General features: G+C 44.4%; 1 protein-coding gene across 3 annotated transcripts; it reads right to left on the reverse strand.

Moving 5' to 3' along the window:
• Window positions 1–26647: 26647 nt before the first annotated feature.
• Window positions 26648–86216, reverse strand: MAA3 (P-loop containing nucleoside triphosphate hydrolases superfamily protein). Of its 3 annotated transcripts, XR_015264228.1 has the most exons (21): window positions 85783–86216; window positions 84523–84673; window positions 84300–84436; window positions 83899–84099; window positions 68125–68325; window positions 67954–67989; window positions 67006–67091; window positions 66761–66811; window positions 66511–66625; window positions 66286–66391; window positions 66105–66202; window positions 65895–66011; window positions 65680–65772; window positions 65167–65220; window positions 65006–65064; window positions 64839–64923; window positions 64379–64744; window positions 64097–64219; window positions 63924–64010; window positions 63645–63742; window positions 28027–28167 (listed from the first exon to the last, which is right to left on the reverse strand). XR_015264228.1 is itself a non-coding variant. In XM_086787489.1 (20 exons), exons 1-20 carry the CDS (start codon window positions 85927–85929, stop codon window positions 26786–26788), a joined length of 2394 nt encoding a protein of 797 aa, XP_086643615.1. In that variant the 5' UTR covers window positions 85930–86216; the 3' UTR covers window positions 26648–26785. The 3 variants fall into 3 exon arrangements, 2 of the variants coding, with proteins under 2 accessions (XP_086643615.1, XP_086643614.1); XM_086787489.1 differs by lacking the exons at window positions 28027–28167; window positions 63645–63742 and adding an exon at window positions 26648–26866; XM_086787488.1 differs by lacking the exon at window positions 63645–63742 and having other exon boundaries at window positions 27797–28167.
• Between the last annotated feature and the right edge of the window lie 57963 nt (window positions 86217–144179).

Below are 144179 nucleotides of genomic sequence, written 5' to 3' on the forward strand. Positions count from 1 at the left end.
CTGAGGCATCAAACCTTCCAAAACATTTCATCTAAATCTTGTCCCTCGATCAAAAAGGATTTCCAATGGGCAACCAAAACAAGTACATATTTTTGTTGCACCTTGAGGCATTAAACCTTCCAAAACATTCCTTCTAAATCTTCTCCCTTGATCAAAAAAGGATTTCCAATGCGAGTGCATATTTTTGTTTTAAATAACTTAATCATTATCTCCTCTTTACCATTTGAGGTAGCTTTGGACTACCCACTTGGTGGCATAATCCGTGGCTACAACAAGAACATGTACCTTCCCTAAAGAAGATCTAGGCAAGGGAGCAATGAAATCAAGTCCCTACTTCTCAAAGGGACAAATAGGACCACTCCGTAACATACACCATCCTAAACATTGACATAAATGATAAGATTTATATCAAAGCATAACATCCTTATGCATAACAGGCCAATAGTATCCTGCAAGTGAATTCTTCCTTAGTATGGCTTCTTGGGCATAATGACCTTCGCAAAGACCCTCATGACAAGCTTCCGTAATGTTCCTACTTCCTCTTGATTGACTAACCTTCTCAAAACACCATTGTTTCCTTGTTTATACATGACCTCATCCAGCATAGTGTAATTTTTAACCTTTTTAAGGAAATATTACTTTTGAGACTTATCCAAACAAGAAGGCAACCTTCATGTGTTTAAGAAATGACAATATTATCTATTTCAAAAGGTGAGGTCTTAAGCATAAATACCTAAGAATCCCCCTAGTATAAACTTGAGGTAGCTAAGAGATCCGCTTCTGCATTGTGTTTCCTTGGTATAAAACAAACAATCCATTGTGGAATTAGTGCTAATTTTGCTACTGCCTAATCCTAAAAATGCTTAAGAGTGTCTCTGCATACTTGCCAAGTACCATGCAAACTAACATACTACTAACAAGGAATCTCCTTTGATTACTAAGGATTGAACTCCAAAATGCACACATCTTTGAAGTCCAACTAACAAGGCCATGTACTTAGCTTCATTGTTGGTCTAAATATCCTCTATAACCTTAGTGTCCCTAACAAGTTGAACTTGAATCCTTAAGCACCAGCCCAATACTAGCCTTACCCTTAACTTTTGCAAAAGCCCCATCGAAATATAAAGCATGTGTACCTTCTATATGTTCTTCCTCGCTATATTAGAAGTAGAAGCCTTACCTTTGGTCTTCAGTTGCACTTCTTCATGAATCTCCTTATGAGTAAGAAGGTTGGCTCTACTTGTTCCTTTAATGAGAAAAGAAACTCACATTCATGACGCTTCGCTAACCATTTGAATAATCGACCATATGGCTGAGCTTTCTTAGCTCGAAAATGCATGAGCTGTGAAAAACTCAAGAAGATAAAATGCTTAAGTAAGATCAGAATTTCCTTTTTGCAAAGATCATTGACAAACCCACCTTCTCCCATATAGTGAAGCTCATGAGTAGTCATCAAACTGGCTGCTCGCAAAATAAACGGGTTGCATATATCCCCTTCTCCTTTCTGAAGAAGAGGGCACCAATAGCATGTGTATCCACACTAACACTAACATAGTAGTTATCTCACAACAGCCAGTCATTTCAAACTACCACAAAATCGCAAAAAAATATAAGAAACCTAAAAATTACAAGAAACACACGTTTTTGGAAAAAAAAGTTCAAAATCCACAAAAAGTACATCAATGAATAGCTAGATTCATAACTTCTTTAAACAATTGACATCACCAAAAGAATAACCATGTATAAAATAGCATAAAAACCTTGCATTTTACTCCAAAAAACTGTTACAATGCTAAAAAGGGAACATCTTAAGACCTCATGCCTCATAAGATAAATCTTTCACTATTACAAACAAGATCTGTATAGTTTTCTAGTGTAGACGACCATATTTTTCTAAAGTGAACCCATAAACAAGGATTTCTACATCTTCCAAACTGAGTTTATCTATCTGACATTGACTACCATGCAAATTTCTCCCCTTCTTGCTCTCTTTAAGCATCTTCGGATCATATCTCCCTGCTATCAATGTATCATCTCTTGTTGTTTTGTACCAATGAACTTATATTGCATATATATGATTGTTCTGCTCATGAACTGTAGTGATTTTTTCCAACCAGAATAGATAGCTATCAATGTATCATCTCTTGTTGTTTTGTACCAATGAACTTATATTGCATATATATGATTGTTCTGCTCATGAACTGTAGTGATTTTTTCCAACCAGAATAGATAGCCATTCTTGTCCTCCATGGCAAGCACAACAACCATGCTCCCCACAATGAGCTCATTTACATTTCCTTCCCACATGTTTCCTCTTATTGCCAACGTTGAGTTGTCTTTCTTGCACCAACATAGGCCTCTCTTGTTTCTCCATATATATGATTGTTTTTATCATGAACTTTAGTGATTTTTGCCAACCACCAGTATAGATAGCCATTCTTGTCCTCCATGGCAAGCAAACAACCATATTCCCCATAGTGAGCTCATTTACATTTCCTTCCCACATGTTTCCTTTTCTTATTGCCAATGTTGAGTTGTCTTTCTTGCACGAACATAGGCCTCTCTTGTTTCTCCATGAACTAATGACAATAATTCTTTTGACATGGCCACTTGCATCATTTGCAAGATTCTTTTCGCCACAAAAACCTAATGTTCACGCTAAATAAATGGAACTATCATCTGAAATAAATCATTTTTTAGATCTTCAATAAGTGTTTTGTGTTTTGCAAAAAAACCTTGCTACCAATCTAAAGACCTTGTTGGAAAATACACATGTGTAGCATCTATTGTCTATTTAACCTCTACTACCAAGCATTGAAGATGATGAATTGCATGGTACTCTTTTTGAGCCTCATTTAAAAGCATGTGCCTTGCCCATGGAATTGGATGCTTAGGGATAAAAAGTAAAAACTTCAAACCCTCTTCTAGAAGTCAAGACTTTGAATTAGAATACTTCTTGCACCATAACCTAGTTTCACTGTCTTTCTCCTCAATCTTGAATTGATGTTGAAAGCTATGATCATTAATTTACATAAATGAAGAGAAGCTTGAGTCTTCTTGCACACTAACCTAGTTTCATTATCTTTCTCCTCAACGTTGGATGGATGTTGACAACTATGATCATTAAGTTGCATAAATGAAGAGAAGCTTGAGTCTCTGTCTAAATCATTAGCCTCTTTGATAATTTCTATCTTTGGTTGAGGAACATATGCTTCCTTGAGAATAGGAAAAATTTGTGGAAGACCAAATGCACTTTTCTTTGCCAATTTCACTAAAACCTGCTAAACAATTTGATCATGTGTGTGGTGGCGACCCACTAACAAAAAACCAAGTTTTATCTTCTTGAAGACTTTCTTTTGCACCAACATATTCAAGTAAGCTAGTAACACTTGATTTTGTTCTCCCTAGCAGTGTTATCTAACTGCACATAGAGACCACTTGGTATAGATTCTTGCCACTCGGAGATAATCTTCTGAATGATAGTGACTATTAAATTTGGATCATTGTGAATGTTAGGAAAATTGATGAACACTTTAGATGACATTACTCCATTGAAAATCAATGCATCAACATACAAATGCAGAAAATTAGTTCTTCACATTAAATTTTAACAATTAAGCATCTTAAATTACACAGGCTTTATAAGTTAAATGTTTGGGATGAATTCTGGAATCCAATCTTGTGAGCCCGCTTTGTTATAAATGTAAACTTTATGTTTGTGCAAAGTCCTTTAACCACGTTCAAAATAAAAAATCAAAGAAACAAACAATTCAGCTTTAGTTCTGGTCAAAGTCATCTCTAGAATATAAATGAGGTCTCTTATTTGAGGTAACAAATGAAACATGTTTTGGTTAATGTCATCTATGGAATACAAACGAGGTCTTTGATTTGAGGTAACAAATGAAACATGTTTGACTTGTTGGGATTTTGGAATCCATTTGAGAGAGCCTTTATATTTTAGAATACCAACAAGAGTTGAGAGTTGACCACTATCTTCTTCCTCGCATGAATAACTACACAAAAAGCTTCATCACACTATCAGGGCTTCTAGACCACCCCACCTTGTCACACTTCTACTCCGAATTTGGAAAAACTGTGATAGTGTGAAGCAAAACTTGGTTATGTTGTTGCAGATCTAATTGAATTGCATAGGGCCGCTTTTTCTCTAGAAATCCATGAAAAAAGTTTTGTAATCGAGGTTACAGACAAAAAGTTATGCTGATTTACTAAAATCAAGTGTGTACGAAGAATTTAGAGTACACATGATTCTTCGATGTTTAGTCATATATATTCCAGAATACATTCTCGAGTAGAGAAAAACTTTTGAGTCCTTTTTTTGGGTTTTTTTAAAATCATGCCAAAGGATAGGTTGTGGTCTTATTTTGTGTATTTTGAATACAAGGAGTTGGGATGTGGGAGGGGTTGATATTCTAGAAAATATACAAAGCGCTTAAAAATGAAGATGAGAGATGGAATTTGTTATGTAGGTTGCTAAACAATGAAGGATAGAGATGTGGGCCCTAGAAAAAAGTAGGTGGCATCCTCCGGGATTCATGTTGATGTAATGAACTTGCGTTAGATATATATATATATATATATATTTGGTCCAAAAAAAGCGAAAATAAAAGAAATAAGGCAAAAAGCTAGGTTTAAGAGGATAAGAACACAACGGAGAAGAAGAGGCATAGAAAGCATGGGAGGAGCACGAGCACAGGTGAGGCGTGCTACATGCAAGGACGCATGGCACACGCATGGAGGTAAGGCATGTAGCACGTAGGGGTGCATGGTGCAACCACAGCAGGCATGTAGGGCATGTGAGTGTAGAGCGCGTGGGTGCAGGGCCCACATAGGTGAGCAGGGTGCGTGGGCGCACGAATAGGCGCACGAAAAGGCGCAAGCATGGGGTGTGGGCATGCACGAGTGTAGGTGCAAATTGTTAAGATGCCCATGATACATAGATATAAAATTACCTTTTGATTTCGAGACCTAAAGATAGATAATAATAGATATTTTATAAATTTTATAGGGCAATAGTGTGGTAAATATTAAACAAAAGAAGTTTTATTGGGTAAAGAGCTGGAAAAATTCTTAAGCTAGCCATTATTGGGAGTTATGCTGATAGATCTTGATTTCAACCTGTGTATGATACATTAGCAAGAAATAAAAGAAAAATATCAGATTATTTTAAAAAATTAGAAACAAATTATTGGTGATTTTTGTAAAGGGTGAAATTTTGCTCCAATGTAAGTACCAATCGGACACTTAGGTACGTGCACATTATAACCTTAGTTAATTAGATCTTATTAATAAGGGGCCCTGCTTGTGGAGCCTACTCAAGGGGCTTTCTTTCCCATCCCCTAACCATGTATACCCCATACGTCCTTCATGTGTGACCATACCCACCCTATTTGGGCTTTTTTGGGGACTTATGTTCCCTATTCTCAAGCTAAAAAATGAACCTACTTCCCTAAGCCCCTAGGAGTTTCTTTTTGTCATAATTAATCCTCTCTTGCTACCTATTTCCTCCTACCACTACCCCCTCCACTCTTGGGTGGTTTTGGTGTAATTTCTAGAGCTAGCCTGCTCTCTCAAAGCCAAGCTATGAGAATTGATGGCTCACATAGAATGGAGAGTTGGACTCACACACACAAAATGCTTAAAGACGAGAACACAAGGGTGTAGAGTATGAGTGAGATTTGTAAGCTCAAAGGAGAGAGATGAAGCTCTCTAAAAGTACAAAGAGAAAGTACAAATGAGCAAGCAACCCTAAACTAAGGTTCCCGTTCACACTTGGATGGTCATGGGAAAAAACCCAGTGGGACAAAAGTGCCCATGGCATAAGTGCATGACCTCACAGCGTAGTACTATTAAATATTTAACAAAACCCCCTATAGTACAAATGTGAGATTTACAAAGATTGCAAATCAGTCTCTTAAAGAGAAGTAGCCCAAAGCTTTGTGCGAGGCCTCAAGCTTTTTATGTGATAAGGCTTTAGTGAAAAGATCTACCACATTGTCATGTGTACTTTAATAGATCAAATTGATCTCTCCTACATGGAGCCTCTCTGTGGGGACATAATGATAATGCACTTCCATGTGCTTGGTCCTAGTATGAAAGACATGATTTTTTGCAATTACCATGTGCTTTGACTATTTGTGAGAATTGGAGTTAGGGTATCAAAAGAGACACAAAGATCCTCTATCAATCTTCTCAACCATACACATTCAATTGATTGTTGCTATGTATTCAGCTTCACAGGATGATGTTGCCATATTTCTTTCTTAGCTAATATATGCATGAATTGCTAATAAAGAAATAGTGGACTATCATGTATTGTAATCGCCTACCCAATCAAAATCGCCATAGTTCTTTCTTAGCTAATATATGCACGAATTGCTAAGAAAGAAATAGTTTCCAAATGTGGACTATCATGTATTGTAATCGCCTACCCAATCGGAATCATTGAAGGCCTGTAGTTGTAAATAACCCCCCTTGAGTACCTTGCAAGAATATTAAGATACATTTAACTACTTGCAAATGCTTTTAGTGCCTAGGCAATGCATGAACTTTGAAAGTTGTGACACACTATATTGGATGTCTGGCCATGAGCTACACAAACAAATTAGGCATCCAATAGCTTGATCATAAGTGGTTATGTCGAATGCTTCATCAACATTCTACAAACTAAGTTTTACACCAGGTTTCATCAGTGTGTAGGGATGGGTTTGCAACGTTTCATGTTCAACCTCTTGAGCAGTGACTTCCAACTTTCCATGTTGAACCTCTTGAGTAATTACTTGATGTAATTTGATTGCTTAATGACTATACCATCATCTTGCTGTATAAACTACAATCCCAAGTAGTAATGCAAAAGACTAAGATCTGACATCTCAAAATTTGAGGCAAGGTTAGCTTTGAAAGCTGTAATGAAATCTCATTCGTGGGATTATCCACTAGCATATCATTGACATAGAGAATGACAAGACGTAAATCCTACTTGTTCTTTTTCACATATAAAGTGCTTTTTATAAGAGTGTTTTGAAATCCTTATCTAGTCAAATAGGTATGAATCTTCTGGTACCAAGCCCTGGGAGTTTGTTTCAAACCATATAAAGCTTTATTAATCTTGTATAACCTTTGTTTCTTGACCAAGTTGTGTTAATCCCTTCCTAGGGTTAACAAGAGCTACTACCATTATCTTATATCAACAAGGAGTCAAGATAGATACACCAATAGGTCATACATTTATGATATGAAGCAATGGTGTCCAAATCTACAGCTTGGACGGGCAATTGTAATAGTCCTATGGAATACTTATGGTGATTTCCTCTACAAGAGCATGTGGTAGTAAGTTAGGGATGAAGTCCCGAGTGATGTACTTCAGGATATATTATGTGATGAGTCATTGTAATAGCATTAGGCCTCTTATGAGCCTAAAGTGCCCGGCCAACCACAGTTTAAGTGAGTGAATACTTATGGCCATGTATATAATTAAATATCTCTCATAATACAAGGGATTCTCCCATTGTGCAATAGAGTCTTACTCTTGCTAATCTCTCTCTCTAATGCATGCTAGTGAGTGTGTGTGAGTGAAGTGAGGTGAGAGGAGGGATGAGTACACGTAGTGCAACACGACAATGTGACAACACTAGCGGCGGGAGACACGGTGGAATTGCTCCTCAAGGAGTTGTAGAGCTTGGAGATCTCAAGGGTTACAAGCTCAGGCATTGGTGGAAAGATCCTCATGAGACAGGGTGAGCCATAACATTTTTGGTGCCACTGCAAGGGAATCATTCCTTGGATTTTTCCATCGTTTTCCTCTAATCTACGCATTTGTGTGTGATTTTGTGAGAAATAGCTCCTTTTTTTGTTTTGTTTTAAAGGTTAAACATGAGTTATAACAAGACATCAAGAGCTACATAGAACAGGATTGTGAGGATTCACAAGTTTCCAATAGACCTTAGTTAAAGTTCTCAGAGGATCGAGTGTGCCATTGTACACATTGGGCACTCTTGAAAAATCGAAAAGCCAAGAAAATAATGAATGGGAATATGAAACCAAAACGAGATCTAAAGCTGAAACAAAAACTGAAACATCCATGGTTCCTCTTGAAGATTCTATCATGGTATGGTTGGATTTCCCTACGGGTAATGATGTTAAGCACAAACACACATTGATTAGCCCTCGAGCTATAACATCATGACAATAGACACTTGGGTGCCTTGGGACAACCTAAAATCATCCCTAAAGATTATGGTCTTGTAAGAAATGCCAATGGACAAAACATTGAAGTTCTCGGTTACTTTGGCTATGCTAATCAAACAATCGTTGGAAATGTGGTATTTAGATTCCATGTTAGCCCACATTCCCTTGAGTATGATGTCATCCTTGAGTGGAACTTGGATATGTAACTCGTTGTATTCAATTGATGAATCGAGACAAACAATCACCTTGAACACTCCTGCATGCATTGTGCAATTGCTATTACGGGAGGAAGAAACCTTGGAGGAGCTGGAACTTCCGACATATCTTAATGATAATATCCCAAGAATCATGGTTGGATTAGAAATTTCCACTAGACTCGCCACAATTATGGCATAGCTTTATCCAACATGAGAGAAGAATCTCATGACCCTCGAGCTATGGGATTTGTTAGGCCAACCAACACTCACAGCTCATCTTAAAAGAATTCCATTTACATAAGACTTGAACATGCCATGTTTGGGGTACTTTGAACATACAATTCATATTGAAACTAACCCCCTTCCTTGCAAGTTTTTTGTGGTTATGTGTTGGAAGAAGATTTGATCTTGGGACATACTAATGGACTATTGCTGCTCAAGCACCACTATGCTTTGTTAGTGATAGGGTCATCATGATGGTCAACGACACAAAGTTGACAATACCATACTGCATAGAAGAGGATCCAACCCTAATGGATTTCTATGATGCTGAACGCAAAAAGCTATAAGCCTCTTCCTCAGAAGTCCCTCTACACAAAGTCCTACCATCTGCATCAATGGTGGCCAACCTCGATAAAACATCTACCCCTTCAACTCCATCCTCACCAACAAAGTCCAATGCCGCAACCTCACAATCCACATCTATTCCCGAATAAGTTCCACACACACAACCATCTATCTCTAACAAGGAACTTAAAGGAAAATCCCAAAGCCAATGCCTCTTCATCGCCAAACCTCACAAAAGGAGATGACAATATGCTCAGAAGCAACATCTTTGAAAGCCACTTCGCAAGAGACTCAAGCCTCATTAACAACAAACAACCCCCATGAGTCTCAAACCCGCAATCTAAGTGCCAACCAATGCGAAGGAGGTCCAAAAACCTTCCACTTCAACCGAAAAGAAAACTCCACCATGACAACCAAAATCAAAGTATCTTAATGATATCTTAATGTGGAGAATCAGCTACTTGTAGCCAAGGCTACTATGAAGGCACCAATCCAATTTGGGTGCCTCGATCATTTAAGGCTCTTTCGCAATGCAGCACTTAGAGGCCAAGGAAAAATAAAAGTACTCCACAACACTGTCCCCACAAAAGACTATGCGAGTTCCTCAAAAAACTCCAACATCTCGACAAGTGTGGGTACCTAAAAGATTACTGTAAGCACAAGGGTACTACAAAGGAAATATCAAAGCTTGGATTCCCAAGCACATCAAAAAGTCCCCTAAGCTTGCACAAAGAAACCTCCGCACCAAAAAGCATCAGCCACCAATTTATAATGTTCATCAAAGATGGGTGCCTGTAACATGCTTCAACAACAAGGATACTATGATGGTAATCCCATCATATGGTTGCCAAGATCAAACAAAGGAAGGAACACTTCACCAACACCTTCTACCCAACAGCTTTGCCTAAAGTTTGACAAGAATGGAAACCCAAGTAACACCAAGCAAGCAACTCAATAAATACACAAGAGCTTACGTGTTCATTCAAACCCAATGGCAACCAACCGGAAGCTATACGTACCGCCTCGACAACACTTGAGCTACAAATTCAAGATTCAATTCCCACGTCTACAAACGGAGACTTATGTGCGTATCAAGGACAAACTAATAATGTTCTTTTCACCCCTTTGGATGAGAAGCAGGAGTGCATAAGTCCATAAGCATGAGTGCATAAGTTATGGCTTGCTATTCTAACCGTAACTGGAGCGGGAAGCAGCGGGCAGGAGAGAAGGGGGCAGACCCCCACCTCGAAGTGAAGAGATTCAATGAGACCACTCGAATACATAGACAACGTGCCATTTCACGGTATAAGAAGAGGAAACTAATCGACGAGAAACTATAATAGCTCCATTGGTTTATATAGAAACCATCTTTTAGGCGTATCGAAATACATTATTTTCACCAGGCGTATATAATAAAATAGAGTGACCCCCGGTGTCCCGGGGTACCTAGTCCCCCCAAAACCGCGGGAGATAGTCGCCCATCATACGGCTCACCCACTCAACTTGCTTCGGGATGTTAGTTCTGAATCGTTTAGGTTCAGATAACTTCGTTGGCTTTATGAATGAAGGAGCAGAGCAAGAAAGCGCAGCGATGCCCACTTCAATAGATTGGTACCTCATTCTCAAGGACTTGTTTTCCTCTCCCATCCGCAGGGTCTTTGGCTCTCCCCCTTTATTCAGAGGGAGCAGGGGGGATACCGGCAAAAAGGGCGAGCTTGCTTATCCTCACTGTTTGATCTCCTTTAGACCACCTGCGGCCCTGTTCGAAAAGCTATGCATCCAAAGATTCACAAGGATCGAATCCCCTGTCTGAACTATGTCAGATGCATCCAATGGATCCAACAAAAGGGTTAAGCAGAGTGAATATGTAGAGTATAACTCACCAAGGCTTTTAGCTGTTTAGGCCCCTTCCCGGCTACCGGATCACTGCTCCAGTGCTGCTTTCCCCCAAATGAAACCAAGACAAAGGGGTTCCTTTTAGGTAGGCGGGTACTATGGACCTTCTGCCGTCCATCGCAGAGCCCGCTATGGGAAGAGCGTAGTAAATAATCAGGGGAGGAACATTTCTATACGATTGGTAGGAAAAGAAATAGATATGTATAGATAGATGGATGTATCTATATCTATCTACCTATATATAGCAACGCTTTAAATCCTTGCGCACCCCTCCCCACCGCAAGCACTACTAGAAAACATTGTCGGCGGGCCCGGAAAGTGCCCTCGGCCAGAGAATAAGCTTCGCTTCTTCTCTCAAATTTAATTAACTTGGCCAACGAATAAGGCTTGTAGGGCGCGAAGCGCCTTTTCTATGCTTCGCTAATCTCTTGGCACTTCGCTTTCCAAGATGAATTGGCGGTTCCTTTCGGATGGACTTCGCTGTTATTCCCTAAGGGTTGTATTATCGTATCGAGATGCCGATTTGTTCCCTGTCCCCAGTGATATGGGTAATCAAGCAGAAGGCATATTGAACAGGTCCTTAGGACCTGTTCCCATTTCTGGCCAAGTTGAAGGTTCTAACGGTTCTGATGAACCAAAGGGTGGCTTATCTTTAGGAACCGTTTCTGATGGGGTTGCAGCTTTTGAGCTCGTAGTGTTTGACGGTTCTAACGGTTTTGACAAATCAAGGAATCTTTGTTCATTAGGATTCAGGGTCCAGTCGGAGAATACAGTTAGTTTTTTCATTTTCAGGGGATAAACCCTTAAACACGCATAGTTAGAACCCGAAAAGCCAAGAGAAGGAATAGCGTTTCAACCCAATCTGAGAGGTGCAACCTGCTTCCAACCCAATCCGAGGGGTGAAGGTGCAATCTGTCCCAATCCTTAAATGCTAGGCCACGAAGGGGGGTGGCTTTGCAATCTCGATCTTGTTTCCCCGGTTGGTCTAAACCATCTGACCTATTCGTTTCACAGGAAAGCCGTAAAATATCATCAGCATTTGTTGAAAAGTCGCTTGATCCGGGTTTACACACTCAGATGGAGTCTCTTGCCCTAGCCATCCGACCCATAGATTTCTACATGACTCCTGCTGTACGGCTCTTTCCATAATATCAGGTTCATATCTGAATTACTCACTTCTGCTGTGGTCGTGGCTTTGCTCTCGAAACCTTTCTTCTGGCCTAGTTGTTTTCGTAGCCTTGATTCGACTGAATAGAACAACTCTTTACTAACTATTTCCCGCTCCATGGCACTTTACTTTGGCGAACCCAACCCCGCTCGGGTAGCAATCAATGCACATTGCTGAATGATAAGGTGGTTTTCCGGCTTGCGTCCAACCACTTCGTGTGTCCCTGCCCATCAGTCTTGGAATCACTACGCGCGTATTGGCTGGTTGTCTTCATATCACTTGTGGGCTCCTCTCTTCTTATTTCTCTTAAAATGGCCACTGAAACTCTTTGCTAGGCCTAACGAACCGGGCCAAAAAGAAAGGTTGCGTGGAGAATGAGGATGCTCTCTTCAGTCAACCATCCCAGACCCGATATACGGTGGCTCTCAGGCCCTACCTCTAGGGCTTCTCTTTCTATGGGGGTTCTCCCTCCCAGCAAGTGTTATGGTCTCAGTATCTAAGCATGGTTGTTTGGTCCTTTTACCCTTCTCTTTGTGCTCCATTCCTTTTCCCACGCACTGATCATCGGGGTAGGTCCCCATCAGTCTCACCCCGCCCAACATTGACATTATTTGAGTACTTTTTCCTTTTCTCATAAATATAGCTAGAGATAGATGGAACAGAGAGATGGGCAAAAGTTATGGTAGACCCAGCAAAATCCCCCTTTTTGTCTATGATTCAAGCCCTCAATTAGACCATTTATTGGTAGGCCCTTTTAACTCAATGGTAGGCCCTTTTAACTCAGTGGTAGAGTACCGCCATGGTAAGGCGTAAATTATCTCTCCTCAAGGAGTTGTAGAGCTTGGAGACCTCAAGGGTTATGAGCTCGGCCATTGGAAAGATCCTCACGAGAGACGACAGCTGCAGTTCACCAGGTAATCTCTTGTTGGATGTGTTTCAAGGGGGGGTTAGGGTGAGCCATAACAGGTTGGGTAAATCCACCTGGTTGACTCATATAAATTTCTTCCTACAAGTCACTGCTCAAGAAAATTGTTTTGATGTGCTTTTTCCATCCATGATGGGCTGTGCTAAAGCAATAACAAATCAGATAGTGGTCATACGAAGTGAGAGTAAAAGCTTCATCATAAATATTCCCTTTCTACTTGGTATAACCTTTTGCAAGTATGTCTTTGAATCTATCAACAAATCTATCTACCTTTATTTTGACTTTGAAAACTCACTTAGTACTAATAGAGCTTTCTTGACAAGAGGTAGGTCCACTAAATCCCAAGTACCATTTTTCTAAATGACATGAATTTCATCCTACATGGCTTTCTCCCAATTTGGATCTTCTTGAGCCTCTTCAAAAGCCTCAAGTTCATTTGCATCATGTAGAGAACTAAGAAATGCATACTTAGAAAATTCTACTAGAGAAGTGGTTCTAGCACCGGATCTAGTTCTACCCTACAAAGAAGCAAATAGTTTACTATCCTATAATGTACTTCTAATCCAACTAGGCAAAATCCTAGACTCACTAATTGTTCAACATTTATATTGCATCTTCTAGATGATCAGAAGTTAATGCATCAAATCCTTGAGCACTGCCCATGTAACATACAAGGATTAGTATAGACAACGAATTAACAGATACTAGCCCAGGTAATAACACAACACAAACATGTCTGGAGAATTAGCATAGGGATGTCTATTGAATTCTATCATTGGATAGACAGAATCTTCTACCAAAAAAGCATCCTATCGACAATAATCTTCTTAGTGACAGGATTGTAGAGATGATAACCAATAAAAATGATTGGCATAGCATGCTTATTGAATTTTTATCATTTGATATAAATAATCTTCTATAAAAACAACATCCCTACTAGTAATAATCTTCTTAGTGAGAGGATTATAGAGACGATAACCTTTTGTTTCAACACTATAACCAATAAAAATACATTTCATTGCCTTGTCATCAAGCTTAGTTCTGCTTTGTGCTAGCACATGTGCATACGCTAATCAACCAAAAACACATGTGTGTTCAATCTTAGGTTTTCAAATGAACCAAGCCTCATAAGGAGTTATAATCTTCAAAGCTTTAGTGGAGCACCTATTCAGCATATCTTTTTAGCACATAGGTAGAACAAAAAACTTCTTCCATCAAAAACTTGTGTGGAAGCTAACCTTTAATTAGCTGGCCTTACCCCATGAAAGAAAAATCACACTTATTTTCTCATTTTCAACACTTTGTTGCTATGGTGGTTGAAAATGAAACTGGCTTAAAAGTTCAAACTCTCCGTTCCAATAGAGGGAGAGAATATATGTCTAATGATTCAAAGATCTTTTAAAATAGATAGGCATTAAGTATCAATGTATAACTATTTATAAACCATAGTAAAATGGTGTTACTAAGAGAAGAAACATAACTCTATGGAGATGGTTAGATGCATGAATTTGGTGTAATCTTCCATGAATTTAACAAAGTATATAAGTTTCCTTCCAAAGATGTAGTCCTCATTGGGCCACACACATCACTATGTATGAGTTACAATTTATGATAAGCTCTATTAGTTGCATTCTTTAAGAAGGATTGGCAAGAAATTTTACCAAGGATGCATCCTTCATAAACATCACTATGTATGAGTTGTAATTTGTGATTAGCTCTATCTGTTGCATTCTTTGGGAAAGATATCTTGGTCATGAATCAAGTTGAGGAAGATCCTCTAACATCACATGTTTTTACACAAAAGCATCAAACCACCGATAGAAGTGGGGCCAAACCTAGCATACCACAATTGGGTATCTTTTATTTTATTAGAAGTGTCTACTACGAAACAAGCAACATCACACTTATCATATATGTCTATTTAAACCACTACTAGTTAAAGATCTAGTAAGTACAATCTATTTGTCATGTTCTTTGTCACAGAAAATGTATTTAGCATAAGCAATGTTACATGTGATTTGTGTTAGTGGGGATACTAAGAGATGTTAATAATGGGAGAGAAGAGAGGGAAGGATCCAGAGGAACGTAGACTTAATCATCAAAATGAGATGGTGATTCTCAGCTCCTCATTTGATTTATAAACGACATTCATTATTTATAAAGGAATTGGCCTTCAATGATGTCCCTTTGTGTGGTAGGATTCTTTTCAAATGTTGTTAAGTAGGACCTGTTCTTGTCTTTTTCTACCCATGTTTTTTTGTGTTTTTATGTGTATTTAAGTGATCTTATGAAGTAGATATACATAAAGTACAAGAATTGAGTCATATAGACTCTTATTGAACTGCTTTATGTTGAAGTAGGATTGAAAGAATTACGTCGACTTGCAAGGCTAATATAGATATCTTTACTAAGGATTGAAGATCATTGATTTGTGAAGATGGTTTCGTCATTTAGAGAGGTTTGTAATTTGAAGGAAAATTCCAAGCGATGGGTTGTACCATTGACTAGGCTTTCACCCACCATGGCCCCCCCATCCAGAGACGATGGTGAGGCTTTGGTGCAAATGTTCTCCAGTGCATGAGTATGGATATGTAATCATGGAGTAGCTGCTACATTAATTTAGCCAAAAGAATAGTAAGCAATAAGCTTAACAAATATATAGTGGCGATTGAAGATCGTCTGGAAAGTGTTAATGCGTGAGATTGCTTAATCCGTGATATGGCATAAATCGTGAAAGTGTAGGTTCTTAAGCCATGAAACTGTGAACTCGTGCGGACCTAAACTCGAGAGATTGCAGGTTTTTTGGCTGCCGTGAAGGGATATTCTGTGAAATGGCCTAATCCCGTGAGATTGCTGGTTTTTTGTCCGTGAAGGGATATTCCGTGAAATGGCCTAATCCCGTGAGATTGCTAGTTTTTTTGGCCGTGAAGGGATATTCCGTGAGATGGCCTAAACACGTGAAAGTTAATCCTGCCGTGAAATGGTGTTTCTGTGAAAGTGCAGGCCGTGAACTGGAATTCCGTGAAGGGTAATTCCGTCAAATGGAATTCCGTGAAAGTGCAGGCCGTGAATTGGAATTCCATGAAGGGTAATTCCGTGAGATGGAATTCCGTGAAGTGTAATTGCATGAGATGGAATTCCGAAAAGTATAATTCCGTGAAGTGTAATTCCGTGAGATGGAATTTCGTGAAGTTGCAGGTTTTGATTCCGTGAAGTTGCAAGCTTTGACCTCGATGGTTTTTTATTTTGATGAATTTTATGGGTCAGCTAGGGCATGACTTGCGAGCAACAAGTTCTTGTGCACTTATTTCTCACATCCAGAGGGGTGACAAGAGCATTGTTATTTTGTCCTTGATGCGTTCATAAGTCTCTATTTGCAGATGTGGGTATTGATTCTTGAATTTGTTGCTCAAATGTTGTCGAGGCAGTAGGTAAGACTGCTGGTTGTTTGCTTGAACACACAAGCTCTTGTGTTGGTGCTGAATGCACGAGAGTGGTTGAGTGATTTGCCTGTTGTTGCTTGGGCCTCCATTCTTGTCGAACTTTAGGTGAAGCTGTTGGGGTTGAAGTCAGTGCTAAGACTTGCTTCACATTATCCAATTTTGGCAACCATATGATGGGATTTCCATCATAGTATCCTTGTTGTTGAAGCACATGCACAAGCACCCATCTTTGATGAACATTATAAATAGGTGTGGCAGATGTGCTTGGTGTTGAGGCTTCCTTCTTTGTGCAAAATTAGGGGACTTTGTGTTTGTGATGCGCTTGTTGGGAATCCAAGCTTTGTTAGTACTTTGGTAGTACCCTTGTGCTTACAGTTATCTTTTTGGGGTAACCACACTTGCTAACTTGGTGTTCTTTGAGGAACTCGCATAGGCTTTTGTGGATGGTGTTGTGGAGTACTTTTCTTTTTCCTTGGCCTCTGAGTGCTGCATTAAGGAAGAGGCTTTGATTGTCGAGGCACCCAAATTTGATTTGCACCTTCACAGTAGCCTTGACGTACAAGTAGTTGCTTTTCCACCCACATTTTGATACTATTAAGATACTTTGATTGTGATTGTCTTGGTGAAGTTTTCTTTTGGGTCGATGTGGAAGGTTTGGGGCCCTCCTTGACTTTGGTTTGGCGTGAGGCTACAGGTTTGCTCATGGGCATTGTTGACGATGATGAGGCTAGAGTCTCTTGTGGAGTGGTTGTCGATGATGACGAGGCTTTTGAGCATGTGGTTGTCTCCTTTGATGAGGTTTGTCAATAAAGATGCATAGGCTCCGGGGCTTTTCCTTTGAGTTCCTTGTTAGAGATAGATGGTTGAGTTGTGGGAACTTCTTCAAGAATAGCTGTTGATTGTGAGGTTTTGGCATCGAACTTCATAGATGAGGATGGGGTTGAAGGAGTAGATGCTCTAACGGAGTCGATTGTAGATGTAGATGGTAGATCATTGTGTAGAGGGGCTTCTGTGGAAGAGGCATGTAACTTTTTGCGTTCAGCATCATAGAAATCCATTAAAGTTGGATCCTCTTCTTTGCAGTATGGTATTCGATGACTCTATTGCTAGCAAAGCACAGTGGTTCTGGGCAGCAATAGTCCGTTTATGCCCCAAGATCAAATCTGCTTCCAACACATACTCAACCACAAAAAACTTGCAAGTAAGGGGGCTAGTTTCAATATACATTTTCAATATACATTGTATGTTCAAAGTACCCCAAAAATGGCATGTTCAAGTCTGGTGTAAAGGAAATTCTTTCAGGATGTACTGTGAGTGTTGGTTGACCTAACAAATCTCATAACTCGAGGGTCATGAGATTGTGTTCTCGTGTTGGATAAAGCTGTGCTTGAGCTGTGGTGATTTTATTTGAAATTTCCAATTCAACCAGAATCCTAGGGATCTTTTCAGTAAGATATGTTGGAAGTTCGAGCTCCTCTATGGTCTCGTTCTCCCGTAAAAGCAATTATACAATGTTTGTAGGAGTGTTCAAGGTGACTATTTGCATGGATTCATCTATTGAATACAACGATTCACCTATCCAAGTTCCACCAAGGACGACATCATACTCAAGGGAATCTAGGGTAACATGGAATGTAAATTCCATATCTCCACCGATTGTTTGAGTAGTGTAGTTAAAGTAACCTGGAACTTCAATGTTTTGTCCATTGGCTTCTCTTGCAAGACTATTGTTTGTAGGGATGAGTTTAGATTGTCCCAATGACACCCAAGTGTCTATTGTCATGATGTTAGACCAACTCGAGGGCTAATCAATGCGCCTTTGCACTTAACATCATTGCCTGTAGGGAAATCCAACCATACCATGATAGAGTCTTCCAAAGGAGCCATGGATGTTTCAGTTTTTGTTTCAGCTTCAGATCCCATTTTTGTTTCTTATTCCCATTCACTTTCATCCTCATTTTGGCTCTCAGCTCTTTCAAGAGTACCTAATGTGTACACTGGCACACTTGGCTCTCTGGCAATTCTTAATGAGATCTATTTTGAAACTTACGAATCCTCACAGTCCTGTTCTATGGAATTCTTTATGTCTTGGTATAACTCATGTTGAGCCCTTAAAGGTGCAAGTGTTGATGTTATGCTGGCTTCATCATGAGATAAGAGCATTCCTCCAAATGAGGTTTTGAGAGACTGTTTTAATCTTATAAGGGAATTATCAAATTCCTCACGTGCTTTCTCAAGCGTATGGTTTGTGAAATCTGTCTCAAATGACTCTTCTGTAGAGAGTATGTCTTCCTCTTCTTGAAAGGGGAAGCGGTACTCCTCTGGGCTTTTTATTTTGGTTGCTTTTTTAGGATTTGGCAGGATCCTTAGGTATCCACTTTACCAAACCCTAGATAATGTTCTAGCTTGACAAAGAAGTTGAACAGAGATATGGACATTTGTTCAATTTGTCAAAATTCCACCAACATACATTTGGCCAAGTGTCCAAATCTACATAAAATAGGAATTTCATAATGACCATTACATATGACCTAGCCCTTTTGGGAAATTGCCTAATGCTAATCCCAATTGAGAACTTGCACTAGATTTGGCCAACCATTCAATATAGATTTGGACAATTGTCCAAATCTAACTAGTATTCATAGCCCACTCCTATTGGGGACTTCCATAATGCTCTTCTCACTAGACCTCACTCCTATTGGAGACTTGCCTAAGGCTAACCCTTATTGGGGATTTTTCTAATGCTTATATTACTAGGTTTGGATAACCATTCAATACAGATTTGGACAATTGTCAAAACCTAACTACAATTCATAGCTTGCTGCTATTGGGGACTTCCTTAATTCTCCTTTCTGTAGACCTCACCCCTATTGGAGACTTGTATTAGGCTAACTCGTATTGGGGATTTGTCTAATGCTCCTCACTGGATTTGGCCAACCATTCATTGATATAAATTTGGACAATTGTCTAAATCTATATACAATTCATAGCTCACTCCTACTTCGTGTACAATGCTTCTCTCACTAGATTTGACTAACCATTCAATATAGATTTGGACAATTGTTCAAATCTATATACAATTCAGAGCTCACTCATATTAGGAACTTGCCTATTGCTCTTCTCATAAGATTTGGCTAACCATTCAATACAGATTACCTATAGTTCATAGCTCACTCCTATTGGGGACTTGCCTAATGCTCCTTTGACTATACCTCACCCCTATTGGAGACTTTCCTAATGCTGACCCTGACCACAGACTTGACTAATGCTCCTCTCACTGGATTTGACCAACCGCTCAATGTAGATTTGGACAATTATTCAAATCCATATACAATTCATAGCTCACTCCTATTAGGGACTTTCTTACCTAATGCTCTTCTCACCACATTTGGCCAACCATTCAATGTAGATTTTGATAATTATCCAAATCTACCTACACTCCATACTTCACCCCCATTCCTATTGCTCCTAACACTACATTTGGATAACCAGTCAAAAAAACTTGGACAATCCAAATCTATCTACAATTCATAGCTCACTCTAATTGGAGACTTGACTAATGCTCATCTCACTAGATTTAGTCAACCATTCAGTATAGATTTGGACAATTGTCTAAAACTATCTATAGTTCATATCTCACTCCTATATTGGGGACTTGCCTAATGCTTCTCTGACTTGGACAATTGTCTAAATCTATCTACAATTCATAGCTCACTCCTATTAGAGACGTCCATACTTCTCCTCTAATTGGAGACTTGACTAATGCTCATCTCACTAGATTTAGTCAACCATTCAGTATAGATTTGGACAATTGTCTAAAACTATCTATAGTTCATATCTCACTCCTATATTGGGGACTTGCCTAATGCTTCTCTGACTTGGACAATTGTCTAAATCTATCTACAATTCATAGCTCACTCCTATTAGAGACGTCCATACTTCTCCTCTCATTAGACCTCACCCCTAAGTCTAACCCTTATTGGTGGTAATGCTCATCTCATTAGATTTGGCCAACCATTTAATAAATATTTGGACAATTGTCCAAATCTAATTACAATTCATAGTTCACCCCTACTGGGGACTTGCCTAAATGCTCTACTCACTAGATTTGACCAACTGTTCAATATAGATTTGGACAATTATCCAAATCTATATACAATTCATACCTCACTCCTATTAGGGACTTGCCTAATGCACTTCTCACTAGATTTGGCCAACCATTAAATATAGATTTGGATAATTTTCCAAATCTATCTAAAGTTTATATCTCACTCCTATTGGTGGGAGCTTGCATAATTCGTCTTTGACTAAACATTAGCAAAAATTTAGACTCAAATTGGGCCTTTAAGGATTGCTACACATTCACTCTCTGCAAAAAAACAGGTTCATGGTGAAATTTTTACAAATCAACTCATAAGTGAGCGGAGTTTAGACATTTGGAATATATTCTTCGAGACCTTTCCAATGATATATAGGATCACCAATTTGGGAACTTCTTGAATATGTAAAATTGCCCATCATGCTATATATCATTGGAAAGGTCTCGAAGAGTACATTCCAAATTTCTAAACTTTGCTCACTTCTAAGTTGATTTGCAAAAATTTCACCATAAAGAGAAGTAGCAATCCTTAACGCGCCCAATTTAAGTCCAAAATTTTCCTAATGCCTCACCCTTATGAGAGAATTTCCTAATGCTAACCCTGACCTATGGACTTGCCTAATGCTCCTCTCAGTATATTTGACCAACCGCTTAATGTAGATTTGGACAATTATCCAAATATATATACAATTCATAACGCACTCCTATTAGGGACTTGCATAATGATCTTCAAATATGGTCGACCATTCAATGTAGATTTGGACAATTGTCCAAGTCTACCTACAACCCATACCTCACCCCTTTTGGACCTTGTGAGAAAGCACTTAAATCCGTAAGGAATTTAAAAAATATAAGTCTGCCATTATATCCAAAATGTGGGGTTTACCCTAGGATCAAGATCATGGGAAGAAATATTCTTAGCACATTGGAGAAAATAAATTGAATAGGCTTAGCCTAAGTGTGTGTACTCTTGGGGAAAAATAATTAAATGATCTAAGGTTCTAAGGTCTGGGTAGTAAAAACCATGATTTGAGAAAACCAAGTGAAATTGAGGAGGTGGTTAGTGGAAAAATAGTAAGTGGTAATATATGGACATGGTTTTTTTCTAGGTGGTATTGGTAAAACCATGGGATGGCTAGTGGTTTCTTGCATGAGTGGTGTCGTGCTCCATTGCATTAGTGCATGGTAGGATTTTGCTTTACTAAGGCTTATTCTAGCCACTTTTTCCTTGAGTTAACTCATCTAATGTGAAGCGCATAGTGTGGTTTGGACTCATACATGCCAATTTAGTAAGGGGCTCTTGCTTTAGTAAGCCTAGTCTAGCCCCTTTTCCATTGAGTTAACTCATCTAATGTGAAGTGCATAGTGTGGCTAGGACTCATACTACATGCCAATGTTGTAATGGGATCTTGATTTAGTAAGCCTAGGCTACCCCCTTTTTCCTTGAGTTAGCTCATCTAATGCAAAGTGCATGGTGATTGGGACTCATACATGCTGATTAGGAGAATTACATGTATATAAAGGGACCATCACCTATATAACACCTATATAAAGGGGTCTTCTCTCTCATGTTTCCTACATGCCTAGTAGAAGCTCGTCAATTTCTTTGAAGTTATTCCCTTTATACCCCTGCAATATTTTTATGACACACTTACACCTTGTAGCACTGAATTCCATGCTTGAAGTAGCATGCATTTTGAAGGATTTGGAAGTGGCTTTATCCATCTTGTAGTGCAACAACATCAAGCCAAAGCTACTATATAAGTACCCTGTGTTTTAATATTTTTATTTGTGAATTACTATTTATTTAAATCATTACTGCACTAAAAATAGCAGAGCATAGGAAAATGAATTTTAAATTAAGACTTTCACCCTCTCTAGCCTAGATATTACTAAAATTAAATATATCCCTTCACTGTATTGAATAAATAACATTTAATAAATGTAAGATAAACCTTGATATAAATAAACACTTACGTTTGTATTTTTCTAGCTCTCTTGTTTTCTATAATTTCCAAAAAATATTTTTTAGAATCCTTAGCATATTATGAGTCGAAATTGGCCTTAGAATATAACCCTTGAAGTTTAGCATATGTGGAAAATGAGCATTGAACCTTTGTCTAAGTTTAGTAATTTTTGCCTAGGGTTTTGGCCTAGGAGGTCTTGAACCATATTGGCATAAAATCATAACTAGATTTTTAACCTCAATCAAGGTTATGAAAATTCATATAGGTGGAGACCCTTGAGACCATAAATGATTAAATTACATTGGAATTCAAAATAGATAATTTTATATGCACACTAATGCGTGGAAATTATGCATTTAGTTAGAGTTTATGTCCTAAGAATTGCATAGAAAACCTAGTTTTGAATGAGAAAAAAATAAATTTATATCCCAAAAATATACATGATAAGTCCTTGCCTAACAATTAAGGACAATGAATAAATTTGAGAATGACGAAGTGTACATTTATGTACACATGTGCTAATAGTATAATGTAATGGATACCTTACAAGTTAAAGGTCTTTCTTTTTGAAACCCTTAAGAAGTACCGATAAAATAGAGATTAAAATTCATATAGACTCTCCAATCAATATAACTCTAACCCTACAGAAAGACTAGTCAATTGTATAGAGAGAATGCCACTACTAGTGGGATTTTCTCCTTAGAGACCAGAATTATGGAAGAAATTAAGGGTAGTGTCATTGAGGGCCTAAATTTAAAAAAATACTGATGAAAGGAAAGACCCCAATGAAATCCTAGAAAGAAATAGCATTAATCTAGAGAGAGATAATGGAAAAGTTAGAGAGAAGTAATCAGATATCAACAACTAGAGGTCTACTAAAATATTTTCCTGGTTCGAGGAGTAGAGGCGTGGTGCAAGGAGGTACATGTGATATTACTTTTATTTATTAGTTGGATTATATTCCAAAGTGTACAGTATGATTTTCATTACTTTTTAATGTATAAAAGCTTTAAATGTCAATAGAAATGTTTATCATGGAGTATGTGTGTGCTTCAAACGGGTGTGAATGAATCAAGAATATCAAATATGGGTGTGTGAGTTCACGCCACCCATAGTGGTAAGGTGGCAAGCTAGACCCAAGGGATTGCATGGGGTCTAGGCTGTGCCTATGGATATGGTCGAAGTCGAAATTGGATACACCACTGGGAAGCGGGTGGTAAGGTGGACCCGAATAAATGGGTGCTTGAAACCCAAATTTTGTTTAATAAAAGCTTAGAAAAATGAAAAAAATCAAGAAATTAGACTCTAGGAAACGATGGAGTCAATCCATAGGAGTAGGTTGTTTGTTTTATGATCGAGGAGTAAGAAATTGGAGATTGTTTTATGCATTGTATGAAGCCACCAATCTTACTTGACATGAGGATCATTGAAAGGACCCTGCAAGATAAGTCACATGCATTTCCTAGTGTAAGTTCTTTTCGGTAGTTCATTGAGGATCATCACGAACTTCTTTGCACACACCTCCACCAAGCGGCTAGAGAGAGCCAACCTCAGATGACTCTCTCTAGCCACCTGGTGGAGGTGTGTGCAAAGAAGTTCGTGCTTGGAAAGAAAGATATATTAATGTCTACAAAAAAAACTAAGAACCTATGAGATCATGAATAGTACAATGATACTAAGATTATAAAGTGCCATGGAAAAACTAAAGAAAAAAAGAACATAAAAACTTATAAATTGAAACATGACTCTATAAGCGTCCTCATGGGGGCAATGTGGCTATAGCAAGGACATGTCATGTCGTCAGAGAATCTCATAGACTTTTTAGTGTGGTGATCCTCGGTGCTCTGGGCACCGAGGCGCCTGCTGGCACCTAGTGGAGTACGCGTGCCCACTTATGACTCCTCTGAGATGTGAATATGGCCCCTCTGTATGAGTGGCTGATGTGGATGCTCGTGCTCTTAAGAAATCGGGCATGGATCTCTCAGCACAGCTTGTATGGGCTGGTCCTATATGGGTTGCCCTTGTCACTCAACACGTCCTCTCAATATTCCGTCCCTATGTTGTTTGAGCAAACAGTTGTGTTCAAAGACAACAATATTATGAGAGCAAGGAAAGTCAACGATTTCCCAAACATGTCAAGCCCTAGCAACAATCTTAAATTTTCTCTCTCTCCTTTAGAAGACAATGCATTACCATATGGAGCTAACCCTACAAGAACAAGCCATGGTATTCTTAATAAAGACTAGAATATTGGTGTTAGGGTTAGGACAAAAGTAGCAACTATGGAGGATGGAAAATATCCATGTGAAGAGAGAGAGAGAGAGAGAGAGAGAGAGAGAGAATGCTCATATACACACAGAATTTGTATGACTCAATGATGATTCTATTGATTTGATTGAAGTGATTGTAGTTCACCAAGCACAATGCTTTTTTGAAGGCTTGAGAGAGTAGCCTTATCTTTTGACACATACACAAGACACATGTCAATAAACATACACACTAATGATGTGCGGTACACTTATCTTATCCACATATAAGGGAGTGTTCACACACACATACATATGAATAAGGGCTCATACACATATATATTGTTACACATATGAATAAGGGCTCATACACACATACATATGAAAAAGGGCTGGTACACATGTTGTACACATGAGATGGACACAAACGGAAAGCCTCGAGATACCCAAACAAACCCCCCTTCGAAGCAGATATGTTCGAGGGACGACCTATGACACTCACACAGACTTAAGGAATGGAAGTTTACTAACTTCTGAAGCTGGTAAAGTAGGACCCGGAATGTCTTCAATGTGTCGAAAGAGGCTTCAATTTGGAAAGGCCCAAATTTCTTAATTTGTAAACTCTTCAATTAGGTAATTTTTACCCTAATTTTGAAAACCCTCAAAATTCTATCGTTGTAGGGGCTATTGAAATTTTAGGAAAGCCCTAAATTTCTGAAGATATTGGAGCTTTAATCAGACAACTACTGAACCGTTTGCAGGCAGGGAGCTACCTACAGGGGAGGAGAACATAAATCGTTTGCGGGCGGGGAGCGGTCACAGGCGTAGCTGATGGTCTCAGCAATATGTTCTGGGCAACAGATATGATGCAGTGAATAGGTGGTGTCGTTAAAGGTGATGGGCAGCAGGTACCTACAGGGGATAACATAAATCATTTGCAATCGGGGAGCTACTACAGGTCACAGGCTGATGGTGTAGAGACCTCTTGCGTAGCTGATGTAGACAGCAATATGTTCTGGGCAGCAGATATGATGCAATGAACAGGAGGTGTCGGTGAAGGTGATGGACAACAGGTACCGACGCTAGGCATTTTGAAGTAGCTACACCAGGCAGTGGACTCTGCTGTCAAGCGGCGGCCATAGCTAAGGCTATAGGCAACATAATATCGGACTGCACGTGGTGAAGCCTTGTGCTACTGCTGGAACCTTTGGCGGGCAGCACTGGCATAACTCCAAGCCAATTGATGGTGGGTGTGCGGAGCTATAAACATGGTTGCACAAGGCGAATGGGGGTTGTGCAGGAGAAGCTTGCAAGTACACAAACCTGGCTCTGATACCATTTATTAGTATTAGGGTTAGCACAGAAGCAGCAACCACGGAGGATGGAAAATATACATGCTATGCGTGTGCAGAAAGACAGAAAGAAAGAAAGAAAGAAGGCGTCTTCTAAAGACCCAATGGATCATGGAAAAGGAAAACAAAACAAGTACAACTAAAATAGCCCTCCGAAAGAGAAAGAGAAAGAGAAAGAAAGAAAGCAAGCTGTATTAACGTCTACTAGAGGTTGAACTCGACCTATGAGACAAATCAATGTACAACTGTCAGTCTACTAGAGAGAGAGAGAGAGAGAGAGAGAGAGAGAGAGAGAGGAGAAGAAGAAGAAGATATATTTACGTCTTGCAAAAGACCCAATAGGGCCATGAGACAAAAGGTGTACAATGTGTCCATGGAGTCTTGGACAACATAACAAAAAAAAACTAACACCAATCCCTTGGTAAATGTAGATATGTATGGATCATGTAGAGGATATGGGGGTGTGAGTGTGGAGAGGGAGCTATCCATCGATGTGCGGTAGAGGTCCATAACAGATGTCCAACATCGGCGAGGGGCTGAGCAGAGACCTAGATCTACAAGGCTGAGGAGAAGCTAGGACGAAGTAGCAGCTTCTACATATGCTCGGTGGCGGGCGAGGATCTTATCAATCTGGGACTGGTGAGCTTGGGATGCTTGAGGTCCAGGAGATTGACCGTCTAGCTCTCCAAAGTGCGGTGGCATGAGGCAAGCTAACTCCAGTCAATGGGCGAGAAGGTGGGCCCCTTTTCGCCATGTGGATAGCTCGAGAGAGCTTCCCCTCTTTTTTCCCCTCAAGGCTGCCTGCCATAAAAACACTACATAGTGACAAAACACCCTCGTGCAAATGGGTACTTGCAACTTGTTTTTTTTATAAACACTTTATTTTTAACAAAGATAGTCAACTCAAATGAATCACAAGGACAAAACATACAGCGTATTTATGACTTTGACACTATAGAGGACTAATATATGGCATACACACCACTCAGATACATAATCTTTGTGGCATAATACTGTGTACACACGAGACTGGAGACGATGAAGCTAATGACAAAAGTGTTTCTGTTCGAGTCTCAAAACGAGCTTGCTCGCTTCTGACCCTGGCTCGACAAACAAAAACAAAAACAAAAAATCTAGTTTTTATACTAAATTGCTTGATCTAATTACAAAGCTTAGACATTTAACGTGTGATGCCCTCATACGCTAGTCTATAAGTTCTAAAAAACATGCAAGAAAAATGAGCCCTCTTCCACTAGACCAGATGTTCTCACATTTATGACACCAAGTACAGCTTGAAAGCAGGTCAAACTTTCTCAGGATAGGGCATCACCACATGATCCCATTTACATTACTACGTAAACTGAGCTGCGTTTCTATAAGAGGCCAGCTTTTACAAAAAGAACAGTAAAATTCCCCATGCAGCAATGGAAGTCTGATTACTTAAAATTATCATGACACTCGTACAAGTATGATTCACGTTTTTGTACAGTTAGGCATTAAATCAATAACCAACTAAGAGCTCAACATAATTAGACAAATTTGCCTGCAGGTTCCAGGCTCTTGTGTGGACTACTCTCCTACTCTCTTCTGACTTTCTTCTGATTGTGTGATTATCAGCTCACAACACTAGAAGCAGATAGCTTCCAAATGTCAGCTCATTATTTAGCTAATAGCCATATATCTCATAAATATAATCGTATATGAGGTTCCTTCCTTTCCATTACTAGTCACACAATAGAGCCTTCCTCCGAAATATAGTATGCATGAAGCATTAAATCTTCCAAGAACTGACAATAAAACACAATTATTTGCAAACCCACAATGACAAAATTGGGTTGCTATGTAGGCTATGAGAAATCCTGATGCATGTAAACCTACTCTTCCACATCTTCATCGACTTCACCAAAGTTCTCTGCGGCCTCCACCAACTCTTCTTCTCCAGACTCGGCAGATTCATCCATTACAAAGTCAAGGACTTGTTGGGTTGTAGTAGCCTTTCCGTCCAACACATTCTGCTTTTGCTCTTCCTCTTCCTCTATGTCAACCTTTTTCATGGATGCAAAACTTTCATCCATAAATAGATTGTGATATGGCTTGGATACCTGTGCAAGCAAAACAACGTATGTTAGAATTCCATGAAACAACATAAATCTCTCACACGTTTACCACTCACACTTACAGGGGTGTTTTTTCCTTTCAGCCCTGGTTAGGTTTCTTTATTATGTTTTTTCCGTGATTCACTTCATGGATGCATTGTAAAACTTTTGCTCATAGACCCGGACTAGTGATCCAGGTCTATGATTCTGTCACTTCATGGACACATTGTAACACTTTTGCTCATAGGCCCAGACCAGTGTTCCGGTCCCATGCCCCAGAGGGGTCCTCAATGATAAAGCTCAATCTATTATGTGGGCCAGACACCCCCGACCTAGAGCATCACGATCCTCCACCCGACAGATACAGATCCAAGAGGCTATTCGATGCCATGGCATGCTTCCATCACAGAGGCCTCTCTTGGCCATCACATTGGTATTGGTTGAGACGGCCATTACCATTAGTTGATCATGGCTAGTTTACCTCAGACACATGGTTTGATGATGTCACATGTATGTGTACTGATGGGAGAATTAGGGTTAGGTCATGTGGGAGACATACACAGAGAAGAACAAGGGAGAGAGAGAGAGAGAGAGTTGTGGGGATAAGTCAACTCATAAGGCATGAGTGTGTGACTCCCCTATCACACATGTATATTGCACTAGTACACATAGTGCACTTAGTACATTAAAAGTACTAAGTGTACTATGTACTATAACTTATGGGCTTGTACACACTATAAGGGTGGGCATAACGCCTTTACCCCAACAACCTCCCACTTAAAGGCAAAGTGCCCTTAAGTAAAGGAAAAGAAAAAATCAGCATGTACATGATAATATATAAGGCCATATCAAGGCTGAAAATGGCCTCATCCAATGCCCATCAGGTGTCTGCAATGAGCAAACTGCTCCGGAGGCAAACTCTTTGTCAACAGATCAGCCGGGTTGTCATCCGTATGAATCTTAACAAGCTGAATTTGCTTGTTCTCTATCACCTCTCTGATGAAGTGATACTTCACATCCACATGCTTCGTCTTTGCATGAAAAACAGGGTTCTTTGCCAACTGGATGGCACTCTGACTGTCACAATGCAACAATGGAATATCCCCTGTATAGCCCAAATCAACCACTAACCGAGATAGCCATAATGCCTCCTTGCAAGCCTCTGTGGCTGCAATATACTCGGCCTCTGTAGTAGATAAGGCTGTGCACTTCTGCATCCTGGATATCCATGACACAGCACCTCCTGTGAATGTAAATACATAACCAGTAGTAGACTTCCGGTTATCTGGATGACCGGCATAATCTGAATCCGTGTAACCATGCACTAATGCATCCTGTTTGCCAAAGCAAATGCACATATCCTGTGTGCCTTTCAGGTATCTCATGACACCTTTCACTGCTTCCCAATGCTTCTTGCCAGGGTTGGCCATGTATCTAGAAACCACTCCCACTGCAAATGCAATGTCCGGCCTAGTAGCAACCATGGCATACATGAGACTGCCACAAGCTGAAGCATACGGAATCTTGGCCATATCAGCCCTGTCTCTATCTGACTGTGGGCTGTCCATAGCACTAAGTTTCACATATGGAGGCAAAGGAGTACTAGTCTTCTTCCCCCCGTCCATATTGAACCTCTGCAAGACTTTGCCAATGTATTCCTTCTGAGACAAATACAACACATGCTGATTTCTATCCCGAAGTATCCGCATACCCAAGATGTGATTAGCATCACCCAAATCCTTCATATCAAAGGTTTGATGCAGCCTCTGCTTCAAGGCATCCATCTCTTTACGAGATTTCCCGGCAATCAACATATCATCAACATACAAGATGAGGATCAATAGACTGCCATCCAAAGCCTTCTTGGTGTACAAGCAGTGATCTATGTCACTTCTCCTGAATTTCTGCGATTTCATGAATGTATCAAATTTATGATACCATTCTCTTGGTGCCTGTTTGAGCCCATAAAGACTCTTTTTCAGCTTGCATACAAGCTTCTCCTTTCCACTTACTGCATAACCCTCTGGCTGCTGCATATATATCTCCTCATGGAGATCACCGTGAAGAAAAGCAGTCTTCACATCCATCTGAATCAAGTCCAGATCATCATGTGCAACCCAAGCCGACACAGCTCTAAGTGTGGTCATTTTGACCACTGGAGAGAAGATCTCATCAAAGTCCACACCATATTCCTGCTTGAAGCCCTTAGCCACTAACCTGGCTTTGTATCTTGGCTTTGCATCTGGTGCAACTTTGAGCCTGTAAACCCACTTGCATGGCAAAACCTTCTTGCCTGCAGGCAAATGCACCAACTTCCAAGTTCCATTTTTATGCAGAGAATCCATCTCTGACTTCATGGCACGCTCCCATAGAGCTTTGTCTGCCCTCTGTAAAGCCTCTTTATAACATGAGGGCTCCCCACAGTCAGTGAGCATCAAGTAGTCAACCCCTGGAACAAACCTGTCAGGGGCTCTAGAGGGTCTAGTGGACCTCCGTACCCAATGACCATCATTTGCAGGTTGCTGTCCAGCCTGCATATCACCCATTGGTGGCTCCTGTTCCATGCCATAAGGCTGAAAAATCATGCCCGGTATCTCGTCTAACTGTGGTATATCCATAGGGATATCTTCTGCCATATCTGGCTGTCCATTTGGACCATTTTCAGCACCATTTAAGGGCTAGTTTTGCTGCTGTAATGGCTGATTTACAGCCCTTTGTTGTTGTCCATGATGTCCATCATCATCAAAGATGACTCTGCCAGGCTCCTGTTGCCTTGCAGGCTCCTTATACATGCATGTTTCATCAAAAATGACATCATTGTTGCGTATAATCTTTCTATTTATGGGATCCCAAAGTCTATACCCCATTTCACCTCTGTCACCATATCCTAGGAATATGCATTTGTGAGACTTAGGATCAAGTTTGGTGCGCATTTCCCTGCGTATGTGCACGTACGCAACGCAACCAAACACTCTCAAGTGCTTGTATGACGGAGGCTTCCCTGTCCATACTTCCTCTGGCACTTTCCCACCAAGCCTCGTGTTAGGTGACCTGTTTATAAGGTGAACGGCTGTCATAACAGCTTCAGCCCAAAAACCATGAGGTAATGCAGCATGTGACAACATAGAACGGACCTTCTCCTGAATGGTCCTGTTCATCCTCTCTGCTGTCCCGTTTTGTGGAGGATCATAAGGAGTAGAGAGCTCCCTTTTGATGCCTTTAGCATCACAAAAGTCCTGAAACTGTTTGGACATGTACTCTCCACCATTGTCGGAACGCAAAGCCTTCAGTGTTTTGCCAGTTTGATTCTCAACAAGAGCAACAAACTTCTGAAACACTGAGAATGTATCACTCTTCAAACGAAGAGGATAAACCCACACCTTGCGTGTGGCATCATCTATAAAAGACACAAAGTATTTTGCCCCTCCCAAAGAAAGCTGAGGCATCTCACATACATCTGTATGCACAAGCTCTAACTGAGCATCTTTCTGTCCAAGAGCTTTCTTGTGGGGGCACTGTAGTTGCCTACCATATATACAATGCTCACAAAACTGAAAACTTGAAAACTTTAGAGAAGGCAAGTAACCCAAACGAGACAATTGCTCCATTCCCTTGACACTCATGTGTCCCAACCGGCTATGCCACATAGAAATTTCCGGCAGCTCGGTTGCATTTACATTAGCATGGTGACAAACACCTGCATGCATAAAGTAAAGAGTGTCCACCTTAGAGCCTCTGGCAACAACCAGTGAGCCCTTACTAATTTTCCACTTTCCACTACCAAATGTGGTAACATAATCAGCATCATCAAGCTATCCAGTAGAAAGCAGATTCTTCTTGATTTCAGGCACATGCCTGACATCATGGAGCATAAGCTGTGAGCCATCTGAAAATACAAGCCTCACATCACCTCTGCCAAGAATTTTGCATGCATGGTTATCACCCAAATACACCACTCCTTCATTGCCAGCAGTATACCTGACAAACAAGTCTCTGCAACCTGTGACATGAAAGGAGGCACTTGAATCAATGATCCATGAGTGCATACCATGACCACCTGTAAGAAGTGAATGGGCATCAAGTGAAGACGTAAATAGGACCTCATCCTCACTGCCACCTGCATGTGACACATTGATTTCTTCAATCTTGACTCCACTTTTGCCCTTTGGCTTTACATCTTTGGCTTCATCTTTCTCTTTGTCTTTGCCTTTTCCCTTTTCCTTTTGATCATTTTTCCATTTGTAGCATTGCTTTTTAATGTGTCCCTTTTTGCCACAATAATGGCATTCCAAATCCTTTTTGGAGCTCCTTCCCCTTTCTTGGCTTTTCCCCCTTTGCTGGGATCTCCCACGTGCATTCATTGCATTGGACTTTCCAACAGAGTTGTTTTTCCTGTTCATCTCTTCTTGAAGAAGAGCACCCTCAACATCTGCATATGACAGCATAGCATGCGAATTGCTAGTGGCTGTCCTGAATGTATCCCAACTCTCTGGCAAAGTGCATAACAGAAAAGTGGCTTTGAACTCATCGTCCATTGCCAACTTTTGATTAATGACCTGGCTGACAATACCATTAAACTCATTTAGATGGGCTGTCATAGACGCCCCTTCCTTCATTTGAAGACCTATGAGTTTCTTCAACCAATACACTTTGCTTGAGGCACTTTGTTGGACATACAAGTCCTGCAATCTCTGCCACATTCCCCAAGCTGTCTTCTCTTCACGAATGCTGAAAAGTAATGAGTCTGACACAGACAACATGATAGTAGATCTTGCCAGCTCATCCATATCTTCCCACTCTTCAGTAGTAAGAGAAGCGGGCATCACACCCCTTTCTTTGATAGGCTTGTGCTGCTTTTTCTGGAGCAACACATTGTAGCACTGGGTTTGCCAAATATCATAATTATGCGAGCCTTCAAGCTTCTTGATGTGAAGCAATGAAGAGCTCTCACCTGTGGTTGCCATAGCAAAATGCAACCTGTCAATGCCTGACTCCCTGCAAAATGTGCAAACACTGCACCCAAGATGTGCAAACACTGCACCCAAAGCACACAAAGTGCTCACAAATGTTCTTCCAAGTTTTGACTCCCACTGCGGAAGCAAGAATGCAACTTTTCTCCCACTTTATGTGATGAAATCACCAAAATCTGGTTGCTGCAGATTTTGGACAGCACCTTAAATGTGCTCTATTGCCCTTCCAAAGTACTGTACAGCAGTACCAAGTGCTCACCAATGATGTACCAAACCTGTACCGGCAAGTACAGCAGCTGAATTTGAACCTTTTGGTCACTCAAAACAGTGTACAGCCATGCCAAAACATGCACAAAGCTGTGCCAAATCTGTACCAGCAGGTACAATAGCAATAAATGCTCTCCTGGCTGTCCAAATGAGTGAAAATCAGACTTTTACAGTCCTGTACACTGCATACAACAGTCCGGAACAGAAATTGGGCAAAAGCCCCTTGACTGCAAGCTGATTTTTGAGGATTCAAGGCATAAATGTCTTGCCTGCTGCTTTGCCAAGCTCAACAAGCATAAAAACTTGAAAAGCCCCTTGATTTAAGATCAATTTTTGATCATACATGGTACATTGACGCACATGAAGGCATCCAGAGTGTTCACGATGCTTTCCCTTGGCCACATATACATCAAATACATGAAAGCCCCTTGATTTACAGGCACATTGAGTGCTTGTAAGGCATCAACACATTATCCACAGCATCGAATGCGATTGCCTGCATGCAAATCAACCAAATCGGCACAAAAGCCCCTTGATTTGCACTGCAATTTTGCCCAAATGTGCGATTTTTCACATCATACAGCATGTATGAGTGCTTAATTGCACAATTACATCAAAAAGCCCCAAATTTCGACATCCAATTTTCTGCAAATTGATCCTGATTGTGACCAATTTCCTGCAAATTGATCCTGATTGTGACCAATGTCACCCAATTTTGCCAATTTTGCTCAAAAATTGAGCAATTGGGCACCTGTACCTGCTCAATTGTTGATTGTACTTGCTCAATTGCAAATCCCAAAAAAAATTGAGAAAAATACCTTGTAATTTCTGATTTTTCTTCAATTTGCAGGCTGTTTGCAGGAAAAGAGTGCAGAAAGGGGGACTCCTCAGGCACTGCTGTATAGATGATGCTGCTGCTGATGCTCCTGCAGCTGTGATTCTTGGAGGTGATCCTTGGAGAGCTTTGATGGCTGCTCCAATCAAGCTAGTGGAGCCAGAGATTCTGCGTTACAAGGCGTTTGAGCCGGTGCTGCTCTGCTGGGGCGCATCTCTGCTTCACATTTACTGACGTGGAGTCCGTGCAATGCTTTGGGCAGAAGACGGCGGTGGCCTGTAACTACAAGCGTACACACACGTACACACGGACAGAACCGCTCCCTGTAGAGAGCGAGGGTGTGAAAGAACCGAGCACGCCGACGACCTGCGCTCCGCCTTCGCCTAGTGGTGGCGGGTTGTGCTCGCCCACAGCCTAGCTTCGACTTGGCGTCCCGCTTGACGTATTCGCCTAGCTTCGCCTAGCACCGCATACACGTCGACGGGCTCCCTTCGCTACTGGCCAGGCGTCGAGCGAGAGCCTTCGCTTGCGTATATTACTCGCTCACGTCGTGTTCGCCTGGCTGCTTAGCCTACTGTTGACGCTACACGCGACTTGGGCTGGCTTTCGCTTTGCTTCGCCGTGCGCCTTCTACACGCCTGAAGTCGACTTGCTGCTTGCAACACCCAAGGTTAGCCAACAGCAGGTTTCACCTCTGTAGCCTTCGCTTCAGACACCTCCAGTGCAGGGCAGCAAAGAATTGACGGCTCTAGGGAGAAGGAAGAGGATCAAAGCAGCAACCTATGCTCTGATACCAGTTGATGGGAGAATTAGGGTTAGGTCATGTGGGAGACATACACAGAGAAGAACAAGGGAGAGAGAGAGAGAGAGAGTTGTGGGGATAAGTCAACTCATAAGGCATGAGTGTGTGACTCCCCTATCACACATGTATATTGCACTAGTACACATAGTGCACTTAGTACATTAAAAGTACTAAGTGTACTATGTACTATAACTTATGGGCTTGTACACACTATAAGGGTGGGCATAACGCCTTTACCCCAACAGTGTACAAGATATAGTTGCTTCTCATTTTCTTTCAGTTACTTTTTTCACAGGTCAGTATACCCATGGTATCAACACACATCTATCATTTGGGATGCGATGTACAATTGGACAGATCCGCACCTCATTCCATCAGTTGAGAGTGGAGACAGCCAGATGAGGGCAGCTGCACCAAAGACCAGGATACCCCAGCCTTGTCATAAAGAGGCTAAGACAGAGGCCCACTATATAGGCCGATGCCCGGTGTACTATGAGATCAGGGGGATGTTCCACTCCCTCTTCCGAGACGGATTTGGACAACTTTCCAGGATCATGGATTTCCAACACCAGAGATGCATGGGGCTCTTCCTTCTGGAACTCCGCAGACACAGGGAGTCCTTATTGCAGCCCAGACCAGCTACACCCACCCGAGGACCAGCACAAAGAGCTCTCACTGAATTCTCCCGGACTAGAGCTCTGAGAGCAAATCCACCCACTACTCCACCTCTAGGTTGATGCAAGAGCCCAGCCGAGAGGAGTGACACTAGACAGAGCCATCGAGCTATGCAAAGCCCAACGCCCCTGACCCCGTGGCCACCACCCACACTCGCATCACCACAGGAGGATCAGAGCCATCATTTCCCACCACCATAGGACTTTCTCCCGCCGGCTCGGCTTTACTACATTGGGTACCATGATGCAGCGCCCTATGCGGGATATTTTAGGGTGATGTGAGTGCTTGACACTCTTTGTATTGGGATCTGCTTTGGCATTTCAGCTCTTGCTCCTTTCTTTTATTTTTAGTACACATGATGATGTATTCCATGGACATGATGTAATATAGGTCATTTTGCCTTTTGTAGTTCATTTGCAGAGAGCCAGGGATGCAGAGTCTCAGGACAAGCTGGCTTTCGGAGGAGCTACTCTACCCTTGACCACATCTTCACCCTCCGTGCCATCATCGAGGAGGGTAGAGCACGACACCAAAGGATTTACTGCTGCTTTGTGGATTTTTGCAAAGCTTTTGATACTGTACCCCGAGCCCGCCTCTTACACCATCTACAGGAGATCGGAGTCCCATCTGACATGGTTTGGAGCATCATCGCCCTCTATGAGTCCGTCACCAGACGAGTGAGAGCCCCAGGAGGTACATCACAAGAGATTTCCAGCACCATTGGGGTGAAACAGGGCTGCCCTCTATCACCCACTCTTTTCGGCCTCTACATTGACGAGATCTCGAGCTTCATTGATGGATTAGGCGGGGCTGGTCCCACACTGGCATATTGATCCCCATACTACTTTATGCAAATGACATCGTCCTCCTCTCAGACTCAGCCGAAGGGCTTCAAAGACAGTTGGATGCCTTACATGACTTTTGCACTCAGCGGGACCTCTCTGTTAACCTTGGTAAAACCAAGGTAATGGTCTTCAATACCTCCCGCCCCGTCACATCCAGATTGAGCTTCACATATAGAGGGGATCCTGTGGAGATTGTCTCATCCTATGTCTACCTTGGTGTCACTTTCAGTGGCCCACGCTTTACCATGCTTCCCACAGCACATGCCGGAGTGACGCGGGGATATGCAGCCTTGAGCTTACTTGAGTGGCAGTGCTTCCAGGCACATTTCCAGGAGCCCAGGACAAAGGGATGGCTTTTTGACACCCTCGTCACACCAGCCTTGATGTATGGAGCAGCTTTCTGGGGGCCAGATTTATCTGATGAGGATTGGCAGCGAGTTGAGAGGCCCCAGGTCATGATGTTCTCCCGTATGATCTGCAGCAAACCATCAGTCCCACACGAGATTATCCAGGCAGAGTTTGTTGCAGCCCCGATGGTAGTGGAGACACTCTTTCAGACAGTCACGTACCTTCATCGCATCAGTCACATGGATCCCCACAGGTACCCAAGGCTCGCCCTAGAGTCCTCCACACAGCTAGCACTTGAGGGGCACTCTGGAGTATGGTATGCACTGGTTTCCACTTGGTTCTCAGTATACGGGCTCTACATGGACCGCCTACCCCCCCTTCAGTACAGTTTGGACTCCCCTTTTTTCCGGCTCTCTCACGAGGATACCAACCGGGTTATCCAGTCAGATCTTCTTAGCCTCTACACACATTGCACATGGATCGCACCCCCGGATCTCCCCACGAAGATGCACTTTTACAGAGACCACTTCCTCACACTCACTGAGGATGGATTCATCCAGCAGCCGGGCTACTTGAGTGTTCACATGTCCCATGCCATGCGGATTGTGATTGGCCAGATACGGGTTTCTTCCCACCGCCTCTCAGAGTGGAGACAGGTAGAGCTGAGCGCATCTTCAAAGCCGGGAAGCTCGTACGGACACCCAGAGAGGAGAGGATCTGCCAACTATGCCACACAGAGGTTGCAACGGAGGAGCATTACATATGCCGCTGCCCAGTATACTATGAGATCCGCAGGAGCTTTCACTGTCTATTTTGTGAGGGATTTGCCAGTGTATATGTCTGCCATGTCATGTGTGAAGTAGATGGTAGTGTGTGGCGTCGATATGTGGGAGGCTGGTGATACTGGTGATCCGGCTAGTGAAAATGCTAAGTATGTATGATCTGCCCCAATAGGACGAGGTGGAATGGAGAATGAGGTGACAAGCTGTGATGCCTCCAAAGACCCCATAATGTAGTCTACCACCGTGCCTCCGGTCCGTGTATGACCCCCATGTGGGAAGCATGTCAGCCCTCCTGATCCCGGCCACTGTAGCATCCCGTTATAAATAACGAGACGATGCCTGGCTCCCAACTCTAGTAAGTGGTCCCCATAATGTCCTCTGTCTGGTCCAGTGTCCTCTGATGCCCGACTAGCCCCTATCTCCTTTGGATCCACAGGGTGGAGGATCTCCATGTCATCATAGTCATACACCTCACACTGTCTGCTGTGTGTGGGCATTGAAGTCGCCCGTAAGAATTACTTCCCCTAGTGTAGAATAATGCATAATCTCCTCTGATAGACAAGTGTATGGCGAGGCTCCTGTCTCCTCCTCCTGTGGCATGTCCTTTGTAATGATAGGAGGATCCTGATGGAGGAAAGTAACATAGAGCTATGTATATAAGCATGTCCTGTGAAAGCTGTAAGCTGATCCACATGTATCTGGCCTCTAGATCCTGTGCTACCACTCTCAGTCTCCCCTGTAGCTCCCGTCTGCATAGAACTGCTACTCCCCCCGACCCTCTCGAGGTACCCTGGCATTGGTCCTCCTGTATGTTGACTCCCACTTGAATCCCTCTACTCGAGGTAGCCCTCTCTCTAGGCTCTGATGTGTCTTTGTCAGAAGTATAATGTCTCTCCCCACCATAACATGCTCCAGTCGTCCAGGCTGCACCCATAGTGAACCATTACAGTTCCATACTACCATGTGTATCTCTGTCAGTGGCCTGGTCTTTGTCCCATAGGCCCCAAACCGCTAATCCATGGGCCGGCCATCAATGATGATCCGACCATCTCGATAGAAGGCCTTCTTGCCTTCTCTCCTCGCGTATAAGACTCGTGGCATGCAAGCTCTCCTATGCTCAAGCTGCATCCTCGTGACATCATCATCCAAGAAAATAGGAGCTCCCTCTAAACCTCATAGTATGACCCTCTTCCTCATGAAGGTGACCCTCTTCGTCTCTCCTGCAAACTGTAGGATGAGGGCTCGCTTGCGTGTTGAGTCTTTCCCGGCTCTCCATGCTTTGGTGAAGGGGAGAGGGTGCTCTTCCCTGTAGCCGAGCTTCATGCATAGAAGCTGTCCATCTTTCTCGGGAGTGGAGTCGGGTGTCTCGGCTATACCTATGACTCGAATGTTGAGGCGGCGAGCATGCCTCATCTTCTCCTCCTCAATGGTGGTGTGAATGATTTGGTGTTCTTCCCTTTGAGTCTCCTCCCTCACTTCTTTACGGATGTTCTTCTTCACCGCCTCAACCCATCCTGACTGCTTGGCTTCGAGTTTTCCCTCCATGTCCTTTGTGATTTCCTTGGAGATATCTTCTTTGATGGCCATGAGAGTGTTGTCATTGATCTCCCCTTCTTCCTTCTCAGTATTCTTGATGGCTACCATTTCCACTTTCAATGCACTCACCTCCTCCTTGAGTGCCGTGTTCTCTTGTTCGAGGTTCGTGAGACGACCCATGCTTCGAGAGCCATGATGTGCCGGTGTAGTTTGTTCTCCACCTCATTGAGGTTGGAATCGGATGTCTTCTCGTTCTCCTTGATTAGTGCCTTCATTGCCATCTCGAGGGCCTCGAGTTTCTCTTGGAGACTCGGGGCCATTCCTCCAGATCACTTTGCAGTCCTTCCCACAGGCAGGGAGGAGAGAGAGAGAGAGAGAGAGAAGAAAGAAAGAAAGAAAGAAAGATTTTATTAACGTCTTCCAAAAGACCGAACTCGGCCTATGAGACAAATCGGAGTACCTGTATGGGGTATCCTCTGTCATCCCAACAAAATGAAAAAGTACTGAACAAAAAAAGCTGAATCTGGGTGTGCAGGGGATGGAGCTCTACTACTAAGAGAATGCAAAGCTATATGCATGGAGTATACAATCATGATATGCAACCTAGCTAGCTCCATCCTGTACCATACTGGGGGTATAAAATGGTATACATCAGTGAAGGGGGTGTCCACAGCTCCCTGAAGAACATGCCTGGGTGTGCTCTAAAGCGAGCCAGTCGCTCCGCACCCTCTCTGTGAAACTGAGCTCTGATCTCTGTCATCTCTCTCTGGTATAGGCGTGGTGTCCGAAAGCCAAGTGGGTGGGGAAAGGGGGACTGAGCAAGGGTGGGTGGGGAAAGGGGGCCTGAGCAAGGGTGGGTGGGGAAAGGGGGACAGCAGCACAGCGAACAGAAGGCGCAGGGGGCTAGTGGGCGGCGAACAGAGACGGACGGCGGGGACAGCAGCGCAGTGACCAAAAGGAGCACAGGGGGCTAGTGGGCGGCGAACAGAGACGGACGGCAGGGACAGCAGCGCAGCGAACAGAAGGCGCAGGGGGCTAGTGGGTGGCGAACAGAGATGCAGCAGCGCAGCGAACAGAAGGAGTGCAGGAGCCTAGAGAACACGGCACAGAGAGAGAGAGAGAGAGAGAGAGAGAGAGAGAGAGAGAGAGAGAGAGAGAGAGAGAAAGAAAGAAAGAAAGATTTTATTAACGTCTTCCAAAAGACCGAACTCGAGCTCGCTCACTAAGAACTCCTCTGGGGAGCGGAGCTAAAGCACAAGTACAGGTGGTGGTCTCTAAAGTTGAAGTAGAACCACTGGTATGGGTGGTGGAGTCTAATGTGGATGTGTGTACCTTAAAGAAATATGTGATGGCTCTTGGAGGTGTCCTATCGGGGCTGGGCATGCCTCTCAACATATTGCCTCACCACTACAACCTTGTGTCGCCTAAGCTCCATCAAGTACATGACCATGCATCTCTGACCCTCATATTGCATCACCCGTGTGAGTGGCCTGAATCCCTCTCAAAAAAGGCAGTGGAATCTCTCCCGTATCTCGTAGTAACCCAGACAGGCGAAACATATAATGGGCTTCATCCTCTACCACTCTCATGGTGCATACATTGTATATCCTCTCCTCCTATGAGATATTCCCTAGTCTATCAGTCTCTACTCCGAGGCGGTGGGAGGATACCCTGAGCTGGCCAATTGTGACGTGTGTATTTGTATGTATCTCGGGATCTCCATGAATCCATCCTCGAAGAGTCTCAAAAGTGATCTCTGTAGAACTCGCACTTCTTACCAATCTCTAACAGCGACGACACCCATGTCCCATGTATGTGTAGTCCGAGTAGATCTAGCCGGATGATCCAATTGATCTCATGTCGTGAGAGGTCAAGGTAGGGGGAATCTAGACTGTAGTGAAAGGGGGGAAGAGAGTCCATCTGTATGCCATGTGTGTGATGCCATGTGGATGAAACCACTCAACTACCTCTGAATACTCTGGATGCTCAGCTAGCATGGTAGACACCACTACACGATCGCTCATCTCATCCTCCTAAATGGATTTATAGAGAAAATCCTGAAACTCACTTGATGACTCCTCTTTGTCCTTAGAAACTCAAATGGACTCTCGGATGGGTTGTCCTCCATCTATCTGGATCACCTCCAAGCCTGGTAATGTTTGCTCCCTGGGCTCATCCTCCAGAATCTACTCCTTAGTTGGGAACTCTGTCACCGATACCACTTCCTCCCTTGAAAGCTTTCCAACATCCTTGGACGCTCCCTACTATTGAGCTTCATCTATGGATGGACTTACCACAGTATGTGATATCGTTCTTGCTTGGATCTCTTGTCAGCAAGCTGCCTAGTTGTTCTCCAACTGCTGGATAATCTCCTCACTCCTCTCTATCCTATATGGTGCCACTATCTCTTGTAGAGATCGATGTTGGTGGACCATGTTTTCTCCCAAGAAACTAAAGAGCTCTCTGATATCTACCAAGACTCCATGTTCTGTACCTGCCGCAAATGTACTTCAAGAAAACAAACACACCTTTGTGGTCAAGGACTAGGCGAATGTTTTATACTTGCACCATGGAGGAATGGTGGGTGTAGCCAATTGGCTTAGGAAGGGAAGCCGAATATACTCAGATGTATAAAATGCTGCTCTAGCTACCCCCTCCATCCACAAACTGGTCGGCCTGTAGCACCCCCTTGGAGGCGCCCTTCTGCTACATTTTGTTGTAGTGGATGGCTGCCTACTGTGCGTTGTCTTGCAGCCTGAATAGGGCTGCCTTTTTGCTGAATCTGTCCATCCTTATGCTCTCCCACATCTGGCCTTTGAGTGCCCACCACTCGAACCCCCTTCGCGCCTTCTTCCACCCGTCTCGCTGCGTTTGAAGCACCAACAAGCCCCCTTACTTGTTTGCTTTGTCCGCACTCTACTTGGTGCATTTGGCCCTCTTTCTTGCCCTTTGGCTAGCGCCCCTTTCTCACACATGAGCTATCTAGTACAGAATTTGCAAAACACAGCCTTGATGAAAAAAAAAAAATTGCGAACTTGAGTGAAAACGCTAGTGACGATGGGGTTCTTCTCACACGATGGATCTCCACGCCCTTATGAGAGAAAAAAAATGCAGCCTTTCTGCCGTCAAAACCTAACACTCTCATACCAATGTATGCTTGCCGAAGTATTTATGAATTGATTGATTACCTAATCGTATTTATGAATTGATTGATTGTGATTAGCACCTAATCAAACTTAAACTCATGCAAAAACAGCTTCTTCTTCATGCTCAATACACAATAGAGAGAGATGACCTAATCTACCATGTACAAATAACATGAAGTATATACAATGCTGAATAGAGATACTCATTGGTAGCATTGCTCTTGAGCTCTCAATGACTCAATGATGACTGACTGATCAATGAATCAATGTGGCTAAGGCCTAGACTCCTATTTATAGTGTCTAATGTTCCCGGGTGAGTTGGCTACCAACTCTACCAACCCTAATAATAATGTCAAAATGAGTGTGTTCACACAATAACCCAATAACTCTATCCACACTTGGCTGCTCATTGGACGCCTGGACAATATTATAATGATCTGGCAAATTAGCCCTTACAAACACATGAATCCAGCCATGTACTCAACCTCTGAGCTGGCCAATGGGTAGAAGCATGTCCACGTCACACTCTAGAGAGCATGCACGTACAGGTTCACGCACACACACACTTCTCTATGTCAACCTATGACACTCACACATACCTGTACACCCAGCTACTACTAGCCTAATAAGATCCCAAAACATCAAAACATCAATCAAGAGGATGACATTGGTGTGCGGGACAAGCACATTTGACCTTTGTGGGACGTGCACACATGATCCTGACATTCCTGTGGTGGCACACTGCTAAAATGTCCCCGGACAAGGGTTGACAAGGAACCAAGTGTCTGGCCATAAGACTTGCACTTTCCCATAGAGTCATGTTCACGGCATCCAAGTGCTGGATGCACATGACACAACAACTCCTTTGTAAGACGCCGCTCTTACTGGTTCTTGCCCGGAGCAAAGTAAACCTTCGACAAAGAAAAATGCAGCACGGCCTTCGATCAAAGCCTAAGCTCTAAACTTTTAATTATGATTAAGGCGTGCGTTAATTTCTTGATTTGGGAAGATATAATGGAAGAAAGAGAGAAAAGGGCCTATGAGACCAAAAGTAATACAATGGTACCATGGATATACTAAGCCATGGAAAACCGAAAGAAAAAGTAAAATTAAAACATCTAACAGTACATATGATCAGCAGATGATCCTGTGTAGAGTGAGATATGCTGTGATCAACTAATGACAATACCCGCCTCGGCCAAAACCGATCTGGTGGTGGAGTGAATGTCAAGCCTCTATGATGGGAGCGTGACATGATGGCGGAGAACCTCACAAATCAATCTATGTGGTGAGAGTCCTAATGCTCTGGGTCGGGGACGTCTTGCTCGCAGATTGGATTGAGCTCTCTCACTAAGAACTCCTCTGGGGCGTGGAGCTAGAGCGTGGGTATGGGTAGTGGGCTCTGATATCGTAGCAGAGGAATTGTTGTGGGCAGTGGATTCCGATGTGGATGTATGTACCACAAAGAAATCTGTGATGGCTCTCTGTGAGGTGTCCAGACGGAGCCGGCGCTGTCTCTCAGCATGTTGCCTAAACACTACATCCATGTGTCGTCTGAGCTCCATCAAGGCCGTGAGTATGGCCGAGAGGTCTCCCTCAGCTACGTCACGTGGAAAGTCAGCATGTCCTGGATCTGGAGCTGATGAGGGGATCATGTGGCCAATGTTCGGGGGGGCCAGGGGCATTAGGCACAGTGGATTGCAAAGGCAAGTGGGTCCACAAGATCTACTATATGGGTGTCCTCAACCTCCTGGGTCCGGAAGAAACCGGTGATGATTGGCTCCCAAGGGAAGGGTCGGAGCGATTGGGGCCGAAGCTCTCTCAAGAAAGTGTCCCTGTGTCTGTGGAACTCAAGCAGGAAGAGCCCTAGGCAACGCTAGTCCAGGAAATCAATGATCCTAGAGAGTGGACCAGATCCCTCACGAAACAGACAGTGAAACCTCCCACGGACCTCAGAGGATACTGGGCAGCGGCATATGTAATGCTCCTCTGATGGGGTCCCAATCACCCACTTAAGAGCCCCCCCTCCGACAAAGGGAGTATTTGCTTGAATTGCTGCAAGAGAACAAGTACAAAGGATGAATTGTTTGCTGTTCCAATAGAGACTAGCCTGAAATTAGGGTTTTCCCACAGAGAATTCCCCTCCTTCCTTGATGTGTTGGCTGCCCGGGCTGAGGAGTACAACTCCTGCTTGTAGGCGACCAGAAATCGGAATGAAGATCAGTGTTCTTCTTCACGAACACTGATGGCTGAAAACGCACAGCTTCTATACCCCCTCTGCCTTGCGTTTATACTCCTCTGCTTGCACGTGAGTTACATCTGCCTTGTGTGGGACTTGCACATAAACTCTATCATGAGTCATAATACATTGATACCAGATGTAAGGCGCCTGTTCACCCAGGATCGCAATTGAACAAAAAACTCAGAAATTGAAATATAGAATTTTTACATCCAACCGGGCATCCTCACTCTCATCATCTGTTAGAACTTAGAAGTCATCTCCTGTCTATACATATACACCAGGTCCTCTGTTGTGGGTATGCCCACCCTTATTAGGTGTTTTCTCATTTTTCCCCACTCTCCATATTTTTTCCCCATTTTTATCTATTTTTCCATGGCTTGGGTGGCTGCCCTGTGATGGCAGGAGGACCCAGCTGGCCGACTGATTTGCATGAGTCGTGGACTTCACAGATGCTGGCCGGCTGTACACATCTGCAGGTCGTGGCCTTATGGTGTCCTGTCGGCTGTCCCTGATGCAGGCCGACTGCATGTTTGGGGCCATATAAAATGGCCCCATTGCCCCATGCCATTGTATCTTGTTTTTCGGGATTTTCTTGTGTATATAGAGCAAAGTTACACGTCTCTCTCTCCTTCTCCATTGCTGTATTTTCTGCAGTGCACTTTTTTTTTTTTGTCCGAGAAAAGATCCTTTCATTAGTTATAGAAAAACGCCCGTAGGGCTACAAAAGATCTCTCCTGCTCATAAGAGAAACAGAGCAGTGAATACAGCAAGGCAGCCCGGGAGACTCTCCCTAGGTGCTGCAAAATACAAGCATCAGTACAAAGGACTGAGGGGCTAAATCATACATTAGGGGGGGGAAGAGCCAAACAGGTGGCCTGTAATGCCAACAGGGGGATCCCGTGTGTAAGGTGTAGAAGGGGCCGCTGCGCCAGGTGGTGTGAAAGGCCTGGCGCCGCAAGATCGCCTTGTCCGAGTCGCCCCGGATGCGGTCATACTGTCCTCGCAGGGTGTGGATCAACTCCTGCCAAATCCCCCGTACAGTCTCTGCTGGTGGCTCCAGTCTCCCCTCAAAGGCCGTGAAACACCGGGCCCTCCAGGTGAACCAGATGGTGAGGCTACAAAGGAGCTCCCATCGTAAATCCCTCTCCTGTGTCCAGCTAGCGGACGAGAAATCCGGTGTCGGAACCAGGCGAGGCTGGCCCCTAATGAATCTGATGGCCTGACTGTCCTGCTCCATCTCATAGCCCATAGCAGGCCCTGACGAAGTCGACCAAGCAGCGGCACCCCACGTAAACATACCCTCTGGCGAGAGATTTCGACAAGAGGATCTGGCAGTGCTCCTTCTCGACTTCGAGAAGGCATATGATCGGGTGGACTGGGCCTTCTTGGAAGGCACTATGGAGAGGATGGGCTTCCCCCCTCAGTGGATCCGTGGGGTCTCTGCACTCTACACATCGGCTCACAGCCAGGTGCTGATACAGGGCGTGCGCGGAGAGAGGTTCCAGCTCTCGCGCTCGGTGAGGCAGGGGTGCCCCTTGGCGCCCTTTCTTTTTCTTTTTGTGGCGGAGGCCATGAGCACTTTTTTGACGCCACAGGATACAGGTTTGCGGGGCCTCCAGCTTCCCATCCGCACCTCGGAGGAGCTCCTAGACTCGGAGTTTGCGGATGACACTGCTGTCTATCTTCAGGGAGGTGAGGAGAACCTCCGCCGCTTCGCCTTAGCCATGGACAGGTTTTGCAGAGCTTCCGGCGCTTTGATCAACTGGCACAAGTCGTGTGGGTTGTGGGTCAGCTCTATGCCCCCCCCGACTTGGAGGCCAGTTGATGGTTTTCAGTGGCTGCCCCCCGGCACTACAGTGCGTTATTTGGGATGCTATGTGGGCATTGACATATCTCCGGAGCAGCAGATAGCCCCCCTTCTTCTGAGCATTCGGAAGAAGCTTCTGTATTGGAGTACCACTCGTTTATCTCTGGCTGGCCGAGTAGTTGTGGCCAACCAGGTTCTGCTTGCTACTATGTGGTACATCACTTCTTGCTGGGCCTTCTCTCGGGCGTGCATTGGCCAGGTGCAGAGGCTCATCAGGAACTTTCTTTGGTCCGGTGGCGACGGGCGGCCCGCCAGGGCCAAGGTGGCATGGGCGGTGATCACTCAGCCGAGGGAGAGAGGCGGCCTGGGCATTGTTGATCCTATTTGCCAAAGCCGAGCATTGCTTGGCAAGTTGGTAGTTCGTGGCCTCCTGCCAGGCGCTGAGCCGTGGAAGGAGTTTCGTGTCTCCAGGATGCTCAGCCGCACCCCTTCTCTTAGCGGCCCCTGGACCCCCAACATCAGGTGGATCTTTACAGAGCAGCGATCCAGAGGAGTGGGCCTTGGCTTCGAGGAGTGTTTTGCAGCTAGCCTTCTGAGGGCCTGGGCGCATCTGAGGCCGTCACTCTTCCAGACTCCCCCGGGCACCGATGAGGAGCGCCTGAGGCAGCCTTTGATTTGGAACCCCTTGATTCGACTCCCCAATGGCCATATGGTTGGATCGCGGTCTCACGTGTCGTGGGGCCCGCTGAGCTCTGGCCCAGCCCAGTCCCTAGACGACTGGATAGGTTTTCAGCAGCTGCCTCTAGAGGCTCAGGAGAGGAGACTCAGTGGGATGAGGGGCAGAGAGTTGATGAGACAGGACATTGAGGCGGCCATCCCCCGGGAGTGGCGGACCCCAGTACAGGACCCTCCACCTCCACAGTGGATGGGTGTCTTTACTCGGCATGAGATCCTTCTAGCGGTCTGCGGCACAGCGGAGAGAGTCGCCCCACTCACTTTCGAGGTGGGAGAGGGTGGCCAGCTTCAGAGGACACGACTAGATTTGGATGGGCTCCAGGGATGTATTCTTCAGAGGGTGCGGGTGGTCGGCTTTCATCAGAGACAGTGGCATGTAGACCCCTCACCGGCCTCGATAGGGGAGGACTGTTCTTGGAGATTATGGGCTTGGGACAGCAGGCCTCTTATTCGCCTTCAGTGGGATCCAGGTGAGTGGTTTTGGCGAGATCCCTACTTGGCCCCTACCAGCCCAGGCATCCCCTTTTTTCAGTACACAGCGAGGCTGGGGCGGCGGATTCAGAGACACAGGATAGCGAGCACCCCGGCGGCGGCCGAGCATTGGCGGCGACGACAGGGGCTCTCCCCTGCCTTTCTTAGGGACTTCTGGCAGCGCCTTTGGGCCAGCTTCCGGCCCCGGAAGGTGACGCTGTTTCTCTGGCTCACAGCGCATAGAGGACTGGCTGTGGGGGCTTGGCTAGCTTTTGGCAGTCACCCAGCGTCCTGCCCTCGGTGCGGCCATGCACAGGAGTCGCAGCGGCACTGCTTATGGGATTGCCCACCACAGGCACAGCAGGTCTGGCAGCGCGCTCTCAGGATGGTTTTTGCAGGCTCACCAGGTGAGATGCTGGTGACGTGGGGTGCGGTGGCTTGGGCCACGGACAGCGGCCCGGCCCTTGGATATGAGGACGTCCCTAGCAGTGCGACCATCCAGGTCTCTGACAGGGCGATGGCGGTGGTTCCGACGCCAGACTTCTCTTCGGCAGCCCCTTAGGAGGGGGTCGGGCACAGATGGGAGATGATCAGCAGAATGACGGCTTGGCACATATGGAGAGCCCGATGCAGGGAGGCCATTGACCGCCAGGCGACTCCACCGGCGGAGGTCATACCGGCCCTCTGGGTGGACATCATTCACACCTTGATGAGAGGACACTGGGGGAAACTCCAGGGCGACTCAGATCGCATGAGAGGGCGCCGCAAGGCTTTCCTCCGCACTTGGCAACCTGGCCCTTTCCTCACCGCGAGGGGCGAGGATGTCACTTGGCACTACAGGCCTCCAGTTTGGCTTTTCTCACCTCCCACATGTACTACTAGGTAGCCCCCCCCAAAGAGCGGCCAGCCACGGGGGTGGAGCTCAGGTGTTCACTGTGTTTTTTATCCCTCCTTGCGAGGTGAGCTTTGTAGCCTTATGGCGTTTTCTCATTAACTAATAGAAGGATCGTTTTTCCGGAAAAAAAAAATACGCAGCATCCCCAGCCAAATCTGCTGCGCCTGAGGGCAATTCCAAACGCAATATCTCTGTGTCTCCATAGGGTGGCCGCATCGGACGCAGGCCGCCGGAAGACCGCTGAAACAAGCCAGGTGCCAACTGCTGAGCCCCTGTGGGCGACCAGCCCCACTGGAAAGTCGAGATCCTGCGGGCCTGTCGACTAGCCCAAAGCCGAGCCCAGAAATCCTCCAGGAACTCCTGTGAGAGTCCCTGTAGCCGCCAATGCCCCGCTGCAGCTGGAGAGACCATCCTCCTCACCGTCAAAATATGCCTCCCCAGCCGAACAGTATACTGGAAAAAGGTGATCTCTGTGGCCTCAAGGGATGCATAAGGATCATGCCACTCGTACTCCCCAGGGTCCCACTGTAGCTGGGCCAAGGGGCGCGCTGCATATGCCCATATGCGCCAATCCGGGAGCACATCCGCAGGGTCGGGGTCAACATGCCACTTCCGAGAAGCGGCGGCCACTACCCGTATCCTCTGAAAGGTGCACTCTGCAACCAAAGGCGACTCCACCTCCACTCTCTGAAGTCTGCCCTCATCCTGAATCTCATAGTAGAGGCATCTGCCATCTTCAGTGGAAGCTCTGACAGCAATCAGGATCTCCAACTGAGTAAAGGCTCCCATCCACCGTGGGGCCACTGGCTCGAAAGGCGTGAACCACTCTTCTGTGAGTGCCTCCTGAATATCATCCCTCATAATCAACCCCCCTCTGAAGTGACTCAGCCTCTCCACCTGGATCTCCTCTGGGAGACTGCAGAAGGCCTGCCAGTCTCCAAAACTACGAGCTGGGCCTGCCGCTAAAGGTCCCCAGGCTAGACGAGGCCGAGAACCCAGCATATGACCCTGCTCCGTGCGAACCGCTGGGCTCCAGATGAGCGGCTGTCTGGCCCGCTCCTCAACACAAGAAGGAGGCCGCTGAGAGAGCCCCGGTCTCAGCAGCTCCCAAGCTCTCAGGATACTCAAAGCAAATCTGTCCTCCCATCCTCTACTGAGCCCTGTCCTCCTCATCTCTATGAAGATCCAGCGAATCTCTGGTGCCCAAGTACCCCCTGCTGGGGGCGCCCGAGCCTGCAGTCGCTGCAAGAGGAGCTCTTTCCAAGGCTCAGCGCCTGGAAGCAACCCCCGAACAATAAGCTTCCCCAATAAGGCTCTACTCTGATCGACTGGATCTATAATGCCCAAACCGCCCTGAGCCAGCGGAAGTGTAATAACTGCCCATGCAACCTTTGCCCGAGCTGGCTGACCGTCCCTCTCGGACCACAGAAAGTTCCTGATCAGCCTCTGTACCTGGCTGATGCAAGAGCTCGAGAAAATCCAGCAAGACGTAATGTACCACATGGTCGCTAATAGCACCTGATTTGCCACCACCACCCTCCCAGCCAAGGATAGTCGAGCTGTACTCCAATACAATAGCTTCTTCCGAATGCTCAGAAGAAGCGGGGCAATCTGCTGCTCAGGTGACAAATCAAGGCCAATCTGGCATCCCAAATACCGCACTGCTGTGCCTGGAGGAATCCATCTAAAACCGGGGTCCGGGCGCCATGCCGGAGTGGGAGCACTACTGATCCAAAAGGCCACTGTCTTGCGCCAATTGATCAGTGCTCCCGAAGCTGCACTAAAAACCTGGAGCGACTGCTCAGCCCGAATAAGATTGGCCTCATGGCCATGTAAAAATAAGCCCGTGTCGTCTGCAAACTCAGCATCGAGCAGGTCCTCCCCCCGGACTGGGAGCTGGAGTGGAGTCCTCTCAAACCAACCTTCTCTGCCGTCAAATACATGCTCATAGCCTCCGCAAAGAAGAGAAAAAGAAAAGGGGCGAGGGGACACCCCTGTCAGACTGATCTGGTCAGCTCAAAACTCGGCCCCCGTCCTCCTGCAATCAACACCTAGCTACGAGCTGTGGAGTACAAAGCCACCACCCCTCTGATCCATCCTGGCTCAAAGCCCAGGCGAAGCATAGTGCCCTCTAAGAAACCCTAATCAACTCTATCGTATGCCTTCTCAAAATCGAGAAGCATCACGACCAAGTCCTCGCCAAGAAATCTAGCTCGGGCCGTCGCCTCCCAGAAAGTAAAGATGTTGTCAAGGATACTGCGCTCCTTGACGAATCCTGTCTGGGTAGCATGAATCAACTCCCCCAAAAAGGGCTGGATCCTCAAACTCAAGGCCTTTGCTAAGACCTTGTAGACAGTGTTGAGAATCGTAATAGGCCTCCAATGCCGAATATCATCTGATACTCCCTCCCCCTTGGGGATAAGAAAGATCAAGCCCTCTGAAAAGCTCTGTGGCATCACCCCAGTGTCCAAAACATACTGAAAGCCCCTGCGGAGGCCTGGCCCCAAAAGGTCCCAATAGCGCATAAAAAGGGCCGGCGTCAGTCCGTCCTCCCCTGGGCAACTATGTCGCGGCAGGACCCTCAAGGCCTCGGCAAGCTCAATCTCTGAAAGAGGCGCACCAAGAACTATACGCATACGATCTATGACCCTCCTCTGCACATGGGCCCACACAGTCTGTCTGCAAGCATCTCTACCCTGAGTGGCTGGCTCCGCTGAAAGCAGGTCTCTATAAAATGCAGTGGCAATGGCTCTGATCTCCCCGGGCTCAGTAGCTACCGATCCATCCGGTCTACCAAGCTGACGGACTCCTACCCGAGCATGGCGGGGTCCAGTGATCTCAAAAAACTCCCCAGTCACTCTATCACCAAGCTGCGTCCACTGAGAGGCCTGACGACGATAGTAAAACTCATGTCTCTGCTCCTCTGCCTCTCTAACCTCCTGGCGTGCCTGGCTCAGCTGTGACGCCAACCACTCACATGCAGGCTGCTGCTCCTAAAGGCGTTGTAGCGAAGCAAGGCTGCGTCTCAGCCGATGCTCCCGCTCGCGAATCTCTCCCAGCCGTGTCAAAGCTGCAGCGTGCAGAAAAGAGCTAAGCTCGATGAGTCCCTGGGCACACTGGCCTGCTGCATCCTGATCAAAGCACTGACTATCATGCCAGATCCTCTCAATGTCCTCAGCGAGACTGGGATCTGTAAGTACCCTCTCTGGGATCCTCAACTGCAAGCTGGGCTCCCGTGTCCTCTCCTCCAATGTCAGGATAACTGGCGCATGATCTGAAAATGAGGTGCCAGCGAGAATGCCAACGGAGCCCCCTTGCTCCCCTAACCAGTCGCCCACATAAAAGCGATCAATCCGTGATAGATTAGTCCCTCCCTGTCGGCGATCCGACCGAGAGAAACTAAGACTGTCCTGAGAGCAGGAGAAGGCCCCATGCTGCCATGCATCAGTGATCCTCAGTGACATGCAAAACCGGTCCCAAGCTGCAAGCTCCGTGCCGTGCACTGTAACATGACTGCCTCCCACCCTATCGGCCGGGTCCTCAAGCATGTTGAAGTCTCCCCCGACACACCAATGTGCAGCCTCTGGCAATGCATCCGTAACCTGGGTTCAGAACTCTGCTCTGGCACTACCATGATTAGGCGCATAGACGTTGAGCACGCCCAATAGCTCATCATGCATCCTCAGAATGACATACTGTGCTCTACCAGGCACAATGATCCCTCGATCCACAATGGCCTGCCACCATACATCTGCAATGACCATGCATACTCCTCCCTATCCACCCAAAGGACCAAATCCTGCAGACCAAAAGGTGTCCCATCTACCAGGCATCACCGAACCATATCTCCGGATCCTGCTCTCACCCAAGTGGTGCTCCTGCATCATCAAAATATCAATGCTGCCACCAACCAGGCATCTCTGAAGCTCCTGCCTCAAGCAACCACAATAGCGTATAAAATGTGCTCCGCCCAGGCCCTGTACATTCCATGAGATAATCCTCATGGATGACCTGCTGAGGTGGATGCTGTCTCAGCCGTACGGCGGGCCTTCGCAAGCGGCTTGGATGGAGAGTAGTCCCCATCCGAGCGGCTGCGAATCTGCCCACCCGGTGTACTGCAAGAATCACGGATTAGGCGCCAGTGGCTGTGGCCCATGGCGACTGCCTCCCACTCTGACAGAGCAACCTCGTGTATACATACATATCCAGGGTCGCGTGCTAAGTCTGCCACTATACGCACGACCAAATGACGAATCCCTGAGGCATCCACACTCCCGGGATCCAAGAAAAAATGAGCCAACTCCCATAGCCGGCCTATCACATCTGTCACCTCCAGATCGCTCACATGATGAGAAAACTCAACTGCCTGAGTCTTCAAAGTGCTAAGAGCGAGCTCTAGAGTCCACTCCCGGTCGCAAGGGCCACATAGAGGGAACGAGAAGGCCACCGCTGAATCAAGTGCCTCCTCCCCGCAGGCCGGAGGTATCACTACATGAACTCGGATGGGTGCTGGCTCATGGGGGCCCTCTGCTCCAAAAAGCCGAGTGAAGGCGTAATCAAAAGCCTCCGATCGCTGTCTAACACCGAGGCGACTCAGCCGACTGCGGATAGATGATATCCGTGAAGCCCGAATCGGCATGGTAGGTCTCCTCTGTGGTGCACCCAGTGAGGCTGAGACTGTGGCTGCTGCTGCAGCGGTCTCTGGGCGTGCTACTGTGGCTGTCTCCCTCGGCGGCGCCCCTGTCCCGGCTGCCACTCCGAGGTCTCTGTGGCCTGAGCAGGTGTCCCGGAGGCAGCCTGCCGTGCCGCATCTGTGGGCGGGCCATCAGAGGCCTGCTGCTGTGGTGAGGGTCGAGGTCTCCTGCGAGGGCAGGCCTTGGCCAGATGACCGACCTGCCTGCAAATGAAGCACTGGTTCGGGAGCCCCGAGAACTCCACTCTTTGATCAATCCATCCCCCCCCTATCCTAGGTAGCTGAATGACCTTAGGAAGGGAGGAGATGTCACACACCAAAACTCTGACCGAAGGTAGTCCAGCTGCTCTGGCCACCACTGAAGCTGCTGTGGGGCCAGTCTCTAGTACCGAGCCCACCAATGCTCCTAGCCGAGAGAGGAGCGGAAGATACTCCCGGCGGAGTCCAGGGAAGCAAACTGTAACATGAAAAAGGCGCTCTCCCTGCTCAGCCGCTGCTGGGTCAAAGCCATGCTGCCAAGGTCTGAAGAAAGCCCGAGCACCCCTGATGTCAAGGGGACTCATGGCAAGGACCTTGGCCACGCTCTGGGCGGTCTCGAACTCGATCTGATAATGTCCACGGCCCAGTAGCTGTACGTCCAGGATCTTGCCCACATCTGCAAGAAGGCGGGCCTGGAGAAGATCCCGGATCTCCCCTCTGCTGGGGCGAGTGCCGACTATACAGCAGATGGTGGAATGAGCCTGGAGGCGTTCCACCTCTGCGGTGAGGCTCGCTCCCTCTTCCAGCGAAAGAGAAAGCCTGATGGGGATGTCCTCAGGGACGGGCGAGGGGCTGCGGATGAGTCCCTCTGAGGCGGGGCGGGAGGAGCCTCCATCAGAGTCTGAAGCTAAGGCGAAGGCGAGGCGAAAGCGGAGATCCTACAAGAAACGAGCTACACACAGAGAGGCAGAAGACGAAGGCCGGAGAAAAAGGAAAAAAAAACCCCTGGGGGCGGAAGACAGCAAGAAAGGGGAGGGGGGGGTGAAGAGGCGAAGGAGAAGCCTTGGGGGGGGGGGGGGGCGGAAGCTGCGCGCAAGAGGGGCGGGGAGGAGAAATGCTGGCGGAGGGGTGGGTCGGGGCGCTGCAGAGGAGAGGTGAGCGCGAAGAAGGGGGGGGGGGGCGCGAAGGCGAGGAGGGGCGGCGGACAGTGCAGCGAGGGAGGTGGGCGCAGCAGCGAAAGCAGGCGGAGGGGGCAATAGGAGGGGCGGCGCGGGCAGAGCAGCGTGGGAGGGGGGCGCAGAAGCGAAAGCACGCGGGGGGGGCAAGAGAAGGCGCGAGGGGACAAGCAAGCAGGTAGGCGGGGGACGCAGGTGTGCAGGAAGCACAAGCAGGGATGGGCGGGAGCTTCAGCGAGCAGTCTACCAGTGGTATTATTAATGATAACCAAACTTTTCTACAGTGCACTTGCTCTTGTGTTCTCAGATTTTGTTATCATCTCCGCTACATATTCTGACGTGGTATCAGAGCCTAGATCTTGGGAATTTTGTGAGCAAGAGGGGGACTGTTGTGTTGCTGATTGGACTGTTCTGGATTGTTCAGGAAGAGGAGAAGCAAGAGGAAGGCGGGCTGATTTGCTGGACGGCCACTTGCAGGTGTAAGTTCTTTTTTCCCACGCACCCACCCTTTTCAATTACATCCCCGCAATAGCAGATTTACTTGAGATGGCTGAGAAGCATGTGAAGATCCCTACACTCCCCACGTTCCCAGTAGACCGTCAGTTGGACGAGACCAATTACGGCATATGGAAGGTTATGATGGAATCTGTTCTGAAGTGATACGACCTTGCTGATTTCATCGTTGTTGGGGTTCCACGGCAGGAGGTAGAGGAAGGGGAGTTACCGTTGATTCAAAAGGACTGCGAGGCACAGGCACAGTTATGGGATCGTGTCAATGCCAGGGTCCGTTCATTCATCTTCCTCAACTACACACCGCAAGTAATCAATCATATAAAGCATATGACGCTGGCCATAGATATATGGCAGCATTTGGCTTCTCTTTATAACAGGGTATCGCCCATGAAGAGGATTTCCTTGGAAGTACAGATGCGGGTTATGAACCCAGCAAAGTCATCGACGATGCGGGAGCACATTAACAAGCTGTAGGCTCTTCAGCAGGAAGTTCTTCAGGCTGGGAAGGAAATATAATCAAATGATATGGCCCTCACGTTGCTGTTGCATTTGCCCTCTCAATACTCAGCATTCTACTCGTCTTTGATTACCAGTGACAGGCTCAGCACCATCACGTGGGAGGAGCTTGTGCCCATGGTCTTGGACCAGGAGGAAAGATTCTCGAACCCTCCACAGGGCGAAGGTTCGGAGGCCTTAATTGGCCAACGGTCGAAAGGCCGTAACAACAAGGGCAAAGGAAAGGCTTCATCGAAGAAGTCTTCTGAGAAGATGTCCGACTCAGACCGCGAGAAACTGAAGGCAAAGAGGACCCGTAATGATTGTGGCGAGAAAGGCCACTATTGGAGGCAATGTCCCAAGCGGAACACAGAGAAGGGTGAAGAATCCTCAACAACAATCGTGAAGACTCCAGCATTTGTGCACCTGGAGGTGATGGACACCGATGTTTCATTTATTCGGGCTGAGAGGAGGCTGGAGGACTCGCCGCTACGGATACTTGGGAGAGGATTCTAGACAATGGTGCTTCCAGGCACATGACTCCTTCCCGTTCAGATTTACAGGATCTCTGTAGGTATTCTGGTCACATTCTTATTGGGAATACATCCACTATCCCAGTTCACAGTGAGGACAGGTTGGCGATAGTTCCCGATGACAGAGGGGAGGAGCATTCCTCCCAGGTGTTGTATGTTCCGTCACTTGGTTTTCATCTGTTGTCAATGCATCAAGTTTGCAAGACTGGCGTACGGGTGCAGTTTGATGAGCATTTTGTTGCTCTTCGTGTTGAGATATCAAGCTCATCTAGTGAGGCGGTGGACACTGATGACCTGCCTGGGGGATAGGCCCCACACTTACACCACTGGCATGGTTGGTGAGATCATGGGTGATATGCGGCCAGTGGGATGACAGGCTGTGTGACAGCCATTCTAGAGACTGGCATAGTTATAGCGCCAGCTCATTTAGTTGGGTTCACACTATAGAGAACCCTAGTATGTATTTGGTTGAGTACCTTTTCATATTGTGTGTACTCTTCTCTTTGTATATGATGTGTTGAGTGTTGAGTGAAGAAGAAGAAAATCGTCAGTCTCTCACCTTGTGTGTTCTCTTTTAGGGTTTTGTGAATGTGTGTGTGCTTGCAAGAGCTCAAGCTCTCTTCTCCCCTGCATCTTTTCATGGTATCAGAGCCTGGTTCATGCTAAGGACTGAGCTGCAAGCAAGAGAAGCACAGGACGCGGTACGAGGATAAGAGCGTCAACTACTCTTCCCTATTTGTGTTGGCGACTACACCCTTGTCGGGAGCTCTACGGGAGTCACCGGCAAACGAGCTCTGATTGAGGAGCTTTCTTCGCGGGAGTAAAGCTATAGGGCAACTATATTGTCCTATCGGACAGTTATTTTTCGGGCCGAATACGCGTTTCGGGCACGTTACGACCTCCGTTTTTTAGAAAGCAGGCGATTTCGAGCACTGCGGGTAAGTCATCGATTCTCTGCAAAACTCTGTTTTAAGAAATGCAGGAGACAGATTGGCTGTCTAGACACTGTGTGTGCTGCAAGGAGATCAACAGTTGCCATTGGGTGTATGTATGCACATTGAGATCACTGGTTGTGAGATTTGAGTGTACTACTGTACCGCTGCAAAAAATACAGCAGTTTATGCAGGACAAACCAGAGTACTGTTTCTGGTAAATTTGTGTGTCTGGCAAAATGTCAAATGATGGCATAAACCACATTGTTGCTGAGAAGCTTGATAAGAACAACTTCTATGCTTGGAAGTTCAGGTTGACAAATTTCCTCATGGGAAAGGGTTATTGGGACTACATAGAAGGTGAGCATGAAGAGGCACCGGAGATACTGGAGATCCATCCGACTGTTGCAGATGTGAAAGACTTCAAGGATTGGAACCAAGGAGCCAGAAAAGTTATGTATTGGCTCTCTATCAATATACACGACACCATGATTGGGCACATACAGGATGCCAAGTCCCCCAAGGAGGCGTGGGACACCTTGGTAAAACTCTATGAAACGAATACCAAGGCACGAAAGATACAGTTGAAGAATGAACTTCATACTGTGGAGAAAAAGAGTATGTCTGTGAATGACTATGCATTGAAGATCAAGAGCAAGAGTATTGTGGAATCCCTTGCATCTATTGGTGTTTCAGTAGATGATGATGATAAGGTGGAAGTCTGTCTACGTGGTCTCGGGCCACAATACAAGGCGTTCAAGACGCCTATTGAGACTCGGGAAAACATTCCCAATTTCACAGATTTGGTGTCTATGTTGATTATAGAAGGGAAGAGCTTGGGTGAAGACCAACAATCTTCACAAAACAAAAACAGTGCAAAGCAACAGGCCTACACAAGTTCAGAAAGAGGACGAGGTAGAGGAGGCCGTGGACGCGGCCAAGAAGGTGGCCAAAATGATAATCAGAATTATGGCCAGCAACAGCAACAACAACAGTCCCAAACTTCACAACAACAATAACACGCAGATGGAAGAGGCCAATTCAGAGGTAGGGGGAGTCAAAGAGGTCGTGGAAATGGACAAAGGCAATATAATGATACACGTGGATGCTTTTATTGTGGTAAGCCTGGACATGTGTAGGCAGATTGTTATAAGAAGCAGGCTGACATGCAAAATGGAAAATTGCAGCAAAACAACTATGCATCCTCGAGCAGAAACAATGAGGATAATGAAAGGTTGTTTGTTATGCAACATGTCGTTAATGCCATGTCTGAAAATGTTGAAGCAGCACATAAAGATGATGTATGGTACGTTGATTCAGGTGCTTCGAACCACATGACAAGTCATGGGGAGTGGTTCAAGGAGATGAAAAACCTTGAAAGACCAGGTTTTGTGGAAACAGGGGATGACACTGCTCATCCAATTGCCCATGTTGGAGATGTACCATTGTCTATGCAGGATGGCAAAGTGAAGTACCTTGCAGATGTACTTCATGTTCCGAACATAACAAAGAATCTAGTTTCAGTTAGCCAGATGATTGAGCAGGGTTTGCAGGTTCGGTTTAACCCTGATAGTTGTTATATTGAAGACTTTAAAGACAAGTGCAGGTTGGTTGCAAAAGGCAACAGAGTGGGCAGAATGTTTACATTGAATGTAAACATGCCTGAACTAAGTGCTGCGATGTTTGCAAATGGTTCAGGAATTGTTGCAGACACAAACATTTGGCATAAAAGAATTGGACATGTGAATGTGCAGAGAATGAAGTCTATGCAGACTAAAGGAATTTTGACAGGGCTGCCAAAGTTTAAAGTTGAAGGTATGCAGAAAATATGTGAAGCATGCCAATTTGGAAAGCAAACAAAGCATGTATTTCCACGTGACAGAAATGTGAGCAGGAATGCACCAGATGTTGTGCATTCACATGTATGGGGTCCTACGAAGACCATGTCTATGGGAGACTCCAGGTATTATGTGACATTTATTGATGACCACACAAGGAAAGTGTGGGTATACTTCATGAAGGAGAAGGGTGAGGTGTTCACTCATTTTCAGAATTTCAGAGTTCTAGTTGAAAAGCAAACAGGAAAATATGTAAAGTGCCTAAGGTCAAATGGAGGGGGAAAGTACTTCTCCAATGAGTTCTCTGAATTTTTGAAGAAGAATGGTATTCGGAGACAGTTTACATGCAGATACACTCCACAGCAAAATGGAGTTTACATCATGAACAGGACTCCAACTGCAGCCATACATGATGTAACTCCAGAGGAGAGGTTTACTGGCAGAAAACCTGATTTGTCTCATTTGAAAGTCTTTGGATGCATTGCATATGTACATGTGCCAGATGAGATGAGAACTAAGCTGGATCCAAAAGCTGAAAAATGTGTGTTTATTGGGTATTCCCTTGAGCAAAAGGGATACAGGTGTTATAACCCTGCTACACGTGAGTTGAGAGTAAGCAGGGATGTTGTTTTTGATGATATGAGCAGCTGGTATGCTGCTGAAAAAGAAGCTCTTGGGGCTGATGTGAGTGGAAATGTGGTTGCACAGAATACAAGTCAGCAATCACGGTCTTTGAGTGGACCAGGAGAGTCCTCATCTAGTGGTTCAGTTGATAGACCATGGAGTGACAGGCTGCGTCATAATACCAGTCCTGCAAATGTAATTAGTACATCACATAAAGGCAAAGAGAAAGTGGTTGAGCCCCTTAGTATGCCTGACATTTCCGCAGTGCATTCTCATATGGAGAGTCTAGTGGCTCAGAGATGAGCCTTGATAAGGAGCTTGGGATACCAGCTATGAGAACACCTGGTGTAAAGAAGGCTATGAAAGCCATGAATGCAAAGCTGCGAAAATCTGGGAGAGTGAAGAATCCTGTGCAGAGGTTTACCTATGATGGTTATGTGGCACATCACTATGCATACATGGCAAAAGTTGTACAGGTTGTAGAGCCCACATGCATTGATGAGGCTGTTGGAAATGTGTGTTGGGAGAAAGCTATGGATGAGGAGAGATGGATGCACTATATGGAAATGAGACTTGGGATTTAGTGCAATTGCCTGAAGGCAAGAAAGCCATTGGATGCAAGTGGGTGTACAAAGTAAAACATAACAGTGATGGAAGCATAAGCAGGTACAAGGCTAGATTGGTAGCCAAAGGATATGCGCAGACATATGGCATTGATTATGAGGAAACTTTCAGTCCAGTTGCCAAGATAGCAACAGTGAGAGTTGTGATAGCAATGGCTGCGTCAAAGCAATGGTCTTTACATCAGATGGATGTAAAGAATGCATTCTTGCATGGGGATTTGCAAGAAGAGGTGTATATGCTGCAGCCACCTGGTTATCAGGATGTGAGTCACCCCGAGCATGTTTGCAAGTTGAAGAAAGCCTTGTATGGCTTAAAACAAGCACCAAGAGCATAGTCTGACAAGATTTCTGAATATCTTATCACTATTGGCTTTCATGTAGCCAATGCAGATTTCTCGCTGTATGTGAGACACAGTGATAGAGGAGTTGTGCTTGTTGTCATCTATGTAGATGACCTGATCGTTATGGGGGACCATGATGCAGAGATCTTCGATGTAAAGATCTTGCTTAGACAGAAGTTTGAGATGAAGGATCTAGGGGAGCTCAGATATTTCTTGGGCATTGAGGTGATTATGTCACCACATGGTATTGGATTACTGCAGAGACAGTATGGCTTGGACATGTTGTCCAAGTATGGTATGACAGGCTGTAAACCTATCTCAGTTCCATTGGATCAGAATGGCAAGTTGAGTGCAGATTCAGGAGAGATCTTGGAGGATCCTACTATGTATAGGTGCATAGTAGGAAGCTTGATCTACATGACGATCACCAGGCCGGATTTGAGCTATGCTGTTGGGTTTGTGAGTCAGTTTATGCACGTTCCTCAGAAGCCGCATTTGGATGCATTGAGACGCATACTGAGATATGTGAGGTCTACTTTGCATTGTGGACTATTTTATGAAACTAGGACAGAGATATGTATACATGGGTACACAGATGCTGATTGGGCTGGTAGTATCTCAGATAGAAGTTCCTCTGAGTCTTGCACTTGTGAAGAAAGTCAAATAGGAGCAAATCTGGAGATTTGTCCTCTTCTGGTTCCTTTTGTTTTGAAAGGGAAGACTCAGCATTCTGCTCCAGTCTCTTCCTTTTACCTGAACAAAACTTTATATATCATGAATTCTATATGCTGACATATGCAATCAGGGAATGTATAGGATATCACCAAACAACTCCCTTCATGAGCACACATGACTCACCTGGTGATTGCTGTGGTCTAAGTATAGCAGCAGAAAAGGTCCAGCTTCCTCTTGAAAAAGGAGGGTCCTGAGAATCAACTCATCATCATCAAGGAAGAAATCCCCAGGCCGAGTACAGAGGTGCTGCTATGGCAGCATGTGAGGTAGCTTGGTTGAGAAAGCTACTTGAAGATTTGGGTCTATCAGTGGATAGACAAGTTGTCATTTTCTGTGACAACATTAGCGGTATACAGTTGGCCAGGAACCCAGTTTTTCATGCTCGCACGAAGCATATAGAGGTCCACTATCATTTTGTCAGAGAGAAGGTGTTGGCAGGAGACATTGACCTTGTTTATGTCAGCACACAAGATCAGGTCGTTGACATCTTCACCAAAGCATTGGGTACAGAGAAGCTCCGCAGATTCAGGGCTTCGCTTGGTGTACATGAGATGGAGTTGAGCTCGAGGGAATGTGTTGAGATATCGAGCTCATCTAGTGAGGCGGTGGACACTGATGACCCGCCTGGGAGATAGGCCCCACACTTACACCAGTGGCATGGTTGGTGAGATCATGGGTGATATGTGGCCAGTGGGATGACAGGCTATGTGACAACCATTCTAGAGACTGGCATAGTTAAAGCGCCAGCTCATTTAGTTGGGTTCACACTATAGAGAACCTTAGTATGTATTTGGTTGAGTACCTTTTCATATTGTGTGTACTCTTATCTTTGTATATGGTGTGTTGAGTGTTGAGTGAAGAAGAAGAAGATCTTCAGCCTCTCACCTTGTGTGTTCTCTTTTAGGGTTTTGTGAATGTGTGTGTGCTTGCAAGAGCTCAAGCTCTCTTCTCCCCTGCATCTTTTCATTAGGAACAAGGCAACAGGCCAGGTAGTTTGGGACGGCGGAGTGGAGAATGGAGTTTACAAACTTTCAGCACTCTCTCTCCCAGGTCCTTAGTTTTGTGATGAGTGGTAGTCTGGTTATGGCCACTTAAGTGTGGATACGCTACAGGTGCAGGCTTTCCAGGACCAGATAGTGGATGGCTTGCCAGTTGATGGCAACAGTTGGCAGGAACTTTCCAGTACAGATGTTGGTAGTTCTTGCGTTCGTCAGTCAGAGGAAACTTTACACGTAACTTATGCTCTGATGTCTCGTAGTATTCGGGACAAAGAAACTCATGTAGATGAGGAAGTTCTTTCCACGGGGACCTCTTGGAAAGCCAGGCAGGTGACAGTTGATTACTTGCAGAAGGAGGTGGATGTTGCACATTCTCCAGGCTTTGTGGTTCCGGATTCAGAGGGGGTTGGTTACAGGTTTCCGAAGGCCTTGAGTGGTCTTCAGCAGGTTTCCAGGACTTGGCATCCCACCGTAACATTTGTTGATCCTTGTGAGCAGTATGGTGCCTCTCTGACTCGGAAGCAGAATGGTTCATTGATTTGGTTGATGTATACCAGATTGGACGGGAGCTTCCTGATGAGGTTGTTGAGCTCATGTTTGCAGATGACTCTTTGGGAGGCAAGATTGCGTATCTTGTGGTTTCTGCAGCATGCAAAGGATCTTGGACTCTTTTACACAGGAGGGGGATTGATGGATGGAGTCCGACTCCACGGTTGGAGTGACTCAGATTGGAGAGGAGATACAGACATGAGGAGATCTACTTCAGGTGACAGTTTTACCCTCGGCTCAGGAGCAGTTTTATGGGGCAGTAAGAGAGGCAGCCATCTAGGGCCTTGTCGTCGATAGAGGCAGAGTACCGGGCTGCTTGTGCTGCTGCTTGCGAGGTGGTGAGGTTGAAGAGGTTGCTTGGCAGGATTGGGTTTCCACTGGTGGAATCCTTGGTCATCCCGAGAAACTTTGTTCGTGAAAAGATCGTTTGCTGATGACATCTTGCTAGAGTTCTGTTCGACGCAGGACAGTGCGGTGGACCTCTTCATGAAGTCGCTATCTCAGGCATTGCTCCGGCGGCACTCCAGCTCCCTGGGGATGGTTCAAGGGCCACGAGCTAAGAGGGGGTGTTAGAAGTCATCTCCTATCTATACATATACACCAGGGCCTCTGTTGTGGGTGTGCCTGCCCTTATTAGGTGTTTTCTCATTTTTCCCCACTCTCACCATTTTTCCCTATTTTTCCATGGCTTGGGTGGCTGCCCTGTGATAGCAGGAGGACCCAGTTGCTGGCCGACTGATTTGCATGAGTCATGGACTTCATAAATGCTGGCCGACTGTACACATCTGCATGTCGTGGCCTTTTGATGTCCTGTCGGCTGTCCCTGATGCAGGCCGACTGCACCATATAAAATGGCCCCATTGCCCCATGCCATTGTATCTTGTTTTTCGGGATTTTCTTGTGTATATAGAGCAGAGTTCCACGTCTCTCTCTCCTTCTCCATTGCTGTATTTTCTGCAGTGCACTTGCTCGTGTTCTCAGATTTTGTCATCATCTCTGCTGCATATTCTGACATCATCATCATCCACACAATTCGAATTTGCAGAAAAAATGACACACAACAGAAATTGTAGAAAAAACTAAGAAATTGCAGATTTACACGATTTTGAAGAGAATCGCCATGAAACTTCGATGACATGGACAGGAGATACCCCTAATCCTTTGTGTATGATTCAGATACTAGCATATTTATGCACACTGCAGACAGAAGCACCACCCATACACTCCTTGAGTATTTGAAGGAGTGGCCAGGAAGACTGATGACGCCACTAGTTATCAAGGCTACCACCAAGAGAAACCTGGTTCGCCGACTGGTGACAATTTTACCGGTGCCTGGCCAAAACATTGGTATGTGGCCCAGAGCAAGATTTATACGAACCTTAAACAGACGCTTACGGCGCTGTGCACTCGTGACAAGATTGCCCCAGTGTTTGTCTTGCATCAGAGTAGAAGCAGATCCCACAACCTGCAAAAAACTCATGTTGAAATTCTTAGGCAAGCATGTTCACATGATAAAAACATTTTCAAAACAATTAGAACTAGAATGCATACCAACATCGAGGATCTCGCTCTAGTTAAGCCAACATTCATACGGCGGAAATCTGAAACGAAACCTATCCCCTTGCCATTGTTGGCTCGTACACAAGAGAAAATTGCCACGTCTTTCTCCCTACCCTGTTGCATTAATCAAAGTCATCACATATTAAAGTGTTAAACTATCCAAAAACTCAGGAAATTGAGCAGCACTACAAGCATTGCTGATAACAATAGCAATGGTTTGCTATCACATATGGCACAAAGCCCAAAGTTTGGCGATAAAGAGCCAAGCGCTACCTGGAAGCCATCCACCGTGTTAATGTCCACCAGGCGGGCGCCTTCTACCCCAAGCACATCTCGAAAGCGTTCACGAAAGAGCTTCACTTGTTGCTTGTAGGGAGATATCACGGCAACATGCGGGCCCCCTTTTAACTGTGGGAATCTCGCCACCAGGTGTCGATACAGCACCAGCACAAACTCTACCTCTTCATTGTTCACCCAAGAGCCGCTGCCCACTGGTTGTGTTTCTTGCCCATCAATATCAAAAAACGAAAATGGTCCAAAACAACGATGAACATGCCACGGGCGCTTTGTTTGCAATTCCACATCTCTCCCATCTTCCAAGGCTTCCCCATAAAACTCTGTCGACGGGAATTCACGTATCTAAAAAGCCCAACTAGGTTATTGTCAGGCCTTTTTGTTTCCAAACTTTAAGAGTCTATGTAGCACTAAAAGAGGCATCAAGAGGTGTGTGCACCTGTGGGTGCATTCTATACTGTGTTTTCAACATCTGGACAGGATAACCAGCTTGCTGAAATCGCTTGAATAAACTCATTGAATAGCTGCACAAAACAATCTAAGATTTTTTTTAAGCAGAAAGTGAGAGCTTCTACGCATGTGATTCAAAAGCTTCATGTTACTGACCCATGTTGGATAGCTACTGTTGAGAGTACAGTTGCTGGAAGTTGCAGTGGATCCCCCACCTGATGATAGTCAGGGCACTTCTAATTAGCCCTATTAGTAGCAAGCAGCAAAGATCTCAGACTGTCAACAAAATGGACTGACATGACAGGGTAGGATCATGCCAGAAACACTTGCTTGCAACCGTGGGCGAGAGGAACCAGTGTAGATGGCTCTACCTAGGGAGCACAAAGAAAAAAAATGCAATTACATGAAAGCTGAAGAAAACTGAAAAGAGGTTAAAAGCTAAATACAAAAATACATGCATACTTACATACACACACATACAGACATCCACACATGCATGCACACACACACTCACACTCTATATATATATATATATATATATATAGTGTGAGTGTGTGTGTGTGTGTGTGTGTGTATATATATATATATATATATATATAGTGTGAGTGTGTGTGTGCATGCATGTGTGGATGTATATATAAATATATATATATATATATATATATATATATAGTGTGAGTGTGTGTGTGTGTGCACGCGCGCATGTACATGCACCCACATACACATGCATGCATGCACACGTGCACACACCTGCATACAGTCTGCATACAATCAAAGCTACTGAATTTTTTAGCAAACATTAGGAACTAATTCTCTGACAAAGTTCTTACAGCCTGTGCAGCCTCATCGATAACGACAACATCAAACCCTCGATTCATACGGTGGAAAACCCCCGACCCACTGAAGCTCAAAGTTGAACAAACCTGCAAAAGAGAACATCCAAAAAGTGGATTGATTTGCCAATATACCACATGTGAATCCTGCAGGACGAAGATGATGATAAACTTTGATGTCATTTGCACAACAGATGCAATGAGATACTAACAATGGCGGCCTCGCTCATGATCGCAAGCCGCATGCGTTCCCGTTCTGATCCAGCACTGCCTGCACGAGGTCCAGTTGACGCAATACCTCGATCCATGCTGCTCAACCTTTGCTCAACCTGCATTCCCGAATGCAAACAATAACATGATGAAAGTTCTAAGTAGGACACAGTGGCACTGCACATATGCATTCATGAACGAGCTTTTCCTACCAGGTAATCCATAGAAACTGATTGTATTGAATGGTGAGGGTTCACTCCAATGCGAACAATGCTTGGAATAAATGCTTGGCCAGTTTCATCCCGAATGCCTGATCACATTCAGTTGTAAAACCATCTGATACATGAAGCAAGGAATGACTGATACAATAAAGTGTGGGAGTGATGTCTTTACCAGAATTCATCAGTCGCAAGACAATTTCATCCAGTGCAGAATTCGAAGGTGCACAGACAAGGACATGAACACGATGTTTGCGTTTTGCACTCACTAATTCAGGTCTCTGGATCCAAAAGAGAGGGCACATTTCATGCCGTATATACACCGCTTAAGCCACCAAAGTTCTGCAAGTTTCAATGAAACACGAGAGTATGACATGCTCAATGGAAAGCAAACACTGACAAATTCATTGTTAGTTGTCGGGAAGAAGCCATCATCTCCATCAGTAGGCATTGCAAGGTCCCTAGGGTTGCCGGTTTTGCCAAGCCAAGGGGACGCTTTCAACCAATGAGTCAGCCTGCAAATCAGCACATTGCAATTAAAAAGACCAGAATTTATGATTTTGCATGTTCTTCAAAAAAAAAAGCCCAAAAAAAAAAAAAGCCAACAAACACTGAAAAACTTTCACTCGGAATTTCAGGGGTCCTCTTACTTTTGCTCAAAAGGAAGGTCTTCTTTGGCATGTAAATGCCACTCACTACCCCTGCCAGAAAACTAACTTTTTTTAGGTATAGAGCTGGTATGAAATTCAAACTGAAAACTGTTTAAGGTAAACATCAAGCATGGGCATAGTTCTTAAAAAACATTAAAATGGATGCACAGGCACAATCTAAACCATAGCCTTGAAATCTTCATAGAAATTTTCCATAGATCATGCCAGTGTTAAAAAGATCGTACTTCGAGGGCAGCCTTGCAGGGGTGGCATGTAGCACCACGCTTAAAAGTCCAAGTATTGTCTGTGTTTTTCCTGTCCCTGGAGGTCCCTAGACATTGCCACCATAGAGTAATATCAAAAGCTTCTTGAAACATAATTTAACAAGGTCCAACAACTAGCCAAAATTTAGGAAAAGGAAAACTTTTTTGGCCTTCTTAAAAGTCCAAAACATTGAAAACCTAGAAGGAAGACAGGATGCTTCTATCCCCAATGAGATATTTCTCTGCCTCGTGGAGTTCCATAAAACAAGCACAACAAAGCATCATAAATCGAGCCAAATCAACAACTGACAGCAGTAAAAAAAATTGAAAGAGGGGAAAATTCACTCTCTAAGAACCTCAAGAACAGGTTTTCATCCATAAGGGGATGTCTTAATCCCAAAGAGGAAGCTTTGTAAAAATAGACAAAAGGTCAAGATTCATGTCCCAGATATCATACCCATAAAAATGCCACATGCATGTGAGCATGACCACCAGCTAGAGGTCAATGCATCATAGAATCACATCAAAAGGCCCTCATGTGAGCCCTATTAAGTGAGGAAAGATTTCCAGTGTGATATGTGAGTGAGATTTCACATCGGTCGTTCCCCAAGGAAGGAAATGTGCCACCCTGAGGCCATATGCATTGGCCATATGAGCAAGGGTATGAGAAATTATAGTGAAAGAAAAGTCAGCAACACTTTACAAGGTGAAAACTGGTGCAAACTGGCCAGAAAGGTACTAGACAAATGCCTGCACATGCGCATATACTTGGGCCAAGAGATAGGGCCCCTAGACCCTTGGTGCATAGAATATTAAGGAGGCACTCATTTTGTCTTTGGTGAGTGTCTTGTTAATGGTCTTTCTACTATGCATAAAAAAGAAATAGCTAACTATGCCTGATTCAAATTTCAGAAATTGAGCAGCAACTACCTGTATGAGGACCACAGGGTTGCGAGCGAGGCCTGCCTGCACATGATCCGGGATTGTATATCAAACTTGACAGTGTTAGGTGTCCAAAAAAAATCAGTAAACCAATCACAAATCTTTTTTAAAAATTTAATGAAAAAAAAAAGAGGACGGCCAGATGGGGATTGCGCAGACCTTTATGGCCTGTAGCTGTGAATCGTTATGGTTCTCCTCCAAGAATCCCATGAGCTTGGAAGGAACAATATAAGATGTAGCATCACTTGAATCATTAGGAGCAGTCTTTAATTGACCGCTCAAAATAACATCTGCAAAAGGGAGATGGCCAATAGATTGAAGGGCAGTATACTCTCGCACGATGGTTGACAAATTGCTCAGCTGTAATTTACCCCCCCCCCCCAAAAAAAAAAACGATGCCATATGAGAGATGATTTTGCAAGGAGACTAACCCATCAGATGCAACTTTCCTTTAAGTAATAAATAGCACAGCAGCATCAAGATGCAAAGGTAATACACTTATCAGGTAAAGTTCTGGCTCCTCACAAGACTAGGACTACTGCAGCAAAAAAAAAATCCATCACACTGCAGTAGAAATATGAGATGCAAATCCACCAGCACTGTAAACCAGCTATGCTCACTTCAAACTGCCAATCTGCTTCCAATGCAGGCTCAGCTGCAGTACGCAAAGTTGATAGGGAAGAGAAGGGGCTGGAAACCACAAATATGGAACTGGAAGAAAAAGAAAGGGAGATCACACTCTTACTCCAATACAGGCCAACTGCAGATTTTGATTGAAAAGAAAAACAATCAGAAGAGGGATTTGCTCTCAAGGAAGTTTTGAGCTACAACGCATTGGTGAAAGGTCGAAGGGTGGTGATCTTTTGATCTCAGTAGCACAGAGAACTTGTTTCACCTACAATGGTGAAGTGGTATAGACTCCCTTTTAGCAGGGCCTTTTCCAAGTGGCACTCTTTAGACTTCAAGAGAAGTACAGGTCATGGAATCATATGGTAACACCATCAACCCAAAGCCAACGCCTGTGGCCTCACCTCCCCAACCTGATCCATGGCACCCAAACCATCTTCATCCAGAAAGGAGCATCAAAGATAACATCTTCACCTTCTGGGAGGCAACAGCTACAGCCACGCTTCGCGGCGAGGACATCGCAGTTCTACTTCTAGATTTCAAGGAGGCCTGAGACAGGGTCCATTGGGCTTTTCTAGAGGGGGAGCCGAACCGATGCACGATGAAGGGTGGGAGTGGCTTTTGGTTGATGGTTCAACCATCGGTCCAAGATTGGTAGACACAATATACCAGAGGAGTGGTGGGACGGCAGAGGTAGAGGTGAAAGCGAAGAGCAAGACGGCAGAGGCAGTGGCGAAAGCGAAGAGCAAGATAGCACAACGGCAAAGGAGTGGCGGGAGCAGAGGACAAAGGCGGCACGGCAAAGGCAATGGCAATGGCAATGGCAATGGCAATGGCAATGGCAATGGCAATGGCGGAAGCGGAGGGCAGGACAACAGAGGCGGCGGGAGCAAAGGGCGAAGGCAGGATGGTGGCAAGAGCAAGAGGGCAAAGGCGGGATGGCAAGGGTAGTGGCAAAAGCAGAGGGCAAGATGGCAGGAGCAATAGACGCGGGAGACGGGCACGCAGATGCAGGTGACAAGACAAAGACTTCTTCAAAGACTATCAGGCTTTATTGACGGACTACCTGGAGACTATGCAGCTTCCGTCAAATTAAACAGAAGAGGATGTCACGTGCATCCCGAACTTGGATGCCACGAGGACATATCTGAACAAGAGGTGCAAGACCTAGAGTGGAAACAGGTCCCATGTGAGCCCCAATCCGAGACGGGTCAACCAAGGTTCCACTCTAAGCATGCAAGGTAAGGTGTACCATGTCACATGCACTCTGCACTGTAGTGCATGGTGACAAGATGGCTCATCATCAGTGCATCATTGTACAGCAGTAGGACCCTTAAGGATATGATATTGTTGCATGTCGTGGCCCCATTGTAAGCCCCAGTCCGGGATATGTCAGGCACGAGCTACGTAGGTCATTCCTCGGCCTTAGAGTGTCAATCAGTCAGTCAAGTCTCTTAACCCACTTGAAGAGAATCATTCATGCATGTAGAAGTTAATAGAAGCCTTAGGGTTTTCATCAAAAAGCATTCTGCATTTGCATAGCATTCATCTCATGTGCATGTAAACCCTTGCATAAGCCTTGAATAAGCATTATACCATTTATCCATATTTATCATCCAGTCGGCAGGATTTAATGCCAAGTCAGCCAGCTTATTACCATTAAAATCAGCATTATCATCATTATCATCATTATTACCATGAATAAGCCATGTAGCAACAGTCAGCCAGCTCTATAGCCAACAGACCAGCCACCTACCTCCATATAAATAGCATGCGATTGTTTCCATCATTGATTCAGTATTCAGCACATCAAGCATCATCGTCTTGCAGCATACAAGCATCCAGCCTTCAGCAAAACGCATCCTTGTCAGCATAAGGAAGAAGCGCTTCAGTCCATCTGCATTTCTCAGCCCTACAGCAGATTTCAACATTCATATACTTCATCGTTTTCTCCATCCTTCCGGGTGAAGGTAAACACAGCATATTCAGTCATTCCCCTTGTATATTCACAGCCTAGAACAATCCAATTTCAGCCCCTTTCTCAGCCACAGTTTGCGGCCTTCCTATAGGCCCTTAGAAGAGTGCATTGGCTTCAAGATTGGACATCATTCATGCTTCTACAGCAATGTGCCGTCAGCCCAACTCTTGGTCTTCCGAAGGTCTTGTGTTTGGCTTATCTACAATCCAAAGTCAGTCATTCTCTTCAAAGTAATAAAGCAAATACTCCTAGCAATAGGAGGGGGCCCTTCAATGGGTAATTTGGCACAACAGATGTGAGTGTCCTCCTCGCCTCATGCCCCATGTATGATGTACTACACCCCACCATCTCCACTTGGTGGAATTAGTAGTATACCACCTATCATGATTGTACATCTATGGCATGCTAGACAGTGACTGCATAGTGAGCTGCATATGACTAGGATTAGCTTTTCATTTCAGTTTTTCTTTCCATGATACTCAGGACATGAACTTGTTGTATACAGATTTGTCTCATATGCCAATCTGGCCTTCCATAGACGTTAATATATTTTTTCTTTTTCTCTCATCTCTTAAAGTGTGAAGTGATAAAGTGGATTGCTAAAGACTCACGAAACTCAGGATACAGAAGGCGGTGTGAGACTTTGAGTGACAGGATTCCACATCTACGCATAATTCCGTTGCATGTTACATTGGTATTAGATTCAGCTTGTCCACACACACCACTTCCTAGGGTGAGAGCATCCTTGGATGGTCATACTTCGCTCCGGCACGACTACCGACTTCAGAAAAATGTCTACAGCAGGAATACGTCTCCCTCGAAGGAGACCATGCTCTTCCACCCGCAGTAGATATCATAGCTCTACTCCAAGCACAAAACCAACTTCTCATGGAGCATCTCCAACTCTTGGAGGCTACCGCAACAAAACCCACTCCAACCAGCTACCCCCGACTTCATCTCTCTTCTTTTAGATGGAACAACAAAGACGAGAAGATGAGGCCAGATGGCGGGAAGAAAAAGCTGAAGCAGAAGCAAAAAACCAACAAGAAAAAGCAAATAGACGGGACTATGAAGAAGCTCAACACAAGCTGAAAGAAGACCGGCGTCAAGCTAACCTCACAACTCGAGAGCACCAACGAGAGCTCAATCTAGAGCGAATGATACTCGAACACAAGCGGGTAAGAGACGCCATGCATCAGCAATTTCAACACACCCTCTCTTTAGTCTCTCCGCCCATAGGTGCCACTAGCCAGACTCCCGTGACATCAACGACCATCATCCAGACTCAGTCAAACTTTAGTAAGTATGACGGTATAGCTGTCCATCAATTTATTCATCAGTTTAATTCATATTTCCCTTTGGCAAAACTAACAGATCCTCAAGATAAAGTCCACGTAGTGGCTCCCCACCTTACGGGTGAGACAATCACTTGCTGGCAGCATTGGTCTAGTTTACATACAAACCAGACCACAGGTGTCACAGCTTTTCACTGGGACACCTTCATCCATGACCTAAAGACCAAATTCCTCCCTCCCTAGTACTTGACCAATCTGGCACATAAGTTCTATGGACTCAAACAGAAAGGGTCACCCGTGCTTCAAGGTTTTTGGAAAGGTTATCACTTTAGCACAACAGCTAGGGTTACTTGAGCAGGCCAAGATGGATCAATTCATTCATGGATTGGATCCTAACATTCGGTTCACAGTGTGAGAACAAAGGACCGAATATACGAGAGATCAGAGCAAATCACACAGCATGCAATGGGGATGTATATGTAAATGATGAAATCCAGTACAAGAGCTCTATGTGAGACTCCGAAGGAGGAGAGAGGCCTGTTGTCCCAAAAACACAGATAACAGTGCCGTAGTAAGCCTGATGTAAGCGCCGATATATGCCTGATGTAAGGCTAATGTTGTAAGCCCAGCGGAGCATGCAGTGACAGACTCAACCACGTGTCTAAGAGATAAAAACATAAAGAGAGAGAGGGGAGAGAGAAAAGGGAATGGGGATCTTGCACAATACACCACATTGAGCGGGGAACAGGTCCCACCTCCTTTCAGAAATTTATTTAGAAACAATCCACGGGCACGCTGGCTAGGATCAATACAATCAATGAATACAAAACAAACAAATATGCCGATGTAGGATATCCAAATCGATGTCGATGTCGACGCACAAGATCTCTAATGTCGAGACTCGAGCACACCACGAGGATGACCCACAAGTATATCTCTCACCGGGCTAGTACCAGATCCAATATCCAAATCCAATGGATCCCAAGTCCAATGAATCCAAATCCAAGTCCAAATCCAAGTCCAAATCCCAGTCCAAAATCCAAGCTCCATTTCTAAGCTCTGTGTTCCAAGTTCATGTCCAAGCTTCATGCCCAAGCTCTATGTCCAAGTTCTTCATGTCTATGTTCAAGTTCAAGCTTCCATGTCCAAGCTCTATGCCCAAGTTCCATGTCCAAGCTCTAAATCCACTAGCTCATCCCATGAATAATCTTCACAATTCCTATAGCCTTGTCCATGATGAAAACCCTAGAGAAGCTCTTTCTGGCAAGAAAACTGATGTAAAACCTGTTTTAATGGTTTTCAGGCGATAAAAACCTCCAAAAAGCAATTTTCAAGGTTTTTTTGAGCAATTTTAGGGTTTCTAGAATTTTTAGGATTTCTGAAATTTTCCATCCACACAGTCCGTAGTACAACTGCACGGATCCCTATAATCGCACGGAAAGATGGTGACGTGGCACTGCAATTGCTGGAGGCGCTCTGAAATCAACGGGTAGCGATGAAAAACTCCATGATTTGGTTCATAGATGATGATGATGAAGATAATCTCCACCCTTGAACAAAGATGGCAACGCGATGAAGAGGTTCTTCTTCAACTTGATGCTCAAGAACTTGACACTCAAGAGAGGCTCATGCTTCTTTTATACCTAGGGAAACCTTGCTTTTTGCCAAAAATTAATGCTTTTGCTTTGCTTTTGTCTTTTTATTAAATATTATTAATAATAGCCACAGTTCTTGATTTGTGCTTTTACAACTTCAGGGCCTTGCTTTTTGGCCCTAGAGCTGCTTTTTGAGAAAGCAACTTTTAGCTTTTTGGTGCCCTTGGCTCGAGGTCAACCTTGTTTGACTTTTTGCTTTTTCATGCTTTTTGACCAAGAATAGTAATTTTTCTTAATCAATCCTTATGGACCCTGTCCCCATGTCTTCTTCCACCTATCTGGTGTCCGGGCATGGGTTTCATCATGTGAAATAGAGCTAGGAGAGCCAAATAGTTACAGATGTAAACGCTAAAGCACTCCTTATGAAGAAATGCTAAAGTCAGCCTGATGGTGTGCTGAAGAAAAACGCAAAAGTATACCTAATGGTGAAAACGCTGAGATCAGCCCTGAAGTAGGCGATGACAAAACACAGAACACTCCCCTGCTGTATGCGATGGAGAAACGCAGTAGACAGCCCTGATGTAGGCGATGAGTCCAGCAAAAGAGATGGCAAGTTGCACCAGTGGTAGCCGACCTGCACCAGCAGCAGAGAAGGCAACTTGCACCTATCGTAGGCGGCCTAATGGTGACTCAGAAGTTGGTGACTAGCATAGGAGGTGCTGTCTTGCATGTTGCTGAATGAAGATGCGCTTCATACATATAGGAAGGGAGGGTGCTGGTCGGCCGGCAGATAAAGGTAAAATCAAAATGACCAAATAAACCTTTTGGGTATATTTTCACACACCCCCTCTCAGACCAAAAAGGGATCATGAGAGAAGATGAGGGGGAAAAAAAACTTTGGTTGCCGAAGATGAGGACCATGTGATTTGAGACCAGTGTAGAGGCTTCTGAGTTTGGGAGGTACTGGAATAATGCCACCATGCAAGAGGTTTTCACATGCATGAACACCCATTTTTGGGTTTTCATTCACACATGCGCACCAAACACAAAAACAGAATGCTATGCATAGGGAATGCAAGATGGAAAAAATGCAATGCAGTGGGTTTTCACATGAGCCGTGCCCTCATGGGGTTTTCACTAACTCATGTCCCCGATACAATGATGATAAAAATGTGAAAGGAGAGGAAGATCCCCCTCTCAATGTGTAGAGGATGATGGTGGTGGACCGATGCCGATCCGAACGCGAAGACGCTCGAGGATGGGACGGTTGACGGACTTTGTAAGGATGTCTACATGGTTGTCCGCCGTAGGAATGTACTGGAGTCGGATGGTACAAAGCTCAACTTGTTCCCTGGTCAAATGAAAATGGACACCCACATGCTTGGTACAGTTAGAAAAAATAGGATTGCCAGCAAGGGAAATCGCACTCTGACTGTCGACGAAGATGATAGAAGCGGTGTCAATGGGGACGCACATCTCCGTAAGAAGCTGACGAAGATACATAGCCTCAATGGTGGCGTCATAAAGGGCCCGGTACTCGGCTTCAGCGGAAGAACCTGCAACGGTATCCTGCCTTTTGCTAGACCAAGAGAAAGGGGCAAATCCAAGGGAGTACAAATAACCACCATGAGAATGTCGGGAATCGAAATCACCAGCCCAGTCGGAGCCAGTGTAACCACGCAGGGTGATCCCATGACTGTAGTGAAGTCCATATAAATAGATACCTACTAGATAGCGAACAACCCTCATTGTTGAACTCCAATGTGGCCCCTTAGGAGCATTGAAATATTGACTTAAATGGATGTGCAATAGGAGATATCAGGACAAGAATTTGTGAGCCAGATAAGTTTCCCAACCACTTGGGAGGTAGGCTCGCTCTTCATGTGGAGGTGAGTCCACTTCCTTTGATAGTTTGACGATGGGATCCAATGGAGTAGCCACAGGGATAGCACCATCAAGAAAGTAGGAAGTAATGAGTGGAGACAGTACTTCTGTTGAGACACAAAAATACCATCAAGACGTTGGACCACCTCCATGCCAAGCAAATATGAGAGAAGACCGAGATCAATCATCTCAAAAGTTCGTCTAAGCTATGCCATGATTTCAGCCATTTTGGCTTGATGTGAACCAAAAATAATGAGGTCATCAACATACAGCACTAGGTAGCAAACCATCCCCTGATCAATGTGAATATAGATATTGGGGTCACAGTGAGATGGTTGAAAACCTTGGCTCTGGAAAAATTTGTCGATGCGATGACACCACACTCGGGGGGCTTGCTTAAGCCCATACAGAGCTTTATGCAAGCGAAAGACTTTGTCCTCAAACCCGGGGAGCGGGAAGCCCAGAGGTTGGTCAACGTAGACATCCTCTTCGAGAATGCCATTAAAAAAGGCACTCTTAACATCCATCTGATAGACTGGCCATTTGTGGTGAGCAGCCAGATTGAGTAAAAGACGGATTGTCATCATTCGAGTAGTGGGTACAAAAGTCTTGTCGAACTCAATGCCTTCTTTCTGGTGAAAGCCTTGCACAACAAGCTGGGCTTTGTATTTGTCCAAGGTACCATCGGCTTTAGATTTGGTGCGGAAGATCCATTTGGTTCTAATGACCTTCTTGTGACAAGGGCAATCCACAAGGGACCACGTGCCATTACGGTCAATGCTTTCGAGTTCAAGTTCCATAGCCTGTTTCCAGGATGGAAGTTTGATAGCATCTTTCCACAATGTTGGCTCATCATGCGCCACATAGTCTGCGGAAACGACAGAGGCGAATGAGGCACGAGGAGCAAGTCTGGTGGACCGACGAGGACCATCCAAAGGGATATCATGGGAAAGCATGCCAGAATCACACATGGTTTGTTGATACCAGCGAGGTAAATGGTCCCTAGGTGGCTGTCGGGAGGAGGAAGCCTCCTCAAGAGCCGAAGTTGTAGGTGACTGATGGGGTTCATGTGGCACAGTCTGAGATTCTTGTTCAATTGGTATGGGCAGCGGAAGGCGAAGTAAATCTCGCTCATCGAAGACAACGTCTCGACCAACGAAGACTTCGTTTGATCTTGGATGCAAAACTTTGTAAGCCTTTGATTCAGAAGAGTAGCCCACAAAAATGAGCAACTCACTCCTTGGCTCAAGCTTGCTCCTTGTGTCATTCGGAGTGTGAGTGTATGCACGACACCCAAAGACACGGAAATGGGAAACAGTTGGCTTTTCGCCAAAAAAATTCCTCAAACGGAGTCCTATAGGGAACAGCGACCGTGAGGCAACACTTCAGAAGATACACCGCAGTGTTGACCGGTTTTGACCAAAGGCGTTCAAGCAGCTTCGCTACAAAAAGCATGGAGCGTGCCATATCCATCACAGTTCGGTTCTTCCGCTCGACCACTCCATTTTGTGAGGGAGAGTTGGTGAAGGTGAGTTGGCGTTGAATGCCCTGGTCTTGTAACAACTTAGTAAATTGATGGGAGATAAATTCACCACCATTGTCACTACGAGCAATCCCAATTGAGACGCCCATTTGATTAGTGACTAACCGAACCCATGTGGAAAAGTATTGGAAAGCGTCGGATTTATGCTTTAGGAAATATACCCACATGCACCTTGAATAATCATCAACAATCAGCATGTAGTAGAGAGATCCATTCAAGGAAGGGGTTGCGGATTGGCCACTCAAGTCGAAATGAATCAACTTGAGGATTCAAAGACATCTTTCCTCCATGATACGGATTATGACATTCTTTCAACAGCATTGGAAGGACTCTTGCACTTGCCACACTCTGGATTGGAAGGGGCAGCAGCAGCAAGTGCTTCCCTTTGGGAACAAGAGTAACGAGTATGGCGATGCCATCTTCTTACAACTCATATGCTTCATGATAGAAATGCAACGCTATGGAAGCAACTCCGGGAGGCTACCGATCAAGTTCAAACACTGAAAGAGCATCTAATAGCAGCAGAAGCAACACACAGGGATGTCATCCTAAACAGCTTAAAGGCTGTCGAGGAGCAGGAAGTCCGATACCAAACACTTGAAAAAAATAATATTGTTTTGAGTCAAAATTTAGTGTAAAAAATCAAGGAAAATACAGAATTAAAAAATCTGTTAGAGATGGCCGAGAGGCATGTGAAGATCCCTACACTCCCCACGTTTCCGATGGACCGTCAATTGGACGGGAACAACTATGGCATATGGAAGGTTATGATGGAATCTGTTCTGGAGTCTTACAACCTCGCTGATTTCATCGTTGTTGGGGTTCCACGGCCGAAAGTAGAGGAAGGGGAGTTACCGTCGATCTGAAAGGACCGAGAGGCACAAGCACAGATGTGGGATCGTGTAAACGCCAAGGTTATGATGGAATCTGTTCTGGAGTCTTACAACCTCGCTGATTTCATCGTTGTTGGGGTTCCACGGCCGGAAGTAGAGGAAGGGGAGTTACCGTCGATCTGAAAGGACCGAGAGGCACAGGCACAGATGTGGGATCGTGTAAACGCCACGGTCCGTTCGTTTATCTTCCTCAACTACACACCGCACGTAATCAATCATGTAAAGCATATGACGCTGGCCAGAGGTATATGGCAGCATTTGGCTTCTCCCCTCCTCAGGGTGGAGGTTCGGAGGCCTTAACTCGTCAACAGTCGAAAGGCCGTAACACGGACAAAGGGAAGGCTTCATCTGAGAAGTCTTCTGAGAAGAAGTCCGTCGCTGACCGCGAGAAACTAAAGGCAGAGAGGACCTATAATGATTGTGGCGAGAAAGGCCACTATTGGAGGCAGTGTCCCAAGCGGAAGACCGAGAAGGGTGAAGATTCCTCAACAACAATAATGAAGACTCCGGCTTTTGTGCACCTGGAGGAGGTGGACACCGATGTTTCATTTTCTTCGGGCAAGGAGGAGGTTGGAGGATTCTCCGCAACGGATACTCGGGAGTGGATTCTAGAAAGTGGTGCTTCCAAGCACATGAATCCTTCCTGTTCAAATTTAGAGGATCTCTGCAGGTATTCTGGTCACATTCTTACTGGGGATACATCCACTATTCCAATTCACAGTGAGGGCAGGTGGGAGATAGTTCCCGATGGCAGAGGGGGGAAGCATTCCTCCCAGGTGTTGTATGTTCCGTCACTTGGTTTTCATCTGTTGTCAGCGCATCAGGTTTGCAAGACTAGCGTACGAGTGGAGTTTGATGAGCATTTTGTTGCTCTCCGAGACAAGGCAACATGCCAGGTAGTTTGGGAAGGTGGAGTGGAGAATGGAGTTTACAAGCTTTCAGCACTCTCTCTCCCAAGTCCTCAGTTTTGTGATGAGTGGCTATCTGGTAATGGCCGCTTAAGTGTGGATACGCTACAGGTGCAGGCTTTCCAGGACCAGATGGTGGATAGCTTGCCAGTTGATGGCAGCAGTTGGCACGAACTTTCCAGTACTGATGTTGGTGGTTCTTGTGTTTGTCAGTCAATGGAAACTGAACAAGTAACTTATGCTCTGATGTCTTGTAGTATTCGAGACAAAGAAACTCCTGTATATGAGAATGTTCTTTCCACGGGGACCTCTCGGAAAGCCAGGCAGGTGGCAGTTGATTACTTGCAGAAAAAGGTGATGGTTGACAGGTTTCAGAAGGCCTTGCATGGTCTTCAGCAGGTTTCCAGGACTTGGCTTTGCACCGTAAAAGGTGTTGATCCTTGTGAGCAGTGTGATACCTCTTTGACTCGGAAGCAGAATGGTTCATTGATTTGGTTGATGGACACCAGATTGGACGTGAGCTTCCGGATGAGGCAGTTAAGCTCATGGTTGCAGATGACTCTTTGGGAGGCAGGATTGCGTATCTTGTGGTTTCTGCGGCATGTGAAGGATCATGGACTCTTTTACACAGGAGGGGGGTTGATTGATGGAGTCCGACTCCACGGTTGGAGTGACTCAGATTTGGGAGGAGATCCGGACACGAGGAGATCTACTTTAGGCCCAGGAGCAGTTTTATGGAGCAGTAAGAGGCAGTCATCTTTTGCCTTGTCGTTGTCAGAGGCAAAGTACCGGGCTGCTTGTGAGGTGGTATGGTTGCAGAGGTTACATGGCAGGATTGGGCTTCCAATGGAGGAACCCATGGTCATCCAGAGGCACTTTGTTCCTGAACAGATCGTTGCTTATGACATCTTGCTAGAGTTCTGTTCGACGGAGGACAGTACAGTGGACCTCTTCACGAAGTCGCTATCTCAGGATTTGCTCAAGCGGCACCCTAGCTCCTTGTGGTTGGTTTTACAGCTAGGAGCTGAGAGGGGGTGTTAGAAGTCATCTCCTGTCTATACATATACACCAGGGCCTCTGTTGTGGGTGTGCCCACCCTTTGTAGGTGTTTTATTATTTTTCCTCACTCCTCGTATTTTTTTCCCATTTTTTCTATTTTTTCTGTGGCATGGGAGGTAGTCTTGTAGTGGCAGGAGGACCTTGATCTTGGCCGACTGCATCTGTGTATACACTAGAGGTGGCTGACTTTTTTGCACAGGTCGTGGACCTTCTTGATGCTGGCCGACACCCCCTGCTGCTGGCCGACTGTACATTTCAGCAGGTCGTGGAGTATTTGGTCCTGTCGGCTGCCCTACAACAGGCCGACTACTGTTTGGGGGCCATATAAAATGGCCCCACAGCCCCTTGTCACTTGTGTATCACTTCGGGATCTTCTTTGTGTATATAGAGCAGAGTTACACTCCTCTATCTCTCTCTCTTGTGCTGTTGTTTTCTGCATTGCGTTTGCTCGTGTTCCCAGACCTGGTCATCATCTCCGCTACGTATTCTGATAGTGACACCCCATGCATGCAACATGCAAGCTTTTCCAGCTACATGCAATACTTTATCTTTTCATGCACCTAAAAGCGTTGCAAGTTTAATTTTCCTAAAAGTGAAGCATGCAAGCTCACTTTTCTCCAAAAGAGTAATGCAAGATTAGTTAACTCAAAAGAAAAGTTAAAAAAAGTAAGCCTCTTCCCCACTTTTTACTACACGAGTTCCTCCTTTGCTAGTAACCATTCTTTGTGATCCAAAAGTCTTGCACAAACCTCTCCCTACCACATCTTTTCATGAGCAATAACCTCCACTCCTTCTCTTCATCTGTGCCCTAGGCTGAATACAACTCTACAAATTCAGATTTCCAGCCTCATTTCAACACACTTCTTGGCCCTTGTTTATTGCTCTATCTAGTGCACTTATTATAGAGTATTTCTCTAGCCATACCGTAGTGTTTTTCTCTCTCCAAAACACTAAGAAGCTAGTTGAATTCTGATTTTCAGAATTGAAAGTCTCCATTCAAGCTAGAAGAAGAAGACTATTCCCAAGATTGAAGCTGTGGAAGAATCACCTTGGCTCCGGTTGCTACAAGTTCTATGGGGGAGAAACCGGGATTGAAGTTGAGCTACATTTGCAGAAACCGGGATTGTTGGGCAATCTTGGTGAAGGTGCGGGGCACCATATTGCTAGCTTGTAGTTGGGCTACTTGTGGGCAAGTATAGTTTTTGAAAGTTGTTTTCACGTTCAATCATTTTGGAAGAAACGGTGGTGTATGGCTAGGCCAATCCACCCGTTTTATGTACTTGTGAAATTGTTACTCCCTTAAGGCAATACATATCCTTCAAGGGGGGGGAACAACCCATCTTTTGGTCCCTAGTGCAATATCATTTCTTTTCAGTATTTCCAAATTGTATAATCAATTGTTATGGCTATGTATGTGAGATATGGCAATGATCAAAAGATAATAATCTTGTGATTTAAATACTAAAATTATGTATTACCACGCGCCCGTTTGTGACAATTTTTGTGGGATGAAGCCCGAAAAGCAACGGGTGTAGGCTCAAGCATCTAGCCACATAATATTTTGGAGAGCAGAGACTGAAAATAAAGACTGAACCTTGACCTGTTTTGGCTGAGATAAAACCCTTGTCCTTGACCTTCAGCTTTCACCCTTTGCGTTGGCTTCTCCCTTGGCTGTATGGGCCCTTGAGATGCTTTAGCACTTTGTGATTGATGAGATGGAATGACTCAAATCATGGCTGACCTTTTATACCCTTTCATGTACCCAGTCAACCAGTAGCATAAGTTGGGTGGCAGCATTAAATGCTCACGACTTGCTTAAATAGCTTTTAATGCTCTTTTTATGTGGTCATTTCACACTGTGGTTGCTGGCCTAACTTCGTTAACTCAATTCAGCCCGTGCTTACATGCAAAAAACAACAAGGGGTATGCCCACAAGATTTGTTTGATTCACTCCCACCTTTGTACAATTTGGTTCAGCCATACGTAGAGCAATCAAGTGCCCCACAAGGTGGGGTAATTCAACCCCTAACAGCTGCAAATAATTCAACCCCTAACAGCTGCAAATAAGCCCCCATTGGCTGAGATTCAGCTTGTTTTACAGCCCATAGATGAAGCTGTTGTGAGGATGCAGTGGATAAGGAACGGACAGCCCTTCAAGAGTCCAATCGGGTGCTGAGATGGTTATTGGATACATTATGTGATAGCAGAATGGCAGCTCCTTTGCCTGGCAGGACACGTGTAGGTTTTCATTATGCATCTACTTATGTTGTGGATCATGCTGTCATTGCCAATTCATGCAATGAAGAGGAACCTGTTTCCTTTAATAAAGCACGAGAAGATGATCATTGGATGCGTGCCATGCAGGATGAGTATGACTCAATCCTGCATGGCACTTGGTATTTGACCGACTTGCCTTATGGCAAGAAAGCCATTGATACAAAGTGGGTTTACAAGCTAAAGAGAAAGACAGATGGTAGTGTTAACTAGGCTTGTTGCAAAGGGTTATGCTCAGCAAAAGGGCATTGACTATGATGAAATCTTTGCTCCCACGTCATGTGTGACTATCATTAAGCGTATCATTGTATTGGTAGCACACCATGGTTGGCATGTACATTAGTTGGATATCAAGACTGCCTTCTTGAACAATGATTTATACATGAAGAGATTTATGTATCTCAACCTCGTGGTTTTGTTCAGAAGGGACAAGAGAAGAAAATATGCAGGCTACAGAAAGCTTTGTATAAGCCCGTTGCATTACGATTTGGGTTCAATTTCTTCAACATGATGGTGGTACTATCATGTTACACTATAAATTTATATAGAAGCTACTAAAGAGGTTTAATCTTGAAGACTATAAGACTATTGCTACATAGAGATAGGTACCAAGTTTAGTCTCCAGGATCTAGGTGATTTCTTGATAACATGTTGTATCGGCAAGCTGTTAGATGTCCAATTTACTTGTGCAATATGAAGCCAGACATTCAATTTTGGGTCTCCCAATTGAGCACATTTATGCACAGCCCAGGTACCAGACATTGGTAGGCTGTCCAGCAGGTTTTCTGCTACTTGCAATACCTTTGATTGTTTTATCCCAAGGGGGGAGTGAGTCACAGCTACATGCCTTCAATGATTCCGATTGGGCTAGATGTTACAACACCAGTGTCTACTAGCGGCTTTTGCTTCTGTCTTGGTGGTTCATGTATTTCATGGCTCACTAAGAAGCAGCCCCAACAGTGACCACTTCAAGCTGTGAAGTTGAGGGAAGCTTTAATAGATCTAGTTGAGTGTGTTTGGCTCATACGCATATGGATGATTTGGGTGCTGGGTAGTCCTCCTCCACTACCATATTCACTGACAGTCAAAGCTTACTGGCAGTTGCAACAAACCCTGTGTTCCATGCTCGCACTAAGCACATTGAGATGCATAGGACATAGTCACAGGAAACGGCCGTTTTAGTCCCTTGAAACGTGTTTCTCCGTTTCAAGACCCCATCCGTTTTCATGGTCGTTTCTGATTTCCCAACTGATGTTGTCACAGGAAACGGCCGTTTCCACCCCTAAAAACGCATTTTCCCATTTCCATTCCTCGAACGTTTCCGTTCCCATTTCTCGTTTCTGGTGACTATGGCATGCCGCATAGGAGAGACTCTCAACTTGGTTTATGTGCTTACACATGATATTATGGCAGATTTATTCACAAAGACTCTTTCTCGTGAAAAGTTCGAAGCTTTCCACAAAGCTTTGGGCTTATTGCCTTTTGCTAATTGATCAATCATATTCCTGTGCATGTTCACTCTAGGGGGGGTTTGTAGACTGAATGTCATGGTAATGATATGTGAACTCATCTAGGACTAGGCCAAGCCACTTTTTCCCTCTTTAGGAAGTTTTTTCCCCCAACCATGTGAGCACCCTCTTATCCGCATTTTAGGGTATACTAATCTTTTGTACTTGGAACACATTTCATTATCAAGCTATCTACATCGAGTCGTGTGCTCTCTCTTCCATCATGCTTTTCTGCATCTCCATGACTGTGTGTGCGCATTGCTGCTGCTACTGCTGCTGCTGCATCCCCGACCCCAACAAAATAACGCTAGGCCCCAGACCACACAAACAAAGGGAATCAAAAAGCAACAGCTTTTGGAGGGTTTTTACCTTGATCATCCACCAAGCCGAATTGGCAACCTGCATAGCCATTCGCATTTTTGAAAGCCTGGCACTTCGAGAGAGAGTCTTTTCATTTAATCCGCTGAACTCTCCATCTAGAAAAAGCCTCAGCTTCAATGTTTGCTTGCCTTCGCGGCCTTCAAGGCTTGCAAATGCATAAGCATTTGGAATGGCTGACCCTTCTTGGAACTGGCCAGAAAAAAAGGAAAAGAGTAAAAAGCACATCGATCAAAATCAAGAACCAATGCTTGCCTAAAGGAAATGAGTTAAACTGGGCTCTTTAGCAAGGTTGATGCATCTTATGTGTGAAGGGATGCTCCCCTCTAAAGTACTTAGATATGCTGCATTGCTTTGCAAATGTGCAGGAGAGAAAGAGAGAGACATGGCACCTTCTCTTTGCTGAGCAGAATGATGTCATTGTCCGTGAGCTGTTCTACCATGTGAGCTTGGACAGCAACTTGGGCGAAGTAGAAATCATGTGCTTTCTCACACTTGATCATGGCTGCCATCTCCCAGTCAAGAGAACCTGCAAGCCTACTTATTAATATTTGATGCCTACACACACACCCTTATTCAGATGAGTAAATCAGGCAGCTGAAGACCAAAACGCACCCCCTTCTTCTTCTCCTCTGCAGATTTGGGCCTTTACTTCCTCAAACAGAAGAGGTTCAAAAACAGCCAGGTATTCCTTGATATCCCCAAACGTAAGCGGCACACTCCGTAAGCCATGTGCTGCTTCCTTCTTCCGCTTCTTCAAATTAGCCTAGCAGAAGAAGATGAAATAGCCATTTACAATACAGAAACAGTACCAGGTCTTCAGTCTGTAGTTGCTCCTACACATGGGGTGTGGAGGAAGGTAGACGGTCCCTGCCACATTAGGATGGTGCCCCCCGTGTATGGATACTCCCCACAATTATGTAAGTAAAACAGTAAAGAATAGCCATAAAAACTAATCTTGGAAGTCATGTCATGTTAGTTTGCACACTTAGAAGGTGGTCATTCATGTATGTAAGTAAAGCCAGTAAATAATACTTGGGCAAACTTTCAGCACAGAGATTTTGGCCTTTTATCGTGTTGTGGGTTTGGGGTAAAGGATACGTAACACCAAGTTCAGGTATCTTTCTGCTGATTAATGCATTGAGCAAGTTTAGAGCAACCGTCAAAAAACCACCCGACTGGAAGGGCCTATGCTGGAATGCAAATCAGAAGTGAAGGGCCGGCCCTCCTCCCGCCGCCCCTTACAATGACACTCCTCCCTGTAGGAAGTGAGGCTCGAACCCGGCTCCTCGAGCTTACTCAAAAAAAAAAACTTGAGGTGAAGGCATTTTTACTGATCAATTTACATTTTCTTTTGATGATGAGCTTATTAAAAACTTGGATGATGTTAAAAAAGTTATCAAATGTATGTATGGCATTCTTATGGATGAGGAGACTTTGATTGCTTAGATAGATCAATTCCTTTTAAAGATTGGAATAATAATTTTCATGAATATCCTCAATCCTATGTTGAAGAGCATTTTATCAGGTTTTGATATAGTCTCTCGATTTAACTCATTGAGGAGAATAATGATAATAAGGAGTCTACGCTAGAAGATAACATTCACATTTGCCTTACTTGATCAATAGAGGGATTACACAATTTTTACCCATAAATATCAACCTTTTTCCTACCTTAATAGTTTAGTTTCAATCTGTAGTAAAAGGTTCAGCCAGTACTAGATAGTATGCAAATCCTAGGCATGGATATTCAAAATGAGGGGCCTAAGCTCTCTCTTTGAGGATTATGGTCCTCAACGATTGCAAAATCTGTATAACAACTTTGCTCTCTCATGCACAGGAAACCAGAAAAACAGAAATAAAAGAAAAAAGAACCTTGATCTCCGAGAGAAGGCGGAGGTAGTCCCAGCTGAGAACCATCTTCTGCAGGCGGGTCTGCAGGGACGAGACAAGGGAGGCCTTGTCTGCTGTGGCGGTGGCGGTGGTTCCTGCAGATACCCCAGTGCCCACCATCGCCACCATGCTTGCTCCCTCGCTCGCTCTTCAGTCTCTCCACGATCACTATGTACATCAGGTGTCAGATGAGGGCGGCGGCAGTGGTTGCTACTGGCTCAGGCACACTTCAGACGTTTTCCAACTAGCAATTCCTTTCTTCAGACGTTGCACTCATCACAGACGTCTGGTTTCCGCCACACTCAGTGTGACCCAGGCTTCATAGCCTCTTCATAGCCTTTTCCCACCAGCCCACTTAACTCGGCTTGTGAACACTTGGCCATAGAGTTTGTAAGTGTGTTGATACTGGCAAAGTTAGGAATTCCTCACAAAACAATATCATATCATAAATGCCCAAAATCTCCTCAGCACAATTAATTGTATCGTGGGAAACCACCTTAAAGGGAAGTCATGTGTTCCTTAGAGTAAGCATGTAGTCTAGTTTTGTGCCCTCTTAAAAATATCCCAGAACCCAATCCTTGAAGGTCAAAGCATAAATGTTTCTGACCACGAGGAATCTCTTCCCTCACCAGGCATATCAACAACTAATAATGTTGGCGAACATGTACTCTTTTGAGTCACCCACTAGGCATATCAACAACAAATAACGTTGGCAAAAAGATACTTTTTGCTGTGCAAAAGTGTCCTAATACTAGGACATTTTACTGCTAAAAACCAAGGAGGTCATGGGAGAGAGTTGCCTCTTTAATTGCTCCTCTACTGTCGGTCTGAATGAGCATGGAAATTGTCTATACAATGTAGTACTCTTTTCTACCATGTTCAGATGTTCTGTGTCTCTAATTTCATGAAATGTAATGTTGCAAAAAACATGTCTTGCAAGGGGAGCACGGGTTGGAGATGTTGTAGCATCTAGACTTCAAGGTTTCATTTTTTTAATGGAAGTTGCCTCCTTTTGAGTGGGATTTTAATGCTTGATTCAAATTAGCACTAGGTGAACAATCTTTCCATTTTTTCAAGTCAAGGGCTTATCTTAGCCTTGCCGAATCATGTGTCATTGGGTCTTGCCTTGCCAAATCATGTGTTGTTAGGTCTTACCCTTTGAGTCCTGTGATATGGGTTCCCTAGTTCATCCATTGCATCCTCACTCCATTGTCACAAGAAATGCTCCATGGCTATGGCGGTGAAGGAAGAGCTCTCTATGCCTAGATGGCGGCAAGAAGAGAATGGCCTACGTGGTAGTTCTCTCTCACAAAAAAGTAGATGAAGAAGAAGCTAATGAGAGGGAGCAACCTACAAGCAAACCTATTCAACCATGCAAGAATCCAATAGAGCACATGCACACAAGAGTAGAGAAGAGAAGAGAAGAGATGACAAGTATTCTATTGCAAGAGAATGAGTGTGTGCATTGCTTATTATCAAAATTGATTTATATACAAGTGACTAGTGTTCACACGAGGCCATTACTAGTCTTAAACAAGTATGTACACAAAGTCCTTTAACATTCAGCACATGGTAAGGCCATTTTATATGTTCCAGTGCCATTGTTAGGAGTTTTGGAGAACCACAAAACCCTATACAGGAGTAGCCAAGGCTGTGTGTGTTGAGCTTTGGTATACTTAAATGAATGCACTTTGTGATTGTGATTGGAGTAGTAGCAGGATCCTCTGCCTGCTAGACGACAAGGGTGCACTAATGATATGCTTACATTGTGGATTTGAATGAGCATCAACTCATCTTTGTATATATAGCATGTTTCTTGTTACAATGTGTGTGCGATTGTGACAAGGCTCAAGAAATGATGATGGCTAGCTCAAAGGCTCTCACATGATGACTAGCACTCTTGCTCTTGAAAAATCTTAGACAAGCACACGATGGTTTTTTGTCTCGTTTGGGACATGGGATGTGTGATTGGGAGGTGGGCATTACCACTTGGAGCTCTTGTATTTAAAGGATTAATGGCATTGGACTTGGGGAGATGGATGGCACTAATATGGTGGTCTTGTAGTGGGATGCTTGAGGTATGGCATGGTGGCTATGGATGGCATGCTTACCTAACATTAGTGTGTGGAGGAGTGGCATGCCAAATACCCTAGCAAAAGCTATCTTATCTCATGGTGGGCTTGCATATGACCAAGGGCTAAGCCTTGCCCTTGCAAAAGTGGCTCTTTCACGTGTAAACAAGAGCTATAACTCAAACTCTAAATTTCCAATACTAAGGCTGTAAGCCTTAGCCTTGGAAGAAGGCGAGTGGGGCATGATCTGGCCAACGACGGCATACATGGAGGACACACGGTGAAGGCACGGGCAGGGCCCTATCATGATCACGATGGTGAGGTGCTATGGCAAGTCGACGGCTTCAAACTGCAAGAACGTGGCAGTGATAGCGTGGTAGCCCTGGCCGACTAGAAAGCAGTTGATCCACGACAGCTTGGAAGGGGGCTTCGTGGAAAAGTTAGTGACCTTGAGCCTTGTTTGTGTTATTGCTTGTGTGTAGTGTTGTGTTAGTGTCAAGAAAGTTCTTTTGAGTTGGGTTGTTGAAGCATTGTTCAAACCCTTGATGTGCTTAAGACTCGAGCTTGTAAAAACCACCTTGTAGTGTCCCTTGTGTGTGGGATTGTTGGATCGTGTGTGCGATCCATCGGTGTGTGAGCCCCTTGAAGTTTTTTTGAAGTTATGTTCCCCTCAAGTTAAGCGGTTGGTCTTGGGTATTAAGGTGTGTTTGATGTTCAAGCTATTGAGTTCATTTGATTGTTGTGGACTTGTGGCCATGAGGGTATGTTGTGAAACAAAACAAGCATTCTCATGGTGTGTCTCTTCATAAGTTGTATCACCTCTCTTCCGACTCTCCCACTATCATTCTGCCCAATGCGGTGGTGTGAATAAATTGTGGGTGTGTTAAGTGGCATATTTCAATTGAACATCAAATACCATGTACTTGTCTCTTGTACTTGAACCCTGGATGTAACACATAAGAAGTGAAGGTTTCCAGATGGACGTGGTTGGCTCACTCCAGATGGAATTCGAGTGATTTGGGTTGATCATACTTTTAGATGGACGTGGTTGGCTCACTTCGGACAGAGTTCGAGTGGTTTGGGTTGATCATACTCTCAGATGGATGTGGTTGGCTCACTCCAGAATGTTACCATTCCATGGGATTTTCTTGAGGGAATCATACATGCCAAATTTTATAATGATGATGAAGTAGATCGATACCTCCTTTTGTACTTCAACCACCCATCCATCTTGATGTTTTGTATATAAATAAACACTTGCTACTAGCTCACATGTTCAAGGTATCTATTGCAGTTGTACAAATCCACTTGAAAGCTATCTACTTTGATTAAACATAGCCTACTCCCCTATTTCATGTCAGAGTTATATTGTGCATTTGCAAGGTAGAAGTGAGAGAGCATTGATTGTATATACCGTGTGGCTGGGTGTTGTGGTTTTGTTGGTGTTCCATGCTATATGGTTGGGTTTGCTATAGAGGCCTTGATTTTATTTTGCTCAACCTAACACCGTCTTATAAAAGATAGCTACACATTTGAGCGAGTAAGATAGAGCAAAGTGCCTTACGGTAGGGCAAACAGGTGAAACCATGTTAATATACAAAGTGGTTAACATACCCCCCTTCATAATCATGGTGATCATGGCTGCATGTCACCTAGGTTCTCTATGGTGAAACTACTACCCAGCTAGGAGAGGTGTGGATAATCCACAACACATCGTGAAGTTATCGTGCAAGGTTAAGTAGTGGATTCAGGACCGATTTGTAACTAGATATGAAACATGTGGTATAGGGGAAGCTAGTGTGGATGGGGTCATGGATGATGGAGGAGAGTTGAGATTGTTAAATATTAATATTGATGAATGTGAAAAATGTGGTACAGGGGAAGCTGGTGTGGACGGAGTCATGGATAATGGAGGAGAGTTGAGATTGTTAAATATCAATATTGATGAATGTGGGAATAAACCGGTGCCAGGTGGTTATGTAAACTAGCACTTAATAACTTAGTATTCTAGGTTTAAATAAAGTGATTTTAGTGTGTGTAAACAGACAATAGTGTGTTGGTCCTTTTGTGTGTGGGAACAACCTCTTAAGAGGATCCTATGTAAGAAATGATGTATGTAGGTGACACCTCTTAGTAGGAACACTTGGCATCATAGGTTTGACATGTGGCATATGTGGTGGCAGCATACGTATACACCTTGTAAAGGGAGGTCTCTCCTATGAAAGGACCTTCATCAGAATGTTATGCCTAATCTTTCAAGCTTATCTCATGCCCCCTCTTGCCAATCACTCTTGTAAACCCTAATAGCCAACATCTGGTATCAGAGCCTCTCCCACTGTCTATGATTTCTGCCCCCACTATCTATCCAGACCCACAGAGTGCCATATGGATGCACTGGAGGATTTTTGTACATAGAGAGGGCTCACTCTGAACTTTGGGAAAACCAAGGTGATGATCTTTCATACCTCACAAAGAGTGATGTGGGACACACAGTGATCACATATCGAGGTAGTCCGATGGCGGTGACGAGCTCTTATGTATATCTTTAGGTCACCTTTACGAGTACAAGGGGGAATTTCCCTATGAGGTAGGCTTCACAAGATAGATTGACTAGAAAGGGGAGATACCATTTTCTCTTCAGAGGGGGTTTCGGCCCACCAAATCGAGTGATCGACTTACTTTCTGAGTCTGTTTCTCATTTAGTCACAAGCACAGATCGCGTGACCTAGCTTAGATCAGACCAAGATTACCAGCTTCTTTAGGTCAGAGGCACCCTCTCCTTCGGTAGCCCCATAGCCCACTCTCGGATCACAACTAATGGCACTGGACTCACCATATCGAGGGTCACTGAGATTAGAGCGGCCGAGGAGACCACGTCCCCTTGGCCACTAATTACCACGTCGCTGTTAGAACCAAATTGATGTGATTTTGGCACGACACCATAGATTTGTGGACGCGGCATTAGGACGATCCCGCTTTGTTGTGGTAGACTAGGAATCTCCTCTTGCTCCCTCTCCAATGATGGATATCCTAGACCCTGCCATAGATCTAGGATGGAGATAGGTTGCATCTCATGATTGGGGATGGTCACCGAGAGAGCTTGGTGGAGGGAGTGTTTCTTGGCTATCCTCTCTCTCTACTTGAATAATCTCTCTCTAACTATTGCCACCACCATCTTTGCCCACCACTGCCCAACCCAGCCTAGCCTAGCCCACACCACCCTCTCTCTCCTTCTCCTACTCTCTTCCCTCCCCCTCTCTCTTCCCTCCCCTTTCACTCTCCACCCTCCCTCTCTCACTCTCTCTATCCTTGTCTCTCTTTGCTCTAACACTCTCTCTCTCTTCTATTACCACCGTCCATTTCTCTCCCTCCCTTTCACTCTCCCACCCTCCCTCTCTATCCTTATCTTACCTCCTATCCTCCTTTCCTCTCCCACTCTCTATATTCTTCTCTCCCTCTCTATCCTTCTCTTACCTCTTATGCCACTTCCCTCTCTCGCTCGCTATATCCTCCTCTCTCTCTCTCTCTCTCTCTCTCTCTCTCTCTCCATCTCTTTGCTCACTCTCTCTATCCTTCTCTTAACTCTCTCTATATCCTCTCCCCTCTCTCTCTATCCTTATATTGGCGCTCTCTCTCTATATCCCTCTCTCTCTCTCTTTGTCCTTCTCTTTGCTAACTCTATCTATCCTTCTCTCTCTTGTAGCTCTCTCTCTCCGTCTATATCCTTCTCTTACCTCCGATCCTCCTTCCCTCTCTTGCTCTCTATATCCTCCTCTCTCTCTCTCTCTCTCTCTCTCTCTCTCTCTCTCTCTCTCTCTCTCTCTCTATATATATATATATATATATATATATATCCTCCCTCCTCTCTCTCTATCCTTCTTTCTCTCTCTCTCTCTCTCTCTCTCTCTCTCTCTCTCTCTCTCTCTCTCTCTATCCTTCTCTTTGTTGCTAACTCACTCTATCCTTCTCTTGGCTCTCCTTCTCTCTCTATCCTTCTCTTTGGCTCTCCTTCTCTCTCTCTATCCTTCTCTTGGCTCTCCTTCTCTCCCTCTATCCCCCCCCTTTCTCTCTCTATCCTTCTCTTTGCTAACTCTTCAGTCCTTCTCTTTGCTCACTCTTGCCTCCCCCTCTCTCTCTCTCTCTCTCTCTCTCTCTCTCTCTCTCTCACTCACTCACTCTCACTCTCACTCTTTCAGTCCTTGCTCACTCTCTCTATCCTCCCTCTGTCTCTCTCCCTCTCTACCCTTCACTCCCACTCTTTCATTCCCTTTCTTTGTTCACTCTCTTTATCCTCTCTCTCTCTTCCCTTCTCTTTGCTCTTGCTGCTTCTCTCTCTCTCTCTCTTTCTCTCTCTCTCTCTCTCACTCTTTCTGTCCTTCTCTTTGCTCACTCTCTCTATATTTCCTTCTCATTTCTCAACACAACATACTTAACTCATGTTTTGTGTACAGATCTTCGAGTCTATAAATGCTTCACTATATTTATTAACCACTCCAATTAACATGACCTTTCGCGTGACTACTACGCCTTTTTGTAACTCATCTTTTTTTAACCTCGCTAAGTGCTTATTTTTGTAAAAGAGACATGGGATGACTGAGCTTACGACTTTGCCGATCATAAGGAATTGGGCGGCCGGACATTGTAAATATGAGCTCATGTATATGAGACATTTCATGAAATATGAAAAGGGATAATCCCATTTGTCTCAATTGAGTCTTGCCTTCTCTCTCTTTCTCTTTTTCTTCTCTTCTACCTTCTCATTGCTATCTACCATGTTTTATTTACATACGATTGGCATGAGGTAGAGATTGAGCTCTTCATAGCTCTTTCCCTCTTGCTCATTACCTAGCCTTGGATCTCTCTTTGGGTGACATAAGGAGAGTGTGGAGTGAGCCCCTATCGGGGAGTTAACCCTCACAGGGTTAGCTAAGTGCCATTCGTCAGATTTGACCCTTGCATGCACAATTCTCTTATTCTTTCTCTTGTGTGTGTGAGGAATTATGTTATCCATTAACATTTTTGGCACCGTTGCCCGAGGAGGGCATTTAGCTTAGGGCCCTTCACTTGATTCATTAGCTTCTAGAGTCTTTGAATTAGCCCGATTGAAGTGCAAATCCACCGGTAGAATGATTAACATTGTTTTGTTTTGTGTTTTGTTGGAGATTACCCGGAGTTTGGATTGTTGATCGAGCATTAGAGCATTTGCATTTTCACCGAGAGTGGGGAGAAACTTGTGAGTGCTCTTACCTTGCTCTTAACATTCAAGCAATTTTTAATTTCTGTGTTCTTTCTTCGTGTTTGCATTTTTGTTTAATCATCTAATTAGCTTCAATTCAGTAGCTTAAACCATGCATTATAGACATCAATAAGAAGCTAGAGACTAGCTCTAGCTTGTAAAAACAAAATCATAAAAAATCCTTGGGAAGACACCTGAATTTAGCAGGAGAAGGAGGAATATCATAGGCGAAATTGTATTCTACCAGGCATCTCTGAGAAGCGCACGTTCGTTCGCTCATTAGGGAATGTCCATGGCAAATCTGCCACGCCTCTTCCATCTACACATGCAGCCCAATTTGGCAAGATCTACTGCATAAATTTTGCAAAAGCATTAAAATTAAATTAAATGCATTTAATTGGGCATGAAGTGCATTCAATATAGGGAAATTTTATAGTGTGAGAGGATATTCAGGGTGGCTGTCAGACCTGCAGCCCCATTAAGGCCAGTCAATTTCTAAAAATTCCCTGTGTGACAATGCCACGCCCATTCGCTCCCAAGCGAACGTCCGTTCCAAACTTTACCACGCTCGCATCTTCTCTTTTCCTTGAATTGCCAAGCGAACTTTTGTTCCCTTCCCCTGGAAGTGTACACCCATTTTGTCCCTTCTTTGAAGCGAACATCCATGGCTTCACATTGCCATGCCCGTTCCAATCTACACCGAATCTTGGACGCCTGTGTATTTTCTATTTTCCTACATGCATACGCGCATTCCAATTCGTTTTTGAAGCGCATACCTGTTCCAGTTGGCACATTGTTTCGAACTCCCGTTCCCTTCCCATCCAAAGGGAACGCCCATTCCACACTACACTAACTTCGAACGTATGTTCCTTATCTCCCTGAGAAGTAAACGCATGTTCCATCTCGTCATCTCTGAAGCACATGCCTGTGCCAATTAAAGGAGTGAACGTTCATTCCTTCTCTCCCTAGGAAGTGAACGCCCGTTCCCATCCCTTCCTCTGTGTGTACGCCCCTTTGCTCACAACAAGCGTACGGTCGTTCCTTTTGTTTAAATAAAAAACTTTCCTTTCTTAGATGGGTTCTGCACTACACTTCCTTATTTCCATGCACCTACGCTAGGGTAGGTTGGTGCGAAATAACCCCCTCTTCGATGAAGTAAGCTCTCTAGACGCCCCTTCACAAGTCAAATCGGACCCATAAGTAAATATCGTGTGGAATCAAATGGTGCTTGTCTTTGACAGTACCAGTGAGACCGAGGACCTCCCCAGTAGTGGATGAGGGACTCCAATCCCGGAGGTAAGAGAGCCTGAACCACATTGGATGGAAAGACCACTTGTCCAACACATTCACGGTAAAGCCTGAACCACATTGGATGGAAAGACCACTTGTCCAACACATTCACGGTAAAGCCTTGCATCAAGGCTTCACAATTTTACCCTAGGAAACACAAAGTCTGAGGAACCGCAACCTAGGGTGGGAGATATGGATCAACCCCAAGGAAGTGGTGGGCCTACTCCATCTCTAGGTCTTAGAGTAGAAATCAACCATAGCGAGAGCCATCAGTCTCAGACCCAGCTACCAGACTGGAGAGCCATACCTGTCTCAAGGGTGGCTAACTCATTTAGAGCTTTGGAAACTTTGCCAAACCAAGAACCAGGTCCATCTTCCCAAAGGCCATAGACATCATACCAAAGTGGGTGGGTTTACCTAGGCCCATCTCGCAAAGACCAGGCCCATCTATCTATCAACAATACCCTCCTCAAGGGGCACACCTAGTATATCAAACAGGACCACGAGATCCACAACCCAGTATATCAAACAGGACCACGAGATCCACAACCCAGTCGTCCTAGAGGAGGGTAGAGACCTTTGATAGTCTATTATCCACCTGGACCCGCTCTTCCACAACCCATTCCCCAACCAGATCGCGGCCATGATAGGGTTGACACCTGAAATGTTAAGATTAGCTAGGGAAATAGGGAGAGGGGTAGCCGCAGGCATGGCTTCCCCCGCACATGTTCACAGCCTAGACATGAATGAACCAAACCAGCAAACATCTCTAAATTAATCCTCACAAAATTCGATAAAACAGGTGACTCCATTACTCACCTGGAGATGTTTAATTAGATTTGCAAAGCATTTGGCCACATAGATGACCAGACGAAGATAAGTGCTTTTGGCCTTACCTTGGATAGAAAAGCTGGCCAATGGTTTAGATCTTTGAAGATGGAGGATAAAGCTTCCTTCGAAGCTTTAAAAGAAGCTTTCAAAGTGGGGTATTCTCGTCAAGGTACCCGATGGAGCCCCCTGAACAGCTGAATAATGTCAATTAAAATGAGGGTAAAACCATCAGGGACTACATTCATAGAGTCAAATATCTCCTGCACTCACGTAGCACCAGAGATAAATTCTTGGATAAGAGGTTAACTGGGAAATTTTTGGAGGGACTCGATGACATTCCCCTGCATAACTCCTTGATTGCCTTAGACCATACTTCCTTTATAAACAATGCTGCAGAGTAGGAGTGCTTTGAAGTTTGAGGATAACTTCGTGGGAACGTGTTCCCGACAACTCCACGAAGGCACATCAGAAACCTCCTTCAAGACCACCAGCACAAAGCCTAAGGATAAGGCAAAAGAGTCTACGTCTGGACAAAGTGTCGAGTAATCGGCCGTTGCCCTAATGCAATGGAGAACCAACCAAGGCCGGGATCAAGGGGGCCATCCACATCTCTATCCTAGAAGGGAACTTGTATGGTGCCCGACCTGTCGAGAAAACTACACTGGCACCAAATGTCCTCATTTGAGACCGCGACCAAGCCTCTATCGTACATAATGTGTAAAGTGGGACAATCATGAAATCTCCAAGTGCTACCACCACAAGGCAGCTCTAGTTCGAGCCTTGCCTCAGGCACTGCCCCCCCAACCCCAGGAAACCGCTGGCTTTGCCAGCTCCAGCGCATCATAACGTGGCTCAACCTGGCCAAGAAGTGGCCCAAAGAGGAATCCTTAGGGTACCAGAAATGCCCTTACCACCCCTAGTCCTCCCACCTCAGCCCGCGTTACCCAGAGTTACACCAGTTTGTCAAATAGTCCTGACAGAATTCTTCGAGGATGGGAATGAGGGAGAAATCCTAGAGACTCCCACTTATGAAACCCAAGAACCAACAAGCCCACCTTTAGAAATCTGTTAATCCAATCATAGGATTAACAAGAGCTACTACCATTATCTTACATCAAGGAGTCATGGTAGATACACCAAAGGGTCATACATTCGAGATATGAATTCGAGATATGAAGCAATAGTGTCAAAAGCTACAACTTGGATGGGTGCCCGTAATGGTGTGATGGCGGAGTATTTATGGTGATTCCCACTTCAAGAGTGTGTGGTAGTAAGTTAGGATGAAGTCCTAAGTGATGTACTTCATGGATATATTGTGAGAGTAGTCATTGTAATAGCATTAGGCCTCTTATGAGCCTAAAGTTCCCGGCCGGCCATAGTTTCAGTGAGTGTGAATACTTATGGCCATGTATATAAGTGAATTTCTCTCATAATATAACAGACTCTCCCATTGTGCAATTGAGTCTTTCTCTTGCTAATCTCTCTCCTTATTGTATGCTAGTGAGTGTGTGTGAGTGAAGTGAGGTGAGAGGAGGGACGAGGACCCGTAGTGCAATGCGGCGGTGTGACAATGCTCGCGGGAAACACGGTGGAATTACTGCACAAGGGAGTTATAGAGCTTGGAGACCTCAAGGGTTATGAGTTCGGCCATTGGAAAGATCTTCAACGATAGTTGCGGTTCACCAAGTAATCTCTTTTTGGATGTGTTTCAAAGAGGGTTAGGGTGAGCCATAACAAAATCCTAAGTCACTATGTTATGGAGGGTGATCAAATGTACCATGTGTACTTAGCAGCCCCGATACCTCAGGCTACCTCAGGCTAGAGACATGAACCGGACAACTAAAAGACCACCTATACAGTGTTATGATTGTGGCGAAACTCATTAAGTGGCTGAGTGTCCCAATCGACGAAAGGGTATGGCGAGTGTCCCTGCAGGTGCTCCCACCCTAGCTCCATTGTGTGTAGGGTGTGGTATCGATCACCTTTACAAAGATTGTTTGCTGAGACCAGGATCCTCTTGAAAGGCTCATGAAGCTAATCCCAACACTAGCCTTAACTTGCTGAGTAGTAGAGGTGGTTTCATTCGAGCAGTCCCTCTCAATGCAATGACCAGGCTACAAAACAGGCAAAGGGTTGCGGCACATGCTGTTGTGGAGGCATCAACCTCACAAAATCAGGGTCAAGCAAGTGCCCTTGAATAAGCACGAGCAACTTGATGCTCGCGAAATAAAGCCACCAAAGTTGGAAAGGGAGAAAGCCGAGTGATTATCAAAAGCGGTTTTGACTCCGGTGCACAATAACTCATGCTTCAACTTCTTTATGTGAAAAAGAAGATATGCTACGTGCCACCGCCCAAGCCAAAGAACCCATTGACACTCGTCAACTACCCAAAAAACTTATGGAATATCCAAATCCTATTAAGGAAAAAGAGACTCCTAGCTTCCCAAGAGCTAGTTTGTGAGTGCCAAGCTCAGTTGAAAGCTAATCCTCCTACTGCCTACCTTGAACCATGCTAAGCGTGATGCGCAGGTATATCCTAGCGAGCTTCCAGATCAACCACTCCTGCAAGAGTTAACAAAAGCAAAAGCTACCCCTTAGTAGGGAGACAGGGTGGCGGAATATCTTAGAAACTTGGGAGATGAACATCATAGGGGAACTAATGCAGAAATCCCTATTTCCATCCCATACACCTCAAAAAGCTTATGATAAAGTAGACCCGCCGACCTTTCTCAAAGGACAGCCTCCATTCCAAGAAGAGACATTGCAGGTCTCTCTTCTTTCCTCTCTTCTCAGGTCCAAATCCCTATCGGCACCTTGCTCCAAGGTAGATCAAGCCTATGGAACAACCTAAAAGACTGGATGGAGGGACGTCTCAGAGCAGGCATGCACGAAACCATGGAGTCCGATAGTTCTGATGAATCTGAGGAAGAAGCATTCCACATACCTCTTAAGGTAAAAGGGACTCCTACCGTTCGAGTGAACAAGCTCGGACAATACTTTGAAGGTGATAAACTTAATGCGGCCTTATCGATAAATTTTGATGGCCACCAAGTAACTGCAATCTTGGATGGAGGAGCTGGAGTGAGCATTTTTACCAAACAATTCTAGGAAAAATGGGGAGAACCTGCCTTCTTGGATAACACTTGATTATTAGTTAAACTTGCTGATGGAGCCATCGCTAGACCCATTGGTCTACTAAGGGATCTTGAAATTAAGATTCTAGGAACCACCTACCGCCACACTTTTTGTGGTGATGAATTTTGGACGTTAGCTAATTTCATATGATTGTATCCTTGGTAGACCATTTATGCTAGAATCCAAGATGATCCATGATTGGGATACTGACCACATTTACATTCAGAGAAAAGATCTTACCTTCAAGATTAATCCACGCACATGGAAAGTACACCCCATGAGTGGTAGACCATTTGCAAAGGACTCATTCACAACAACATGAACTACAGAAGTCCATCTATGCTAGACATGCCATAAAACACTAGAAGCTGAAAAGGAGAGTGAGGATTGCGCACCTCTTCCAGAGCCCGAAAACTCTGAGAAGTGGATGCATATCCTTACTACCTTGAACATCTTGCCTAGGAAAACTGTTACAAGGTTTGCCATGGCAGACACGAGAAAGAGCTTACATCACTATACATGCTTAGTTCAGCATATCTGCCCAATATAGCCACGCAAGAGCTTGAACAGGTTGTTCGAGCTAAGCCTTCAAGGAGTACATGCTCTTATAAAACTCACAGGCCTAAGGGATTCCCTGGGCCAGAGCGGTACATCTTCTTAGACAACTCAGATATCCATTGGTTGAAATATGTGGGTGCCGTGGAAGCACATGAGCATTTTAATGAAATGTGGTAAAAAGAGTTTGCAAACAACTCTCTTTTGGTCCACACTATTGTCCCACTGTTAGTTGAACCCATTCAACTAGAACCAGTCCCTGAACAGCTTTACCGCTCTGCAGATAAGGCACGCGACAAAAAGTTAGCACTCGCAAAAAAAGAAGCCAAAAGGCGAATTGACAAGGAATGTGCTAAAGCCGAAGAAACACGACAGGTGCCCAAGCACTTTAAGACCTTCCAAATGGCTGACTGCTTTGTTCAATATGATTCGGCTCAAAGGTCTAGGCTCAAAGGTCTAATAGTGGGCAACCTGGGACCTCATATGATGGTCCACCAACCAAGGTCAAGGAAGTAAACTTGGTAGGTTTGGTGGGTGAAGACCCGAGGCCCATATTTGTTGCAGAAGATCTTTCAAAGGAAGAAGAGACCGAGCTCATTGCTCTCTCAATCGAATTCTAGGACTACTTCACTTGGAAGTACACGGATATGAAGGGTGTACCTCTAGAAGTGGTGTAGCACACCATTCCAATGGGTTGATGTAGCCAGGCGGACCAAACAACGAGTCTATCCTATGAACCCTAAGTACTCCAAGATGGTCCGAGAGGAGATTGAAAAACTTATCGACGCCAAATTCATCTATGAAATTGAACATACGGAGTGGGTATCACCAATCTTGATAGTGCACAAAAAGAATGGAAAAGTCAGAGTGTGTATTGACCTCAAAAAGGTTAATGCCGCCACCATAAGGGACCACTATCCCCTCCCATTCACTGAACATGTGATAGAAAGAGTAGTGGGAAAGGAAGCTTACAGCTTCCTAGATGGATTTTCAGGATACAATCAGGTGCTGACCCAAAGGACCAGCACAAAACTGCTTTTACCCCTAAATGGGGTACATACACATATCGAGTCATGCCCTTTGGGTTGACCAATGCCCTTGGAACCTTCCAACGCTTAATGTGTACAACTTATAAGGAATATCTTCAGAAGTTTCTTGAAGTCTTTATGGATGATCTTTGCGTCAATTCCTTTTGGAAGGAGCACCTAGTATGTCTGTGCAAAGTGCTAGAAAGATGCAGGTTATATCGCATCTCATTGAACCCTCTCAAATGTCAATTTTGGGTCTGACACGGTGTGATCCTGGGACACATTGTCCAGACACGGAATTTCAACCGATGACAACAAAGTGCAGCTCATTCTTGAGTTACACCCACCCACTAACTTCAAAGGTGTCCAGTGCTTCATGGGACATGTCGGCGATTCATTTTTATGTACGCTAATATTGCTAGACCCTATTACGGACTCTTTATAGTTTTCAAGTGGACAAAAGAATGCCAAAGGGCCTACACCACACTCAAAAAAGCCTTGGCAAGTGCTCCAATCCTCAGATCCCCCAACTGGGATCTCATATTCCACACTCAAAAAAGCCTTGGCAAGTGCTCCAATCCTCAGATCCCCCCAACTGGGATCTCATATTCCATGTCCACATAGATGCCTCGGCATTTGCCAATAGGATGCGTGCTCACCGAACTAGGTGAACACAAGATGGACTTTCCCATCAGTTTTGCCAATCATCAAGCCCTCTTGTACTTGGTAAATAATCCCTGAATGACATGAAGAATCACCAGGTGGTTGCTCTTGCTTGAGTTCGACTTCACCGTTTATGGTGAGAAAAGTCTCCTAGCATGTTCTTGCAGAGACCACATGTCAAGGATTCCCAATGGTGAACAGCCAGTGGGAGTAGACGATGATTTACCATATGCCGCCCTATTCCAACTTTGCTTAATTCCTGAATGGGGCGAAGAAGTGGCTTACTTCTTAGCCAATGGCTTACTAGTTGATCCTCTCCTCAACAAGGACCGTGCTCGTCGTTTAATAAAAATGGCGGCCCCTTACCAGCTTATCTCGTGGGTCAACTTTACAAGCATGGCAAAGACAAAATCCTAAGATGTTGTGTTCGGGAAGATGAGTATGTCTTCCTCCTTGAACAGGCTCACTCAGCTTGTGCCGACGGGCACTTTGTGTAGCAGATATCATTGCTCGTACTGTTCTCACAACTGGGTTATGGTGGCCCACTTTAATGGCTAACGTTGTTGAGTATGTCAAACGATGTGATGAATGCTAGTGTGTAGCAATTCCTCATTTTAAGGATCACATGCCTATGAACCCCATCGTGTCCCTACAACCATTTGAGAAATGGGGCATAGACTTTGTAGGACCCATCAATCCTGCGCCCAAATACATAGACTATGCCCCATTTGAGAAATGGGGCATAGATGGGGCATAGACTTCGTAGGACCCATCAATCCTGGACCCAAATACACTCAAGCCAGATATATAATTGCTACCAACACGGACTACTGTACCAAGTGGGTAGAAGCTCGCGCAACCCGCAAAGCTGATGCTCGTTCGAGGGCTAAATTTAGACCGCAAAGCTGATGCTCGTTCGGTTGCCCCCTCAAGCTTGTTAGTGACAATGGAATGCATTTCATCAATGAGGTAATCAAATTCCTCTTGCAAGAGTTCCTTGTCACCCAACCACATGAAGTCCTCCCCTTACTATCCTCAAGTGAATGACTATGTTGAAAGTACAAACAAAACCTTGTGTGCCATTCTCACCAAAATAGTGGAGGCCAACTACAATGATTGGGGAACAGAAGTAGCCGGCTACACTTTGGGCCTATAGAACTTCGTATAAAAAGTAGCACAACCAATGCTACCCCTTTCAGTTTAGCCTACGATACTGAAGCGGTCATGCCCATGGAGTTCTTAGTCCCAAGTCTATGTGTCGCAGTGCACGAAAAACTCACAAAAAATGCGCTAAGTTGTCACCACTTTGAGCTTAAAAAGCTTCATGAAACTTGCCTCTTTGTAGTCTACAACATGATTGTAAAGAAGCTCAGGTGTAAACAATGGTTTGATGACCAGCTCAAGGATAAGCAGATGAATGAGGGCGACATGGTCCTCTTATGCAGCACAAAAACACATAAGAAAAAGCTCAAGCTCAGAGGCTTAGGACCTTTCCTAGTCTTTGCTACAAGGCACTGTGCACTTTGAAACACTTGATGGTATTGAGATGGCTGGTTACTTTAATGGTAGCAAACTCAAACGCTACCACGGACCTCTCACAGAGGCCACCTTAAAAGCTATCCATGACAAAAAACAACGAAAAAAAGACCATGAGGATATGAAAAAAATTACGCAAGAAGAGGCCAAAGTGAGGCAAGACAAGATTAGGAAAAAACATATTATGGTCAACGTGGCCCAAGTGGTCGACTTAGAGGAAGGAGATTGGGAGGTGAAGCCAGCTCAGTTGTGGTTAGGAAATGACCACCCCGACCAACTTTGTCCAAAAATTAGCTCTTGTTGATATAGAGGCTAGTTACAATTTAATGTCATATGAAACATGGTGTTCCCTAGAGGAACCTACATTGAAAGTAAACCCTAGCCATTGTCACAACAATTGCCTCACAGCATGTTCATTGCATTGGCACAGTCACACTTTTATTCCACATTGAAAATAATCCATTGGAAGGGAAGTTTTATGTTATGCCAGCAGGAACAATGCGTGAAGAGATCCTCCTAGGTAGGGGATGGATGGGCCATAATAGATGCAACATCAACTGGGATGTGCAGACAGCGACCCTACAGAACTGGCCTCTGGCTATGTCACTATTCTCATGACAGATGGAGAGCCAGTTCCTACTGCTCTCCCTTGCCAGGAACTCCCCAACCCACTACCCACAATTACCTCGACACCTCGCCCTTCTCACTCCGTTCCCCCAAAAAAGAGGCCACTCATCATGCCACCACAACTACATCAATGCCTCTCACACCCACACTACCACCACGCACCATGACATCTAACTTCCGCACTGCCAACTCACTAGTTGTGCCACCCCACCAGGTCACACTTGTAAGATTCCTCCTCAGCCTGAATAATGAATAAGCCTTTACTTCAATCCCTTGTAATCATTCCCTGTTTTTAAATACAATAAAATATTATTTTTCCTTGTTTTTGCTTAGTGAGATGAAAAATTCTAGAGAGTGGTAATTCAATATTGAGATATTTTTGGATAAATAAATTCTCCACACAGGCGAAGTCGTGGACAACGATAGGCAGAGACACAAAGTCAAATAAGTGTGGCGCTTGTGAGAGGGATGCTCTTGCACTTCCCCATATGGAGCAGCCATATGTACGCCTTAACAATGTCACCAAGCTCACTCGTGGTCTATACAGGGGTAATGCCAACAAGGATGGCATGGAGTGGGGTAATATTGCCCAGGAAGACTTGATTGTGCTAGCCCGCGCCTTGTAGTTTCTCCTCACAACAAGTAGACTAATCGCTTCAACAGGTGCAGCCTAACTACCCTCACACGAGTCCACCAGGGCCAAATAGTGAACTGGGCCAACTACATCTTCCGTGAGCTGCACGCGGTTTGCTTCAACCCACAAGGCAAGCTAATGGCTGACACCCTACTCATGAGGGTGCTTTATTATGTTGTTGGATGGGATGAATTGCCAAGGGCAACCTAGCTCGGCGGGCTAGATGTAGAGGAGACCTCTCTTCCCTCACCATCCACTTCTCCTAATCCCCCACCACCAGCGAGACGAGGCCCCATCATGCGTGAGAAGTCATAGCACAGGTTGAGCAGCCCCCAAACCCCAAGCCCACACAGGAAGAGCATGTTGCAGAGCTGCTAGCTACCGAAGCCACCAAGAAGGCTACTGAGGAAGGGGGATAGGCACACCCAAGATTTTCTTAATCGAAGCCTCTATGAGACACCAAATCAAAAGCGGTTCCAGGAGGTGCCCTCTTATGTAGAGGCAGGCCCCTCTTCACCCAATGATGCACAAAATACCATCAACACTCTCTATTGGGCGTGCTCGGGCAGCTTTAGTTCCCTCGCTTACTTATCTTGTACCACTGCTACTTTCTTCAGATTGAAGTCATGGAGGCCACTGGCATATGCTCATTCGACGATACACACATTGCTTTTCCATGCGAGTACATCAAAGTTGAGGCTACCACTACTCTCGACTTTTTCTATGCTCACACGGTCCTCAGGCTACCGCTGAAGCTGGCCCTGCCCGGACAACAACGATGATGGCTTTGATGGGTAGGGCATCTTGCCTCCTCCACCCCCACGACCTTCTTCACCCCCACCACCCCCTCCTCCCCCATCAGGCTCATCATCTCTGCACCTCCCCAAGCACAACCCCCATCCTCACCACCCCCCTCAGGCACCTCTACTCTTCCTCTTTTTGGTGCACCACCTTATTCTCCCCTCTTCACTTTCCCACTCCACCCCCACACCCACACCCCCCTTGTTGCCTTCACTATTCCTCAACTTAGGAATGCACACAACATTATAGGATATACCCTCCACATCTGCCAAGCCCCCGTCACGTGCCCTTCATCATTGGCACCCCCTCCACTCCCTATCACACCGGCTCCGCAACTCACCAACCCACCACTCGAAGAAGGAGAGATCCCGCCACCACCACCATTTTAGAATGATAAAGTTGACCCTCCACTTAGCCCCTAAATTGGTGTGATCCTTTAGATTACACGGAGTTTGAGTAGGCCATCACCATCTTGCTCGGTCGACAACTCCAAAATCACCCCATCACCCGCGTCACTGATCGCCTCGACGCAAAGCACAACACCTGCTCTGCTGCTGGCGACGTGACCACCCTCCCCAAACCCGCGATGGTGGATACCACTGGCCACCCGTTGTTGCCGCTCGTCCCATAACGTTCGATCTCATGGGCGAGCAGTCGGATGGCCCTTCCTCAGCCAGGCCTTTATATGGGAAGTCTACTATAACCCGTCCGATTACCTTTCCATTCAAAGATGGTGGGCCTAGAAGACGTTCCATGGAGAACAACAGAATAACCCAAAGTTGCAGTTCAACTGCCCATGGTTCGCACCCCCGTCCATGCAACATCCATACACTGAAGAATCAATAGTTAGGCGTTTCCACGAATCTATCAGCCACTACGACCAGGTCCATGACCCAGCAGTGATCGCAACTATACGCTTCTTCAACCTCATCATCAGCTTTTGCTGGAGTCGTTCCCCCCACTTGGGACCATTACTTTGAAGGAGCCCATGACCTCGCCTTAGACATCAACAAAGGGCCAACTCTCAAGCAGTTATTTGGCTACTACGAGCGCATCATGTGGATGCTAGCTTGGACGCTCTAAACTTTTGAAGACATGATGGAGACCACCTTTTGGACCGGCTACTGGGTCTTCCATTGTGTCCATCCTACTCCTACCTCGCAATGGGACGTCATTCGCACTTATTCCATCTACTACAGATAGCTTCTTCGACTAGTTTCGAGGACGGACCTATTATCGGGAGGGGGTATGTTAACCACTCTGGTTAACATACCCTTTCACGCAGCTACTATGTCTTTTTGTAACTCATCTTTTTTGTAACCGCGCTAAGTGCTTATTGTAAAAGAGACATGGGATGACCAAGCTTATGACTTGTGTAATACCGGTCATAAGGAATCGATATACATAGAGCTAGTTAAACTAGGAAGACTAGTTTTGGGCCCCCATTTGTATTGGGTAGCTGGACATTGTAAATATGAGCATGAAATATGAGAAGGGACAATCCCATTTGTCTCAATTGTGTCTTGCCTTCTCTCTCTTTCTCTTTTTTGAGTTAATGGTGGCTTGCTTACTTAGATTGTTGGTGTATGTGAGCAGGAATGGTAGTGCTCTCCCTTCTCTTCTCTTCTACCTTCTCATTGCTTAGATTGTTGGTGTATGTGAGCAGGAATGGTAGTGCTCTCCCTTCTCTTCTCTTCTACCTTCTCATTGCTATCTACTATGTCTTATTTGCATACGATTGGCATGAGGTAGAGATTGAGCTCTCCATATCTCTTTCCCTCTTACTCATTACCTAACCTTGGATCTCTCTTTGGGTGATAAAAGAAGGAGAGTGTGGAGTGAGCCCCTAGTGGCCTCACATCGTGGAGTTAACCCTCATAGGGTTGGCTAAGTGCCATTCGTTGGATTCGACCCTTGCATGCACCATTCTCTTCTTCTTTCTCTTGCGTGTGTGAGGAAGTATGTTATTCATTAACAGTGTTATTCATCCACCTAATACAAAAAATGTCTATTCTTTATTGGTTTGCATGACATGTTGTACATAAACATCATTTGCAAAGGGGAATGATGTCTTATTGCAAAACGCCAACAACATGGGTTGCTCTCGCCCTCTTTCTCTCTTTTTTAATATGAAAAATAAGATCATGACACAATCATAAACAATTGCTAATATTAAAATCATAAAATGTAGTGTTCTACACCTAAAAGTTTCAGCATATCGAGATTAGAGAGTGTGAGTAAAAGCTAGAGTTAAAGCGGGTACTGGGTGGTATCGATCATGGGAGAGTGGGGGTTACCTTACATGCGTACGTGCATGTCCTCGTACTACCTAGTGATACGTGACAAGACACATGCATGTAGTGTCTCTAGGAGAATCGACTAAAAGAAGGAGATAATGGCTGGGGGATTGGTGGGATGGTGTGGCTATTGAGATGAAGAGGACACGCGTAGACAAGGAAGAGGGAAGGGACCATAAAGGAGTCCTCGCCTGAGAGAGTAGCTAAGAGGATCATCTTGCAGGCTCAAAAACCGTTAACAAGAGGTGAAAAGTTATGTCTGCAAGTGTGTTCCGAGCTGGTGAGGAGCCACATTGAATTGTTCTCTTTGTGTAGTGTGATTGTTTTTTGTTCAGCAAAGATTCCCTTGAAAGTTGTGGTAGCAAGATGGTTACAAGTTGACGTTCTCCATGATAGTGTGGTGTCTCAAGTTTTTTATTTAGGGAAAGGCTTCTTTAACATTTTATTTAACAAGGTGCAAGCTGTACCAAATCTCTTTGCTAGAGCCCCCTGTTCATGGATCACAGGTTGATATATGTGATTCCTTTTGATCCTTTTTTTTATGTTAACAAAAGCCTGGCTGAATCCTGCCCTGTGTGGGTTGAAATCATAGGGTTACCCCCTGGCTTCATCCCACCTTGAGGAAAATTGCCCGTGCAATTGGCCCGGTACTTTATCTGCCTAAGGATGAAGCTGGAAATAGGCAAGGTAATAGCGTTTGCATTACATGGAATAGAGCAGTTGAAACCCCGAAATCAGTAGAGGTGGATTTTGGTGAACTAGGAAAGTTGGAGTTGAAGCTAAAGTTTGGTCCCTTTCTCGGTGCATGCTTTAAATGTGGGGGTTTTGGGCATATTGCTAGAAACTACGGTCAAGGGAATCTGGAGAGAGAGCAGAGGAGGGTGAAAACTTGGATAAGCAGGAGATCGAGAGGAAAAGTGGGGAGATGGAGGGAGGTAAGGGTAAAGGTCTAGTGGATAAGGGTATCTAGTGGTTAAGGGTAAAACTATTTAAGAGAATATTGGGGACTCTGGGGGAGAGGGTGGATGGAAGACAGTAAAAGGTAAAATGAATGTGGCACAAGCTATGAGGCTAGGAAAAAAGCAAGTGGAGGCGGGGTAGGTAATAACCAAGGTAGTAATAAATCTCGTAGGTAATAACCAAGGTAGTAATAAATCTGGTGCTTAAGCCTTGTGATGTATTCTAATCCTTTTGATCCGATCATGATAGTGGAACTTCAACAGTTTAGAAATATAATTGGCACAGGTGGAGGAAGCTTGGAAGGGGATTCAAAAAGAAGGAGATCAAGGGGGTAGTGGAGAAGAGGTAGAAATGGTTCCTGAGACTGCTCTCTCATCATGAGTTCTATTAAAATAAGTGGGTGCTCGTGGAATATTAAGGGAGTAAAGGATAAAAAGAAGAGTGTTATTTTTTGGAATTCGATTAAGGAGTGACATTTGTCTATTTTTGCCATCCAAGAACATAATCTCTTTGGGGCTAAAGTTTTGAGAAAGGATAAGTTCAAAGATTGGACTGTTTTGTATGGGAGGGTGAAAGGTGGATTTAGTGGTGTCATGATTATTGTTAAAAATAGCTTAAGTCCTATTATTATAGCTAATCACCCTAATGGAAAGATTTTGGTAGTAGAAATTGATTTGGAAGGAGAGAAGATCTGGATAGTTAACTTATATGGAGCTCACAACCATAAAGTAAGGAGTGGAATGTGGGAATGGATAGCCAACTTGAACTGCCAGGGGCACCACACATCCTCATGGGAGACTTCAATATGGTACATGAACAAAGGGATAGATTTGGGGGGAGTACTGTGCTGATGATGGGTCATTAAAAAGTGAAATGGGAAGGGCTAAGAGAGGTAAGTTAGGTTTGAGAGATGGGGGATTGGAACTCTGACTCGGGGTATACCTATTTTAGTTTGCAATACTTTGGTTATTCTTCTAGAATTGATAAGGTTTTTTAAAGCCAGCAAGCCACTTGGATTCCTCATACTCTTAAAATATCTATTGACTCCAGCACTGCTCTTTTTTTTCATATTCCCCTTAAGTGGGGATGGCATGTGCTTGGTGGAGATGAAGTTGAACTTAAGAAGTTTCCCTCTAGGAAACTAAGGGTGAATAATTTGCTTTTAAAAGATGATCTGTTTGTCCATCAAAGTGAGGAAGCCATAGGGAGACTCAAAGGTAGAGGATATGTGCAAGGGTCTTGGAGATTGTTTGCGCTAATGAAATGTAGGGCATTATTAGGGGAGTGGGGAAATTAAGGGCTGAGGAGGGTAGACATGAAAGAAAGAGATGGGGGGATCTATTGGAATCTCTTCAGAAGAAGAGGCAAGTGGGGAAATTAACTGCTGAAGAGACTAATTGGTATTTCAAGTGCTAGGCTAGGCTCAAAAGTGAGGATGAGAAGTGCTCTAAGAAAGAAGAAGCCAGGTATAAATGGAAAACCTTTACCAATAAAAGGAAACCTAATGGGTATCGATTCGAGCTAACTGAAAAGTTGAGAGAGGTAAAGAGGTTGTAGATAAGATATTGGATGACAATGGACATGAATTGAAAGGGATGAGTCTAATAGCTAGGAAATGGGTGGAGTACTTAGGTGCTACTCTCAGTCTCAAGGAGGATGTGTTAGCTAGAAGGGTCCAAGATGAATCTAAGATTCTTGAATAGGTTAATAGGAGTCTGGACACTGATAGAGCTAAATGGCTTGAAAGGGACATTGAAATGGAGGAATGTTGGGAGGCCTTTTTGAGATTGGGGAGAGAAAAGTCTCTTGGCTGGGATGGGCAATCTGTGGAGTTTTTCATTTCTTTCTGGCCTTCTCTTAAGGATTTTGTGTGGAGAATGTGCAGTGAAGCTTTTAAGTCAAGAAATCTAGATAGAGATTTAAAGGAAGGGCTGGTGAAACTGATCCCTAAGTAGAATTCTTGTGACAAGTTTAATCATTGGAGGCCTATCACTTTATTGATTGTCATATACAAAATCTTAGCCAAAGTCATTGCTATTAGAATAACCCTTGCTCTTCAAGAGATGATTTCTAAGAAACAGCATAGCTTTATCAAGGGGAGATCCATTTATAATAACATCTATGATGTTATGTTGGGTAGGGATGTGGCTGTGAAGATTAAACAAAAATGTATTCTTGTGTAGCTAGATTTGGAGAAGGCATATGATAGGGTGCATTGGTCCTTTGTGGGCTAGAGTAATGGACAAATTGGGTTTTGGCTCCATAATTTCTGCTTGCATATTTACACTCACCCAAGGGAGAAAGTCTTATTTACTATTGAATGGAAGAGTTGTTGGAGGATTTGAGGTCCACAGATCTATGAGACAAGGTTGCCTCCTTGCTCCCCTTCTCTTTGCTATTGCCTATCATCCCTTCATTAGAGCCCTTGAGATGGCTTCCTATGGTGAGAGGGGTGAAGATTGGCTTTATCCACTGGCTCTAAATTGGTTCAAAGGAACTTCACAAGTGGATGTTGCCCTAGATGCACGACTGCCTTGGAAGATGGGAAACATACATTTTGGGATTGCCCTACTATTACAAGAGCTTGGGTTAAAATTGGGAAATGGGTTCAGAATTGTCTAGGGGTGCATGGCCAATGGGGGGACTGGTTGTTTGGCAGATGGATAGATAATGATGAACATGTGGATGTGATCTTTAATATCATCAGGTTTTGTTGTTTATGGGAAATCTTGGATTCCAAAAATTGCATTGTGTTTCAGATAGCTTGTGATATAGGGATTGATATTAGTGGATTGATTCATAAATGTATTTGTATGTGCTGGTCTCTATGTTTGATTATCATAATTAGTGGACCTGAGCTGATTTGGTCTCTCTCTGAGTGTCTATCATCTGAGACTTCTCCATTATGGGGGGTAAGTTTGCAGACATATTGGGTTGTGCCTAACTTTTGGGATATTGACATGTATTGACATGTAGGGTCTCAGAAGGTAGAGGGTGAAGACCAAGACAACCTGGTATGGACCTAGAACAAAGAGATGGTATAAGAAGGTCAAACAAGCTAGCTACATCTTTGTGGCATTGCTTGAAAATCCAGTGGGGTCTAGACCAACAGTTAAAATATGGTTCCAAAAAGGGGAGATGAAGGGTGGGATCTTGGAAAAATATACCCCTAGGGGATGCACATCTGAAGCTTTGATTGAGGCTTGTATTTTTCTGGGATATCACTTATCTTGGGGCGAATCTTCTTTTGTATCAGAGGATGATAGATGGGATTTGGTGTGTAGCTTGCTTAATGGTGACTCTTATGCTAATACTGTTTAGGGCCAACTATGGGCATGGAAAGATTTTTATGTAAAGCTTTCTTTTTCATTTTATAATATATATATACTATTGGTCCCAAAAAAACCATAAAATGTTGTAGATAGAAGAAAGAGTGTAAGATTTCTTACTCAAAGAAACCTTTTCCTTGTGCAGGGTTTGCAATCGCTAGCCGCCTTGTAGCATGCCTCCACTTTCTTTCAGGCAAACTATGTACTAGGGGGTCAATATCTCAGGTGGCTAAACGAGGTACTCATCCTATTTATTCATCACGAATTACAACATTAGTGGATAATATGCAAATATTAATCATATATTGCAAGTGTAAGATTAAAGGTTTACCTTGGAATACTATTTGGGAAAGTTTCAAAAGTTCGCAGTTATACCAGGATGGGCGGTCCTTTTTTTTCTGTGTGTGTCGAGGCATGCTTGTCCATCCATGCCTTTTTTATCTCTCTAGTGTGCTTCATAATTGTTTCTTTGTTTGCCAACTTAAGCATCCTAATAAGGCACACTTTGTCCACAAGGGAAGAAGAAACATAGCCCACTTCATTCATCCTATGGCAACAAAATTCAAGGTTATGATGAAAGATTGAAACATAGTATGTCGAATATTCCTAATTCAAAGAGTCTTAAAACATATATTCCCTTGTTTAAGCGATCTATTAGTGTGAGAACCTCCCTGATGCAATCCTCATTGAATTCAATAAGGATAGCATCAACACAAGGATGTCTTGATGCAACATTCTTGAATGCTACAGTTTGATAGTGCAAATCTAATTAGTCCCAAAAACTATTTTATAGTGAATTCAATAAGGATAGCATCAACACAAGGATGTCTTGATGCAACATTCTTGAATGCTACAGTTTGATAGTGCAAATCTAATTAGTCCCAAAACTATTTTATAAAACAAAATACCGTATTCAAAAAAGTAGGCAATTTAAGTAGGCTCACATTTATTAATCTCCTCCATCCATGTCACAACTCGATGATTGTCGCCCCAAACATACATCATCTTGTTGCTCATGAATCCCCCACTCCGTGCCTTCAATCATATTCTTAAACTCATTTTTATATCGCAAGAAGTCATCCCATGTAAAAACATCATCTTGAGTCACTTCTCTAACAAGATTATGGGATGAGGAGATGGAGCAAATGAACCTGCATCTATTGGCAACATAGCCATCGTATATAATTCCCTTGCCAGCTTCTTATACCTAAACTACACTCTTTGTATTATAAAGGGGTTAGGCACAAGTCTGCACAAGGGAATAGGTGGCAAAGGAGTGAATGTCACCGGTGACGTGCAATACACATACACACGTTATGCTTGGTAATCTAAAAGATACCTTACGTAAGATTTGATAAAAAGTGGTTAACAATTACCTTCATTTTGTTAAGACTATCTTGTAGGAGTTTTAATTGCAAGTGAGTTGCATGAGTCACCAACCATGAAGTCCTCTTCATTCTTGCCTTCTTTTTCAATTCCCTCGTCCACCTCTCCTACTTCCTTAGTTTCTTTAATGGTTTTTATAGAAGCACCTTTCTTTAAAGACTTAGCAACTCGACTTGGATTCCTTCGAGGAGGACTCCAATCATCATCTTCCTCTTGCACTTTCTTCCTTTTCTTGGTACTCATCACTTCTTGGCTTGCTTGTCTAGTAGGTGTGCTCTTTACACGTTTTGCATGCTTTGGATGTGGGGTTTCCTTTTATGTGTTTGCAACAATCTAAACACATCGACATATACAATACAAATTGCTCTAAAAAAAAACCACTAAAAAAGACCATAATTGGAAAGGTGGAGAGAGAGATAAAATAAGACTTACACAATCTCTAGCTGGCCACACAATGATGTATCCTTTGGTTTGATTTAGGTTGTCGATATCACCATCTTTGAGGGGAAAAGGAAGAGGAACTTCTCCCACTTTAACATCTTATATTGACACGCCAACATGACCAAGCGGTAAACCAATTCCATGGATAGTATCCACAGTGGAGTCTATATGCAAAACGGTCCCAGTAGCTACCTTGATATCATTGAACATCAAGGACACTAGTGTCCCTCTTTGGAATTGGGGATACACCAAGAGAATGAACAAGTAGCACGAGAAGAAGGATATTGAACAAGGAAGAAAGAGTCCTAAAAGATATAAGAAATCAAAAGGTAAAAATATAGCAAAAAAGCAACAGAGGGAGATATAAATAGAGGGATAGATATAAATAGAGATAAAAAATATTAAATTAAAAAAGTTAGGGTTTTGAAAGAAGAGCAAGAAGGAAGAAACAAAGAAGAAGAGACAAGAAACAATGAAGAAGGAAGAAACAAAGAAGAAGAGAAGAAACAATGAATTAAAGAGAGGAGAGGAAAAGGAATAGAGAGAGAGAGAGAGGGAGGGAGAGGGCTATCCTTTTAGGGTTTAGGGAGGGAGAGAGTTTGTGAGAGAGGAGGGGGGCTATCATTTTATGGGGGGGAGAGGAGAGCGTTTTGCTTTCAGGGAGGGGAGGGGACGTGTTGCTTTTAGGAGGGAGGGGGGAGGGCTACCACATTTTGCTTTAGGGGGGAGTGGCTGCCGTGTAGTGGGGGAGTGTGGCTGCGAGGAGGGTTAAGCATTTAATGGGGGAGGGGAATGCGCATGCGCCCCCCACTAAGGGGGGCAACCGTCGCCCTTAGTGGGCGGTGGGACACCCCCGCCAACTAAGGGCGATGGTCGCCTTAGTTGGTGGGCGGGGAGGGGGGTTGCCAACTAAGGGCGATGGTTGCCCTTCGTTGGTGGGGGAAGGAGGGGGTCGCCAACTAAGGGTGACCATTGCCCTTAGTTGGCGACCCCCCCCACCCATTTAAGGGTGACCGGACATTTTGCATTTGAGAGGGAGGAAGGGGGGATGCTGCGTTTTGCTTTAGTAGGGGGGAGGGGGGAGTGGTTGCTGCATTCATAGGGGGGGAGAGAGTGGCTACTGTGTAGGGGGGGAGTGTGGCTGCGAGGAGGGTCAATCATTTAATGGGGGGGGAAGGGGCGTGTGCCCCCCACTAAGGGTGACGGTTGATCTTAGTGGGGGATTTGGTCGCCCTTAGTAGGTGGGGGGAGAGAGGGCACCAACTAAGGGTGACCGTCCCCCCCCCTCCCCCCACCTACTAAGGGTGACCATCGCTTAGTAGGTGGGGGGTCACCAACTAAGGGCGAGTCCCCTCCTCCTCCCCCCACCTACTAAGGGTGACCATCGCCCTTAGTGGGCCCCCCACCCACTAAGGGCAACCTTTGCCCTTAGTGGGTGAGGGGGGGTTGCCAACTAAGGGCAATCCCTCCACTAACTAAGGGCGACCATCACCCTTAGTTGGTGGGAGGGGGGTTGCCCTTAGTGGGTCATGGTTCACCGCCGTGAGGGGTGAGGGGGTTGGGTCATGGTTCACCGCCGTGAGGGGTGGGTGTAGTGGGTCATGGTGCACTTTAATACCTCTCTCTCTCTCTCTCTCTCTCTCTCTCTCTCTCTCTCTCTCTCTCTCTCTCTCTCTCTCTCTCTTAATTAATTTATTAATCACATGTACGAACGCTATTCTCCACCATTGATTCCATGGGGTGATGGAAGGGCATTGTGCTTGGAAAGAGTGGGTAGTTTAGGCACAACTTCCTAACATAAGAGAATGCCAAGTCAATGTGACATGAGAACGCCCCCCACCCACTAAGGGCGACCTTCGGGGGGGTTGCCAACTAAGGGCAATCCCTCCACTGACTAAGGGCGACCGTCACCCTTAGTTGGTGGGAGGGGGGTCGCCCTTAGTGGGTCATGGTTCACCGTGAGGGGTGGGTGTAGTGGGTCATGGTGCACTTTAATACCTCTCTCTCTCTCTCTCTCTCTATTAATTAATTTATTAATCACATGTACGAACGCTATTCTCCACCATCGATTCCATGGGGTGATGGAAGGGCATTGTTCTCATGTCACATTGACTTGGCATTCTCTTATGTTAGGAAGTTGTGCCTAAACTACCCACTCTTTCCAAGCACATCTTTACTTGGGGTTAAAATCAACTGCCCTCTAGTTGGCTCCAACCTCATCAGCCACCATCTCCCAGAAAGGCACTTGTGCCATTGTGTCCTCCTCTTTCATTTTGTAAGTTGCAATTGTCACGAGGTCTTACATGCTGCATGCCACCATACGATAATTAGAAAAGTACTAAAAACAACATCAAAATTTTTAAGAACTTTACAAGACCAAACTGTACCATGTATCATATACATGTGCAACCATTGTTGTCCATCCTTGCACATGCTTGACGTGTTCAAAACAAACCCAAGCCTTCCTCACATATAATCACTAGTCTGAGTCATCCAAAGCTTGCCCAAGAAAACGACTACCTTGGAAGAAGAACTCAAAAGCGCATTGTCTCTTCAATTCTAGGATACTTTCCTCTGCTCCTTGCACTGAACCATTGATCCTAGAAGCACACACCATCCTCCTAAATCTACAAGAGAATTGGACAACTTAACAAACTATGTAAACGTTCATTCACAAGAATTACCAAACAATTAAAATCAATATGGAATGAACATTACCTTTGACATTGAATTAGGGGATGCATGTGTTCCAATAATAGTGACAACTCCATGTTGCTAATATTTGATTCATTCTTCGTATGCTTCCTGACACTACATCCAATACGAGTTGTTTGGTGATATCCATTTATACCTTCCTTGGACCACTTGTAGCCACCTCTGAAACTACCTGTTGCACAAGTTCTCTTATCTTTTGCAATGCTTGCCTTGATGTGTCCCTTTGCACCTCATGCAAATGTTCCCCTTGATGTATCATCAATCTCGACATATGTGGATCAGTAGGCATATAATAGTACATCGTAGCACCACACATTCTTTTACACATAGGTTTGTTCTTGCAGTAGAAACAAGCTAGTGATCCATATCCATCCGTTACTAAGCCCAAAGAGGGAAGTTTCTGTGTGAGCTTGCCTACTATGTGAAAATTTACAAAGTTCCAATAAATAGTCTTATAAATCAAAGTTTACTAAAATTAAGCCAAGACAATAAGCTAACCAATCCATGATGTTGTATTCGACGTGCTGTTCATAGTTCTGCTTCCACACAAGGCATAAGTGCACTCAAATAAGCCTCCACAAGAACTCTTTTGTACAACTCCAAGAAACTTCACATGACTCTCCGTAGGTTTCACCCAACAATGGCCATCATGTGCTTGCTTCATTCCTTGCATTGGAGAGGCTGAAGGATCACGTACATTGGGCAACTCAAAAGCCACATTACCATTATAGATTTGAGAAATCTCTTCTACTTTCTCAATATGTGTGCTTGCTAAAAACAATCTACAAAGAACACTAGCATGAGATTCCTTAGACAATAAGTATTTGACCACACTCTTCTGAAGTGGTGTACCTGTGGGAGAATCTCTTATTGTAAGGTCAATAATGACTTCTTTTGGGGTGTGTGCTTGCTGTAGTGTTGCTTGACTCTCCTATTATTGGAATAACAAGGTATTCTGTTGTTATATCTTTATCAAAGATATAACATGGTTCTTCTCTTGTGGGTCTAGTTGACTAGATAGGTATAAGATGATCTACACCATCATCTTGTGGTTTGATTGCAAAAACTTTCAATCTAGAGTGAGGACATAATATTCCATCAAAATAATCAGCTTTATTAATATAAAAACGACCTTGTATAGTTCTAACAATAGAATCACTCTCCAAACCTCCCACAAAAATGTGAAAAGAAGTGTTCTCCATGGCAAGAAAAGCTCTCAGAAAACCAGTTCACAAACACACAAGCTCTTAGAAAACCAGCTCACAAACACACAACAAACTAATGACAAAGAATTCAAAATCTAAACACTAATTCTATACATATTAGAAAAAAAAAATTATACTCATTTTTTAATAATAATCATTATAAATAATGTCATTAATGCACAAAATCTAAAACTCATTTTCAATAATTATACTATATAATAAACGCTCCTATATAATGATTATTCCATAACTAACTCTCATATAATGATTGCATAACCTTTATATGTCTTCTATGATCCCAATTTAAGCTATAACCTTCCTGCCATCCCTTTTTATGATTTTATCCATTTTTATTTCAAGTAAAGAGTACATCCTTGTATTATATAGTTCTTACTTAAGTACAAAGCTTAAACATCCATACAATACAATATATAGTTAGGAATTTTCAGGAAGAGCATAAGAGCGACTATGTCATTCATACAGTGGCGTTGTGTATTAAGTGAGGAAGAGGAACTTTTAAAATATAGACACATTAGATCATGGTGGATGAATGGTAAAGTCGCTGCTGCTAATGCAAACTTACCAACCATGGATTGTTGGCTTAGTTGGTGGCATACTAGATATCTCCATTGGAGGAAACATCTTATAAGGGGTAAGTATTATTTTCTTGGTTTTTGAAAAGAATAGCTTGTATTATGAATTTGAATTGTCAACTTAACTATCTGGTTCTAGAATGCAGTTGGAGCTTGTAATTAATTTAATCTCCTATTTGGTAGGATGTTGACGATGCTAGTGTGCTGCACATGTCAACCACCAATCTAGCAGAAACAAAACATGCAAGTTGGTTAGGAGGAGAAGGTTTCAAGGGAACCATCTCTTTATATGATGCAACTATTTCAGACCTCGCTAATTCCCTCTTGCAATCCACAAATAAGCACACATTCATGCAAGGTAAATATCACGGAGCAGGCCCTATAATAACAAAGTTGAGGGAGAAGGCCAGAACATCAAAAGCTCTAAGTCCATCAAAAGCACTAGCAGATTGGAAGCAGTGGCACACCAATGCACGTGCAACCAAACTTTTTTGGTGATAACATTACTGTTAGCCGGCGTCGAAAACCCACAGTTATAAATCTTGAGGAAGATAACTCATTACATCGTCCAAAGTATGTCATAGAAAACCAGCCACCCAAGAAACAAGGTAGTAGATTAAGCTTTCCACCCACTATTCCTTTAGCTACATGTGGTCAACACAGTGCAGAGGGAGAGACAACTGAAGCAGAGGTGCAAGAAATTGTGGAGAGTGACATACACGATTCAATGTGGGCTATACGTCGAACATCTCTATACAAGAAGGTAACTTGCCAAGGATGGTTAGGTGGCCAAGATGGTAAGTGAAAAAAGAGCATCAAGAATTGTGGGCAGGGTGTTCCAGCTCCTTCTTTCTATGGTATAAGAGAACGGTCAGGGGGGAAAAGGCATCAGTTCATGTGGTTTAACAACAGCGTTCGATCATACTTGGAGAGTATGTAACACCATTTGTCAATCACCTGTTAGACCCCCGGTTGTTTGTCCACCAATGGTGGGATGAGATACAAACCTGACTATGGATGAGATCCGATCATTGGAGGCTGGTGGATTTGTGTTGCAAATGTCAGGAAGCAAATGATGTAGGCCAATGGTCTCAACAAGGTACAGAATTGGCATATCAGATATGGCAGCCAAGAGAATAGATTCAACAATTTTAAGCACAGCTACGGTCTTTGAGCATTTGGTCATTAAGGTTAGGAGATGGAAGTGTTTGCAATTGAGGCTGAGGAATCACGAGTACATAATGAAAAATACCGGGTGACTATGGGAAAGAATTTATAATGTACATGATTTTCAAATCAAGGTAGGTGCTAGACGACCATATTGTGCATGCAAGCACCTTTATTTTGTATATTTGTGTTTCTTTGGGTTAGATGCGAACCATAATATGTTTATACATCAACCCACTCTAAAAAAGGAGGACCTATTGAGAATGTTCAGTATAGCAGCACAGCAGGAGAACAATGTGAAAAGGACCTAGTACTATTGATGACATTGTACTGTAGTTTTGAAAAGATCCTTTATGTTGCAAAATAATAAAATGTCCTTTGTCTCAATTTTCTAGCAAGGACTATTTACTTTTTGTTTTTTTAATGTTTTAGCAGGACAATTAATATGGTTATATGTCAATGGCTTGAATATGTTCATTCCATTTATCTACTTTTTTAAATAAAGGGAATAGCCATGCATCTACTTTTCTAAATTTAGGGAAAAGCCATGCATTACTTTTCTAAATTTGGGGAAAAGCCATGCATCTACTTTTCTAAATTTAGTGGATAACCATGCAAAGTACCTTTTTGCTTTTTGCTTTGTGTATCTATAAATTTGATCCTTGCCTCTTACTCTAATCCTTACTTCCCAATCTTGCCTCCCTCTCCCTCTCATTGTATTTCTCTCCCTCACTATTGTTCTTTTCCTACAACCCACATCACCATCAACTAATCTTTGTTCATCTCTAATGGCTTCTTCTAATGGCCCTAGCTATACTCTTAAGGAAACCCTGAAAAGGGTTTGCAAAAGATTTATGCAACAAAATGGATGGAGATGCAACATAACATCTCAGAATCACAATAGAGGCCCGCAATCTTTGGACAAAGATGATAACAAATGAGCTTATTGATTTTGGAGATTTGTATGTGTGGAACATGAAGATTGGAAGTGTCATCGGCACTTGGCAAAGTTACGGCGGGTATATTGCCGAAGAGACGGAGGAGCCCCTACAGGAGGAGTTAAAGAATAGAGTAGCCTAAAAAAGTGTATAGGTGTAGGATCCATAGGTAGTTGTGGTATGTTATCAATTTTAAACAATGTTAAATTGTAGTAGCCCATGTAATAACCTTTTTTGGAATAAAGTGGTCTCAACTATAGATCGTCTTGTCTTTTGTATTAATTGCCTTGGCAAATTTTTGGTTTGTTGTTGTTTTGATTAATTATGTCAGATTCTCAGTTTATTGTATGTTTTGAATAATAGTTATGATAGAAGAGTTATATTTGGAAGGTGTATGTGAATGAACTTGGTTTTATCTATAATTGAAAGCGGTATTTTCGATCCTAAGGATGTAATGTCATTATGTTCTTATCTCTCACTCCCTCCCTCCCTCCCTCTCTCTCTCTCTCTCTCTCTCTCTCTCTCCCTCTTCCTCTCAAATAATTAGGCCATGATATCAATCATAATTGAAAAATTATTGACCTTACTAAATTTACATTCTTCACTACTTACGCAAGGCATAGTAGATATCTTGCCTAGAATGAAATTAACTTGTATGTATATTATTCACCTTATTAATTGTACTCACATGCAATGATATGCCATCACATGCAAAGGCTTCAAATGATATAAATCACATGTAAAGGCATGCAATGACATGCAACACTATGCTAATGACATGCAACACTATGTAAAGGGCATGAAGTACCATGCAATAACATGCACATGTAATAACATCCATATGTAATCCATGTCATGTAATGCAATGTATTGTAATGGCACATACATGCATTGACATGCAATTGGGTTAATAAAGACATGGAATTGGGAAATGAAGGAGAGAGAGAGAGAGAGAGAGAGAGAGAGAGAGAGAGCTACCAAAGAGAACGAAGGATAGAGAGAGTTAGGAAAGAGAAGGATAGAGAGAGTGAGATAGGGAGGACACAAAGAGTGAGAAAAGAGAAGGATAGAGAGAGTAATAGGGGGAAGATAGAGAGAGTAGCAAAGAGAGACAAGGATATAGAGAGTGAGAGAGGCAGGGTGGGAGAGTGAAAGGGAGGGAAGAGAGAGGGGGAGGGAAGAGGGTGGGAGAAGGAGAGAGAGGATGGTGTGGACTGGGTGGTGGTGGGACAAGGAGAGAGAGAGAGAGGGAAGAGGGTGGAGAGGAGAGAGAGGGAGGGTGGGAGAGTGAAAGGGAGGGAAGAGAGAGGGGGAGGGAAGAGGGAGGGAGAAGGAGAGAGAGGGAGGGTGGGAGAGTGAAAGGGAGGGAAGAGAGAGGGGGAGGGAAGAGGGTGGGAGAAGGAGAGAGAGGGTGGTGTGGGTTGGGTGGTGGTGGGACAAGGAGAGAGAGAGAGGGAAGAGGGTGGAGAGGAGTGAGAGGGAGGGTGGGAGAGTGAAAGGGAGGGAAGAGAAGGGAGGGAAGAGAGGGGGGGAGGGAAGAGGGTGGGAGAAGGAGAGAGAGGGAGGGTGGGAAGGAGGGAGAGGAGAGAGAGGGAGGGTGGGAGAGTGTAAGAGACTCGCTGAAGCTTCCACTCCCCCCTGCTTGCGCTGCAGCTTGCATGCACACCCCCTCCTTGCCTACTGTCTGCCCTCGGGCCTGCTCCCCCCGCCTCCGCTCATTAGTGCCCCCTCGTCTCTCTGCTCATTCGCCGCCTCTTCACATTCATGCCCCCCGCCTGCGCTCATTCGCGCCAGCTCCCCCGGCCTCTGCTCATTCGCGCCACCCCTGCCTCTGCTCATCCCCCCCGCCCCTCGCCTCTACTCATTCATGCCAGCCCCCCCTGCCTGTGCTCTTTCGTGCCAACCCCCTGCTCCGTCTCCTTCGTCCCCCCCTTTTTTAGTTTTTTCACCCGCTCCCCCCCAGCCTTTGTTTTAATCCTTCCCTCATTTTCTTTCCGCTCCCCCGTTGTTCTTCCGCCCTTCCCTGCTCCGCCTCTTGTGCAGCTTGGTTCTTGCAGGGCTTTCCATTTTCGCTTCGCCTTCGACAAAGCTTAAGACTCTGATGGACGCTTCCTCCCGCCCCACCTTAGCCGCCCCACCTTAGAGGGACTCTTCCACAGCCCCCATCAGGCTTTCTCTTTCACCAGAAGAGGAACCGAGCCTCGTCGGCAAAGGTGAAATGCCTCCAGGCAAATTCCACCATCTATCGTACAGTCGGCACTTGCCCCAGCAGAGGGGAGATCCGGGATCTTCTCCAGGCCCGCCTTCTTGCAGATGTGGGCAAGATCCTGGACGTTCAGCTCTACTGGGCCACGGACACTACCAGATTGAGTTCGAGACAGCCCAGAGCGTGGCCCAGTTCCTAGCCATGAGTCCCCTTGACATCAGGGGCGCTCGGGCCTTCTTCAAACCTTGGCAGCATGGCTTTGACCCAGTATAGCGGCCGAGCAGGGAGAGTGCCTATTTCATGTCACAGTTTGCTTCCCTGGACTCCGCTGCGAGAACCTTCCGCTCCTTTCTAGGATAGGAGCATTGGTGGGTTCGTCGGTGCTTGAGACTGGCCCCACAGCAGCTTCAGTGGTGGCTAGAGCAGCTGGCCTAATTTCATCTCGCGACAAACAAGTGTGTTGTTTTTTTGAGCATTGAAGTTACCGATATCCCCCGAAGCTTCCGCATGTTACCCCACAGGCTAGATTTTGGCTCGAAACTTTTCCACACTAGACCGCATCTTCACCCCCAGGAGCCTGATTAAGTAGGCTAAGGCAGATGGCTGCCAACTTTATTGTTGCTTTGTGGACTTCTATAAAGCCTTTGATATGGTGCCATGTGACAAGCTCCTCGAGTGACAACCAACTGACACTGTGGTAGTCCCTTCAAAGATGAATAGGGGAATTTTTGCATCATACAAGAGGGTTGTGGGGAGAGATCGCTACCTTGGAGGCCTACTAGAGGAGATCGCTAGCACCATTAGTGTTATGTAGGGGTGCCCATTGTCCCCGAATTTATTTGGCTTGTACATTGATGAGATCTCCGATTTTATTGATAGAGGTGGGGGAAAAGGAGCTTCTTTGTATGGGTTTCTCATTGCTCTGATGTTATATGTAGATGACATTATGTTGATGGTGGCTGATTCTTAGGAGGGACTACAGCACCATATGGATGCCTCGGAGGATTTTTGCACACACAGAGGGCTCAGGATAAACCTTGGGAAAACCAAAGTGATGGTCTTCCATACCTCCTGGCCGGGTAATAAGAGATACAGTGATCACTTATCGGGGAAACCATCTAGAGGTGACGAGCTTTCATGAGCACAGGATGTCGTTTCTCTATGCGATAGGCTTCATAGGATAGACTAACTCAAGGATATGTTGGCATGGAGTGACAGTACCCACCAATCCCACAACTAGGAGCCCCGCACGAAGGGGTGGCTTTTTGACACTTTGGTTACTCCAACGATGATGTATGCAGCACGTGTGTGGGAGATTGGCAGTATTGAGAGGTCTCAGGTCTTCATGCTATCATGGATGATTCACAAACAAACCAACAGTGCCACATCTGATTCATCAGTGCCACATATGATTTTATGTGTGGAGTTTGCTACATCCCCCATAGTAGTTGAGGCCTTGTTCTAGATAGTCGCTTTCCTTCAAAGAGTCAGAGACATGGACCCAAATCGACTACCTCACTGGGCTTTGGAGTCATCATAGAGGATTGCATCACATGACACTCATCCTTCTTGGTATGCAGTGGTACTTTCCTGGTTTATAGCACATGAACTCTAGATGGATAGCCTCCCCCCATTCTAGTATGATGAAGACTCCCCATATAGTAGGCTCTCCCATGTAGATCGGAATCGAGTGTACTGAGATATGATTGCTGTAGATACATGGATCACACCGATGGCCTTGCTCACCAAGATGCAGTACTACCGAGACTATTTCGTGCGGCTCACAGAGGATGCTTTATCTAGTAGCCTAGCCTGGATGTTTATATGTCACATGCTATGAGGATTACCATTGGCCTACTTAGAGTGTCCTCAAATACCCTCGAGATTGAGGCCGGACAAGCAGCATGAATACCCAGGGAGGATAGATTATGCAAATTATGCCATGGAAAGGTGGAGTCCAAGGAGCACTATGTATGTGCAGATGCCCAGTGTATTATGAGATCAGAGGGAGATACCACTGTCTCTTTGGAGAGGGTTTTGGCCCACTCAGAGCTGGGTGATGGCATATCCTGATCAGAGATGCTTGGTTTGTTTCTCGTGGAGTTACGCAGGCATCGAGAGAGCCTGATATACATGCATCGACTCCACAACCCAGCTCAGTCCCAGACTAGGATCACCAGCTTCTTCAGGCCCTAGCTAGAGGCATCCTCGATGGCCCCAGTGCCTCGCCCTCAGGTTACATATACTAGTAGAGGACTCTCCTTATCGAGAGCCATAGAGGTCCGAGTAGCTCGCAGACCTTGACTCCTAGGCCATAGATTACCACAACCAACCAAACCCAAATTGATGCAGTTTTGACACAACATCGGAGATCGTTGGAGGTGGTGGCCTCGGGATGACCTCCCATGGATATAATAGATTTGGGCTCTTTTCTAGTCCCCTACCTGATGATGGACATCATCCTACATTCCCCCATATATTTAGGATGGAGATAAGCTATATTTCTCATGACTGTACATTCTATAGCATGCTAGACAGATGTGCATTCCCCCTAGCTATAGATTCCTCCTCCCAGTCTGATAGCAATTTCGGTTCCAACTATTGGATCTAATGTTGTTTTTTATTTGACTTTTCCATAATGTTTTGCTGCCATGGACACTTTGTACTCACAGGTTTTGCCTCATAGGCCACTTTGGCCTTTAGCAGATGTTAATACTACTCTCTCTCTCTCTCTCTCTCTCTCTCTCTCTCTCTCTCTCTCTCTCTCTCTCTCTCTCTCTCTCTCTCTCTCTCTCTCTCTCTCTCTCTCTCTCTCTCTCTCTCTCTCTCTCTCAGAGCTTGGTAGAGCCAGATGCCCACAAGCTCAAGGACCCCACATCGATCCAGATTTCATAAGAGGATCATGGTCATGATCACTATACTAGATTTCAGAGGACCCTTGCCCCCCCATTGGTTATAGAGTCACACACTCGATCAGTCTCCTTTATACATAGCACTTGGGCTCTCCCTAGAGACATATATGCTTGCTTAGGCCCCTGGAGTCTTCACGATAGTTGGCATCACAGGGAGACGGATCATGTTGGTATGCACAGATGACAGCTTGGTTCCAACTGCATGGCTTTAGTATGGATAGGCTACCTCCATTTCAGTACTCCCTGGATGCACCCTCCCTCCCTCTCACACAGGTAGAGATTACCAGACTTATCAGGGAGGACTTGACTCAGCTAGACACGAGGAGGACATGGATACAGCCGACACACGAGCTTGGTACTACGAAGATGGCTTTCTATAGAGATCATCTTCTCCAGCTCATGGAGGATGGGTTTGTGATTAGACCCAACTACATGGATACTTATCTTTCTCATGGGGTACGGTGTGCTATTGGTCAGATGCGCACATCCTCACACCAGCACTAGAGATTCAGACTGGCATATTCAGAGGAGTACCAGAGCTGAGGCCAGGATTTGTCAGTTGTGCCAGATGGAGCCAAAGACAGAGTTACATTAAATATGTCACTGTGTCCAGTATATTATGAGATACGAGGCCGTTTTCACTGCCTGTTCAGAGAGGGTTTCGGACCACTTCCCAGAGTCATGAGGTACCAGGATCAGAGATGCCTTGGATTAAACTTGCTGGAGCTGCGTAGACATAGAGAGGGTCTCTTGAGAGGGAGGGGATCAGAGAGGGAGAGACACCTACAAAGACAGATTACAGACTTCTTTCGACCAGAGATTGAGTAGTCAGGTCAGCAGGCATTGTAGCTAGCCCTAGAGTATAGCCGCACCAGAGCTACACTAATTGATTGGGCTATAGAGCTGGGGCGATCTAGGCACCCCAAGATGAGAGCTAGGACCATACTAGCATGGCGGGGCATGGGAGACATCCAGTCAGTCAGAGTACTCACCATGGAGGACATTGAGGATATCCGCCATCGACCGCTGAGAGACATCTTTGGATAGTGATGTATATGATGCTTACCTTTGCTGGAGTTTTCCTTCCCAAATGTTATACATTAGGAGCTCCTAGTACCTTACTTTTCCTCATAGTTGTTGTTTCAGTTTCAGTTAGTTGTTTAGTTGTTTTAGCTTTTCTTACACAAACATTGTATCATATCCACGAATTGTTGTAACCTTTTTGGTCTCATAGGTCATTTTGGCCTTTTGAAGACGTTAATATATCATTTCTCTCTCTCTCTCTCTCTCTCTCTCTCTCTCTCTCTCTCTCTCATATATATATTTTAGCTTGATCCCACTCCTGCAAACTTTTTTTGTACATTGTCCCTTATGTTGAGATATCGAGCTCATCTAATGAGGCGGTGGACATTGATGACCCGTCTGGGAGATAGGCCCCACACTTCTTACACCACTGGCATGGTTGGTGAGATCATGGGTGATATGCAGCCAGTGGGATGACAGGCTGTTTGACAGCCATTCTAGAGACTGGCATAGTTTTAGCTCCAGCTCATTTAGTTGGGTTCACACTATAGAGAACCCTATTATGTATTTGGTTGAGTACCTTTTCATCGTGAGTACTCTTATCTCTGTATATGGTGTGTTGAGTGTTGAGTGAAGAAGAAGATTTTCAGCCTCTCACCTTGTGTGTTCTCTATTAGGGTTTTGTGAGTGTGTGTGCTTGCAAGAGCTCAAGCTCTCTTCTCCCCTACATCTTCTCATGGTATCAGAGCTTGGTTCATGCTAAGGGGGCTGAGCTGCAAGCAAGAGAAGCACAGGAAGCAGTACGAGGGTAAGAGCTTCAACCACTCTTCCCTATTTGTGTTGGCGACTACACCTTGTCGGGAGCTCTATAGGAGGCACCGGTCGCAAACGATCTTTGATTGAGGAGCTTTCTTCGTGGGAGTAAAGCTATAGGGTAACTATATTGTCCTATTGGACCATATTTTTTGGGTCGAAAACACGTTTTGTGGTCGATCTAACCTATAAACTTCTTCTGCCTCCCCATCTCAAGGTACATAATGTATTCCATGTCAGTTTGCTTAAGAAATATGTACCCAGCCCAAGTCACATGCTTGATGAACAATTGATTTCTTTGACTCAAGGCCAGATGGTACTCCAACCTAAAGAAATCCTTGATGTTCGGGAGAAGATTCTTAGGAGCAAAGTCCTCAGAGAATTTTTACTAAAGTGGAAGTTCTTCCCTCTAGACCACCTGGGAGAAAGAAGAAGAGTTGGCGAAAGATTACCCCCACTTTGCGAGATGAGGACATCTCACGTTTTTCAAGTGGGAGAGGATGTAAGATTCCTCCTCAGCCCGAATAATGAATAAGCTTTACTTCAATCCCCTGTAATCATTCCCTATTTCTGAATACAAGAAAATATTTTTTTTCTTATTTTTACCTAGAGAGAAAAAATTCTAGAGAGAGATAATTCAATATTGAGATATTTTTGGATAAACAAATTCTCCTAATATCAAAAATATATTTCCCTGAAACAGAAGTTAAAAATAAATTCTCTAAGATGCATTAGGAATCAATTAAAAATGATTTAAAAGACCTTAGCTTAAGGGTCAAGATTTTCTGAAATTTTTGGATTATGGTCCAATTAAGGTTCCTATGAACTAATAAGATTAATCCAAGTTTTGGGATGACATAAATCCAATGAATAAAAGAAAATATCCAAAAATGAGTAAATACTCACATAAGATGAAGAGTTGACTGAGTACAAGGTATATTAGTTAAAAATTATGAGATATTACAAAAAAAAATGAGATATTTTAGAGGAATGATGAATTTTTGACACCTTGGTAAGGATGGGGAGACCATTGATGTAGGCGCTTCCTTCACATGTGTGGGGGGGTTTTTAATTCAAAAATATTAAGATATTTTTATCTCTCCTCTCTCCCGAATCAAACTAGATCAAAATGGGAGCTAAACTAGTCCAAATCTTGTCCAAATTCAACCAAACTAAAGCTGGAAAATTTTAGAACTTAGTTGGACTCAGTTAGTGGTATCCCTCACCTATAAATAGACCCTCATTATTTTGTATTCTCATCTGTGAACTAGACCATGCCAGTATTACATTAAAATAAGCATATTTTCTATTATTCCTTAAAAATCCTCTACATTTTGGAGCGATTGGAGCTTCTCTCTCTCTTCAACCATCCTTGGAGCTTTCCTCTCAACACACTAACCAATTGATTGGTTGGGGGCTTCCTTCTAAGAGAAAGAAGCAATCAAAATCGAGGTAAGATATAATTTCATGGTTTTCTCTAATATTCTCAATGTTTTCACTTCTCAACCCCTCTCAAGCTTGAGAAGTTTCAAATGGATTGTTTTTCAATGCAAATTAAGATTTCTAAAGAATTCTAATGATAAATCACAAAAAGTTTATCTTTATGGTTAAGTTAGGATGTTTTTATGTATATCTCTCTCTCTCCCCAAAAGAATGGTCATTCCGATGACCAATTCTCTATTCAAATGATAGTTATTCTATCATAATAGTATTACAAAGTCTTATTATTTCCAAAAATATTAAAAATTATTAGTAATAGCAGCGGAGCTATGGTAAATTATTTAGAAATTAATACATAACTCCTTTTTATGCATAATGTGAAAAGAGGACTTCTTACCATATTCTAGGATTAGTCATCCTATGCTAAAAGAATAATTTTCATTACATTTATGGAAAACTAATTTTTAGTATTTATGTGTAAATAATTAATTAGAGAAATGAGAAATTTTTGGTATTCTTATTTTTATACAAAAAGAGGAATTCCCATGATAATGGAGATCCATGTAATTAAATGGAAAAAGAGGAAATTTGATATATTAAAATAATAAATATTTTTTAGAAGAATTTTAGATAAATTTATTTTTATGCATGAGAAAATTTAAATGATAAAAGAAGAATTTCCATGACATTTGGAATTCAATCATTTAAATAGTAAAAGTAGAATTCTTGGCATAATTGAATTAATGGATATTTTTATTAAGATAATAAAGAAAAAATTTAGATAAATTTATGCATGAGAAAATTTATTTTATGATAAAAGAGGAATTCCCATGAAATTTAGAATTCAATCATTTAAATGGTAAAAGTGGAATTCTTGGTTTATTTGAATTAATGGATATTTTTATTAATTGAAAAAAGAATTTTAGATAAATTTATTTTATAATAAAAGAGGAATTCCCATGACAATTGGAATCCAATCATTAAATGAGAAAAAGAGAATTTTAAGCTTATTCAAAAAAATGGATATTGGTATTTAGTTAAAAGAAGAAATTTTATTGTATTTAAGTAGAGAAACAATTGAATTAATTATTGGTGACAAAAGAGAAATTTCCACCAAAATTAGGGTTGATAAATTAAGTGGTAGAAAGAATAACTTTAGATATTTTATGTGGTTAAATCACTAAATTGGTATTTACCCAAAATTAGATTAAATGGAAGAATAGTATTTTCATTAATATCTGATATTCTCATATAAAACCAATTCTTAATCTATTATGGTTAAGAAGGAAGAAATTCACAAAGTTGGGAATTCCTTATGGTTAGAAGTTCTATCTGAAGAAAATCCTTAAAATCAAAGCTAGAACTAAACCGAATGATTTTGGTTAGACCACGACTATGAGAGGGACGGTCAGTAAACTACTTGTCCATCTCTCGATCTGATTCAAGCAAAAACCTCGTGGACCGATTCCAATTATGAATACGAAGAATGGACTACCATTGAATTAACTAGTTTTTCCTTGACCAAAATCACCAAGAATCTAGTTGGACAGTCAGTCAAATGATGGGTAGATTACCCTGATGAGAGATCAAGGATTCTCATTATGAAATTGGGGATTAAAGCAAAAGGGTTTTGTGGAACCAATCTTAAACTGGGAATTTTACTTGCATAGAACCTCTGTTTTCTTTTAAAGGACTGTTTTATGCCAGAATACTGGAGGAAGCATTTGGTATGTGTTTAATCTAAGAAGAGGCTCATTTTGCAGCTGGTGGGGGGAGTCGTAGAGGGACGTTGCTCGCGGTAAAGCCTGCCGAGGTCTTGATCAGCCTCGGTACGATTAAAATGGTACGCTTTTGGTACAATGGGCGAGGACCGACGAAGCGGTCCCTGAGTGAAGTGCTAGGACACCTAAGTAGGATCCTAGAGGGTTCTGACCAGGTGATGTGCGGGCTCGCGGTTGCTAGGACACCCATGCATGCGTCGAGGAAGATTCGGATGGACTAAAAACAAATGACTTTTGTGAATCAAATTTTGATATTGGATCTCATTGGTTTGCCAGCTGGTCTTCAACGGAGAGCCCAGATGACATATTTTGTAATACAATGAACTCAGAATTTTGGAGGATGATGATCAGTAATATTATGATTTTCATTAAAGGATTGTTTTAAAGACAGTCGATTATGTTATAAAGAAAATTTCATACTGGGTGTGTACGTGTGGTATGCCTACCTTAATTTTTGCATGAAACGCCAACTAGGGGGCCTTGGAACTCTTTTCCTCGGTACTCGAGCAAAATATAACCAAATCCTTATAAAGGAATCCCACCAATAAAATGGTCGGGGACGGTTGGCTAACCCATGGGCTGGTTGAGGCTGATCAGGGGATTCCTACGATACCATTAAAATAAGATTAGTTGCGTTAGTTAGATTAAGTCTTGAGAAGACCCTTGTTTTGTGGGAGGGAATCAGCGGGTTGTGTCTCGTTAAAGGAGGAAAAAAGTGGTGATTCTATGGACCAAGTGCAAGTCTCTTCTTTGATATGACCATGTGACTTCATGTTCGGTCGGATCAGTTTGAATAGTTAAGACTTTGACCCGTTAGATTAATTCTCCCGTTCAAAGATTTTCCTTGGAGAAATTGCCTGTGCCTTCCGGGCGAGGGAAGTTTTTCCGGGTTCGGTTTTGGAGGAACCGTCGGATTAGTCTCTTGTCCGAACATTCGTGGGCGAGGCCTCGATTGTGGATCCTTGCCCCACATGAGAGGCTAATGCTGCTTCCGCATAGAGGGGGCACCGCGGAGGGGGCGGGGGTCTCACATTTTCATGCCAGCCTCGCCATAATTTCCTCTACATTCCCAACCCCTCCAACCTCATCACACTGCCTGCCACACCGAGAAACACCCCTCTGCCGCCCCACCCTTAGAAGAAGGCGACATCCCACTGCCACCATTCGAGGCATGAGGAATTCGATCCTCCGCTCAACCCACTAAACTGGCATGACCCACTCGATAGAACATAGTTTGAGCATGCAGTATAGATCGTGCTCGGTCAACAACCCCAGGTGATGCCACTCACACATGGTTCACAGATTGCATGGACATCCATGTCCTACATCCATACATTGACGAGAAGCATCGCAAACTGGCAACTTGAGGACCCCCCTTGACAGACAGATGGCTACCATCACCCCCCCTTTGAAAAGATGCAGGGGAGAAGAGAGCTTGAGCTCTTGCAAGCACACACACTCACAAAACCCTAAAAGCAAACACACAAGGTGAGAGGCTGAAGATCTTCTTCTTCTTCACACAACACTCAACACAATCCTAAAAGCGAACACACAAGGTGAGAGGCTGAAAATCTTCTTCTTCACACAACACTCAACACACCATATACAAAGATAAGAGTACACACAATATGAAAAGGTACTCAACCAAATACATACTAGGGTTCTCTATACTAGGGTTCTCTATAGTGTGAACCCAACTAAATGAGCTGGCGCTATAACTATGCCAGTCTCTAGAATGGCTGTCACATATCCTGTCATCCCACTGGTCGCATATCACCCATGATCTCACCAACCATGCCCGTGGTGTAAGTGTGGGGCCTATCCCCCAGGTGGGTCCACCGCCTCACTAGATGAGCTCGATATCTCAACACTTCCCCTCGAGCTCAACTCCATCTCATGTACACCAAGCGAAGTCCTAAATCTACGGAGCTTCTCTATACCCAATGCTTTGGTGAAGATATCAGGGACCTGATCCTGTGTGCTGACATAAACAAGGTCAATGTCTCCTGCCAAAACCTTCTCTCTGACAAATCGTCAGGGACCTGATCCTGTGTGTTGACATAAACAAGGTCAATGTCTCCTGCCAAAACCTTCTCTCTGACAAAATGGTAGAGTGGACCTCTATATGCTTCGTGCAAGCATGAAAAACTAGGTTCCTGGCCAAGTGTATACTGCTAATGTTGTCACAGAAAATGACAACTTGTCTATCCATTGATAGACCCAAATCTGCAAGTAGCTTTCTCAACCAAGCTACCTCACGTGCTGCCATAGCAACACCTCTATAGTGGATAGAGCAACCGTAGGCTGCTTCTTGCTGCTCCAAGTCACAGCAGCACTCCCCAAAGAAAACATGAAGCCACTAGTAGATCTTCTATCTGAGATACTACCAACCCAATCAGCATCTGTGTACCCATGTACACATCTCTGTCCCAGTTTCATAAAATAGTCCACAATGCAAAGTAGACCTCACATACCTCAGTATGCGTCTCAATTTATCCAAATGTAGCTTCCGAGGAACCTACATAAACTGACTCACCAACCCAACAGCATAGCTCAAATCTGTCCTGGTGATCATCATGTAGATCAAGCTTCCTACTATGCACCTATACATAGTAGGATCCTCCAAAATCTCTCCTGGATCTGCACTCAACTTTCCATTCTGATCCACTGGCACTGAGATAGGCTTATAGCCTGTCATACCATACTTAGACAACATGTCTAAGCCATACTGTCTCTGCAGTAATCCAATACCGTGTGGTGACCTAATCACCTCAATGCCCAAGAAATATCTGAGCTCCCCTAGATCCTTCATCTCAAACTTCTGTCTAAGCAAGATCTTTACATCAAAGATCTCTGCATCATGGTCCCCCGTAATGATCAGGTCATCTACATAGATGACAACAAGCACAACCCCTCTATCACTGTGTCTCACATATAGCAAGAAATCATACAGCGAGAAATCTGCATTGGCTACATGAAAGCCAATAGTGACAAGATATTCAGAAATCTTGTCAGACCATGCTCTTGGTGCTTGTTTTAAGCCATACAACGCTTTCTTCAACCTTCACACATGCTCGGGGTGACTCACATCCTCATAACTAGGTGATTGCAACATATACACCTCTTCTTGCAAATCTCCATGCAAGAATGCATTCTTTACATCCATTTGATGTAAAGACCATTGCTTTGATGCAGCCACTGCTATCACAACTCTCATTGTTGCCATCTTGGTAACTGGGCTGAAAGTTTCCTCATAATCAATGCCATATGTCTGTGCATATCCTTTGGCTACCAATCTAGCCTTGTACCTGCTTATGCTTCCATCACCACTGCTATGTTTTACTTTGTACACCCACTTGCATCCAATGGCTTTCTTGCCTTTAGGCAATTGCACTAAATCCCAAGTCTCATTTCCATATAGTTGAAAAGATGCAGGGGGGAAGAGAGCTTGAGCTCTTGCAAGCACACACACACACTCACAAAACCCTAATAGAGAACACACAAGGTGAGAGGCTGAAAATCTTCTTCTTCTCTACTCAACACTCAACACACCATATACAAGAATAAGAGTACACCCAATATGAAAGGTACTCAACCAAATACATACACGGGTTCTCTATAGTGTGAACCCGACTAAATGAGCTGGCGCTATAACTATGCCAGTCTCTAGAATGGCTGTCACACAGCCTGTCATCCCATTGGCCGCATATCTCCCATGATCTCACCAACCATGCCAGTGGTGTAAGTGTAGGGCCTATCCCCCAGGCGGGTCATCTCAGTGGCCACCGCCTCACTAGACGAGCTCGATATCTCAACACTCCCCCTCGAGCTCAACTCCATCTCATGTACACCAAGCGAAGCCCTGAATCTGCGGAGCTTCTCTGTACCCAATGCTTTGGTGAAGATGTCAGCTACCTGATCCTCTGTGCTGACATAAACAAGGTCAAGGTCTCCTGCTAAGACCTTCTCTCTGACGAAGTGGTAGTGGACCTCTATGTGCTTCGTACGAGCATGAAAGACTGGGTTCCTGGCCAACTGTATACTGCTAATGTTGTCACAGAAAATGACAACTTGTCTATCCACTGATAGACCCAAATCTGCAAGTAGCTTTCTCAACCAAGCTACCTCACATGCTGCCATAGCAGCTCCTCTGTACTCGGCCTCTGTACTCGATAGAGTAACCGTAGGCTGCTTCTTGCTGCTCCAAGTCACAGCAGCACTCCCCAAAGAAAACATAAAGCCACTGGTAGATCTTCTGTCGTCTGAGATACTACCAGCCCAATCAGCATCTGTGTACCCATCCATGTACACATATCTCTGTCCCAGTCTCATAGAATAGTCCACAATGCAAAGTAGACTTCACATACCTCAGTATGCGTCTCACTGCATCCAAATGCGGTTTCCGTGGAACCTGGATAAACTGACTCACCAACCCAACAGCATAGCTCAAATCTGGTCTGGTGATCGTCATGTAGATCAAACTTCCTACTATGCTCCTGTACATAGTAGGATCCTCCAAGATCTCTCCTGAATCTGCACTCAACTTGCCATTCTGATCCAATGGCACAGAAATAGGCTTACAGCCTGTCATACCATACTTGGACAACATGTCCAAGCCATATTGTCTCTGCAGTAATCCAATACCATGTGGTGACCTAATCACCTCAAGGCCCAAGAAATATCTGAGCTCTCCCAGATCCTTCATCTCGAACTTCTGTCTAAGCAAGATCTTTACATCAAAGATCTCTGCATCATGGGCCCCCGTAATGATCAAGTCATCTACATAGATGACAACAAGCACAACTCCTCTATCACCATGTCTCACATACAGCGAGAAATCTGCATTGGCTACATGAAAGCCAATAGTGACAAGATATTCAGAAATCTTGTCAGACCATGCTCTTGGTGCTTGCTTTAAGCCATACAAGGCTTTCTTCAACCTGCAAACATACTCGGGGTGACCCACATCCTCATAACCAGGTGGCTGCAACATATACACCTCTTCTTGCAAATCCCCATGCAAGAATGCATTCTTTACATCCATCTGATGTAAAGACCATTGCTTTGACGCAGCCACTGCTATCACAACTCTCACCATTGCCATCTTGGCAACTGGGCTGAAAGTTTCCTCATAATCAATCCCATATGTCTGCGCATATCCTTTGGCTACCAATCTAGCCTTGTACCTGTTTATGCTTCCATCACTGTTATGTTTAACTTTGTACACCCACTTGCATCCACCAATGGCTTTCTTGCCTTCAGGCAATTGCACTAAGTCCCAAGTTTCATTTCCATATAGTGCATCCATCTCCTCATCCATAGCTTTCTCCCAACACACATTTCCAACAGCCTCATCAATGCATGTAGGCTCAACAACCTGCACAACCTTTGCCATATATGCATAGTGATGTGCCACATAACCATCATAGGTAAATCTCTGCACAGGATTTCTCACTCTCCCAGATCTTCGCAGCTTCTCATTCATGGCTTCCATATCCTTCTTTACACCAGGTGTTCTCATAGCTGGGATCCCAAGCTCCTCATCAAGGCTCGTATCTGAGCCACTAGACTCTCCATCAACATGACAATGCCCTGCAGAAATGTCAGGCATACCAAAGGGGCTCAACGACTTTCTCTTTTCCTTTACGTGATGTACTAATCACATTTGCAGGGCTGGTATTATGACGCAGCCTGCCACTCCATGGTCTATCAATAGACCCACTAGATGAGGACTCTCCTGGTCCACTCAAAGACTGTGATTGCTGACCTGCATTCTGTGCAACCACACTTCCACTCACATCAGCCCCAACAGCTTCTTTTTCAGCAGCATACGAGCTGCTCATCTCATCAAAGACAACATCCCTTCTTACCCTCAACTCACGCGTAGTAGGGTTATAACACCTGTATCCCTTTTGCTCAAGGGAGTATCCAATAAACACACATTTTTCAGCTTTTGGATCCAGCTTAGTTCTCAGCTCATCTAGCACATGCACATATGCAATGCATCCAAAGACTTTCAGATGAGACAAATCTGGTTTTCTGCCAGTAAACCTCTCCTCTGGAGTTACATCATGTATGGCTGCAGTTGGAGTCCTGTTCATGATGTATACTGCTGTAGAAACAGCCTCAGCCCAATAGCAATGCGGCATATTCTTCTCTTCCATCAATGCTCGCGCAATCTCAGCAATGTGCCTATTTTTCCGCTCAGCAACTCCATTTTGCTGCGGAGTGTATCTGCATGTGAATTGTCTCCGAATACCATTCTTCTTCAAAAATTCAGAGAACTCATTGGAGAAGTATTCTCCCCCTCCATCTGACCTTAGGCACTTGACATATTTCCCTGTTTGCTTTTCAACCAAAACTCTGAAATTCTGAAAGTGAGTGAACACCTCACTCTTCTCTTTCATGAAATATACCCACACTTTCCTTGTGTGGTCATCAATGAAAGTCACATAATACCTGCAGCCTCCCATAGATATGGTCTTCGTAGGACCCCATACATCTGAATGCACAACATCTAGTGCATTTCTGCTCACATATCTGTTACGTGGAAACACATGCTTTGTTTGCTTCCCAAATTGGCATGCTTCACATATTTTCTACATACCTTCCACTTTAAATTTTGGCAGCCCTGTCACAATTCCTTTTATCTGCATAGACTTCAATCTCTGCACATTTACATGTCCAATTCTTTTATGCCATATGTCTGTGTCTGCAACAACTCCTGAACCATTTGCAAACATCGCAGCACTCATTTCAGGCATGTCTACATTCAATGTAAACATTCTGCCCACTCTGTTGCCTTTTGCAACCAACCTGCACTTGTCTTTGAAATCTTCAACATAACACCCATCAGGGTTAAACCGAACCTGCAAACCCTGCTCAATCATCTGGCCAACTGAAACCAGATTCTTTGTTATGTTCGGTACATGAAGTACATCTGCAAGGTACTTCACTTTGCCATCCTGCATAGACAATGGCACATCTCCAACGTGGGCAATTGGATGAGCAGTGTCATCCCCTGTTTCCACAAAACCTGGTCTTTCTTGGTTTTTCATCTCCTTGAACCACTCCCCATGACTTGTCATGTGGTTCGAAGCACCTGAATCCACATACCATACATTATCTTTTTTTGCTGCATCAACATTTTCAGACATGGCATTCACAACATGCTGCATAACAAACAACCTTTCATTATCCTCATTATTTCTGCTTGAGGATGCATAGTTGTTTTGCTGCACTTTCCCATTTTGCATGTCAGCCTGCTTCTTATAACATTCTGACTGCACATGTTCAGGCTTACCACAATAATAGCATTCACGTGCATCATTATATTGCCTTTGCCAATTTCCACGGCCTCTTTGACTCCCCCTGCCTCTAAATTTGCCTCTTCCACCTGTGTGTTGTTGTTGTTGTTGATTCTAGGACTGTTGTTCTTGCTGCTGCCTGCTGGCCATAATTCTGATTACCTGTTCGGCCACCTCCTTGACCGCATCCACGGCCTCCTCTACCTCGTCCTCTTCCTGAACTCGTGTAGAAGGCCTGTTGCTCTGAACTGTTTTTGCTTTGTGAAGACTGTTGGTCTTCACCCAAGTTCTTCTCTTCGATAATCAGCATAGACACCAAATCTGTTTTTGCTTTGTGAAGACTGTTGGTCTTCACCCAAGTTCTTCTCTTCGATAATCAGCATAGACACCAAATCTGTAAAGTTGGGAATGTTTTCCCGAGTCTGAATAGACGTCTTGAACGCCTTGTATTGTGGCTCGAGACCACGTAGACAGACTTCCACCTTGTCATCATCATCTCTACTGACACACCAATAGATGCAAGGGATTCCACAATACCCTTTATCTTCAACGCATAGTCATTAACAGACATGCTCTTTTTCTCCACAGTATGAAGTTCATTCTTCAACTGTATCTTACGTGCCTTGGTATTTGTTTCATAGAGCTTTACCAAGGTGTCCCACGCCTCCTTGGGGGACTTGGCATCCTGAATGTGCCCAATCATGGTGTCCTGTATACTAATGGAGAGCCAATACATAACCTTCCTGGCTCCTTGGTTCCAGTCTTTAAACTCTTTCACATCTGCAGCAGTCAGATTTATATCTGGTATCTCTGGTGCCTCTTCATGTTCACCTTCTATGTAGTCCCAATAGCCTTTTCCCATCAGGAAATTCGTCAACCTGAACCTCCAAGCATGGAAGTTATTCTTATCCAGCTTCTCAGCCACAATCTGTGTTATGCCATCATTAGACATCTTGCCAAACACACAATTTTACCAGAAACTGCACTCTGGTTTTTCCTGCACAACTGCTGTATTTTTTGCACAGCGGTACTGTAGTACTCTCACAACCAGTGACTTCAATGTGCATACATACACCCAATGGCAACTGTAGACCTCTTTGCAGCACCCACAGTGTCTGCACAGTCAATCTGTCTTCCTGCAGTTCTTAAAACAGAGTTCTGCAGAGAATCGATGACTTACCCGCAGTGCTCGAAATCGCCTGCTTTCTGAAAAACGGAGGTCCAGACGCGCCCGAAACGCGTTTTCGGCCCGAAAATGTCAGTCCAATAGGACTATATAGTTGCCCTATAGCTTTACTCCCGCGAAGAAAGCTCCTCAATCAGAGACCGTTTGCCAGTGCCTCCCGTAGAGCTCCCGACAAGGGTGTAGTCATCAACACAATAGGGAAGAGTAGTTGAAGCTCTTACCCTCGTACCGCTTCCTGTGGTTCTCTTGCTTGCAGCTCAGCCCTTAGCACGAACCAGGCTCTGATACCATGAAAAGATGCAGGGGGGAAGAGAGCTTGAGCTCTTGCAAGCACACACACACACTCACAAAACCCTAATAGAGAACACACAAGGTGAGAGGCTGAAAATCTTCTTCTTCTCTACTCAACACTCAACACACCATATACAAGAATAAGAGTACACCCAATATGAAAGGTACTCAACCAAATACATACACGGGTTCTCTATAGTGTGAACCCGACTAAATGAGCTGGCGCTATAACTATGCCAGTCTCTAGAATAGCTGTCACACAGCCTGTCATCCCACTGGCCGCATATCTCCCATGATCTCACCAACCATGCCAGTGGTGTAAGTGTGGGGCCTATCCCCCAGGCGGGTCATCAGTGGCCACCGCCTCACTAGACGAGCTCGATATCTCAACAATAGTGCATCCATCTCCTCATCCATAGCTTTGTCAACACACATTTCCAACAGCCTCATCAATGTATGTGGGCTCTACAACCTGTACAACTTTTACCATGTATGCATAGTGATGTGCCACATAACCATCATAGGTAAACCTCTGCACACGATTCTTCACTCTCCCAGATCTTTGCAGCTTTGCATTCATGGATTCCATAGCCTTTTTTACATCAGGTGTTCTCATAGCTGGTATCCTAAGATCCTCATCAAGGCTCATATCTGAGCCACTAGACTCTCCATCAACATGAGAATGCCCTGCAGAAATATCAGGCATACTAAGGGACTCAACCACTTTCTCTTTGCCTTTATGTGATGTAATAACCACATTTACAGGACTGGTATTATGTGATGTAATAACCACATTTGCAGGACTGGTATTATGACACAGCCTGCCACTCCATGGTCCATGAACTCAACCACTAGATGAGGACTCTCTTGGTCCACTCAAAGACTGTGATTGCTGACTTGCATTCTGTGCAACCACATTTCCACTCACGTCAGCCCCACCAGCTTCTTTTTCAGTAGCATACCAGCTGCTCGTCTCATCAAAAACAACATCCCTGCTTACCCTCAACTCATGTGTAGTAGGATTGTATCCCTTTTGCTCAAGGGAATACCCAATAATAAACACACATTTTTCATCTTTTGGATCCAGCTTCGTTCTCAGCTCATCTAGCACATGCACATATGCAAGCATCCAATGACTTTCAGATGAGACAAATCAGGTTTTCTGCCAATAAACCTCTCCTCTGGAGTTACATCATGTATGGCTGCAATTGGAGTCCTGTTCATGATGTAAACTATTGTAGAAACAGCCTAAGCCCAATAGCTATGCGGCGGCATATTCTTCTCTCCCATCAATGCTCGCACAATCTCAGCAATGTGCCTGTTTTTCCACTCAGCAACTCCATTTTGCTGCAGAGTGTATCTGCATGTAAACTGTTTCCGAATACCATTCTTCTTCAAAAATTCAGAGAACTCATTGGAGAAGTACTCTCCCCCTCCATCTCATCTTAGGCACTTTACATGTTTCCCTGTTGCTTTTCAACCAGAACTCTGAAATTTTCAAAACGAGTGAACACCTCACCCTTCTCCTTCATGAAGTATACCCACACTTTTCTTGTGCGGTCATCAATAAATGTCACATAATACCTGCAGCCTCCCACACATGGTCTTTGTAGGACCCCATACATCTGAATGCACAACATCTAGTGCATTTCTGCTCACATTTCTATCATGTGGAAATACATGCTTTCTTTGCTTTCCAAATTAACATGCTTCACATATTTTTTGCATATCTTCAACTTGAACTTTGGCATCCCTGACACAATTCCTTTAGCCTGCATAGACTTCATTCTCTGCACATTCACATGTCCAATTCTTTTATACCAAATGCTTGTGTCTGTAACAATTCCTGAACCATTTGCAAACATCACAGCACTCACTTTAGGCATGTTTACATTCAATGTAAACATTCTGCCCACTCTATTGCCTTTTGCAACCAACCTGTACTTGTCTTTAAAGTCTTCAACATAACAACCATCAGGGTTAAACCGAACCTGCACTTGTCTTTAAAGTCTTCAACATAACAACCATCAGGGTTAAACAGAACCTGCAAACCCTGCTCAATCATCTAGCCAACTAAAACCAGATTCTTTGTTATGTTCGGAACATGAAGTACATCTACAAGGTACTTCACTTTGCCATCCTGCATAGACAATGGCACATCTCCAACATGGGCAATTGGATGAGTAGTGTCATCCCCTGTTTCCACAAAACCCGGTCTTTCAAGGTTTTTTATCTCCTAGAACCACTCCCCATGACTTGTCATGTGGTTCGAAGCACCTAAATCAACTTACCATACATCATCTTTATGTGCTGCTTAAACAGTTTCACACATGCAACATGCTGCATAACAAACAATCTTTCATTATCCTCATTGTTTTTGCTCGAGGATGCATAGTTGTTTTATTGAAATTTCCCATTTTAGATGTCAGCCTACTTCTTATAACAATCTGCCTATACATGTCCAGGCTTACCACAATAAAAGCATCCACATGTATCATTATACTGCCTTTGCCAATTTCCATGACCTCTTTGACTCCCCCTGCCTCTGAATTGGCCTCTTCCACCTGCGTGTTGTTGTTGTTGTTGTGAATTCTAGGACTGTTATTGTTGCTGTTTTGCTGGTGCCATAATTCTGATTACTTGTTTGGCCACCTCCTTGGCTGTGTCCACTGTCTCCTCTACCTCGTCCTCTTCCTGAACTTGTGTAGAAGGCTTGTTGCTCTAAACTATTTTTGTTTTGTGAAGATGGTCTTCACCCAAGCTCTTCTCTTCTATAATCAACATAGACACCAAATCTGTGAAATTGGGAATGTTTTCCCGAGTCTGAATAGACGTCTTGAACGCCTTGTATTGTGGCCCAAGACCACGTAGACAGACGTCCACCTTATCATCATCATCGACTGAAACGCCAATAGATGCAAGGGATTCCACAATACCCTTGATCTTCAATGCATAGTCATTCACAGACATACTCTTTTTCTCCACAGTATGAAGTTCATTCTTCAACTTTTCATTTCATAGAGTTTTATCAAGGTGTCCCACGCCTCCTTGGGGGACTTGGCATCCTGTATGTGCCCAATCATGGTGTCCTGTATACTCATAAAGAGCCAATACATAACTTTTTTGGCTCCTTGGTTCCAATCCTTGAACTCTTTCACATCTGCAGCAGTCGGATTGATCTCTGGTATCTCTGGTGCCTCTTTATGCTCACCTTCTATATAGTCCGAGTAACCCTTTCCCATCAGGAAATTTGTCAACCTGAACCTCCAAGCATGGAAGTTGTTCTTATCAAGCTTCTCAGCAGTAACAATCTGGTTTATGCCATCATTTGACATCTTTCTAGACACACAAATTTACCAGAAACAACACTCTGGTTTATTTTGCTACACAAACTGCTGTATTTTTTACAGCGGTACTGTACTACACTCAAATGTTACAACCAGTGACCTCAATGTGCATGCATACACCCAATGGCAACCGCTGTATTTTTTGCAGCGGTATTGTACTACACTCAAATGTTACAACCAGTGACCTCAATGTGCATACATACACCCAATGGCAACTATTGACCTCCTTGCAGCACACACAATGTATGTACAACCAGTCTGTCTTCTTGCAGTTCTTAAAACAGAGTTCTGCAAAGAATCGATGACTTACTCGTAGTGCTCGAAATCACCTGCTTTCTAAAAAACGGAGGTCGTAATGCACCCAAAATGAATTTTCGGCCCGAAAAATATCGTCCAATAGGACAGTATAGTTTGTCCTATAGATTTACTCCCGCAAAGAAAGCTCCTCAGCCAGTGCCTCTCGTAGAGCTCCCGACAAGGGTGTAGTCGTCGCCAACACAAATAGGGAAGAGTAGATGAAGCTCTTACCCTCGTACCGCTTCTTGTGCTTCTCTTGCTTGCAACTCAGCCCTTAGCATGAACTAGGCTCTGATACCATGAAAAGATGCAGGGGAGAAGAGAGCTTGAGCTCTTGCAAGCACACACACACTCACAAAAACCCTAAAAGAGAACACACAAGGTGAGAGGCTGAAAGTCTTCTTCTTCACACAACACTAAAAAGGTGCAAGTGCTTGAGCTCTTGCAAGCACACACACACTCACAAAACCCTAAAAGAGAACACACAAGGTGAGAGGATGAAAATCTTCTTCTTCTTCACACAACACTCACAACACACCATATACAAAGATAAGAGTACACACAATATGAAAAGGTACTCAACCAAATACATACTAGGGTTCTCTATAGTGTGAACCCAACTAAATGAGCTAGCGCTATAACTATGCCAGTCTCTCTAGAATGGCTATCACACAGCCTGTCATCCCACTGGCCGCATATCACCCATGATCTCACCAACCATGCCAGTGGTGTAAGTGTGGGGCCTATCCCCCAGGGAGGTCATCAGTGTCCACCGCCTCACTAGATGAGCTCGATATCTCAACACCTTGCTGCTACTTGCCCCATAACGTTTGATCAAATGGGTGAGCAGCTAGCCCTAGAGGTACCCATTCTTACTTTAACCCTACATTTGGGAGAATTACTGCAAGGCGACACGCCCCTCCGAATCAACCCTGAATACCTCCTCCCAATCAGACCTCCCAATCAGACGTAGATGGGCCTGGAACCTCTTCCAGGAGGAGAAGAAAAAGAACCCCAAGCTGCTATTCAACTTCCCATGGTTCACTCCTCTGACGTCCCAGCAGCCGTGCACAGAAGAGAGCATATTAAAGCGCATCCACTAGTTCATCCAAAGATATGATCAGCTCCCCGATCCTGGAGTGGTTGCCACTATTTGCTTTTTCAACCTCATCATCACGTTGTTGGAGGCATTCCCCGACTGGAACCACTACCAAGAAGGCACGTAGAGAAGGCATGTAGAGATTGGCCTTTGACATCAACAAAGGGCCAACACTAAAGCAAATCTTTGGCTACTACGAGCAAGTCGTATGGATATAACCTGGTGCCTAACATGATGGATACTACCTTCTAGACTAGCTATACCGAGTCTTCCATCGAGCCCCCCGACTCCTACCTCGCACCATAGCTAGAACTCCCACAAAGATCTTCTTTGTTCAAGGACCTGAACTGGCACCCTTGCCAAGATAATATTAATCCAAATAAAGGGAGGAGATAAATTGAAGAATAAAAGAAAAACCCCCCAAAAAGAGTAAATGCTCACATAAGATGAAGAGTGGACAAAGGACCAAAGAAAAGAATTAAAAAACTGAATTTTGACACCTCAGTGTGGGGATCTCCCCTCATGAAGTAGGCAACTTTTTCTCATCATTACCCCCAATTTTTAATCAATAAAATGAGATATTTTCATCTCTCCTCTCTCCTATTTCAAAACTAGATCCAAAAAGTAATGACCCACCAAAAATGGTCCAAAATTGACCCAAAAATGGTCCAAAGTTGACTAAACTGATCTGGAAAATTCTAGAATCAGTTTGCTTTGTTAGAGGCTCACTTTTTCCTATAAATAGAAGCCTCCCCCTTTGTAAAATCTTAATGGTGTTTATGCACTGTTACTCTACTCTTGTCCTGAGTCATCTACATTGAATTTTTTAATAATTCAATTGTTTTTAGCCAAGTCCTCTTCAAAGTGAATTGGTGGCCACTATTGCTTCAAACAATAGTAGAACCCTCAATCCCTCAAGCCAAAGGAGAGCTTACAAGCTCCATGTAAGCTAATTTTCTTACTTTGTTTACAAATTTTAATGAAAAATCTATGGTTTTCTTGATTTTTATGTTTTGCAAATGATTAAATTAAATTCAAATGCTATCCCTTTGATGAAAAGACCACCTCCTTCTCTTCTTTACATTCCAACCTTTCTTGATCCTAGAAAGATTAACTAAGTGATTAATTAAACTCTTCTTATTGTTTACTCTCTTGAATTTAGAAAATTGTGTAGATTAGAGCTCTATAATTCTAAATTGGGTTAATTAAGTTAGATGAACAAAGATTTAAAAATGAGA

The sequence above is a fragment of the Cibotium barometz genome, chromosome 51, assembly GCF_041138505.1.
Source record: "Cibotium barometz isolate CiBa-2024 chromosome 51, ASM4113850v1, whole genome shotgun sequence".
Lineage (NCBI taxonomy): Eukaryota > Viridiplantae > Streptophyta > Polypodiopsida > Cyatheales > Cibotiaceae > Cibotium > Cibotium barometz.

Bases quoted from the DNA above. Each gene is read 5' to 3' on its own strand.
- MAA3 (XM_086787488.1), bottom strand. From the start codon at position 85,929: ATGGTGGCGATGGTGGGCACTGGGGTATCTGCAGGAACCACCGCCACC. The intron at 67,990-68,124 runs GTCTGCGCAATC...GATCATGTGCAG, and splicing joins CACAGCTACAGGCCATAAAG to GCAGGCCTCGCTCGCAACCC. The intron at 66,392-66,510 runs GTCAGTGTTTGC...TTTTGGATCCAG, and splicing joins CGACAACTAACAATGAATTT to AGACCTGAATTAGTGAGTGC.